The sequence below is a fragment of the Panicum virgatum genome, chromosome 7N (assembly GCF_016808335.1).
Source record: "Panicum virgatum strain AP13 chromosome 7N, P.virgatum_v5, whole genome shotgun sequence".
Classification (NCBI taxonomy): domain Eukaryota; kingdom Viridiplantae; phylum Streptophyta; class Magnoliopsida; order Poales; family Poaceae; genus Panicum; species Panicum virgatum.
The window spans coordinates 19,129,279-19,272,063 of record NC_053151.1 but is presented as its reverse complement, the minus strand read 5'-3'; the positions used below and the strand labels follow the sequence as shown (position 1 = coordinate 19,272,063).

The following is a 142,785-nucleotide window of genomic DNA, read 5'->3' as shown; positions in this document are numbered from 1 at the left end:
GAACCTGACTGAGGCGATACTGATCTTACCAAGATTCCCTGCTTGGTTGCGTGTATTTTATTACTCGATGATCCTTAGAGAAGTAGAGATCAGATAAGTCATGGATGCTAGGAAGGAATGGCAAAGTGCCTAGTTAGGATCATCCGTGGAAGCAACCCAGGAAATTTAAGATTTTTATGTCTCTGTTTATGTAACTCTGTGTGTTCTTGTTAGAAATCTAGGCAATTTTCGGTATATTTTAATTCCAAAATTAGATGTATAAACTAGCAATATTTCTATGACTTTAAGGAGTAAAATAAAACATGTGTACATGTTTATACTTATCACACATATAAGCATAAACAATATAAATAACCAAAGTTTCAGGGAGTACCCTAAAGCGGGGCCGTTGCCGGAGGCATTGGCTGCGCTGTTACCAACTGGAGTAGACATCTACTCGGTTGGCCTCAGTCGAAGTAGTCGAACTAAATCGGTGCAGGAAGAAATTCGCAGTGCAGTCCCACGAACGGTCACCAAGATGTAGTCGACGTAGTCGTTCGGCCACCAGAATGTAGTCGACGTAGTCGTTCGGCTCGTCCACCAGGAAGTAGTCGTACAATCGGGCAAAGCCTTAGTATTTTTGAGCAGTCACGCTAAAGCGTTACCCAAAAACCTGATTGCCCGCCTATCCCGTGCAGGATCTCAAGGCGAGCAAGGTTTCGGAGGCCTGCTCACGCTAATTCTGTGCGCGCAGAGATTAGCGTTGGGGAACTCAATTGTTGCAACTGGAGAGGGAGAAGAGAGGAGCCGAGTTGCCTCAGTGCTCTGGTGCAGGATGGATGAGGGGCATGGCACTCCTTATATAGTGACTCAGGTGCTCAGGTTCGTTGAACCTGGACACCATCAGAGTCATTTAGGTGATGCTGTTATGGCCATTAATTACAGATTTAATTGCACGTTTAATCGCACGATTAATTGCTGTCAACGGCAAAATAGCCATCACATCACACCGCGCCGCGCCGCACCGCACCGCACCGCCCCGCCGCGCCGCGCCGCGCCGCGCCGCGCCTCGCCTCGGCCTCGGCCTCGGCCTCGGCCACGGCCACGGCCACGCCACGGCCACGGCCACGGCCCGGCCCGGCCCGGCCCGGCGAGGCGAGCGAGCGCGCGCGCGTGTGGTTCACCGTCCTCCTCTTACCGGCTTCACAAGTGGTGTACAAGAAGTCCACCTTTTAAGTCGGTTGAGATCCTCCTTAATTCCCGGTACGGAATTAAACATTGATTCCCTAGCATTAATAGTGGGCTTTAAATTCTTTTAATGCTTTAGAATAAATGGGCCAAGCCCATTACTCCAACAATCCCCACCAAGAAATTCAAGCCACACTAGAAATACCCTCATTCTCTCATTGATATACCAGTATTCGACAGAGACTGTTAAGTTGAACTTCCATCTAGGACAAAGGCTACACTTATTCACAACTGTGCAATGGACTATGCCTTGAATTGCCAGTTTTGTGCAAACAAGTTTGACCAGAGCCCTACACTGGTACTAGGCTGCAAAAGCATCCCCGCGGTTTGGAGCTTATAAGTCATACTCCAGGCCCTTCATGAGTTTCTAGAGAATACCCAATTCTCATAGACCATGACCAGTGGTCAAACTCATATAGGTGTGTTCCTTTCAGATGTTCTGTAGGACAACATCTTTTGTTTCAAGAAAACAACTCATTTGTTTAAAAGAAACCACCTGGCACACATTAAGGTATAGACCAACCTGCCATACAGATTAGAAGAGAAATGCACCTTATACACGGAATGAGCCCTTTTCACAAAGGTTCTCTTCTCACAGTCAGACTTTAGTTTTGTTTCACCATCCTAATTCACGGGATCTCCGATCACATAGGACAGGTTTCCACTATAGAATGACTCACGTGGGTCTCAAGCCCAATTCCATAGATGCATTGTCTATCACATTTCGTGAAAGACCCTTTGTAAACTGATCTGCCAGATTTTTAGCCGTCTGAACATAGTCCAGGGCTATAACTCCGGAGTTTCTCAATTTTCTGACAGATTTCAACCGCCTTTTCACATGTCTAGATGACTTCATGTTATCCTTTGAACTATTCACCTTGACAATTACCGTTTGATTGTCACAGTTCATTATGATTGCCGGTAACGGTTTTTCAACTATCGGCAAGTCCATAAGGAGCTCACGAAGCCACTCAGCCTCAACAGTGGCGGTATCTAATGCTGTGAGTTCTGCTTCCATAGTTGACCTCGTTAAGATGGTCTGCTTGCAAGACTTCCAGGAAACAGCTCCACCACCAAGTGTAAACACATATCCACTTGTGGCCTTTATCTCATCAGCATCAGAAATCCAATTTGAATCACTATACCCTTCTAGTACCCTTGGGTACCCGGTGTAGTGAATTCCATAGTTCATTGTCCCCTTCAGATAGCGCATTACTCTTTCAAGACCCTTCCAATGATTATCTCCCGGGTTTGAAACAAACCGGCTCAGTTTGCTTACAGCAAACGAGATGTCAGGTCTTGTAGCGCTCGCTAAATACATTAATGAACCAATGATCTGAGAATATCTCAGCTGATCTCGCATTATCCTTTTGTTCTTTCTAAGAATTAAACTGGCATCATATGGTGTTGAGACAGGTTTATAGTCGCTATAACCAAAGCGACTTAACACCTTCTCCACATAGTGAGACTGTGTAAGAATCACCCCACCATTGATCTCTTTTACCAGCTTTATATTAAGGATAACATCAGCTTCTCCCAGATCCTTCATCTCAAAATTTTGAGATAAAAACTCTTTGACTTCCTTAATCACATTAAGGCTAGTGCCAAAGATCAGTATGTCATCCACATACAAGCACAAAATCACTCTTTCAGCCCCACCATAGCGATAGTACACACATCTGTCAGCTTCGTTCACAACAAAGCCGGCAGAGGTCAAAGTTCTATCAAACTTTTCATGCCACTGCTTAGGCGCTTGCTTGAGACCATATAAAGATTTTAACAACTTACAAACCATTTCTTCTTGACCCTTTGATACAAACCCATCCGGCTGATCCATATAGATCTCCTCTTCTAACTCTCCATTGAGGAAAGCCGTCTTAACGTCCATCTGATGAACGAGAAGACCATAAGAGGCTGCCAAGGAAAGTAACACTCGAATTGTGGTCAATCGGGCAACTGGTGAATAAGTGTCAAAGAAATCTTCTCCTTCTTTTTGTGTATAACCCTTGGCCACAAGCCTAGCCTTGTACTTTTCAATAGTACCATCTGGCCTAAACTTTTTCTTGAACACCCACTTGCATCCAACCGGTTTACATCCATAAGGACGTTCAACGACCTCCCAGGTTCCATTAGACATAATAGAATCCATCTCACTCCTTACTGCTTCCTTCCAATAGTCAGCATCAGGAGATGAATATGCCTCTTCAATGGTTCTGGGTGTATCATCTATGAGGTATACAATGAAATCATCACCAAAAGACTTTACAGTCCTTTGTCTCTTGCTCTTTCTCGGAGCATCATTGTTATCCTCCTCAGGATTTTCTACAAGTGTATGTTCATTGTGTTCTATCGGCTCAGCAGAGCCATCATCCTTGATGAACTCTTGCCTAGATGAACTTGTTTCATCTCTCATGGGAAAAATGTTTTCAAAAAAATGTAGCATCTCTGGACTCCATTATAGTACCAACATGCATGTCAGGTACTCCAGATTTCACTATTAAAAATCTATATCCAACGCTGTGAATAGCATAACCTAGAAAGATACAATCCACAGTTTTAGGTCCAAGCTTACGTTTCTTGGTTATTGGCACACTCACTTTTGCCAAACAACCCCATGTACGTAAGTATGACAGTGTTGGCATTTTCTTCTCCCATTCCTCGAAAGGAGTTATCTCTTTATTCTTTGTAGGAACACGGTTTAGGACATGACATGCAGTCAATATAGCCTCACCCCACCATTCCTTGGAAAGTCCCGCTGTATCTAACATGGCGTTAACCAAATCCGTTAGAGTGCGGTTCTTTCTTTCGGCAACCCCATTTGACTGAGGTGAATAGGGAGGCGTCCTCTCATGAATAATACCATGTTCCTCGCAGAATAAAGTGAATAAATTTGAGAAATACTCGCCACCACGATCTGACCTAACTCTTTTGATCTTTCTCTCAAGTTGGTTTTCTACTTCAGCTTTATAGATTTTAAAGTAGTGTAAAGCTTCATCTTTTGACTTCAACAAATAGATGTAACAAAATCTAGTACTATCATCAATCAAAGTCATGAAATATTTTTTACCACCTTTTGTCAACACTCCATTCATTTCGCACAAATCGGAATGAATTAATTCTAAGGGTGCCAAGCTCCTTGCCTCCGCGGTCTTATGAGGCTTACGAGTTTGTTTTAATTCAACACATACATGACACTTAGAATTTTTGACAAAAGTGAACTTTGGAATTAAGCTCAAATTAGCTAAGCGCATCATACAACCAAAATTAACGTGACAAAGCCTCGAATGCCAAACATTTGTTTCATCAACGTTAATAACATTGTATGCAATTTTATTACAAACATCTGACAAAGAAAGACGGAACAAACCTCCGCTTTCATAACCTTTTCCAACAAAAGTACCAAACTTAGACAAGATACATTTATTAGACTCAAAGACTAATTTGAAACCATCTCTACACAGTAGAGAGCCGCTGACTAAATTCTTCTTGATGGTGGGGACATGCTGCACGTTCTTCAGCTGCACGGTCTTCCCCGAAGTAAACTTCAGATTTACCGTACCAACACCAAGAACACGCGCATGTGATCCGTTCCCCATCAGCAAGGAGGAAGTCCCGTCGGTCTGGTAAGAAGAGAACAATGAAGCATCAGCACAAACATGAATATTAGCACCAGTGTCAACCCACCACTCGGGTGAACCAAAGACTGAAAGAACAGTAGGTAATAAATTACCGTACCCCGAAGTTCCTCCAGGCTCGCTAATAACCATGTTGGCGGAGTCGTTGCCTTTGCGGTTCGGACACTTTGCAGCAAAGTGATCCGTACTAGCACACACATAGCAGGCTCCCGTCTTTTTCTTCTTCTTAAAAGTGGTTGTCTTCTTAGTCTTTGGTTGGTTCTGCGGTGGCTTTTTCTTGTTCTTATGGGAGTTGTTCTTCTGAACAAGATTGGCACTTGAAGCACCAACAACTCCTTTCCCACGTATGTCCTTTGCTCTCGCCTTCTCCTCAACATCAAGAGTCCCTATGAGTCCATCTATTGTGAACTCCTGTCTCTTATGTTTTAGAGAAGTAGGAAAGTCCCTCCAAGAAGGTGGCAGCTTAGAGATTATACCTCCAGCCACAAACTTATTGGGTAACACACATGGGGACTCTTTGCTGCAATTTTTGAGATCTTTTGCCAGAGTATGTATTTCATGAGCCTGTTCCACTACAGAACGGTCTTCGACCATCCTGTACTCAAGGAACTGCTCCATGATATACAACTCACTCCCGGCGTCAGATACTCCATATTGAGCCTCAAGAGCATCCCACAAAGCTTTGCCAGTTGGCAGCCGGATATAAGAATCCACCAGGTTATCACCGAGAACACTAATGATCAAGCCTCGAAAGAGGATATCAGCCTCATCGAACGCACTCCCTTCCTCTGGAGAGAATTGTTCAGGCTTACCCTCTTTCACATGGATCACTCTCGATAGTGTTAACCACAGTATAAGCCGCTCTTGCCAACGTTTGTAATTTGAACCATCAAAAGGTGATGGTTTGATTGATGCAGCAAAGCTAGATACCGAAAGCCTATTAACATCATCAGGTTTTTGGATTGTTAGAAATCTAGGCAATTTTCGGTATATTTTAATTCCAAAATTAGATGTATAAACTAGCAATATTTCTATGACTTTAAGGAGTAAAATAAAACATGTGTACATGTTTATACTTATCACACATATAAGCATAAACAATATAAATAACCAAAGTTTCAGGGAGTACCCTAAAGCGGGGCCGTTGCCGGAGGCATTGGCTGCGCTGTTACCAACTGGAGTAGACATCTACTCGGTTGGCCTCAGTCGAAGTAGTCGAACTAAATCGGTGCAGGAAGAAGTTCGCAGTGCAGTCCCACGAACGCTCACCAAGATGTAGTCGACGTAGTCGTTCGGCCACCAGAATGTAGTCGACGTAGTCGTTCGGCTCGTCCATCAGGAAGTAGTCGTACAATCGGGCAAAGCCTTAGTATTTTTGAGCAGTCACGCTAAAGCGTTACCCAAAAACCTGATTGCCCGCCTATCCCGTGCAGGATCTCAAGGCGAGCAAGGTTTCGGAGGCCTGCTCACGCTAATTCTGTGCGCGCAGAGATTAGCGTTGGGGAACTCAGTTGTTGCAACTGGAGAGGGAGAAGAGAGGAGCCGAGTTGCCTCAGTGCTCTGGTGCAGGATGGATGAGGGGCATGGCACTCCTTATATAGTGACTCAGGTGCTCAGGTTCGTTGAACCTGGACACCATCAGAGTCATTTAGGTGATGCTGTTATGGCCATTAATTACAGATTTAATTGCACGTTTAATCGCACGATTAATTGCTGTCAACGGCAAAATAGCCATCACACCGCGCCGCGCCGCGCCGCGCCGCGCCTCGCCTCGGCCTCGGCCTCGGCCACGGCCTCGGCCACGGCCACGGCCACGGCCCGGCCCGGCCCGGCCCGGCGAGGCGAGCGAGCGCGCGCGCGTGTGGTTCACCGTCCTCCTCTTACCGGCTTCACAAGTGGTGTACAAGAAGTCCACCTTTTAAGTCGGTTGAGATCCTCCTCAATTCCCGGTACGGAATTAAACATTGATTCCCTAGCATTAATAGTGGGCTTTAAATTCTTTTAATGCTTTAGAATAAATGGGCCAAGCCCATTACTCCAACAGTTCTAACAATAGATGTAAACCATGGAATTTTATGTTTCACTGCGCATACTGCTTCTCATTTTCCTCCTCCATGATGATCTATTGAAAATAAAGAAAAACAATGGTTTGGTATTTCTTTGCTTCTAGAAAAATCATCATCATTACTGTATTACAGTCAAACTGGTAAGCTGAATGCGCCTACCTGCTTGGTTACATCTCAATGACTGTAGTTGCTTACCAGCTACAGACGATTGTCTTGATTTGCAGCGTCGCCTTTTTTCCTCAGTGGACGATGGGCAAGCAAATCAGTTTACATATTTTGGACTGTTCTGTAATTGGACGTTGACTTCAATTGAATAGCTCATACTTCTGAGAGATGATCTGTGCAATTTCTCATTATCTTTATGTTGCACTCTTCTTTCATGTGCTGGGAATTTTTTGTTTATGATGAAATGCCTGAGATCAAGCAAAAGTGTGGGAAAAAAAAACTTTCTGCCTTAGCAGCGTCATAAATAGCTCTGGTATACTTACCTGTGTTTTATGTCACGTCTGCTATCGTCATTGATTTGTTGCCCACAATTATGTCAAGTCGATTAATATGGTCTTGTTAACATTTTTTTTACCTCTCTTTGTTCTCTGCAGCCATGTATAATAACTATGGGAACCCTCCTGGGATGCAGATGCCACAGCAGAATTCTCAGCCGGGCCAGTTTAACAATCCATTATATGGTGCAAGCTCAGGTCTAATTAGATCTGGGCTAGGAGTATATGGGGAGAAGTTCTTGGATTCTAGTTCAGAATTCATGCAAAGCAATGTAAGGAGTCTCCAGTCAACCTTATCCTTGATATTTTCATTCCTTTGCATTCTCTCTAAATTATTGGTCCTGTTTTGCGCAGATCAATAGATACTTCTCCAACCCGCAGTATTACTTCCATGTGAATGATCAATATGTCAGGAACAAGTTGAAAGTTATATTGTTTCCATTCTTTCACAGGGTAAATCATCTTTCCTAATAACATTGCATGTAAAACTGGTTTGTTGATGGTCTACTGACTACTGAAATAAAGTTCTGTTTCCCCATTATTCGTGCAGGGGCACTGGACTCGGATAAGTGAACCTGTTGGTGGGCGTTTGTCCTACAAACCTCCAATCTATGACATAAATGCACCAGATCTGTACATCCCTTTCATGGCATTTGGAAGCTTCATCATTCTTGCTGGTTTTACATTAGGTTTCATGGGAAAGTGAGTTGTTGACAGTCAACCTTCAGTTGCCAAATGATTATGACCGAATGTTCCTAATTTGATGTAACCGGTATTCATGCAGGTTTACTCCAGAAGCTATAAATCTGCAGTTTTCCAGGGCACTCATTGGATGGGCCTTCCAGCTCGTGATACTGAAAGGTTTGCTCTACTCAATGGGCGGTGGTGAGGTGCCACTTCTCGACTTGGTAGCATATGGTGGCTACTTATTTGCCGGGCTATCCCTTGCTGTTGTTGCAAGGCTCATATGGGCATACTCGTATTACATCATGATGCCATGGATGAGCCTGTGCATGGGAGTGTTCTTGGTGAGGACAATGAAGAGGGTGCTTTTCACAGAGATGAGAAGCAGCGAGAGGCACTCATCGCGACAGCATTACTTCCTTCTCTTCATGGCAATAGCACAGTTTCCCCTGTTCTTCTGGCTTGGCAGCATAGGTGCATGATACAGTTTCCTGTTTGTTTTAGTTTTGCGGTTCACATTACAAGTGATATTTAAGTATTTAAATGTGTTGTAAAAATAGTTGGAGAATTGATCTCAACAACTGAAGCAGTTTGAGCATCAACAGTATGTTATTGACCGACTGTATAGATCAAGAGTGCTGCTTGTGAAGTTATATGTGATGCTTCCCAGACTTAGTTACTGCTTTCAACAAGTTTTTATCGGTAGGCCTCTCTAGTTTTGTGCCTTTTAAACTACTTGCTATAATTCCCTGTCTTAAATTGAAAACTTTTGAAATATTTCTAACGTTAACATTAAGAACACCTTAAGAATATTTGGGCGCTTACTGCTGCCTCCATCCCAAATTATTACCGCCTTCATCCCAAATTATTAGTCAATTTGATTTTTCTAGGTACATAGATATTACTTTGCATCTAGATACAACCCCTTTAGATAAGAAATATAACAAAAACTATACACCTAGAAAAGCTAAAACAACTAATAATTTGAGATGGAGAGAGAGTAGATCATAAATTTATAATTAATAGAAAACTTGGATTCTTTAAACTTGGTGAAATTGTGTACGTTTGTTCGGCCCACGTTAAACTTAGAATGCTGCCTGAGCTGTCCCAGCAAGTTAATCCTTGGGGCTGTTGCTATTGTGTCAGATTAGCAGATACACTTTACGTGGAATAAATTGATAACACAAATATCAAAATACCAACCATAATGCTTTCGACAAAATGGCACATTGCCAAACAATATTTTAGTAGTCAGTAGTTACAAACTAGAAGCCAAACAAACATTTCAGATTTTCCATTTTCACATGCAAAAGCACAGATGCATTTCAGTCGCCATTGGTGAACAACCAAATTCTAATAGACTTCGAAGTATTCAACAGCCATTGGGGATCCGTCAAAACATATATCACAGCAGAAGTAGCAGGAATTTGAAATCATGTGCCAGGTGCCCACGTTGCAAGTAAAATGGTAAGATAATGTGAATGGTAGAGGAGAATTTGTCATCTTAGAAGCCCGGCATTCCTTGTAGGCTGCAAATAAAATTCTAGTCAAACGTTACATTATTATATCAGCCGCACTTCTTTTCATCATCATCATAATCATATTGCATCCGCCATCTTGGTTACTGACTTGAGGTGGCTTGCAAAGACCCATCAAGCTTCGTATCAGCTAAGACCGCTTGTTGATCATCCTCTGAAAGAGAAAACAATTCAGTTATAGGCAAAGGTAGATACAGGTTAAAACTGTAAGAGCTAATTTAAACAGCAATGTCAGAAACTAGCGCGACAAAATGATTGCAGCTCCAAATATTGACGCATCAGCAAACAGCGTTGTAAGGTACCTCTAAAAAGTCATGAGTAAACAGATAGCTGGTTTCATAATTATTTTTATTGTTTGTTTATTTTAGCAGAGCAATGCATATCATAACGTCAATCTTTGATATCAAAGAGAACAGAAAAGGTGATGCAACAATGCTATTCAAAGATGGAACCTGTGCAGCACATGAAATGCAAAAATATGTTTCCTTCTCAATGGAACCATTGGGGGGGGGGGGGGGGGGCGGGGGGGATGGCTAAACATCGCACTAGGACAGAACATGGCAAATTTCTGGTACTAACAACTAGTGCAGTGAAACCAGTCCACAAATCTCTTAAATTTCATTGCACCCTTGGTACGCTGTTCTATAGAACCCTCTCAGCATGTTTCAGGTACATTTCCTCAAGCAGTTAAACGTATAGCATAAAGTACCAAGTTTCCAAAAAGCTGAAGCTATAGTCAACAACATCAGAGCTTTTTGGGATGGGCTAGAGATGAAACCCAAAATGAGTGACTAATAGATAAATATTAATAGCAAGCTAAAACTGCAAAAGAACTGAAGGTATAGCAGCAGAAAAGTTCTTCAAGAATCTAATGTTGTGGACACATAGCACTGCCAGAAAAAATCAATACCCTCAAGTTTGCACATAATAGTTATTACCACGAGATAGAACAATTTCTAATTTGGATATCATTGGCTAAGCTTGGATATTGATCTAGATCCTTGATGTTAATAAACAATTTAACAAACTAACAGGAATACATTCACAGTTGAAAAAGAGAGATACATATCACAGGGCACCATGGACCTGTTGCTATTATTGTCTTTAAGAAGCAGCAGCTGCTGGTACATTAGTACTTACTGATTACTGATGCATGAACAGGATCATATTGGTTGCTGACACATAATATTTGCCACATACTATAACATAACGGTGCAACCAAATTATTTGGAAATGATTAAACCCAAATTAATCACTTCCCAATTGGTTTCAACTAACCAATGTTTCAAATTCGAAATTCCAAACCTTTCAGTACTATATCCATAGAAATCTTTGTCATTATCACATTATTAGGCATTTTAAGAGGAATTAAAAATTATTTATGACATACAAAGCATGAAGTCAATATGCTAGGTCATTGCTACGGAGTACAGACCCAAGTTAAAAATTAGTTAAATTGTGAGCTGCAAGAAAAATTCGAAACAATGGTTCCAATTTCTGGAACAACAGAAGGGGAAAAAATCGGAGCCTGCATCAACTAAATTCTTTTCACAAAGTAGTGCATTAAGAACCTCAAATGCGACAGCAACCATGTCAATTCACAGAAATATCGCAATTGAGAACCCTAATGGGAAATACAAAGAATCTAAGCACAGTTTTCAGAGTGACTATTTACGTAACAAAACATGCATAGTTCACATAATACGAAAACAGACTGGAACAGCACCACCCTGATAATACGCAAAAGAAACTTGGCCCTTTGGTTCTCCCTCCAACATTCAAAAAAAAAAAAGATAAAAATTCTTTGTGCAAAACATAGAGATACAATAGAATATAAAAATGGCTTCATCCATATTATTTATTCCCTCCGTCCCTAAAAGAATGTCACTCTAGAAAAACTTAAAAAAATATCAAAAGTGTGAACTGACCTTGCTTGCCCCTATTTGTGAGCTATATTTGGCACTTAAGTGACTGCCGCATGCACATGCGGATACTAAATGGGGTAGCACTGACAAGAATTGTTGGAAAAATTTTGAATCACAAAATGACTTCCGTAGAGATGGAGTACCAAATATAAAAAGATGATATCGATTATATATAGTTTTCAAATAACGCAATAATTTTTCCTTCTCTATCCAAATAAGCATGTAAGAATTGAGTCCAATATCAGAAACAATATCCTAAGTTCCTAGTACAAATCCAGACCTAATACAGAATTACAGATTGAGCAAAATACTTGAAGAAAGCCGCAGCATGTAGGAAATTTGATTGGTAGAATGATTTTCAGTCAACCCTACCCCCACCAACACTCTCACCCACTCACCCCAGTACCCCACCACTAACCCCCTGTTTAGGATGCATAATGTCCTTTTGTTGATGTTACAGGGTTTTGGGAAGAGGCTACCTATATCTTCCACAAATAGCCCTAACTCATATATAGTATAGTACATAAAATGAAATGACTTTGGTAAGAATAGACTAATTTTAATATGAGCATGTGGTCATCTTGTGTTTTCACTTAATAGTGTGTATTAAGTCTACAACATCAGATGAAACAGAATTGAGGGGATATTTCAATCCGAACTCAAGACAAGAATCTGGAACTAGCCGAGTATTATTCCTTAGTCACCAATCCATATTTAAATCCATATGATGAATGAATCTGATCCAAATCTGCTTTATACAATGGGTGCAGTTTGGTACTACTGCTGTCCAATCCTTTTGAATTCCAAATTACACCCACAAAACAGGCACGACTAGAGAAATGCAGAACACAGCATCCAACAATCAGTTTCAAAAGATTGCCACCTTACTAGTTAGTCGATAGAAACTTATGACGATGACAAATTATAACATCTCCTAGCACTGAAAAATGAATTTGACTATTGCTACAGAGAATATATGACGCTTGTGTGCCCACATTAAACCACTAAAGTGCAAAAGTCCAAAAAAGGTGAATAAGTTATCTGCATACTTCAAACCTACGAAACGATGTATATATTTGTAGGAAACAAGAAGTTCACACACCTCACTGCTGAGCCAGAGCGCCACTTAAGGTGGTCAAAGTGCAATTTATCTTTGTGCCAACGTCCCAAAATCACAATCCCAACCAGGGCAGCTGCAACCACCACAGACCAGATAGCATTTGTTTCCTTCGCTTGGTGATACAGGCATGTCATGTGCTTCTTCAACCAGCATTTACATGAAGCACCAGCATCATGGCTCTTCCTGTCTGCAGGCTTTGAAGGCTGGCCCGATTTTTCATCAGAACCATCACCAGCCTCATTGTCATCATCATGAGCAACAAAGCCATGCCCATCATCTTCAGCGTGAGATGAACCATACCCAGGAACATCATCTCTCATCTCTGCATCATCAACTGAGAGGTTTCTCCCTTCATCATAGAACTGAACTCTCTCAGACCCAGCATCGTTCTTGATACTATAACCTTCCACACTGGTACTAGCTTCCTGCACATCTTTCTCAGGCTGTATCTCATCAAAACTGGTCTGTATTGGCAGGTTCTCGTGCTCACTGGGCGGAAACACAAAGTGATCAGACATGAGCAATGCGTTGGATGAACAGCGCTCTTCATTAACAGGCTTTGGTTCCGTTCCAGCAGGCCCGGGCGCTGCTTCATAGGCAGATGCTGTGAGAGTCACCACCTCCCAGTCTGCCCCACGGGGGGTGGTTCCCTCTCGCACCTCTTTTTCGTTATCAGCCATCTCCACAAATCTGATGTGTCATTTATTGAGAGGAAAAAGAATCAGCAATTAGGTTTGCAGAAAGATGATGTGATTACATAAAAAACAGATAGCCAACACTACATTACAAAGCAAGTCGCGGTCATCAAGCCTTGCGAATAGGAGACAGGAACTGGATGGTGTTCATACATTGACTCATCGAGAAGCAAACATTACAGAGCTAGCGAATTTCACACTCCTGAACCAACTAAGGTGATTTGACTAGGACTAAAGCACAGCTATAGCCTATCGGAGAAATCTGCTCTAGGGACTCACCATCAACAATCCAATTTTAGCCTGAGAGGGTCTCCAAAGAAGAAAAAACGATCTAATCTAAGAAACACGAATGCTAGAGCCGCTGGCAATCCAATCTATCATCGTATCCACCCACATCTTAGTACCTCACTCACGAAACAGACGAACTTGACCAAGAGGAACCATGAACGGCGACAGCTTACCGCTGACATCGTCCCTTAAAGCCCCCAAACCAAACCAGGGGATTATAGCCACCAAATCAGATGCCCCCCCAGCCCCCACGGATCTCGCGCGCTCGACGCTCTCTCAAGTACAGGAACAGTATGGACGGACTGGTCGCCGCAGCAGCGGGAACTAACCCGCAACTAGGACTTCACAGCAGCGAAGGTTTTGGACTCCAGGGGTCTCTCACGGACGCCGCGGGCTACACAGCACAGCAAGCGAGATCAGTTGAAGCAAGGCAGGTCGGCAGGGCTTACCAGCAGAGACGGGTCTCCGGTAGGGGAGGCGGCGGAGAGCGAGAGGGTGCTGGGCGCCGTGTGCTCGGGTTGGTGGGAGGGAGTTGGGGCCGGGAGGAGGAAGAGGTGGGAGGGGATCAGATCAAACCGCCATGGGTGGGAGAGGCGGACAAGGAAGCAAGGGAGAGAAGTGGTGGGAAGGGTGAGGGGGGTGGGGTACAGGACGCTGGCAGGCGGGGCCCGCGGTCCCTGGGTTAGGCTCACGCGTGCGTGCGTGCTTGCTTCGTCCTCCCAAACCGGCCAGCAGCACGTAGGCGGCCTGGAAACGTTATCACGCGTCTTCCCAATACACAAAGCGTAAAGCCAGTATGTTTACGCTTTTCCCGTTCATTGGTGCCTTCCTGCTACCCTGATGAGTCGTGGTTCGCGGGGCTGTTAGTATCACTAGAACATTCTTCATCATAATATGTTCATAAACATTATAACTTTTACAACATCATCGATGTGATAACGTGGCAGCACGTTTATATATTTGTTCATGTAAGGAACATGTCCCCGTTGTATAAGAGGTTTTGTGTGTATTTCCTAATGTGTACATGTATATATTTGGATCTAGAGCCCTCTTTTTTTTTTTGAACGAACGGGCACGAGGTTGTGCCTATTTTATTGACAGAGAAGAAGAGTATAAGCGGGAAACCGGTAACAAAAGATTACAGCCGTGAAATTATAGAGACCAAGTCCTTTTTCAAATGCATGTTTCTGCCTTAATTTTCTCTATTAGCATAATTGCTGACGTTTCTTGTCGATTAAAAACTTTGTTATTTTGCTCCTTCCAGACCTCCCAGATGATTAGCATGGCGAGGCTGCGCAGACCTTCTTTGGCACAGCAGTCGTGGTAGCAATGTTTAGTTACCAGGTGAGTGCACTATCACTCGGTCTCCAATCGTTCGGGTTGAGTTCGGGATAGGCAACCCATTCCACAGAAAGTTTCCATATTCTTATTGTGTATTTGTATTCGGACAGCAGATGGTGTGCCTATTCCCTAACTCCTCGGCAGAGAGGGCATGATTATGAATGTGGCCACCTCCTCCTAGCTAATCTGTCCGAAATCCAAATATGATTTTGGGTGATGAGCTAGACGAAATTTTTGCATTTTAGCGGTGCCCATGTCCTCCAGAGTGTGTTCGATAGCGCTGTCTTAGTGCATCCTATAAAATGCACTTTATAAGCCGATGTAGCCATGTATTCATGTGAGAGCCCTTATATTGAATACAGATGCTATTCATAACAAGAAGATAAGATAAATGTGCAAAAATGCACAAGGTCAAAAGCTTCACAATGATTCTATACTTAGAATGTGCAAAATTGTTTTGAAACTTGTTAGCCAAAGGAATGGAGAGAATTGTATGTTCCATGCAAACAGACTTTAGATTGAACTAACGCCATTACGAAAACAGTAAACTCTGCTTACATACCTGTCTTTTGATTGCCAAGGTCCATGCAAGCAACAATGTACGAGTGGAGGGGACTAGGGAGAAACCCATCAGATTTTTTTTTTTTTTTTGCAGCAACTACGACGAATCAGTGCAGAAACTGGTTGGACCATGGGTGACAGTGACTGGGGCCTGGTCCACAACAAGGTCGAGACTACAGCGTACAAGCTACAAAAGGAGTATAGTCCCGTTTGTGATGGTGAGGCACTAGTCCAGTTTTAATATATAGTTTTACTGTACAGTTATCAAAATGAAAACTTGATAACCGAACTAGATGAATATTAGCAAGATTAATAATATAGCAGTCCGCTGACTGTTTGGATCTTTGCAGCCTATCGGTCAGCTCACTCATACATAGTTAGCTCTTTACCATTGATTTATGGCCCACTTATTTCACTCACAAAGTTTTTTAGTTCTTGTGTCGAAGCCGGCCGCTTCTCCTCTCTCTACTTTTCTCTCTTTACTTCAAGATCAACTTGCTATAAAAATTGCTCTTACGGGGATGAAATTTCTCTCCCATCTTATAAAACTTATCTTCCTCTCTCCTCATAATGACACTGTGATAGCTATAAAGTTTTTATGAAACACTACTGATACTGGCCTTACATAAGATGAAGTGATCAAGCGATCACCCGGAGGAGGCGCCAGCTAACAATTAAATAGTATCTGTTTGAGTAGCGGAGGCAAGGCACAATGAAAAAGCCGACGACTTTGTTTCACCATTGAAATTCCCATAAAATGTGAATATATTATGATTTATAAAATAAGTTCAAACATGAATATATTTAAATTTTATTGAAAATATTTTTAATTTAACAAATAACAATAGAGCATTGGAAAAAACCTTAGGACACGGTTCTCAAAATAACTTGTACCTTTTACCCGAACATTTCCCTCTCATGTGTAGATTCATTAATTTTTTTTCATTTGAAACATTTTTATTGTCCCCAAAATAACTTATATTTTTACTAGAACATTTCTTCTCTTGTTCAAATTTTTTTATTGGAACAATTTTCTTTGTACATTTTTCCTTGTTTCTAGAACGACTTATATTTTTACCGAAACATTTTTTCTAAGAATGTTTTAGTGTTTTGCAAGAGAAATTTATATCTCTATTTAAATTGTTGAGTCAGCTGAAGGAAAATGCGATATAATTGGATCACGATGGTTTTTACATGAAAAAAAGAAGAATATAGAAAAGAAACAATGTCTAATCCTTTTCCAACTGGGCTGACCGAAGAGGCCTCGGAGTCGCGTGGCGGAGAGGATTCGGCCCAGGAGGAATCCAAGTCGACTCCTACGCCGACTTTTCTCTGCAGCTACCAGACCAGGACTCCCCCCCCCCTACTACGCCGCCATCGCCGTTCTCACAGACGGGACGGGATCATCACCGGCGGCGGGGTGCCGTCCTTCCTCGTGCGGGTTCCTCTCCGCTCCGTGCATGGCGAGGAGGGCGTTGGCCGCCGTTTGGCCGTTCGTGAAGGGCTGCGCCGCCGGCACCGTGCTCGGCATGACCTTCGCCGACCGGTGTGCCTCCGTGGTCGCCGTGGACGGCGCCTCCATGTACCCAGGCCTGCATGTACCCCACCCTGGACGCCGAACAGGGCGAGCGCGCGCTGGTGGAGAAGCGCTGCCTCTACCGATACGATCTCTCCCGCGGCGACGTCGTCGTCTTCCGGTAAACACGCCGCCGCCGCCGCCGCCGCGGAATTCTTGGGCGTTTCTTTGGTTCCTAATGTTGTTGTTCAGGGCCGTCGAATGGGCAGTGCAGCCGGCGCATTAGCACCGGGCGGCCCATTCCTAGGGGCCACTAAAATTAAACCCAGTAACTGCTAATACACATGCTAATTTTATTAACCTAAAGTACAAAAGGCCAAGGGAGGTAACGGCAAATCAACTCAAACTAGTGATGCTATAGTGCCGCGATGATTTGTCTTCCCTTGAACTCGACGCCGCAATCGCGGCCGCGCGCCTGCTGCTGTAGTGCCGTGCCGTGAGTTGCCGTCGAGTCATCGACCATCGGGTATCCTGTATCCCGCTGCCGGCCGGTGAGGTCAAACGACGGTGCTGAGAGCAGCTGGCTAGTGGTGACGCCCCTGCACTTCAAATTTCATGACGTGCTTGCTTCGGGAGGCCTGGGATGTGGACGTGATGTTGGTGCTGTAGTCCGTCCAGACTAGTCCACGCTAAGAATACTAGACAAATGGTACTATTTAATAGAAGCTAAGAAGATTTGGTAAGACAAATTCACTCTTTAATCCTTTAGCATGCTTGAAATATTGTAGTTATATTATAAAGTATGAATATATTTTCATTATTTGCATTTTATAATATAATTATGGGGCCACCATTTGTGTTCTGCACCAGGGCCACCAAAACTTTGGTACGGCCCTGTTGTTGTTGTTGCTGCTGCTGCTTGTCCAAGGTTGCCGAGGAACCACCGTGAACTGCTTATGAAGAGGTTGATTGCGCTGCCGGGGGATTGGATCCAGGTCCCGGAGAATCAAGAGATCCGGCAGATCCCGCAAGGACACTGCTGGGTAGAAGGGGACAATGCCGGCGTCAGCATGGACTCGAGATTCTACGGCCCTGTAAGTTTTATTCCCCCACTGCTCTGCTTGCTTGCATGAATTTCTAACCATACTTCGTGCAATGTTCTTATGGCGTCGCCTAGGCGACAAGGCGCTCCCCTGTTTTGGCCCGCCTAGGTGTTTTAGCCCGCCTAGGCGTCGCCTTAGCCCGCCTAGGCGGCTAGGCGGTGGTGACTCACCACAACTCGCCTTAACGCCGTAAGAACATTGACTTCGTGTCAATCTTGCTGGGCACAAATGATTGCATTATTTAGCTAGGAAAAATTGCAAAGATTGGTTGTGTAATTGCAAAGAAATGCCTTTTGTTTATTGTGGCCATTCAGTACCTCGTGGTGACGTTGATCTCAGTGCATCTTCAGGAAATTGTTGTCATAGCTTGGGATTGTGAGATTTTACTGCTACTATGGAGCACAAAACATTGTTTCAAATAAAGGGGCGCAGAAACCAAGTTGGTGTCTTGATATTAACTGCTGCTCTTACATCCATGGATCTTTTCCTGACAATGTATGTGCTACAAGATAGTATCAGTGGCTTACTTGTAGGGATGCAAGTGTGTACCCATTAGTGTTTTTTGGGTTTCTCATTTTAGTTCATTTTCTCTAACAAATTAACTCCGTAACATGCCATTCTAGTTTATTTTATCAAGTTTTGGGTCAACCCAATGACCCAAAAAAGGTGGGACTTGCATCCCTACTTACTTGGTTACCAAATTGGCGATGCTTGCACTCAAAATCAACTAGCCAATTCCTACCTTCCTTCCCAGTGATTTTCTTAATCTCGAATGCATCATGAACTTAGATTGACATCTTGGTGGATGGAGGCATTTAACAAATATGCTTATGTTGCCTCCTTGGAATAAATGCCAAGCAGAGTTAGGGAACTCATGGCTCAGGGTCATATTTGAACCAATTTTGGTGCGCTAGTGGCATGATCATCTACAGCCAGTTTGCAGTTCCAAATTAATTGAAAATCCAGGATATTAATTTCTTCCTAAGTTTGAGTTTGTTTTGTCAATAACTAGATTGGAACCTTGAATATCTCATATCCTATTCATTTTCATTGATGATATTTTCCCTCAGGCTTTATGATGATATGATATCTTACAAACCTTAATAAATAGAATAAGAGGACAAATAAAAAGAGTAATTCAGTGCCTCTTTACCTGTTTTCTGTTTAGCTATTTTCACATCTTTCTACTCCCTCCATTCCAAATTACTTGTCGTTTTAGCTTTTCTAGATGCATAGTTTTTACTATGCATCTAGATATATGTCATTTCTAGGTGCATAGCAAAGTTGATGTATCTAGAAAAAATAAAACGACTAATAATTTGCACGGAGGGAGTATCCTATAAGAGACAAATTGCATCCAGCCACACTCATTATGTTACTTGTTTGCACATTATAGCAAAATTGAGTTTCTAGACATTTGTGGTCTTATTACTAAACATCATAACATTTTTTACCTGCAGGTTCCCTGGGTCTGATGCAGGGCAGAGTCACGCACGTAGTCTGGCCACCTCACCGAATTGGTCGAGTTGACAGAAAAATGCCAGAAGGAAGGATTATGCCACTATGACCTTTTTAGAACTCTTGTTAGGTTGGTTATCCTGCATTCTTATTCCATTTTAGGGCAGGACACCACTATGAATACTATTGACTGATGCCTGTACTGCACTATACTGTCAAAGGCAGTGAATTAGAGGATGTGACAGTTTTGGTGACAATGAGAATATTATCTCTGATTGCAAATTAACCTTCCTGTCAGTTTTAACCTTGTAGGAAATGTGTAGTGAGGAGCTTTACTTTTTGATGTGACAACTCTAATATCTTCCCATTCCATTAAGAGGAAACGTTTTCATGTCTGGTCCATGCGATGTTTTCCTGCCATCACCTGTTGATATAAGTAGTGTGCACATTGAACAAGACATTGTGCTGATTTAAGCTTAATTTATTCTGTGAGAACTGAGAGATGAATCAAAACATTAAGATCTGAAATGTTGGCAAAAGTTGATCATAGTGGATGCCTAATTTGTTGGAATGGAATGCCTTATCATGTAACTCGTATTATCCACCATTTTAACTACCATGGAAGTTCTGGTTTGGTTTTGCGGTGGTTTATGTTTCATCAGCTGCATAAGCGTTATATGTATATTATACAGAAATGGTTTTTTGGTGTGGTTTCGTGCTGTTTTCAAGTTTCAGGCTTTCAGTTACATGTGTCATGTATCATATATTTGCACTCTAGTTTTTTTTTCTCTCTTTCAGTTTGCTTTCTTGCTATTTTTTTGAGTTATTGAGCAATGTGACAGCACAGCCCAAATGCAGCTGAACCAGCTTGCATTGTTCAGCTTTGGTTCCACTGACATTGATCAATGCTGTCTCAAACTGTAACTTCTGAAATTATCCATCAAGAGAACTTGCTAAACTTTTGAAACCGGAGATTATTGGGCGCAACAGGCCTTGCAGAAGACTAGGGTACCAATAGCTACATTTGTCCCTTAATTCTCAATGCTCATAAGCTACAGGATATCAACTTTTTTTTTTTGAAGTAAGGGATATCAACTTACAGGCTACAAGAGCTTCTAATTGATCCAAGAACTGGGGTAGTCGAGCAACATATTATTGTCGGTTCGAACAACATACAAAGCTATAATGCTCAATTCTCTTTCAAGAACGTTAATCTGTGTAGAAAATTAAATTCTTTGATCTGTAGATATAACTTGAATTTTTTAGTTTTCCACTGGGTAATTCTTCCAACTTCTAAACCAGTTAAACTTCCCACTTGGTAATGCTAATGGATGTTCTAGCAGTCTGCTCTGACTGATTTGGACAGAGATTTAACAACCATGCATTAGTTACTTCAGCATAAATATCATTTTTGTTTGTTCTCACATGAACACCCAGATTGATTGTGAACATAAAACCCGTTCTGCGGATAAACAAGATGCAAATGCAAGCACAATCTTCACAAATATGCCTCCGCGGATAATCAAGATCCCAATGCAAGCTGTGACGGAACCGCCAAATTAAAACTCTAAATTAAGCGTAATAGCCGTCATTTGAACACATCGGGCACATTAGCTTAATGGCTTAATTTGACGGTCCATTCTCAACCCACGGCTCGATCGAAACAATACCGATAGTCCCACGTGAAGGTGGGCGCAGATGGTACAAGCACGACATAATACTTGAAAATACAAAGAGGTGACATACAATAATAAACAACAAGTTTTACAAACCGAGTTCAAATATACAATAACTTGCATAATTTACATAAACTACACAATTTTCAACTTTACAATAGGATGGCCAAGTTCGAACGGAAAAGAACCTACACTACACTAGTGCTCAGCCTTTACACGACCGGTCAGACCGGTTCTTCCAACCGGTCAGACCGGTCTGCATGGAGTCCCATACGCAGCCACCGGTCAGACCGGTCCACAGACCGGTCAGACCGGTCCAACCAAAATAGACAGGCTGCACATGCAGCCCTCACATGTGCAACCCCACGGCCTCCTAGACTAGGGGTCTCGCTCCACCACCTCCCACCCTTCTACATCCCGGCGGATGAACTTGATGCAGCAGGGACAGAAGTCGACGTTGGAGTGTCCTGAAATAAATTTTTGGGTGGCAACAACCCTGAGCAACTAATACTCCGCAAGACTTATCCGACCAGTGGGTATACTTAGCCCACATACCTAGACATGGAAGGCTTTTGGTTGGTGGTTATTTTGCAGAAAAGCGCCTAAAGTAGTTCTTTACTTTCATTATTTTAGCCCCAGATTCTATATAAAATTTACCTTAGTCTAACATTTGCATAAGTCAACTATAGCACAAATGTTGGAGCAACAATAATAATAATTCAATATATTCAACATCATAAATAATTGTCTTTCCATCATGAAACTACGATGTGACTCATCAAGGTGCTCATATCCGAGAGCGACTGACGGCGAATCGATCCGATTTAACCTTGCAAGGTGAACCTAACCAACACGGCACGCAAAAGTCCCGTCGGACTCCACGCACCAACCATTCCCCTCTCCGCCTCGAACTACAGTACCGCCCCACCATCATATGGTCAGCCGAGCTCAATGTGAGACCACCAAAAGTAAACATATGCATCCCCGTTTCTCCGTGACTACTCAACTACCCCAGGAGGTGAGATGGAGTCATGTACTTTCGAGGTGAGGTAGTACTCGGCTTACCGGTTTCGACTACCTCCTACTCCCGGCATGCGGCTAGTACAATTCAAACATGATCAGCAGGGCTAACAATGGTACGGTCCTTAACCGACACAGACGGGACTAAAACACCCAGGAACCCTGTCCTACTGTCATACCTACATATCCTCATCGTTCCCGTCTGGTCTCAATTCTCCATTCATTCCATAACAAATTCAACAACTCATGTACTGGAATATAATTATATATCATATCTCGCGAGTAACCGGAAATTACTCGGCTTCTAAACACCCTATATCTCGCAAGTGACAAGAAGTCACTTGACTTCTACCGAAACTATTAGGCATAGCAGTACTATCGTCCTATACATACTAGTATAAACTCCAGGAGACCTAGGGATCATGCAACTAGGGTTTCAACCAATTCCTAAACCTAATGCATAAGTAATAGATACGTATATAGGTATCATAATTTAAAATAATAGGATGTGCACCGGGGCTTGCCTTGCGAGTGCTACTCAGTACCGGGGTTAACTGGGCCTTGGGCCTGGTTCTCACGCTGCTCCTCCTGCTGCGAGGCTTGCCCCCGCGGCTCCTATGGCTCCACAACCACCTCGTATACCACCTCCTCTGCCGCGGCTGCTACACATATGCATATGCATATGACATGAGAAATGCAGACATGGTTTATAAAAATTACAAATAACCAGTATCCGAATTAGTTTTCATCTAATTGTACCAACTACCCTTACTAATTCCCCCTCAGCCACCGCCACACCGGTCAGACCGGTCCACCCGACCGGTCAGACCGGTCCCGCATAACCTAACTAAGCTACCGGTCAGACCGGTCCCTCTGACCGGTCAGACCGGTCCTACTCTGTCGTGGTGCTGCAAACCACAGCCGGGTGGCGGAAGGCACCCGCCCTAGCCCAGAGGGTGTGTACTCGGGAGTTAGCTAGTCCTAGTTCGATCTCTCTCAAGAACACGATGAACACCGCGGGATTAGAGTGGTTCGGGCCGCCGGAGCGTAATACCCTACATCCACTGTGTGTTGTATTGCCTTCCCTCGAGAGAGAGAGAGTTCGCGAGAGCTGGTGTGTCTGGAGAGCCTGTAGTGCACAGCGAGCGCCTCCCTTTTATATCTCAAGGGAGGCGCGTACATGGCTGTTGGGTCCCCGACAGGTGGGCCCAATGATGTAGTATAAGATAACGTACTGTTCATACATTATGGCATCGCAGGCAAAGGAGATCTCTCTCCTGGATTCCCTTGCCTGCTCCTGGAGTCCCTCGTTCATCATGTCCAGGCGCTGTCTTGTCGGGACGATGCCAGACGTAGCTAGTGGCGTCGCCTGCCACGTAGCTTAACGGACTGTGTAGCTTACGGTGTAGGCGGCATGATGGAAAAGTGTCATGCCGTCGTATCTATTTAATGCTGCAGACGGGCTCTGCGCGGGTGCGGCACAGGCGGCTGCACTGTGCGCCTTGGTAATACGCGGTGCACAGTGAGGCCTGACAAAGGCTGTCCCGTGTGCCGCGGCGACAGAGCACGTCTCAACCATCCGCATTAAATGCGGTGGGTGGGCGAGTCTCCCAGCGGAAGACTCGCGCACAAGCCCGCGCCTCCGGGACACGTGGCGGTTCCGGACCCCCACGCGGTAAAGGGGGGGTCCGGACGGACGCAGGAGGTCCCGGACCCCTATGGGGGGTCCGAGGCCTCGGCTGTCAGCTCGGAGCTTCCCTTCCTTAGAGACACGTGGCGTCTCTGGACCCATCCCCAAGAGGGGAACGGGTCCGGGGCCGTTGGCCTGGTGAGGGAAGAGCCTGACCCGTGGGGCCTGGCCACTCCGTCCTTTCCACGCAGTTACGGATAACTACGCGGGTCCTGCCTTGCCACAGTAAGAGTGGGTATCCCTGCTACAGGGTACCGACATACCCAGATCAAAAACTGGACTCCCTGCCGCGGCTGAACTAGCCCACCAAAACTCAAATCCTTTCTAGGCCCAGTTCAGAGATGCATAACGATGATCTTGACCCAAGGAATTCGACTAAAACCTTCTAAAAGATGAATTCGCCCAACCCTAGGTGACATACCTTGGATGAGTTAACTAGCCCACCAAATCTAAATCCCTTCTAGGCTCTAGTTCATGGGTTCAATTAGAGGTGTTTGACCAAAGGGATTCACTTATAATCACCTAGAAAAGGAGATCGACCCAACCCTAGCTTGTTTACCTTGAATGGGCTCCTCCCCCACAAAGAACTTGAGATTCCACGTCACCCCGGGGAGGAACTCATGGAGAAGATGATCCTCCACCGATTTGAAGCTCTCCCCGGCCTTGGATTGAGTGGAAATAGGGGATTTTTGGAAGAGAGGGTTTGGGGAGAGGGGAGCTCGGGGAGGGAGCGTGAGGAAGCTGAGGGAGGTGGGTGAGGGCATGATCTGGTGAGGGAGAGAGGTTTAAATGATGTGGACCCAACAAAACGGTTGAATCAGGTTCAACCGATCAGACCGGTTGCCCCGACCGGTCAGACTGGTCTGGCCCAAGCTGACAGAAATTTTGCTATTTCATGGTTTGTGGTTTAAACTTGGAACTAATGACCCCGATTACATTTAATTAGTGTTGATTAACATCTGGGTGTTACACAAGCGCAATCTTCACAAATATGCCTCCATTCAGGTATGACCGTATGAGCCTTGCTGACAGGAAAGGAAGCTAAGTACGGTTGTTATGAGGGGAAAGTCTAGCTCTGCCCAAACAAAAACCTGGCTTGTCAAGTCCATATGATGAAATCCTAAATGTTGGGGAAGGGATTGAGCAAACAGAGAGCCACAAATGGACGCTTCATAGGTGGATAGTAACCATCATCAAACAAGTGTGCAGGGCTATACATACATGTAACCAAGCGCAACAAGTCTTTCAACTTCTTATTCTGTTACCTGTTATATTGTGTTACCTGTTATAGAGATTTTCAGAAATTATTAGGATAAATACAATTCCCTAATTAGGAGGCTAACACGATGCGTGTAGTAGTGGCAACTGGCTACAGCAATTCATGATCCTGCATTCCTCCATCTTTCCATGCATGTACCCCGTCAAAGCTTCTAGAGTCAACTTGCAGAGTTGCGGGGCTATGCATGTGGTGATAAGAAATTATAAGATTTAGTGGCTAGTGTGTCTGACTCGATAAATCAGGAACTAATTTGGGGCTACGACTCTGCCCGCTAACTGATTGGATATGAGTCTTGCATGCTCACACGGATGCAGTTACAAAGTTGACTCATACGATTGGATTGGAGTAATCCCAAATAAGAATGGTCACCGATCCCTTTTTCTCTCCAATGATCATCTACTGGCTACTATAAATACATGCTTGCGTGTACCCCTTTAACCTACCGCGTATCATTTTTCACATTTTTCATCTTTCAAAATCATTTTTCACATTTTGTCCAAACTCCATATCAAACAAGATGAATGTGAAACAAGCTACTCTCTGCTGCCTTCTTTTAGTGCTCACGCTACACGCAGATTATGCCTCGGCTGGTTCGTGTTCCTTGCGTCTCTTTTCTGCTGTGTTCTGTAGTTTGTTAATTTGATGATAATATGATCAATATAGAAGTGCAATTGCGTTTCTTTTTTTTCCCTTTCACTTGTCTTGTTTAACTGTTGTTTCTATTCGAGAAAAAAAAGGTCTTCTAATCTTTATTTTATATTTCTCTTACTTTCATGATTATTATCATTATGTGATCAATCAAGAACACAGAGAAATTATAATCGAATAATGGCCATGCCATACACATGTTTTTTTTTACAGAGATCGTCTGCGCCACTATATCTATGAAGATTCCATTCTGTAAAGGCTGGATGTGCAAGTCTGAGTGCTGGCTTCAGAAGAAACTACGTAAAGTTGCACTCAAGGAACACAAGTGCACCAAAGGAGGGATCAGGGGCAGGTGTCACTGCCTAGTTTGTAAAGATGTGCCTCTTCTTAATTAATTTGCAAAAAGGGGGCAAAGCCATCATCATCATCGTAAAGAAAGAATCAATTAGTCAAGTTGTCGTCACGTCCTCTGTCAGCGATGTCTTAGAAATTTATAAGATAGCTAGTAGTTAAGTCTCTGGTTAGTTACTCTTGACATATGCTAGTGTGAACTTTCATTCCGAAATATTTGGTTCAATAATACTATTGTTTGGTGTCTAGGTAGTTTTTTGGTTCATTATTTCCACTAGGAGGGTGCCGCACGTGTCTGAAGAACAATATTGCAAAAAATACCCACACTAAATTTTAATTGCAACAAACATTTTTCAGAAACTATATATATGGTGAAAATATGCAACGAGGTCTCAATTGTGGTGAAAACATACAAAATATTTGAAACATGAAAAAAGTATATAATTATAAAAATAGGTAAATAATATGTATAAGATAATGTATAATGGTATGTATAAGTATATAATTATAAAAATATGTTCGAAACATGATACCGCTACGAATACGGCTGCTTTTCCAATAATGCACTGTATTTTATTCCTATGAACAAAAATAGTATGGATACGGCTGCAAATTTGTTTAGACTACACTAATCACACGTGATAGGACAAATTTGGACCTGCCACTCTTGCTGAAAGAACTTCAAGTTATGCTAGTACTACTACTAGTTTCAAGTTATGCTATTACTACTCCGATCCCAGCTTTATCCAAAGACATGTTATAAGTGTCCGTGGCTCCAAGTTTCTCAAATATTACTGCCAATCACTCTGGATGTTAAAAAGAGCATTGACTATTGAGTACCAATTTCCCAAACATCTCTACTCAGTCACAATATCAGGAAATTAGCTTTAGCTTGTTGGTATGTTGAGATAGTATTGCTGGGACTCCTGTCATGGCTCAGTTCTTCTTTTACTCTCTAAAATTCTGCACAAGGAAAATGGGAGAACAAAGTAAATAAGTTATCACAAGGAAAACAGGTTCATCGATTTCACAGCAGGTGCTAACTTGAGAAGCATTGTCACAAGAATATGAAGTTCCCACTACCTGTTAAATGTCAAACCAAATAATATAGAAGTGAGATCACCACTCATGAATACTAATTGAAGATGGAAATTGTATGCATCAGAATGTATGAAGCTTCTCACACGATAGTATAGGACAATTGACATGAAATCTTTGATAAATGGTAGAGATTCGATATCCCCTAAAGGTGTTCACAATGCAATCAAGCAACAGGAAAACCAGCTTTATAATACAGACAGCGGGCTAGAAATGTTGCCATGAAAACAGTATGCATTTATCACTGGCCAGATCCAAAACAAAAATAGTATGGATTGATTAAATGACATGTGAAATCGTTAAAAGAGCAAAATGAAATGAGGTATTTCTTTCCTATGAACATCCTCTCCTATTCTGCAAATCACCTTCTTCCCCCATGGATTTCATATTTTCACTGCTATTCCTCAGGCGAAGCACAAAAATCACAAATTCCATTCGCAGGCTGATCACTTTAGTCGATGCCCCACTTGTAGTCCTCGTCTCCGGTGGTGACCAAGCTCCTTCACTGGGCGGCCAGGGCCAACGCAGCTTCCACTTCCTTCACGAGGGCAGGGCTGCTGCTCAAATTCAGGATAACTATAGGAGAGAATAATAGCTTGTATTCCTCCAAACCCTAGAAGGGTGGGATATATAGATCACATACATGAGTCTCTATACATGGGCTCACATATACATCAACACCCCCACGCAGTTTGAACTACCAGTGCAGCGGTGTTCAAGACCGGATAACAAGAAAACTAACACCCCCCGCAGTCTGAACAACCGGCGCAGCGGTACACCCCCCCGCCCTGCAGTCTGAACTACCGGCGCAGCGGTGTTCAAGACTGGACAACAAGAAAGCTAACAACCCCCGCAGTCTGAACAACCGGCACAGCGGTGTTCAAGACTGGACAAAGAGAAAAGCACACACAGGGCAAATACTCCCCCGCAGCCACAACTAGCCACTGGCTACGTTGAGGCTGGAGCGAAACTCCGCGAAAGTCGAGGAGGGAAGACCATTGGTGAAGATGTCAGCAAACTGGGAGGTGGTCGGGACATGGAGAACCCGAACATCGCCGATTGCGACCCTGTCGCGCACGAAGTGCAAGTCGATCTCCACATGCTTCGTCCGCTGATGTTGGACGGGTTGGTGGAGAGATACACGGCGCTGACGTTGTCGCAGTAGACGAGCGTGCTCTTGGCGAGCGGGCTGTAGAGCTCCGCCAAGAGCTGTCGAAGCTAGGACGCCTCCGCCACGCCGTTAGCGACAGCCCGGTACTCCGCCTCGGCACTGGAGCAACAAGGACATTGGGAAGACGAAAAGAAACAGGAGCAGAACCCACGATAGTGACAGGAAGACAAGACCCATCACCAATCATGATGGAAGAAGGACAAGAAGGGTGTGGGGGTCGGACAGAAGAGAGGATACCAGCATCTGGGGTGGTGTGGAAGGAGGCACCCGAGTCGGCGATCAACTTGGTGCTGACCGGCGGCGTCAGCCCCATGGCGCTGAAGGACTGCGCCAGTGCGGCCTGGTCCCACCCCCCAGACCAGGTCGGCTTTCGGCTGGGCTGAGCGGGCGGGGTCCAGAACAGCGCGACCGCGGGGGGCATACTGAACGCAGGCCACACGGGCGCGGGCGCGGGCACGCGCGCCATGGCCAGCGCGGCCGTCGCGAGCGCAGGCAGGGGCGGCACAGCAGGCGCGTGCAGGGGTGCGGGCACCACGGCCGTCGTGGGCGCGGGCGCGTGCACGGGAAGTCTGGCAGCAGGGGCGGCGCCAGGGGCCCCGGGGAAGGCGGATCCGGTGGCCAGGACGACGGCAGCGCCCTCGGGCAGCCACGCGCCGGGGGCGGCGGCCTGCGCGGTGCGCGCGGCGGCGAGGGAGGCAGCGGCGCGCGCGGGGTCCCTGGGCACGGCGGCCTGTGCGGCGGGTGATGAGGACATCCCTCCCAATGATACACCCATGCCTACTACGCAGCAAGGACCAATGACAAGAGCTCGTGCACGAGAGCTAAATTATCAGGTAAACTCGTTCCTCGCTGTCCATAAACCATCATCCATGAATGGGGTACTACTAAATTCTTGTGATGCTTTTCTTATTCTTAGGAACTTGGGACATGAACCAGATTGGAGGGAGAGCAAACACGACAAGAAAGCGAGTGTGGATGATCAGATCGGACCATACCAGTTCGGACCTCCAGGAAGGGGCAACTTCGGAAGGCCATAACTCTTAGCTCTGAATATTGTTTGAAGCCCATGAGTACTTGTTGGAAAGCTCCTGAAGTCTACTTTCAGATGGATCCAACCTCAAGATGAAATTCCAAAGGAGCTAAGCAGAATCGCCAAAATGACGTTCAATCTTCCAGTCTTGGGCTGAGGCCCTTGTATCTAGTTCAGCCCACTAGGGGCCCATTTTAAGTTAGGGTTTACACCCCCCCACGCCTCTTGGCTGCTCCCCCACCTATATAAACCACCAGCAGCCACCATTTGAGACTTGGGTTTTGTTTGGTTGTAAGTTTAGCTGCTGCTACTTCCTTGTAAACGCGTGTGTCGATTAGACCACCCGATTTGCTTGATTCAGAACCCCAACTTCGTGTGTATCAGATTTATCCTTTGGGCAAGGTCTGTGTGATGTTTGCTTGTCCACTTGTTCTTGCTTGTTCTTCAATTTGCTTGCAGGTTCAAGGTTGTTCTTGGCACAGCAAGAACAACACAAATTGGAGGCGGTGTAACTGTCGCTAAGGCGCAGCGCAGCCCTTGTGGTGTTGTAGTCGGGCAGCACAACGTCGATCCTCCCCAAATCGAGTTATCCCCCACTCTCATCGAAAGATCGGGAGCAAACCCCAGCGGGTTCCATCATGTGGTAATCAGAGCAAGGTTTTTTTCGGTGAGAGATTCTACCCATTCCTTTACCCACAGTCCAGAAAACTACACAAAAATAGGCTAGATCTGAAAATCCCACCAACAAGTTTGAGCTTTTGCTGTTCTGCTTAGTTCTTTGCTTGTTGAGTTTTCAGTTGCATTGTTTGGGCTAGTTGCTGGTTCTTAGTGATTCAATCTTTAGAGTTTTGAGTTCTGGTCACGTTTTAGTCACCACGAGATCCACCAAATCTATTCATATTTCCGCTGTCATTTCTGCCACCACGAATCCATCTTCCCAGATCTGAGCACTGGAAGAAAACAGTCCTATATCTTGTGTTACATGTCCGATTCAAATGTTTAAATATAATCTGGAAAGGTTATCTCGTGTTCTTTCCAACGGATCTAAATTTGCTCACTAACTCCTTCTGAGCTCATCGCAATAGCACTTGAGATTCGCGACCTGCTGTCTGAAAGTTGAGACGTTGGAACTGATTTCAAAGGAGTTGTGTGCAGCAATCCCTTTGTTTGGATTGTTGGGTTTTCAAAAGAGTTTTAGCCCCTGAAAAAGAAAGAGCAAAAAAAAAAAGAGAAGAGAAGAGAAAAAAAAGTGAAGGGAATAGAGCTGTTGTTTTCTTGCATTCCTTGCTGTCTTGGTGTGTGACAACATTTGTGTTCAGGCTCACGTCTCTAGCTTGATTTGGCACTAGGACCAGCATAGGACCATCAATGAATGTCTATTCAACTTGCTTTGACTAATGTGGTTCTAGCTGTACCTTGATTTGCCTTGTTTGCAGCCACCTATAGCTCCACAAATTATCTACTACATCACGGGGTTGTGCTTGTGTAACCATTTGTGTTGTTCTTGCTGGCTGCCGACACCTCTTGCCTTGCTTGGTAAGAACATGTAAGAACTTGAATGGCTAAGTGTGAGTGAACATATAGTGTGCCACCACCTATTTCCTTTAGTTGGTAGGCAACTTCTTGTGACTTTGTTTGCTGCAAGCTAACCATGGCAGGTGTAGGGAGTGAGGATGAGGATGGTGGAGGTCTGCTTACACCTCGCACCAAAGGCATTGTACAACATTTTCAAAAGCAAGTGAGGGAGTACACCCTTGGAATTGATAATGATTTGCAGGTGATAAATGAGAAGATTGGGCAAATGGAGGCCGCACAGATTTCCAACAACACCAAGCTTGCAGGTTTGGAGACGACGGTTGCTCGCGTGGACAAGAGTCTCGCTGCTCTTCTAAGGCGCTTTGATGAGCTCCACGCGAAGACGAATGATCAGCATAGAGGACGTGGCGAAGAGGATGAGGACGGCGCAAAAAATTCAGGTGCTGATTATGCTGCTGACACCGAAGTTGAGGATCGAGGCCAGCGACATCTACGTCGTAACCGTCGAGGTATGGGTGGACAACGTCCACATGAGGTACATAACAATGACATTGCTTTCAGTAAGATAAAATTTAAGATACCCTCTTTTGATGGTAAATATGATCCAGATGCTTATCTTACTTGGGAGATGGCTGTTGAACAAAAATTTACTTGTCATGATTTTCCTGAAAATGCATGTGTTAGGGCTGCAACTAGTGAATTCACTGATTTTGCTTCCGTTTGGTGGATAGAACATGGCAAGAAAAATCCTAATAACATGCCACAAACTTGGGATGCTTTGAAACGGATTATGAGGGCTAGATTTGTTCCATCTTACTATGCACGTGATCTTTTAAACCAGCTGCAGCAGTTAAAACAAGGTACTAAAAGTGTAGAAGAATACTATCAAGAGCTGCAAATGGGCATGCTACGCTGCAATTTAGAGGAGGATGTGGAACCTGCTATGGCTAGATTTTTGGGCGGGTTAAACCGGGAAATTCAGGACATCCTTGCTTATAAAGAGTACACTAACATAACCCGTTTGTTCCATCTTGCTTGCAAAGCTGAAAGGGAAGTGCAGGGACGACGTGCAAGTACCAGGACTAACATTTCTGCAGGGAGGAATTTTTCCACGCAGCCCCGCTCAAGCATTCCATCAACTGGACGTGTTGCTGCACCTTATTCATCGTCAGCTCGAACAGCAGCCCCACCTTCTAGCGACAAGCCTCGTGACAACCCTGCAAATTCAGCAGCAAAGACAACGCAAAAACCTGCTGCAACCACTTCATCGGTGGCATCCACAGGTAGAACAAGAGATGTTCAGTGCCACCGCTGCAAGGGATTTGGACATGTCATGTGTGACTGCCCAAGCAAGCGTGTTTTGGTGGTAAAAAATGATGGTGAGTACTCATCTGCTAGTGAACTTGATGAAGATATACTTGCATTGCTTGCGGCTGACCATGCAGGAAGTGAGGGCTGCTCGGAAGAACATATTAATGCAGCTGAAGCCGACCGCTATGAGAGCCTAATTGTGCAGCGTGTGCTGAGCGCACAAATGGAGAAAGCGGAGCAAAATCAGCGGCACACATTGTTCCAAACAAAGTGTGTCATCAAAGAGCGTTCGTGTCGAGTGATCATCGATGGAGGTAGCTGCAACAACTTGGCCAGCAGCGACATGGTGGAGAAGCTTGCGCTTACCACCCAACCACACCCGCATCCATATTGCATTCAATGGCTGAATAACACCGGTAAGGCAAAGGTAACAAAACTTGTGCGAATTAATCTTGCCATCGGATCCTATAAAGATGTTGTTGAATGTGATGTTGTGCCAATGCAAGCATGTAGTATTCTGCTAGGAAGGCCATGGCAATTTGATAAAGATTCTATGCATCATGGTAGATCAAATCAGTATTCCTTCCAACACCATGATAAAAGGATTGTGTTGCATCCAATGTCTCCTGAAGCAATTTTAAAAGATGAACTTACTAGAGCTAGTAAAATGAAGAATCAGGAACAGGCTAAAAGTGAAAATCAGATTGTGGCAAACGAACTTGAGAAGCACAAAAAGAGAAGTGCCAAATCTGTTCATGATAACAGAAATGAGATCAAGCTGAAAGGGGCATGTTTCATTGCTACTAAATCTGATTTGGATGAGATTGATACTACCACTGCTGTTTGCTATGCCTTGATTTGCAAACAAACCTTGTTTTCACTTCAGGACATACCTCTTTCCTTGCCCCCTGTTGTCACTAAACTTTTGCAGGAGTATGCGGATGTTTTTCCAAAGGAGGTGCCACCGGGGCTGCCACCAGTTCGTGGGATTGAGCACCAGATTGACCTTATTCCCGGGGCCTCCTTGCCCAATCGTGCACCATACAGGACCAACCCTGAAGAAACTAAAGAAATTCAGCGCCAAGTGCAAGAATTGCTCGACAAAGGTTACGTGCGTGAGTCCCTGAGCCCCTGCGCTGTTCCTATCCTTTTGGTTCCTAAGAAAGATGGATCTTGGCGCATGTGTGTAGATTGCCGAGCAATTAATAACATAACTATCAGATATCGTCATCCTATCCCTAGGCTAGATGATATGCTTGATGAATTGAGTGGCTCAATTGTGTTCTCGAAAATTGATTTGCGTAGTGGTTACCACCAGATTCGCATGAAGTTAGGAGATGAATGGAAAACAGCGTTTAAAACTAAATTCGGTCTATATGAGTGGTTAGTCATGCCTTTTGGTCTCACTAATGCACCCAGCACTTTCATGAGATTAATGAATGAAGTTTTACGCGCTTTCATTGGCAGATTTGTTGTGGTATATTTTGATGACATTCTGATCTATAGCAAATCACTAGAAGACCATCTTAATCATTTGCGTGCTGTTTTGGATGCTCTCCGTGATGCACGTTTGTTTGGTAACCTTGAGAAGTGCACCTTTTGCACAGATCGAGTCTCTTTTCTTGGCTATGTTGTGACACCGCAGGGAATTCAAGTCGATCAAGCCAAGGTTGAAGCCATTCACAGCTGGCCGGTTCCCACAACGGTCACCCAAGTGCGAAGCTTTCTAGGACTTGCTGGATTTTATCGTCGCTTTGTAAAGGACTTTAGCACCATTGCAGCCCCGTTGCATGAACTCACTAAGAAGGGTACAACCTTCACTTGGGCTGCAGCTCAACAGGATGCTTTCAGCGTGCTCAAAGATAAGTTAACTCATGCACCCTTGCTCCAACTTCCAGATTTCAATAAAACATTTGAACTTGAATGTGATGCTAGTGGAATTGGGTTGGGTGGCGTGCTGCTGCAAGATGGTAAGCCTGTAGCATATTTCAGTGAGAAATTGAGTGGACCTAGCTTGAACTATTCTACTTACGATAAGGAATTGCTTGCTTTAGTTCGAACTTTGGAAACTTGGCAGCACTATTTGTGGCCCAAAGAGTTTGTTATACATTCTGATCATGAGTCCTTAAAACACATTCGAAGTCAAGCAAAACTGAATCGTAGGCATGCTAAATGGGTTGAATTCATTGAATCTTTCCCTTATGTCATCAAACACAAGAAAGGGAAGGAGAATGTCATTGCTGATGCTTTGTCTAGGCGTTACACTATGCTGTCCCAACTTGATTGCAAAATTTTCGGCTTGGAAACGATTAAAGCACAATATGCTCATGATGATGATTTTAAGGATGTGTTGCTGAACTGTAAGGAGGGGAAAACTTGGAACAAATTTGTCCTAACTGATGGGTTTGTTTTTAGAGCTAACAAGCTATGCATTCCAGCTAGCTCCGTGCGTTTGTTATTACTACAGGAAGCACATGGAGGAGGGCTGATGGGACACTTTGGTGTGAAGAAGACAGAAGACATCCTTGCTGATCATTTCTTTTGGCCCAAGATGCGGAGGGACGTGGAGAGATTTGTTGCTCGCTGCACAACATGCCAAAAAGCTAAGTCACGCCTTAATCCTCATGGTTTGTACATGCCTCTACCTGTTCCAAATGCACCATGGGAGGATATTTCAATGGACTTTGTTTTAGGACTGCCTAGAACAAAGAAGGGGAGGGATAGTGTTTTTGTGGTTGTGGATAGATTTTCTAAGATGGCACATTTCATACCATGTCATAAGACCGATGATGCTACTCATGTTGCTGATTTGTTCTTTCGTGAAATTGTTCGTTTGCATGGTGTGCCAAACACAATTGTTTCAGATCGTGATGCAAAATTTCTTAGTCATTTTTGGAGAACTTTGTGGGCTAAATTAGGTACTAAGCTGCTATTTTCCACTACATGTCATCCCCAAACTGATGGACAAACTGAGGTTGTGAATAGAACTTTATCTACCATGCTTAGGGCTATTTTGAAAAAGAACATAAAAATGTGGGAAGAATGTTTGCCTCATGTTGAGTTTGCTTACAACCGTTCACAACATTCTACTACTAAAAAGAGCCCTTTTGAGATTGTTTATGGTTTTGTGCCTCGAGCCCCTATTGATTTGCTGCCTCTACCAACTTCTGAGAGATTGAATTTTGATGCTAAACAACGTGGTGAGTTGATGTTGAAAATGCATGAGACCACAAAGGAGACCATAGAAACCATAAATGCTAAATATAAACTTGCTGGTAGCAGAGGAAAGAAGCATGTCACTTTTGAACCAGGTGATTTGGTTTGGCTGCACTTGAGAAAGGATCGGTTTCCTGATTTGAGGAAGTCAAAGTTGCTTCCGAGAGCTGATGGCCCTTTTAAAGTTGTAGCTAAGATCAATGATAATGCATACAAACTTGAGTTGCCTGCAGATTTTGGGGTTAGCCCCACATTTAACATTACAGATTTGAAACCATATTTGGGTGAGGAAGATGAACTTGAGTCGAGGACGACTCAAATGCAAGAAGGGGAGGATGATGAGGACATCCCTCCCAATGATACACCCATGCCTACTACGCAGCAAGGACCAATGACAAGAGCTCGTGCACGAGAGCTAAATTATCAGATAAACTCGTTCCTCGCTGTCCATAAACCATCATCCATGAATGGGGTACTACTAAATTCTTGTGATGCTTTTCTTATTCTTAGGAACTTGGGACATGAACCAGATTGGAGGGAGAGCAAACACGACAAGAAAGCGAGTGTGGATGATCAGATCGGACCATACCAGTTCGGACCTCCAGGAAGGGGCAACTTCGGAAGGCCATAACTCTTAGCTCTGAATATTGTTTGAAGCCCATGAGTACTTGTTGGAAAGCTCCTGAAGTCTACTTTCAGATGGATCCAACCTCAAGATGAAATTCCAAAGGAGCTAAGCAGAATCGCCAAAATGACGTTCAATCTTCCAGTCTTGGGCTGAGGCCCTTGTATCTAGTTCAGCCCACTAGGGGCCCATTTTAAGTTAGGGTTTACACCCCCCACGCCTCTTGGCTGCTCCCCCACCTATATAAACCACCAGCAGCCACCATTTGAGACTTGGGTTTTGTTTGGTTGTAAGTTTAGCTGCTGCTACTTCCTTGTAAACGCGTGTGTCGATTAGACCACCCGATTTGCTTGATTCAGAACCCCAACTTCGTGTGTATCAGATTTATCCTTTGGGCAAGGTCTGTGTGATGTTTGCTTGTCCACTTGTTCTTGCTTGTTCTTCGATTTGCTTGCAGGTTCAAGGTTGTTCTTGGCACAGCAAGAACAACACAAATTGGAGGCGGTGTAACTGTCGCTAAGGCGCAGCGCAGCCCTTGTGGTGTTGTAGTCGGGCAGCACAACGTCGATCCTCCCCAAATCGAGTTATCCTCCACTCTCATCGAAAGATCGGGAGCAAACCCCAGCGGGTTCCATCAGCGGGCGCGGCGGCAAGGGAGGCGGCGGCCTGCGCCGCGTGCGCGGCGGGCGTGACGGCCTGCGCGACGTGCGCCCGCTCGGCCTGGACGAGCTTGGCCTCGAGGTCCCGCAGCATCTCCTGCGCGCACTCGTAGGCCTTGAGGTGCGAGTCGGCACCGCACAGGTCGTCGACCGCGGCGGGGCGCACCTGCTTGCGCACGTCCCTGTCGGCGGCTGCTGCCCCCGCACCCCCGTTCTGGCAGCGGGCGGATCGGGCAGGGAAGCACCATGTCCAGGGAGGGCTGCGGGGGTAGCAGGGTCCATGGGGCCCGGGGGGCCAGGCAGCGGCGGCAGCACCCGCTCCCCCGACGCCCGCGCCCTGCCCAGGGAGGGTCGCGGGGGCAGCAGGGTCCACGGGGCCAGGGGGCAGGCAACGGCGGCGGCACCCGCTCCCGCGTCCCTGAGGTCGGGCGCGCCGGCCTCCCGCGCGACCGGGGGGGGGGGGGGGCAGGCAGCGGCGGCAGCACCCGTTCCCCGACACCCGTTCCCTTGGTATTGCCTTAACTTCTGCAAAGAAAACCAATAAATCGCTGGTTATTTCGTTTGGATTTTTTTTTGACAACTTATTTCGTTTGGATTTGTGTAATACAATTTCTGCCACGGGCACTTCCTGAACTAACTGCACACATGAACCTGGAGTTTGCACACACGATAATGAGATTCAGCAATACCTTGTTTGTGGACATTTGACTAACAACATTGAATCATATTTTTCCATTGTTTCATTGTATACTCAACTGAAAGTCTGAAAGAAGATGAATAGGAAAATAGGAGATCAATAGGTGGACATGAACATGTTGCAAACAAAGAGATTCCAAAAAAGAACCATGATGGATAGGCAGGGGTTTGAAGCACCTGTAGGTGTGACCACCGCATTGTAGACAGAGGTAGACGAGATACCTGAGATTGAGACCCTTTCATGCTGGTCGCACTTCAGAGACCATCGTTGGGTCGTTGCCGCCCGTGTGCTGCTGCTTAGGTTAGGCGGACAGGAGAACTCATGTCGTTGATTCTGTTGAGCTAGAGTGACCACCCATTTTTCTAATAATCACAACACCAACAGAAATACTCTGTTTAAAGGATTGTGGTTAAATTTAGCTAGGTTTCTTCAGGATATTGCTGAAAGTCAAAACATATTTATAAATTTCAATTGTACATACTGTTGCTTCAGAAGGTTGCCACATTTTTCCAAAGAGTGCTGCGCTTCTTGTCTGTGCCTCCCACTTGTACCCTCAAAGATGACATCATAATTTTCTTTCCCGTACCTCTTCAAACCCTCAACAGCTGATTTCACTGGATGAGGCTCCATACAGCTGCCAAACAACTGTTAGAACAGATATAACAACAGAATTAACAAATAATTGAAGTTGAGAGTTACAACACCCCACGTAAATGGGGATCTTAGCCTTCATTGCATTTTTCTTTAACTGATTATCCAAGCTGATTAGCAAAAGCACCATGAGAATGAGGTGTATAAAAAAGTAGCTGTTTCCCTAATGCTTTAACATACATGTAGCACTAAACTGGTTTAACTTAATGAACCAAACACAATAGGTAGTGCAAAGGAAAAAAACACTATATGTTGTAGGTAGAATCTGGTGGCCCCGGAAATAAACAATCATAGTGATCGTACCCCAGGTATTTTTACATTAGACGTAACGCTGGTATAGAAAAACAAATGGACAACTACCATAGTTAATTACTCAATGTTAGGAATTAGGGTTGAAATTTACTGAAACAAATTAAAGCAAGGAATTAGCACTACCATAGTTTTTCTGAAACACCAGCATAGTTAGCTTGGTACATCGATCCAGAAATAATATACTAAACTAACACACTTTATTCACAATCTGATGTTTCAAGCAACTGACTGAACAAGTTCGTTTGGAAAAAAGAAAAAGAAAAACTACCACACGATGAGCTGAGCTCGACGGCAAATGAGAGAATAACTGTTACCTGCTTTTGATAGCTTGTGATCATCAAAACGGCATGAACAAACTTGGCTTCTTGCCCAAATGTACTGTTAAATGACCTGAAGCAGATGACGTTGCTGCATACACATACGCACTGACCTTATGATAGAACTAAAACCTGGATGCAAAGGGGGTTTACAGGGTCTTTTTCGGTTAGCGTGCCAACATACACAAATGATGCAAGAAGTTACAAATTGCAATAACTAATTGTTAATTTTACCATTATTAATTGGGCTTCCAATCTGAATCTAGAATTCGCAGGACAATTGTACAAGCAGCAAGTTATGAAGCTAATTACCTTGCCAACTTGCCTAGTTGTCTTCGTCAAAGCTGAGTTCCGCAGTGGCAGATTGCAGATGCAGGCCGCAGCACGCGCTCCGCCTCCAGCCTTCGTGCTCTGCAGCTCCGGCCTCCATGCGGCGTGCCCTCCACAGATGAAGAGACGCCACCCAGTCCTGACCAGGGTTTCCTAACCGGTGGGAACCGGTCCGGTTCCGGTTTGGGCCGGTACCAAACCGGCCCAAATTCAAAATTTAAATTTAAATTCAAAAAAAATAAAAATTCCCAAAACATTCTTAAAAATACTTCAAGGTGCGACGAATCTAATAGTGTTAAATTTTCTCAAAAATTCATCCATTTAGTATAGTTTGCGGGGATTTGAAGTTAAACAAAAAAAAAGGTGCATACAAAAGTATACAAATATAATGTAAAAGTAGGACAAAAGAGGGTTGGAGGGTTCATTTAGACTAAAATATGTTATACAAACATTTATTTAGTATACTTTGCGGGCATTTGAATTTAAACCAAAAAAGAAAAAAAATTGAATTTGACCGGTTACCAGTCAAACCGGCCGGTATACCGGTACCAACCGGTTGAACTGCGCCATTTAAATTCAAATTTGAATTTGACCGGTTCCGACCGGTAACCGGTCTAACCGGTCTGGTAAAACGGAACCGGAGACCGGCGGTTACCGGAAACCGGTCGGTAAAAAAAACCCTGGTCCTGACACCGGCACGCCGTCGGGTGCCTGGCGCCGGCTGCACCGTGCTCCCTGTCCTGCACGACGCGCGCGAGCCTCCAACTGCTAGCACCTAGCACTAAAGCTCGTAGCAATCCTGGTCGTAGCAACGCTGCCCGGCCGCCGCTCGCCACCCGCATCAGCCCTCCACTTTCCTCTCCGGCGAGCCGCGAGTCTCAACCAACCGGACCCAGCCGACCGACCGACCATGGCCACCGCCGACATCTGCCTCTCCATCGCACACCAGATCCGCTTCGCGCTCTGCCTCACCGCCGTGCTATCCTCCCCCTCTGCCACCGCCAACGCCGCCTTCTCACCGCTCTCCCTCCACGTCGCGCTCAGCCTCCTCGCCGCCGGGGCCGGGGGCGCCACCCGCGACCAGCTCGCCGCCACCCTGGGAGGCGACGGGCCTAGCGCCGCCAAGGGCCTCCACACGCTCGCCGAGCAGGTAGTGCAGCGCGTGCTCGCCGACGGGTTCGGGAGTGCGGATTGGGAGGAAGAAAAGGGGAGGAGACGGGGGAGCACCTGCGGGGGAGGGGGAGAGGACCGGGAGCAATGCTGGGAAGGGGAGGGGAACCGGGGAAGGAGAGAGGACGGGCGCCGGGGAGGGGGGAGCAGCGCCGCGGAAGGACAGGCGTGATTTACGGGCGGGTACGCGCGGGCGGGTAAGCCGCCGCCTAGGTGTCAAAAGAATTTTGCGATCGTGAGCGCGACGGCTCATTGAACGAGCGGAGGCACTGTTTTCAGTCTGCCAGGCCGTCAAACGATTTAAGTAAAATTTTAGAGGTGGGTTTGGAGACTAATTTTAGTAATAATTGTTTTAATTGTTATGAATCTTTATAGTATAGATAGATAGATTTGAAAAAAAATACTCATTATTGGCATTTGGTTTTCTTGACCTCGGTCTTTCTTGGCCTCACCTCACGGTACCCTGCAAACAGTGGCGGACGTAGAGTTTGGACTGGAGGGCTTGATTCTTTCTCCTTATCTCCACTCATTTCTTCTCTTTTTCTTCACCTTTTTCTCTTTTCTTCTCATCTTTTTCCTTTAGCCCCTCTGTACATCCGCCGCCCCTGCCTGCAGAGAACCGTTTGGCTCGAGCAAACAAAGAAAAAACTTTGCTTTCAACTAGGCAACTAGAGTGCATCGTGTGGTGGTTTAGGCCACCCGAAGATACAGATAAGCCTCATTCGCATGGTTTTGATTTCATTTTTCATTTGCTTTCTAGACCAATGATACGTCATATAATATTCCATAAAAAAAATCAAAATATGGACGACACACTCTCTTTTATTTCTCAATTGAAAATTGCAACAGAATAAAACTGAGTGCAAACATAGAATGATATCAACTGCATTTCCACTGAATTAGTGTTGTACTTAGTGAAGTATGAGATCCAATGATGAATACTGAACACCGAATAACCACTGAATTAATGTTATACTTCGTGAAACATGAGATATTATAATGGGCTTCACATCGTATATGGGAACACAAGCTTTGGCATGGCTGTAATGAAAAAACATTTCCTTTTTGTTCGACCATGATTTGGTATATAGCTAGGTAATACAAGGATCATCTGTTTAAGCTCGTTTTTTTGGGAATTTCCCAGTGTTTTAGTATTTTCATTTTGAAACGGAACCAGTTGGAGAGTTGCAGTATTTTAGTATTTATTTGTGAGGGAAGAGGTGCATGAAGGTATAGCAAAACTATAACTTAGATTGACTCTCAATTCCTCTAAATCTGCTTTACAGGGCACACTGTTTCTCTCTCTATATGCGGAACACAATGCAAATTGCGTCCTCGCCCATTTACAATCTTACCCCATCTACTTGCTACTATATTTGTAGAATGCTGAAGGGTAAGAATGTGAATGTCTTCTCATGGGCTATTACATTCACCCGACCTCCGCCATTGGGAGGCTTCACTCTTGTATCCTTCAATGAATTATCTCGTGGGGTCTCCACTTTAGGAAGCTCCCGGCTTGACTCGGCGTGTCACCTCCTGACATCATATTCCGAGCACCTCACGTCGCTAATCTTCGATTCCCATTCGTGGTCACTTGACGAGCACAACAACCCATGAAGCCTCACAAAGCCTCTAGAGGATTTAATGGAGCTAGTTTCATAGGTGGAAGCCCAAAAACTACCATCTATATGTGATGAGCCAGACTTAATTATTTACTTTTATTCTAGAAATTAATAAATATATTTCCCAAATTTGCGTCATGTGTTCGTCGATAGCGATGGTTACTCTCTGTTAATCTCAATATCCGTTGCCCCCATCTCTCCTATGTGATCGTAGTGATAGAGTTATGTGAGTATTCATAAAGATGGATAGTGCATACATGTGATAGTTTTTATCTATGCTGTGTTTTTGTAAGAACAATTTAGCTTGCATTTTGCTCAAGGTCATCTTTTCACCGGTTGAAGTACTCCCCAACTTTTACTTTTGACTACTGAAAAAAGGAGAATTAGGCTGCCTCCAATGGCAACGACGATATCATATCGCCTATGATTTGGAACTGAGAAACAATAAAGAAAATAGGAAATGAGTTTCCTTTCCCTCAGTCCCTGCTCTCACATCATTTGGAAAGTGTGCTATAAGCTAGCGACAAAATTGTTGCTGATGTAGTTATTTTGTTGTTTCTCTCTTTGCCGTCTCAACCGAGGCTAGTGCCATTTGACACGTCCTTAAAGAAGAAAAGAAGAAGGTTTTCAAAGATTGCATTGGAGAAAAACTACCGTATTTTAAATAAGTGCTTTACCGATTCAAATCACGTTTCTGGCACGTTGTGGCTCAAGCTGCTAACGGTTTGGATCCTAACCGGGTTGAGTGGTTTGGTTTTGGCTTTGAGTTCTAATTGGATGGGGTAAGCAGGTTCTACGCATTTATGGTTTGGTCTGGATTGATTTCAGAGTGTAAATGGTTTGGATTAGTTTGGATTAGCATGGTTCGTTCCCTTACACGGTCCTCACACAAAGAGTCGGACTCTAGAAATAAAATCTCGAATTCACAATATAAAATTTTATCGAAAGGACTGAAACTTGTTAGATATGACTCAATATATCTAGCGGCTCCTCTGTGTAAAGCAGTGTGGCTAGAATTACACGTGGGCCCCACATCAAGAGCAGGGCTATAGAAATAAAACCTCGTGTTCACACTATAAAATTTTATGTAAATTGACCGAAATTTGTTCAAGATAACTCAGTATGACCGGCAGCTACTCTGTACAAAGTAGTGTAGCTCGAATTACACGTGAGCCCCACGTCAAGAGTTGGACTGTAGAAATAAAATCTTGCGTTCATACTATCGAAATTGACTGAAATATTTTTGGAGATGACTCAGTATAACTGACAGATATCGAAATTGACCGAAATTTGTTCAAGATAACCGATTTGTTTTGGGTTGAAACTATTAGTTTGATTTGCTTTGGATGAAGAGAGCAAGTAGTTTGGGTGGAATAGCGACGGAGTTGATTTGGTTTCTAAAGTATATTAATAATGAAATAGTTTGGTATGATTTTGGTTTGGTTTTTAAACTCATTAGCAGAGTGAGTTGTGGCTGACTCCATGTTTTTTTTTTGAAAAGGAGCGTAACGGGTAGAAAAATTGCAGGACATCCCAATTTCAAAAATCACATGGATGTGTAGGTCTGCGCAACGAGCACCTACTTGTCGTATAGACTTAGGGCGGCCACAATGGAGAAAAGAAGTGGTCATTATAGGCCTATATTGTCTGGCTCATAGTCTTTACAGTGATCCATAGCTTACAGGTACTCATATACCTAAAGACCGGTCATATGAATAAAATATCAATATTTTTTTGGCATCGCAGCAGCTGCTGGTCCTCCTCCCGCCACCAACATGGAGATGTGAGCTGTTGATTTTTTACAAGTGGGACCCACGTTCATAGTCTATGGCATGGCTCACCAATGTGGCAAAGAAATAAGGCCTAAAGACTACAGACGCCGGCCCCACACGTAAAGACTAGCTGGGGGTTTAATGGTGTGTTTAGTTGGTGAAAAAGTTTAGGTCTAAGTACTGTAGTATGTTTTATTGTTATTTGATAATTAATGTCCAATTATGGATTAATTAACATCGTTAGATTCATCTCGTGAGAATCAATCAGACTGTGTAATTAGTTATTTTTTAACTACATTTAATGTTTCATACATGTGTCTAAAAATTCGATGTGACGGGTACTGTAGACAAAAATTTGAAAACCAAACTGGCCCTAAATATTCGCCTAGTTGCTACAGTAACCAGCCACTACAGAAATCAGCCGCTACAGTATATGGCCTCTAACAAAACAGCTGCTGCATTTTTCAGCCAAGGCAAAACAGCCAGCCGAACAGATTGATTGCTGTTGCCCTTAAAGGCCCCGTTTGGGTGGGCTTCATCGGCGGCTTCACGAGCGGAGCGGCTTCAGGTGAAGCCCTCCTAAACGTTTGTTTCAGGACCGGCTTCACACGTGAAGCCGGTTCTGAAGCCGTCGACGGCTTACACAGGTAAGGTGAAACCATGAAATCGTGGCTTCACGCGGCTTACACATCAATCTAACAAGTGAAGCTGTTTTGCCAAATATTTCTAAAACGGCTCCAACTCCATCAGAAAAACCGCTCCATCTGAAGAGTCAGAGCCGAAACTGTTTTTGGAAGAGCCGAAGCCCTACCAAACCGAGCCAAAGACTCCGGACCTTCGAGTTGAAGCTGACGTGACCCGTCTGTTTTACTTGTCGCACAAGACCCAAAACCTCGCAGCTTTCCCGCCACGCGCCGCCCTCGTCCTGGCGCGCCAGGTCGGCTTACCTTCTCCCATACGCCGCCTCATCTCTCCTACTGCGACGCGGGCCCCACACCCACCAATAATGCAAACCCCCACCGCCGCCCGGTGCGCTCTGATCCCAGTATCCCACTTCCTCCTCCCCCCCTCCCCAATAGCCTATTCGTTCGCTCCGCCACCGCCGCTGCGCTGCCGTCTCACCGCCGCTCGTATTGCTCCCCGCGAGACCCCCACCACAAGCAATGCAGCCTAGTCCCGGCTTGTCTCAGGCGGCGCCGCTGCCGCCGGCGGTCGCGGCGGAGCTTGCGCGGCTCGAGCGGAGGCTGAGGCAGGTCGCCGAAGAACCGGCGCTCCGCGAGCTCGGGGCGCTCGGGGAAGCACCCGCAGTTCGCGTCCTGCGGAGGATCGGGAGCTCCCAGCGGGAGGTGAGGACGCTCACCGGCTATATCATCACGCTTGCCAGGCAGGAGGCGTTCGCACTCAACGCGCAGGCCGTCCCCACCACCGAGAGCGCCGCCTGCAGCTCCTCCTCTCCTTGCCTCAGAGGTGAAGTCCGATCCCCCAAAGCTTCTTCACTTGAGGGTACTTTTTTTTAAGAAAAAAATGATTTGGGGGGGGGGGGGGGGGGGAGTACTGTTGGTCGCTTTTTGTGCTTCAGCAATGGGTGTTTCCAGACTGCTATTCTTTGAGATGACCACTAAAATTTCAAATAGGAATACGCCATTCTCATCTCCACTATCAAAATTTGAAATTTGTGACTATGGATATTCTGAATTTAGTTCTGCAAACTTGCTGTTGCCTAAACCCTGTTGGCTAGCTGCAGATGTTGACTCGAAATTTCTGGACAAATTTTACTGGTCATCTGTTTTATTTTGCGCACTGTTGTGTGCATGCAACGTAGTGGGACTTTCGTCTTAAAACAGCTCTTTAATGCTTTCCAGATAACAAAATTTTGTTTTCAACAGATGAATCTGTACATGGGCTGCAGTATCACAACGACGTCCAAATGGAAGAAATTACTTCGGACCTCGCAAACCATTGTATGGTGATGGACGAGAGTCAAGGTCAGGAGGGATCTCCGGTGATGATGGCAGTTGACAACCCATCTGATTGCATCTCCCAAAGGGATTTGAACCATGATTGCATTGAAGTTGATAATGTTGTCCCAGGAATGGCTTCTCAGGCAAACCAGATGCTTACGCATTATGGTGACAGCATCCAAAAATTGATTTCTATTGTACCTCATGGTGTTATCATGCTGGCTGAAAGTCTTGGAAATGGCAGAGCATCTGAGATGTGGAACCATCTTCAGACTGGTAGCCCCAAGCACGAGATGGTTCCTACACATCCAAGAAGTGAATCTGCCTCAAGCCACTTGCAGCATGTTTTAACATGTCTTCAGAGAGGTGGACCCTTAGGAACTCATTTGGGCCCAGAGTGTGCAATAATGCTGCCAAAACCGGTGCCGAATGTTGTCGCACGAAAAGCATTCAGGGAGACAGCCATCCCTCAAATAACAGTAAATGAATTAAGGAAGACGGCAAGCCCGCAGATGTGCGCGCTGGAGGATTTGGAGTTCATCAGGAGTTTTTTGATACTCTCTTATCTCTGTCAGTAAGTCTCAGTTCCATTTTCTTACAGGAACATACTGCTTACGAAGTGCAGGGTTTTGTGACCCTGTCAGCAAATGGACTCAGAATATATTTCCTTTGTTCACGTACCATTACATATTTCTAAAACAAATATGTGGTTTCTTCCTAATATCAGCTACCTATTTGAGACAAAAAGTAACTTTTTTTTTGTGTGCGATTCTATTGCTAAGACATCTTTGTTTCACCTTATAGGAATAAAATGGAAGATGAAACTGTATTAACCGTGGACTATATTAAATCATTGAAGCTCCTGTCCATTGCTCATTTTGAGTCGGAAATTTGGAGCAGCTTTGGTCGGAAGAATTTTCAGGCATCCAATAGACCTGCATCAGATAGGCCAAAGGTTATTTTTGTAGTGGTTTTCTTGTTTCTATTTCCTCACAATAGGACTGTCATACTTGTCTAGACTAATGCTTTTTAACCTAAAATGGTATCCCATGATTCCTCATTTCAAATGAAGCTGTAGGAGAGAATAATGTCTTGTATTCCTTCAAACCCTAGAAGGATGGGATATATAGTATCTATACATGGGCCTCTATACATGGGCTCAATATACACCAACACCCCCCCCGCAGTCTGAACTACCGGCGCAGCGGTGTTCAAGACTGGACAATAAGAAAGCCAACACCCCCCGCAGTCTGAACTACCGTCGCAGCGGTGTTCAAGACTGGACAAGAAGAAAGTACAAAGAGCAAATACCCTCCGCAGCCACAACTAGCCACCGGCTACGTTGAGGTTGGAGCGAAACTCCGAGAACGTCGAGGAGGGAAGACCCTTGGTGAAGATGTCGGCAAACTGGGAGGGTAGTCGGGACATGGAGAATCCAAACATCGCCGATGGCGACCCTGTCGCGCACGAAGTGCAAGTCGATCTCCACATGCTTCGTCCACTGATGCTGGACGGGATTAGTGGAGAGATACACGGCGCTGACGTTGTTGCAGTAGACGAGCGTGCTCTTGGCGAGCGGGCTGTAGAGCTCCGCAAGAGCTGTCGGAGCCAGGACGCCTCCGCCACGACGTTAGCGACAGCTGGTACTCTGCCTCAGCACTGGAGCGGGAGACAACCGGCTGCCGCTTGGACGACCAAAAGGCAAGGTTGCCGCCCAGGAAGACGGCGTAGCCGGAAGTGGAGCGGCGAGTGTCCGGGCAGCCAGCCCAATCAGCGTCGGTGTTGATCACCAGCTCAGAGGTGGAAGAGCGGTGAAGAATCAAGCCGAAGCCAACAGTGCCACGGACGTAGCGGAGGAGACGCTTCAGTGCAGCAAGGTGAGACTCTCGGGGATCATGCATGTGAAGACAGACCTGCTGAACGGCATAGGTGAGATCCGGCCGGGTGAAGGTGAGGTACTGCAAGGCACCGACAAGGCTCCGGTAGGCAGTAGGATCAGCCACGGGACCACCCAGATCAGCAGGCAGTTTCGCCTGAGTATCGACAGGAGTGGAGCATGGCTTGCAATCAGTCATCCCAGCCCGCTCCAGAATGTTGAGTGCATACTGCCACTGGTGAAGGAACAGGCCAGACGGGCGAGTCTCAACAGTAACGCCCAAGAAGTGGTGGAGCTGACCAAGATCGTTCATAGCAAACTCCTGCTGTAGAGAGGAGATAATGCGCTCAAACAACTGCTGACTGGAGGCAGTGAGCACAATATCATCAACATAGAGCAGCAGGTAGGCAGTCTCATCCCCACGGCGGTAGATGAACAGAGAAGTGTCAGCCTTGGCCTCGGTGAATCCCAAAGTCAGCAAGAACATGGCGAACCGAGAGTACCAAGCCCGAGGAGCCTGCTTCAGACCATAGAGGGACTTGTTGAGCCGGCAGACCATATCCGGACGACTCGAGTCCACAAATCCCGCTGGCTGACTGCAGTACTGTCTCTGACAAAGTGCCATGGAGAAAGGCATTTTTCACATCCAGCTGGTGCACAGGCCAGGAGCGAGAGAGTGCGAGCGAGAGGACCGTGCGCACAGTAGCAGGCTTCACCACTGTACTGAAGGTCTCATCATAGTCCACACCAGACCGCTGGGTGAAACCCCAGAGAACCCAGCGAGGCTTGTAGCGCTCCAGTGTGCCATCAGCCCGACGCTTATGCGTCCAGATCCACTTGCCAGTGACCACATTCCAACCAGACGGACGCGGCACGAGGTCCCACGTCTGGTTGGCAAGGAGAGCCGCATACTCCTCTTCCATCGCGCGACGCCAGTGAGGATCCGCTAGGGCGTCGCAGACAGAGGAGGGTACCGGAGAGACCCGCGGCTCTCCTTCAGTGGCGGAGAGAGTCGCGGCCTGAGACGCCATCCGCCGAGTCACCATGGGATGGATGTGCCGAGGATCCCGATGGATGACTGGCGGGTGGTACACCGCCGGCTCGGCTCGAGAGCGAGTCGGCAAAGGCGGTGGCTCCGGTGTAGGTGGCAGAGGCGACGACTCCGGTGTAGGCGCCGCAGGAGCCTCCGGAGCCGGATGCGACGCCTGTGTCGGCGCCGAACGACGCCGGTACACTTGCACCGGTTGAGCGTACCGCGGCGGCGCCGGTGTCGGCTCCGAACGATGCCGGTACACCTGCACTGGCTGAGCGTACCGCGCAGGTGCAGGAGAAGGCATCGGGGCCGCGCGTGGCGCAACAGGAGACACCGGGTCCGCGCGCAGCACGACTGGAGGTCCGGGGGCCGCGCATGGCGCGACAGCGGGCACCGGAGCCGTGCTAGGCGCAGCAGGGATCACCAGAAGCGGTGCCGGTGTGCCGGGAAAACCTGCAGGGAAAGGACAGACAGGTAAAGGTGGCTGAACGACCGGGTCAGTCGGAAACAGGGACTCCAACTCTGGGTCAGGAGAAGGTGTGGAGGAGGTAGAGTAGGGGAAATTCGACTCGTCAAACACAACGTGTCGGGAGATGAGGACCCGGCGAGAGGTGAGGTCAAAGCATCAGTACCCCTTGTGGTCAGGAGAGTAACCAAGAAATACACAACGAGTCGAGCGGGGCGCCAGCTTGTGAGGAGCAGTGGCGGAGATGTTAGGGTAACATGCACACCCGAAGACCCGAAGGTGGTCGTAGCGAGGAGGGGTACCGAAAAGAGCGTGGTGTGGAGTGGGCGCAGGAGAAGCAGTGGACGGAAGGCGGTTAAGCAAGTAGGTGGCGGTGTGGAGACTCTCCGCCCAGAAGCGCGGGGGCAGAGAGGCCTGGATCAGAAGGGTGCGCACGACGTCGTTCGTCGTGCGAATCATTAAGGCCAGAAGAGTCAAATTTGATGGAACAAGAATTGTCAGCTGTAAACTGACGAATGGAATGAAGGTTATGAACCATCTGAGGAGCAACAAGGACATTGGGAAGAAGAAAAGAACCAGGAGCAGAACCCACGGCTGTGACAGAAAGGCAAGATCCGTCACCAACCATGATGGAAGAAGGACAAGAGGGGTGTGGGGGTCGGACAGAAGAGAGGATACCGGCATCTGGGGTGGTGTGGAAAGAGGCACCCGAGTCGGCGATCCACTCGGTGCTAATCGGCGGCGTCCGCCCCATGGCGTTGAAGGACTGCGCCAGTGCGGCATGGTCCCACCCCCAGGCCAGGTCGGCTGCTGGCTGGGCTGAGCGGGCAGGTTCCAGAACGGCGCGAACAGGGGAGCAGCACCGGCGAGCATGGCCGCCGGCTGGGGCTGAGGACGAGGGCCCCCCCTGACCCTGAAACGGTCACATCGGGATGCGCCCTATCCATGGGGCGCTGAAGGATGGCCAGGGCGTACCTCCAGGGGCAGGGGCAGGAGTGGGAGCCGGAGTCGGGATCGGAGTGCCCCGACGGCCTCCACCAATACCACCAGGAGCAGTGCTGCCGGCACCACCACCACGTTCGCCCCGAAGACGACGCCCGCGGCCTCCCCCACCCCCGGTCTGGTCGGTGAGAGGAGCACCATGGAGGGGGTCGGTCCGGGGACCGGATCCAGAGGGCGGAGCCTGGTGGGAGGACAGAGCGCCGTGGTCGGTGAAGGGGACGACGGGCTGGACAAAGGAGTAGTGCTCCGCCTCGGCGACCTGGAGAGCGTGAGCATCGGCCGCGGAGCGCTCGCGCTCCCAAGTGAGGGCAGCCGCACGGACGCGCTTGGACTTGGAGGCGAGGAGGGCCGCGGCGAGAGCAGCGTCGGCCGTAGCAACGTCGGCGGCGGGCTGCTGCTTGCGGAAGGCGGCGGCGGCGACCGGCGCGTTCGCGGGAGGCATACCGAACGCAGGCCACACAGACGCGGGCGCGGCCGGCGTGGGCACGGGCACGCGCGCCATGGCCAGCGCGGCCGTCGTGGGCACAGGCAGGGGCGCGGGCAGCACGCCCGCTGCGGCGGCGGCGCCCGCGGCCGGTCAGCCCGCAGCAGCGGCGAGCGCGGGGGGCAGCACGCCTGCTGCGGCGGCGCCCAAGGCCGGCGCGCCCACAGCGGCGGCGCCCAGGGCCGGCCAGCCCGCAGCAGCGGTGAGCGCGGGGGGCAGCACGCCCGCTGGCGGCGCCCAGGGCCGGCCAGCCCGCAGCAGCGGCGAGCGCGGGTTTGTGCCGCGCAGGGGTGCCGGGCTGGAGCAGGGGTGGCACAGGGAAAAGCAGGGGCGGTGTAGGGAATAGAGGAAAGGAGGAAGGGGGAGGAGGCGCCGGCGGCCGGCCAGCCATGGCGGCGGCGGCAGAGGAAGGAGAGAGGAAGCCTAGGCGTTTGATACCATGTAGGAGAGAATAGTTGCTTGTATTCCTCCAAATCCTAGAAGGGTGGGATATATAGTACCTATACATGGGCTCAATATACACCAACAGAAGCAAACTACGTAAAAGTTGTATCTGCGCATATCATGAGTTCCCTTCGATATGCGCAGGGCACTTGGCTTTTGATGCTTCATCATTTCAGTCTTCTACTTACATTTTCATGTAATAGGTTATTATTGTATTTTTTATGTCCTAACCTCAATGGGGCTCCATTTACTCGTTGATGCCGGCAGAATCTTGATTCGGATCCAAGTAAAACAAAAGTATACCGTTGTGAGATTGAGATAAGAGGGGATTCCATATTCCTTGTTTTGAAGGTTTGTGACGTTTCCAATATCTTTATTTTGTATTTGAGTTTCATTTTATTGTTGTTGTTCTCTTCACATCAAGTAGTCATTCTACATTGTTCAATTTGTGTTAATTGCTTTTAACTTCTCACTAATCTAGCTTCCATATGCAACATGCATGTGTGTGCACATATGCAGTTTTTTTTTTCTCGAACGCGTAGGATTAATAGGAAGAAAGAATGGTCTACAATGCCGAGTCCATATGTAGGTTTATTGCAAAGGTCATATTTTGCTCTGAGTTCTTTGTGATTTGAATTTTCGCCATTTCCTATTTCTGTAGGTTAATTGTTTGATGGATTTTCACTATCAGTTTCATTGAGAGAGTCATGCACTGCAAATTGTTTCCCTAAATGCGTTTGCATGAATATTCTACTATTTATCCTCATCATTGGGTAGAATTTTATGCAAACACGATAATTGTGGAATTGGCTGATATTTCTATTGACATAAAGGTGCATATAACTCAATTATGATGTGCAATTCTTATCAAACTTTGCATAACATGTCCTAAAACATTAATGTGCAGTTCTATAATTTGACAAACGATGCATCAAATTCCATTGATATATCAATGGAAGGATGGCTGCCAATGACATTAATGGGTTAAGGGACCTGGATTGGTGAATTTTGCATTTGTGGGCTAGAATTATTTTCAGGAACTTTAGGGACCAACCTTATATTTTTAACCTTATTTGATTGAACCAGGGACCATATATGGATAATAAGAGGACTCACCTTCAAAAAGTTCTTGGTGATGATAATGTTCTTGTAGTAAAGTTTATGGTTCCTTCAGACAATAACGCTGATTTCTACCGCCAACAGTACCATAAGATTGTTGAAGATGGTATTGTTTTGGGTCTGCGGCTATATCGTTTTTTCGGTGAGTCTCTCAGTTTTCGTAATACAAAATCTATTTCGATTTATTGGTTACTAGCAACAATACATATTATGATTGTTATTGTTAGAGTATATTTGTAGTATAGGAAATATCACGGGAAGGCTTCTTGCCCTCCATGTCTTGTATTCCTATATATTCGTCCTCAAGGCTCAATGCAACACACAATACAACCCACGATTCATATGCAATCTATCCTTCCTACATGGTATCATGAGTCTAGGTTTCTAACCCTAGGTTTCCGGCTTGCGCTGCCCTCACGCTGCCCCTGGGGAGATTGATCTCCACTAGGGGCAGCACCCTCGTATAATGCACGGATCTCCCCAGGGTCAGCACCCTCGTATGATGCACGGTTGATCCCTCCGACCTGCCATGTCCGTCGTGGTCAATCAACAACAGATACCTATCTCTCCCAGGGTGATTCGATCTCGTGTCATTCGTTCTCGTCGGGCTGCCTCGTCACACCTTCCTACGTATTTGGCCCAATGCTGACCCTATCTCCTGCGCCTGCGCTTGTGCCATCGCTGTCTTGAGCACAAGTGCGTGGTTATGGAGGTCGCACAGGCGGGCACCAGGCTGCCACACTATAAGAGCACCGGGGTTGGAGCGCCGGGCCGCCGCGCCACCGGTTGACGTCATTCCCGGGCTACTACGCCCCGCTTTGGGCTGGCGCCCTCGTCGAGATCCATTATCGGACGGGCTGCATCGTGGTGGGCTGCAGAGCCCCGTGCACCACACACCTTCACCGCGCCATTGCACCACCACATCACTAGTGGGCTACAGAGCCGTGGGGCTCCGTTCCCAAGGATTATCTTGATGCTGCGTTTCTTTTTACCCAATCTGAGGTCGGGTTTGTGTCTCTGTATCGTTTTCGTCTAGCTGCTAATGGTTTGGGTGGAAACCGGTTTCAACGGTTTGGATTTTGCATTGGTTCTACTTCGATTTGGTGGAAAATGGTTTTTCTAGCAAACAATCCGGTTTGATTTGGTTTCACAAGAGAAACGGTTTGGTTTGGCTTGGGATACTAATAGCGTCGAGCACCTGCTGGGCACGTCCTCCAGCTTGCTTGATTAGTCGTGCTCATCGTCTTAGCCATTAGTAGCACTTAGTAATTAAAAAGTACCACCACCAGCATGCTCCTGCACTACTTCTGGATCTCCACCTTCCTCTCTACCTTTGATGGGGTGGGGTGGTGTGGTTTTATGAGAGAAGATATTGCACGGGAGAATAGTAGATTGAATAATCAAAGTACAAGGGTGTACAATATATAGGCACGGAGATTCTAGGGTTTATAGAAACATCACTCAATCAAGGAGATCCTTGCCTCACACAGATATCATCTACCATAGACCCAAGAGGATGCTAGGCTGCTAAGCCCATTTGCCTAGCCCAACTAGGCCTGCTGCAAATACTGTCCAACATTTTCAATGGTATGGATGGTATGCGGTGGTTTGGAGTGGTTTATGTTAACGTATTTAATAAATGGTTAATTAGATCCACGCCATTATAATTTTTCAAGTTCACTAATCTGCCATTACAATTCACCTATTTGGAGATATGTCATTACAATTTGTTGTTTGCTTGAGATGTGCCATTTTATACGTATTTGATGCTTTTGGGTCCACTCGCAGGCCTCCGTATTTGCGTATAGTCCAAAATGCCCCTGCTGTCTCTCTTCGCTCCACTTGCTGACGTGTGGACCCCGCGTCATCTTCTTCCTTCGTTCCTTCTCCAATTGACCAGTCCTCACGACGCCACCGCGACCGCATGCCTCGTCGGCGCCTTTGCACGCGGCCAAGCGCCTGGCCGCGCCATTCCTTCCTCCCTTCACCCTTCCCCTCACGCGCAGGCGAGCTCGAGCCCCTGCGTCCGCGCCAAGCTTGCCCACCAGCCACCATTGCCGCCGTCGAGCCCTGTGCACGCCGACGACCACCCTTCGGCTTCCCTCCGCCCCATCAACCCCATAGATAGCTCGCACCCGACTTCCTGAAGCTCGCCTACCCAACCACCGCCGCTTCCCCTCACCGGAGTGCCGCCGCCGCCACAAAGCACCGCCGCCGAGCCTCGGCAACCGCCGACAACCCCCTTCCTGGCCACCCCTGCCTCCACCGAAGCCACCCAAAGGTAGCGCTCGCCGCCTTGGTGCTCCCCAACCTGACCTCGCCGCCGGCCAACCCTTCCCCTCGCCGGATTTCATCTCGTCTCACCGACATGGGATCGATTTGGTTCCAGTGATGGTGGGGGATTACCACTACGAGCACTGCGGCGGTGACGGGAAGGCTGGCTTCAGCGCAGGGCCCTACGAGGAGGCTAGCTTCGACGAGGATGGAGTGACGGGGACGGCGGGTGCACTGATGGGGAGCAGCGCGCGGGAGGCTTCCCTAAAAGAGCATCTAGACTCCTAGTGGGTTTTGGTGTATTGATTGACAACACGATTAAAGGACTAACTTGTTTGCGTGAGATTATGAGCAGGTATTTAATTTGTGAAATGATATAGCTCATGTATTGCAAGCAATTGTGTATGTCCCAATTGGCAATCTTTGTATGTGACAAGCTAGAATGAGAAAGAAAAATGGAAGAGCAAGATATTCATGTATGATATGAAGGCTCTAATATTATGTTGAAGCTTGTTAGTTTTTGTGGGACTCAAAGTGGCAAGCAAAGTTGTAAAAGAAAATTGAGAGCAAGGTATTCATGGTTGACATGAATGCTCCAATATCTATAAAAGGCTTGTTCAACTTGTGATGAAATTCATATGACAAGCAAAGGTTATGTGAATGAGACATAATATGTTGTTGCATAGTCTCAATTTGGGATGACTTGTCATATGAGATGAATATTGTTGTCAAGGGAGGCAAGTAAGAGAAAAGTGAATGAGACATGAGTTGATGTGCATATGTTGTCTCAAATTGGAAAGTTTGCATATGAAATTAAATGGTGAATTTATTTTGATAAAGAAGATTTCATGCATGACACAAATCAATGTGAAGTTCAAAATGGACGGCTAGGATGAAGGTAGAGAGGACCGAAAGGCGTGTTTCAAGAGGCTACGCAAGCGTTGGCTTGGAGGGAGCAAAGAAACTGATACGGGTCAAAATACCGGATATCCTAGAGTCATGGAGAGCTCTATGTTGAAGAGTGTCATTATTTGGTAAATGAATGTGACTTGTGAATCAAAGATGGATTTCATTCTTATATGAAGGAAGATTCAAAGTCACTAACTCAAGCAGGCATGCTCACTGAAATTGAAGATGTTAACCTCAAGATATTGATTGAAGAAGTTTGGCTTGATCAAGACGTGGAAGCTCAAGTGTTGTGTATGTCATTTTATGTGAACTTGAGTATAGGATGCCGTACTATCAAGGGGGGTGCACCATCAGTGGTTTGACATTACCAAAAGTGCTCATAGCTATCTCATGTGAGAAAAATCAGAGAGAAACACGTGGGAGCAGAAAACCTACTGTGACCGGTCTGACTCTGACAGAGCAACGGCTAGTTTTTGAAAGAGGGGTATTTATACCCCACACCCTCACCCATTCGGGGGTGCTGATGCTATTACATTCGAGAGCCATCTCTGAGCCGTGAGAGCACTTGAGAAGTCATCCCCAACTTCTCTTTGTGAGATTTAAGTGAATCAAGACTAGATCCTTGAGTTGGGTTGAGTGAAACCTTTGCTAAGAGAGCAATTTGAGCAGTGAGAGCATAAGCCCTAGCTTGAGCACTTGCGGTTGCGTCGCCAACTCGATTGAAGCATTTGTTACTCTTGGAGGTAAAGCCTCCTAGACGGCTAGGCGTCGCCGGCTTGCTCCCAAGCTTGTGGTGAGCAGCGGCAAGTTTGTTGCAGCAGCGATTGTGTGCCACGAGGGCACATGATCATCTAGTGGAAAGGAGGAGATAGCTTGACCTTGTGGTCGTCATAAGCTTCCTCAACGGAGAGTAGGATTCACACGTGGTGAATGTGGTGGATCCGAACTTCGGTGAAACAAATCACTGTCTCCTTTGCATCATCCTTATTTGGTTTGCCTCACTCTTGCGCTCTAGCTGTATTTGTGCTTCCGCTTCGATCTACTCAGTTGTGCTGTTTCTGTGTGTGCAGGGTTGTGGAATATATTCATTGACACCTACAGAAGCACTACACCAAGTTGCATTTGTTCTAGAGCTCGTAAAGGGGAGAATTAACTCTGTTTGTGTAGGTTCTGCGTAGGATCGGTCTGACCGGTCTGTTCAACCGGTCTGACCGGTTGGGAACTTATCTGCAGGTTAAGTATTGGACCGGTCTGACCGGTCTGTCCGATTGGTCTGATCGGTTGGTGGCTGACATCTGTGTTAAGTGTTTTAATCTGCAGGATTTGTGTTAAATGCCTATTCACTCCTCCTCTAGGCGACATCACTTGTTTCAGATCCTTTGATTCCCCGCTCCCTTCATTGCGCGCTCGCCGGCAGCCATGGACGCCCACCGCGACGAGGAGGTCGTGGCCTCGCTGCTCATCGCCGCCGTGGCGCGCGCTGCCGGCGCCGGACAAGCGCTTTGCGCGGCGCCGGACAAGCGCAGAGGACTGGCTGGTTGGAGAAGAAAGGAAGGAGGAAGAAGATGACGCGGGGTCCACGCGTCAGCAAGTGGAGAGAAGAGAGACAGCAAGGGCATTTTGGACCATACGAAAATACGGAGGCCTACGAGTGGAACCAAAAGCATCAAATACGTATAAAATGGCACATCTCAAGCAAACAACAAATTGTAATGGCATATCTCCAAATAGCTAAATTGTAATGGCAGATCGGTGATCTTGAAAAATTGTAATGACGTGGATCCAATTAACCCTTTAATAAAAATAGTTTGGTGTGGGTTTAGTCTGAATCTCGGACCATTGGCTGTTTGAGTCGTCGCTGCATCGTCGACACTCGTGAGGACGAGGTTGTCGCTGCGCCTTCCCAGGCTGCAGCACTAGCGCTCATAATCAGGACATCATTGCCAGTGTCGCCACCTCTTCAGGCGGTGGCACTTCCCATGCTGCTGGTCTGCTTTGTCACGTTGGCTCTCGGTTCGTGTTTGTGCCAATTGCCGCAAGCTCACGGACACCACCGCTGATGTTGGCTGATGTTGCCGAAGGAAGAAGCATTTGCACTCTTTAGCAGCACCTTCCTCCATTGCTATCCAGTCGGCTCATCGACCTGCTGAACATGTCAGGAAAAGGTTGCTGATTTTGTGTACTAGTGCGCCTATGTTGCCGCTTTGGACGTGCGCCCTCCTCCACGACTTCGACTACTTCGGCACTAAGGGGCTATCATCTGCATGAGCTCTTCCTAGTTTATGCTCCAGCCATAACATTCACACCGGAGTTATGACTGCGGGGGATGTCTCTATTGTTCTCCATTCTATTTATTCGTGTTGCTACCGGGGGGGGGTTTGTTAGAGTATATTTGGTAGTATAGGAAATATCTCGGGAAGGCTTCTTGCCCTCGAGGCTCAATGCAATACAACCCATGATTCATATACAATCTATCCTTCCTACAATTATATATTCTTGACTCCACACATGTTTCGGTCAAACAAGATGCCGGAAGAATGGAGGAGAAGTATATTAGTACCTATCTTCAAAAACAAGGGCGATGTTCAAAATTGTACTAACTACCGTGGGATTAAGCTGATGAGCCATACGATGAAGCTTTGGGAGAGGGTTATCGAGCATCGCCTAAGAAGAGTGATAAGTGTGACCCAAAACCAATTTGGGTTCATGCCTGGAAGGTCAACCATGGAGGCGATTTTCTTAATACGACAATTGATGGAGAGATATAGGGAGCAGAAGAAGGACTTGCACATGGTCTTCATTGACATTGAGAAGGCATATGACAAAGTACCGAGAAATGCCATGTGGTGGGCCTTGGAGAAGCACAAAGTCCCAACTAAGTACATTACCCTCATTAAGGACATGTACAAGGATGCGACGACGTTTGTCCGGACATGTGATGGTAACACCACTGACTTTCCTATTAACATAGGCCTACACCAGGGGTCAGCATTGAGCCCTTATTTATTTGTTTTAGTGATGGATGAGGTCACAAGGGATATACAAGGTGAGATCCCTTGGTGTATGCTCTTTGCTGATGATGTGGTGCTAGTTGACGAGAGTAGGGCAGGGGTTAATAGGAAGTTAGAGCTGTGGAGACGCACGTTAGAGTCGAAAGGGTTCAGACTTAGTAGGACCAAGACCGAGTACATGATGTGCGATTTCAGCGCGATTAGGCATGAGGTGGGAGACGTTAGTCTAGATGGACAAGTGGTGGTCCAGAAGGATACTTTTCGGTATTTAGGATCGGTGCTACAAAAGGATGGCGACATTGATGAAGATGTTAGGCATAGAATTTCAGCTGGCTGGTTGAAATGGCGACAAGCTTCTGGCATCCTTTGTGACAAGAGGGTGCCACAAAAGCTAAAAGGCAAATTCTATAGGACAGCAATTCGTCCGGCGATGCTATACGGTGCTGAATGTTGGCCTACAAAAAGGCGACATGTCCAGCAACTGAGTGTAGCAGAGATGCGGATGTTGCGGTGGTTTTGCGGGCACACAAGGAGGGATAGAGTCCGGAACGAAGTTATTCGGGATAGGGTCGGAGTGGCATCAATTGAGGAGAAACTTACCCAGTATCGGCTGAGATGGTTTGGACATGTCCAACGAAGGCCTCCTGAGGCGCCGGTACGTAATGGGGTTCTTGAGCGGGTCGATAATGTAAAGAGGGGTAGAGGTAGACCTAAACTGACGTGGGATGAATCGGTTAAGAGAGACCTTAAGAATTGGAATATCTCTAAAGAGATAGTTTTGGATAGGAGCGCTTGGAGACTAGCTATCAATGTGCCTGAACCTTGAACTTATTTCTTTCGGGTTTCATCTCTAGCTTACCCCAACTTGCTTGGGAAAAAAAGCTATGTTGTTGTTGTTGACTCCACACACGTTTGTACATTTTTCTTGTGCTAGCCACTAGGGTCAACACATTTCAGCACTTGACATAAGTATTGGTCATGAATTTCTTGGTTACATGTTCCCAAGGTGTGTTTAGTTAGTCGAGTAGATGTTTACCCACTCCACAATGCACTGTCATTGCAGCTGTAGACCTCTTAATTTATTTGCATTTTCCTATGCTGTAGCATTTCTTGAACTTCTAAGTTGTTAGATTGTTTTCATTTGGTTTATCTTTCTCAGCTTACAAGGATGGAAAAAAAGGGAAGAAAAATAAAGACGATGAACAAGGTGAAATCAAGAAATGCACTTCACCTGATAGCTACTACTTTGTTTGCACTGACTCGGAGGATGAGAGTTATATTCTGTCCCACAAAACTGTTGATCAGTGTCGCAAACTGTTCATGCATATCCATACCGCTCCCACTTTGGGAAATTATATGAAAAGGTTTGTCATCTACCTGTTAAGCTTAACTAACCATGTCTGTTCCAACGGCCAAAGGCACCTCACGGGCACAATGCACATGCCTTTTCTGGGTGTTGATAAAGTGTTAGGGAACTACAAATTCTGCTGCATGATAACTAACATTGAGTTTTCAGAAAATAGCCAAAAAGAGGTGCACTACAAAGGGTGCCAATTTTTTAGATAATGAGTGTTCTTATGTTCTTGCAATTCCTGTGGCTGAAAAAGGAAACTAACAATCAAATACTATTGTATTCTACATGGGCATGCTTCCTCACCCTTCGGGTGTGTTAAACCTATGTTCTTCAATGCAGGTTTTCTTTGATACTATCCAAAACTGAAACACTGGACGTTGATTTATCAACAGTTCATGTTATACTGATTGATGATGAACCCTGCCGGGTAAGTAATTGCTTCCTCTTCAATATTGTCTTATTCCATTGAGCATACAACACGTATCTTCAGTGCGATATTTCAGGACGAACATGGGAAAATTGATACTACAGATGGGAAGATCCACACTGATGGTACTGGTTTCATATCTGAAAATTTGGCTAAGAAATGCCCAAACAGAATTATCAAGGGAAAGAAGTCAAAAGTTTGTACACTTGGCCCTATTTCCACAGCTTGTCATTTTTTTAAAAGAAACTTTTAGTTGTTGATCAAAATTTTAATTTATGGATAATATTTTAGGGTGCTCGATAGATTGTTTACCATTTTTAGTTTATACCAAGAATGACATAGTCGCTAGTTCCCTGAGTAAAATAGGCTCATTTCTCAGATTTGTCCATACAAACGACAACCATCATCATTATAATCAACAAAAAGCCTTTTAGCCCCATGCAAGTTGGGGTAGACTACAGTTGATACACAACATGAGCCACCAGCAAATGGGGGAAAAGATGTTAGTGCTCAGCCCCAACAAGTTTTGAGTTTCTTGATGCTACTGATGTTGTGCCCATCCCTATCGGACTGTTGCACAAGTCCTTACCTGCAGGTCTTCCACCCGGCACACCACCTACCTGTCTTGAGATGACAGGCCCATCCGGTGCTCCCGACAGCCCCTCTGCGGCTGCACCTGGAGCGTCGGACCCCTTGGCGCCCCGCCCTAGTTCCCCGGCGCGCGCGCTCTAAGTCCCACCTACGCTGTGCGCAGGGAACCCCAGCGCCCTCCATCGCGCCACGCGCGGTCACGACGACACCCAACGGTTCTTGCCGCCTCTACATCCCACCTGCACTCCGTCGTCTTCTGCTGATCTTCAGGTCTACACTGATGTTAATTGGGCTGGCTATCTAGATACGCGCAAGTCCACCTCAGGCTATGCTATGTTCCTCGGGGACAACATTATCTCCTGGTCCTCCAAGCGTCAGAACACTGTCTCCAGATCCAGTGTTGAAGCCGAGTATTGCAAAGTGGCCAACGATGTCGCCGAAGCCACTTGGTTGCGCCAGCTCCTTCAGAGCTTCACGCCCCCTTGGGTCGCGCCACACTAGTGTATTGCGACAACATCTGTGCATTTTATATGTCCAACCCAGTCCAGCATCGGCGCACCAAGCACATTGAGATTGATCTTCACTTTGTTCGGGAGCGGGTTGCCGTCGGTGATCTCCAAGTACTGCATGTTCGGACTTCGTCACAGTATGCATATATCTTTACCAAAGGCCTCCCATCTTCGGCCTTCACAGAGTTCAGATCCAGCCTGAACGTGCGCAGTGGCTAACGATCCGACTGCGAGGGATCTCCGTTGATTGGGTGTTTCTATAAACCCTAGATCGATCCTTACCTATATTATGTACTCCTGTACTCTCAATAATCAATCACCAATTTCGCGAGCCTTTTCCTGCTTTCAAAAGAGATAAAGAAAATAAATATATAAAAGGCTCAGTAATAGTGATATTTTAGGGAGGGGGGGGGGCTTCTAGATCCCGTTCATGGTTCATGCGCATGAATTTTCATGCACTCCTACCCCAGTACAATTGTTTAAGTACATGCCATTCTTTCAAGTCCCTTTCTATTGCTTCCTCCCATGTCATGTTCATTGACCTGTAATGCCTCGGTCCAATATCCCTTAGCAGTAGTTGTTGGCCTATGTGGCCCAATTGCGATTGTGGTCAGGTTTAGTACGACTTGGAAGTTTAGGGGGGGGGGGGGGGTTGAGAGCTAGCTTATAATCCTTGTCGTTCCAAACATAGCACCTCCAGGTTGACCTTTTTACGAAGCGAGGACGAAAGTGTGAGAGAGGTGCTATGTGTATGCGGTCCCGTTCCACGTGTGGAGCTGAGCTGGGAGCAGGGTGTTACAGATGGTATTCAGAGCATAACCCTTTGCTGCACACGCGCATGTGCGTGTGGGCATAGCCATGTACCAAGGGTTGGTTCCGAGGTCTGCATATGTGATGAGCTGCCAAGGGCATTAGCCCTTAAGGTAGGGTGAATGTAATACCCCAGTCCAGTATCCCGTAATAGTAGTAGTTGTTGGCCCATGTGAATGTGACCCTATTGTGGTTTTGGTGTGGTGGCTTGGTACCTTGAGGGCCAGCTTATAATCCTTGTCGTTCCAAACAGGATACCTCCGGGTTGACCTTTTTTATGAAGCGAGGACGAAAGTGTAAGATAGGAGCTATGCGTGTGCGGACCTTGTCCGCCCGTAAGCAGATTTTGGAGCCGGGTGTTACATGACCCACTACTTCTTGCATTATCGTTGAACCTTAGGATTCCGCTATCCACTGGTGCCTCTGTAGGTCTCCATTGGACATCTCCATACAAAGTACAACATGTAATGGACTTCATTTCCTTTGAATTTGTTCACTGAACTGCTTTTCATTCCGTTCCTCCGAAATCAAATTACATATATAAATAATGAAGCATTGTGGAAGTCGCTCCTACGTATGTTTGCCTCAGCATGCGTACAGAGTAGTTTATGGTAAAGGTTCATACAAGTGTCCATTTGTATATTGATTGTTTCTGTTTCTTGTTCAGGATTATATGCATCGAGGTGAAACAATGGTGAGGTCTACGAGTTCAAAGCGGCATCGTTCTCATTGTCTAATATGTATCTTATTAATTATGTGCCTGTTCTGGTCTACTGTCTTCTGAATCTGCTGTGATTTAACTGTTTTGTTTTTATAATCTGTTCTTTTTTCTCTAGCCTCTTCTCATGCAGGTCCGTCTTTTTTATAATGGATATGCTGTAAAAGGAACTCTGCTAGTTGACAAAAGGGTATGCATTAAGAGTTTTAAAATCTGGATATTATGTTACGTTCAAAATCTACAGTCCTGTTTTGCTTTTGAATGGTGTTGCAATATTATTTTGTGGGAAAAGTCCATTTTAACCTTGAGCTATTCACTTTGTCTGCTTAACCCCGCGAACAAAATTTAGGATCTACTCCCTCAAACCATTTCAGTTGGTTTAATCACACCCCTTAATAAGATTTGTCTTTTCCATTTATCCACGTACAAGTTGAGTTTTATATCCAGATTTTGTCTGGATATAAAAATCTGGATATAAAAACCAACTACAGGTGTGGTGCTGAGATTTGTTATTGGACCATTCTTTTTCCTCTCTTAATACAAAGATGCGCAGCTCTCCTGCGTGTTCGAGAAAAAAAAATCCAGATTTTGTCTCCTGTGTTGTTCGAGAAAAAAATATCCAGATTTTGTGGGTTGAATTACAACATACAACATCATGTCCTGCATTAGCAATTGTTCATGATTAATTTTCATGCAATTTTGTATCTCTAGGATCAATGTCGTACCAAATGTCCCTAACCCATGAAGATTATTTATGTATTTTACTAACGTAGGGCGTCACTTCTCTATCTGTGCACACAATTTGAGCTTAAAATTCAACTTCTACATGGAGAAACAAAAAGATAAATCTCTCTAGGGCACAGATTGAACCAACTCAAACAGTTTGGGGGACTATGTCGAGTCTAAATTTTGCTCATCTTAGTAAAATGGACTTTTTTCCTTTTTGGAAAAGACTTTCTTAGCTTACCTGAAACCAAATATGCTTTCTTTTGTACTACAGCTTCAAGATAATGCTATTGTTGTCCGACCATCAATGGTAAAAGTAAAAGCTGATCCAAAGTTGTCCGGGATGCAGTCTCTCAGTTCCTTGGAAATAGTTTCCACAAGGTATTCTGGGAAACTTTTTGTATTGTTGCATTTTGGTTGTAAGTACTTAGTGTTTTTGCACATTTGAATATTATTATTTGGGGATTTTGTATCCGTCTATTGTAACCCTAAAGCCACTATATCTCTTACATATAACTGTAAGTCTGGTTGAGCAAATGTCTATGCAGTAAGTTTTGCCTTTCAACTGATGTTCAAAATGTGACTGTTGGCCTTCAGTATAATTAAAAAATGGTGTGTTGTGATAATTAGGATTGGAAGACGCACCTTCCATCTATGAATTAACTTAAAATCAGTTGGTTGTTGCATGAGGTTTAGTGTGTTAGCATAACCTCGTTTGCAGTTTGTGACAGTTCTGCACTTTAGCAAAATAAAAATAAATCATTGCAATATTAAGGGACTGGTGGAGTGGTGGTGATATACTCTCCAATTGTAAATGTATGCAAGCACGTGTGGTTGGAGCAGGGGATTGGGGCAGGGATGGGGGGTGGTCTTAATCATATCTTGCCTTATCTGAAGCTCTTTTGGCAAGCAAGTTAATTTGGTTCGAAACCCATATTACCATTGTTTGTGTCTTTTTATTAGCCATCAATCTGGTAGGACATCAACATCAAGGTCCTTGATTTCACTGCTTCGCTGTGCTGGTGTTGAGGCGGAATATTTTATGGAACTTCTACATAATGCAATTGAAGGGGTTGCAAATGCTCGTTATGATTTCAGACATGCACTAAAGCGTAAGTCCAAATCACTGGGGTTCCATATTTTTCATGGCCTGCTTTTATGTTTGTGTTTCCGTATGCTGTAGAACCTGCACTCATAACTGAATGCATTTATAATCTTTCTTTCACTTGCCTGATTAAAGAGTGCTCTTTTTATATGGTCCATGCAGTTGCATCTAGATATGCTAATATGGAGGATTCAATGTTGGAACTAATGATTCATTCCGGAATTCCATTAGAAGAGCCACACTTGCTATCTAGGCTTAATTTCATAGCCAAACAGGAAATGAAAGGATTCAGAGAAGGAAAGCTACCTATTGAAGAATGCTATAATTTGATGGGTTCAACAGATCCTACAGGAACGTTGAAACCAAATGAAGTTTGCGTGATACTGTAAGTGGTAGCATTCATGTGTATGTTTCATATGTGCCCTTTGAATGCATTTATCTGTATGTTTTATTGTTTCAATGATCCTCCATTTATCGATTGCCAAGTTCACCATTTAAGAGTGTTTGACAACAATATGATTATGTTAATAAATTAGTGAGGATAACCTTACTTGTTATTAAGAAACTTCAAATTCCTGTAACTGTTTGCATGGTATATAATTTCTGTAGTAGCAATGCTCCAACTTTATCATTTTTCTTATTCATTTTTTTAGCTTTCTAGTATAATTGCTCTTTAGTCTTTAAGCTAAGATGCTCTCTATTTTCTTGTTTATTTGATTTTGGTTGAAAATAATATCCTAGGAAAAAGCATAAATATTCAAAAGATGATACAATAAAATACATGTGGCCAGTCAATACTTTTTCCCTGTCAGTCAAATTAGACTACCTTTTCAGTTGTGAACACAATCTTGTAAGGGATTTTAAGAACTGGGTTATGGAAAGGTTCGCTATTACCTCACATGAAAAGGGAAATGTTTTTATGCTTCACAGAAGATATTGAAAACTAGCGTTCTTTGGCACGACTAGCCTCCTATAGAACATACATTAATATGCAGTTATTAGTTATTGGACATGAATAATATTTGACATCAGGCTCTACTGTTTTTTATTGCTGACTTTATGTCCGATATAACAGTGACAGTGGCCAATACTCTGGAGATGTGCTTGTGTTTAAATATCCTGGCCTCCATTTTGGTGATATACACGCCTTAACTGCAAAACAAATTAGTGGACTGGAGAAGAATTTTGTTGGGTATTCAAAAAATGCAATACTTTTTCCTATTTCTGGGAAACGATCATTGGCTGATGAGATGGCCAACAGTGATTTTGATGGTGATGAGTACTGGATCTCAAGAAATCACATGGTCAGTTCATTTATGTTTTTCATTTTATGTAAGTTCTTTAGGAATCTTTTATTTTGTCTTCTTTGACTAGGAGACTTGCTACCGCAAACCTTATCACTATCTTTTGCTCACAGGTAGCCATACGAACCAATTGTGGTCTCGAGGGCCTTGATAACAAGCAATCTATTTTTAGACATGTATGGGTTACAATTCCCATCTATGTGATAGTCAGGTTTTCCACTTCCAGAGTTAGAGCTGCATAATCCATGAGCCCCAGACATCTTTGGTGAGCTTAGCTTGTCTAATAGCGTCCCTGAAAGAGAGTATGGCCGGGAATTGTAGATGCATTGCAAGGGGCAATAGCTGGTTACATATATAGGCAAGGAACCCTAATGGTTTATAGAATATCACCAATCAAGGGATCCTTGCCATGTACACAAGGGGAGCACCAGATGAACCTAACCTAGGGCCGGCACACACATCCCATTATGGATGGTGCGGCCAGGCGCCATGGGCCCTGAAGGGCCAACCCAAGAACAGCCCATACGGGCATACATTATCCTCCAACAGTCCCAAACAATGGATTATGATGTTGTGACTCAGGGTCACACCGACGGCTGAAGACGTCTTCGTGAAGGCAAAGCGTAGTCTAGTGGGTGTGTGTGGGCCCGGTTGGCCAGTGAGTGCGTGAGGGAGGGATATATTCCCCTAATCTTGTAACAGAGGTAAGAATGTTTTTTTTTCTGATATCAAATAGAAACTCGCGAGGCCAGAGTCCTCTGCCTGGTTCTCTCCCAACTCCGACCCGCTTGCTAGTGTATCTCACGTCGCTGGCGATCGCCGCGGCCACGGGGCATTACATATGTCTCCAGGTTCAGTCCAATGTGGATGTGAGAGAGTGAGACAGGTTCAGTCCAACGCGGAGGTTCAGGTGAGAGAGCGAGGGAAATCAAAGTACTAGTGCCTGCGAGTGCTCATCTTGCATGACCCCCAACGGTGCTCGCAGGGCCGAGCATGTCGATTCCACACGTTATCTGGCTTCGGCAGCATCGAGTGCTCTGGTGTTGAGTGGGCCTTGCGTTCTTTCCCTCGCCTCGCTCCACCTTGTTAACTAACAAAAGCGCCTGTCCTATCGGGGATGCTCTAACTACCTAATCGGTTACCAAAATATTTAATAATAATGACACAGTCAACCTGTGATCAGGCTGGAGTTGTATGCGTGGCTCCCTCCATTTCTGGGATCATTCATCCCATTGCATGAGCAATGTTATTTTTTAGGAATGAAATATTGAAATTCCATTATATTGCGGACTCAATTCCGTTACATAGCCTAGGAACAAAATTAAGGTAGAAGCTAATAAAATTCAGACTCAAAAGGTTAGCTGGCTAGCTTCTAGGAGTGGTTGCTCCTTCTTTTGTAACGGGTGATTAGTTCCTTTTGATTTTAGGGTGTGTGTATTAGAGTATATTTGGGGTATCTCTATAATAGGTAGGTTAGGATTCTATCCGGACTCTACCATACCATAGGAGACTTACCCTCCAAGTCATGTACCCCGATATTATTAGAGATATATTGCTGTATTTCCTTGTATTGAGTTTACTTGTACTCCAAGCCATACAACAATATATAATAGAGGTCACCCACTCTTAGGGTGTGTGGCGTTTCCCAATTCTCTATATGGTATCACGAGTCCGGACCTTTTTTTTGCCCTGCCGTGCGCCTCCTTCTCCTCCGCTGCCCTAGCCGCCGTCCAGTGGATTCCCCCCATCGACGCCAGTGCCACCCCTCCCCTGCGCCCTAACCCTAGGGTGCCTTCCCCTTCCATGCGCCCTACCCTAGGGCGCCGCCCACACCTCCGGCCGCCGCCTCTCGCGTGCAGCCCCTCCCTTGTTGCGCCCTCCCCTCCTAGGGCGCACCCCCTCCCCTCAACAGATCAATCTGTTGATGTCCTGTGTCACCAGCGCTTCTACCAACGCCGGTGACACCATCGACGATGGCAATTCCTTCCTCGACGGCATCGCTGCTCTCTTCTCCGACGACTCTGCGCCTCCATCGACTACAATGGCCGCCTACGCCGCCGTCTCCGTCTAGGCACACGTCCCCATCAAGTTGGAACTCCGCTCCTCCAACTACACCAAGTGGAGCAACTTCTTCGAGGCCATGTGTGGCAAGTTCGGCCTCCTCCGTCACATCAACGGTGCTCCTCCCCCTGATCCGCACACTGATGCATGGAATGAGGCTGATTGCGCTGTCCACAGCTGGCTGTACGATTCCGTCACCGAGGACGTCCTTGACTTCACCATGGCCGCCAACCAGACGGTGAGGGAGCTTTGGGTCGCCATCGCCAACCACTTCTAGGCGAACAAAGCCCCTCGTGCCATCTACTTGAGTCATGCGTTCCATACGCTAATTCAAGGGGACATGTTCGTCCAAGACTACTAAGGCGCTTCGAGACGTCGACAAATCTGTCGCCGAGTCCGAGATGGTGCTGAACTTCATCACCAACGCTGATCCGCACTACAACACCACTGGAGAGATCATCGCTGTTACGATTGGAGAAGAAGAGGAGCAGTGAACTATCCGTTCTATTGAGTTAGGCCCAAAGGGCAATATATAGAGTACATAGGACACACCCCAAACCCTAGACACTAGTACATTTACTATTATACCCTTAACACCCCCTCTCAAATGCAAGGTGAATGCAATGACGTTGCATTTGGAGAGTTGATGCTAAGCACTAGACTAAAACATAAACATGAAAATGATACATCCAAAGTCCGAAATCGAAGATGTCATCAAAGCGTGTAACTCTTGAACTTGTCGATGTTGATGATCTCCTCCATAAGAGGGTATTGCCTTCACAACCGTACTTCAGCAAATAACCCGAGTCTTCACAAACCAGTACGTCGACTCTTCACATGAACTTTGTTTTGGAGACTTTGAACTTGACAATAATAGTGAGATGTGTCAAACCAGCCAAAGAGAGGAATGAGAGATCACTGCTGCAAGACGGCAAGCAGGAGGAGATGTGTTGATGACGACAAATAGACGGTCATTGATCATGACGTGGAGCAAAACAGCTCCGAAACGGACCAAGAGGGCAAAGGTCGCATCAATAACTGATGATGGGGCAGCCACACATCATGGCAAACCCGAAAGAGAAAATGAAAGTGGCTGATTTGGCAACTAAGATGATGACACGCACGGCATTGACGAACTATATGTGAGCAATTGGACTTGGATTGACACTGATTTGGATACATATATGAGCAGCAACAGACAGATAACACAATGCAAATAGCAGGACTAAGATACTAAATAGCCAGCAGCAAGGCATCCAGCAAAAGCAAACTATGGATGGATTGACGACAGTGATGCAATGGAATTTAGGAAATTGGCAAACAAATAGGTGATAGCAGCAACAGATTGGCACAGGCGATTGACAAATTCCACCAAGAGCAGCACACTGGTGCGCAGCCCAACATCAGGAAGCCAAGTGCCTCTGCTGAAAGAAGAGACAGGCAAATAAAGCATCGCGAGTTGCTGCAGATAGTACCGAGCAGCTGCAGATGGAGGTGGACAAGCGACGGGTGACATCCTCTGTGATGGTGGGCGGCAGGATGACAGGGAAGACGCGGCCGGCCGTGATTTGAAGGAGTTGGAAGGTGAGCAGATCTTTGCTGCTCCAATCCCATCTGCAGGAGCAGCAACAGAGGGCGGCGGACGACCGCGACTCACGAACGAGGGAGATGGCCGCGACGGAGGGAGTGGCCGGCGGGCGGAGCACGGAGAAGCTCGAAGACGGATCGAGGCCGACGTCACTCGATCTGCGGCCGGGAACGATGAATCGACGCTGGGAAGGCGACGGGACGACGGGACGAATCGACGAGCGGACGGCGGCAGCGACGGGCTGCGCCGACCGCGAGGACGAAGACGGGCGGATTGACGAGGCGGCCGGATTTGCGACGGGAAGATCCGGCGCAGATCAGAAAGAGACGAGGCTGGACGACGCCGGATCGAGGCGGCGCAGGTGGACGGACGGCGGAGACGATGCGCCGGCGGAGGAGGCGAGCGGCGACGGGCTGGACAGAGGCGCCGGAACTGCTGCTGCTGCGACACTACCTAAAAAAAAAGGTTTGGGGGTGCTGGACGGAGGAGTTGCCGCCCCTGGGAGGGAAGATCGACCCTCCTAGGGACGGCGCAACGGAGATCGACGGGGGACTACTGGATCAGGGATTTCAACCGTGACTGTGATACCATGTTACGATTGGAGAAGAAGAGCAGTGAACTATCCGTTCTATTGAGTTAGGCCCAAAGGGCAATATATAGAGTACATAGGACACACCCCAAATCCTAGACACTAGTACATTTACTATTATACCCTTAACAATCGCCAGCGAGGCTGGTATGACCTTCTCCAAGGCGGTCGACCGCTCGCCCTCCAGGAGCTGTGCCTGGCGAATCAGGCAAAGGTGGCCGCCTCCTCTGCCCTGGTCGCCTCCTCGTCTGGCTGCGGTCCCTCCTACATGTCGTCGACGTCTTCGCCCTCTCCTCTGCAGCAGCAATGGCAGCAGGCGCGCCCACCCCAGCAATAATAGCAGCAGCGTCCACCGCAGCAGCAGCAACGCCGCCGGAGGAACAGGAGGTCCAACGGCGGGCAGCAGTAGCAGCAGCCACCTCGCGCACCTAACCCTAGCGGCCCATGGATTTGCATCTACCCGTGGGCTGCTCTGCAGGGTGCGCAGGGTGGCAGCAGTGGTGGCGCAGGAGGCCACTTCTAGCGTGGTGGTCAGGGCGTCCTTGGCGCCCCTCCTCAGGCTCACGCGGCGCTCAGTTCGGCTCAGGCACCAGCTCAGTCCCCCTCATGATCTCTGCCCTTCGGTAGATGGCGTTCGAGGTCAATGCCTGGGTGATGGACACTGGGGCGTCCACACACATGCACTATTCAGAAGGTATCCTTCTCTCTCGCCTCCCGGCTGCTCATTAGGCTTCAATGCAATACAATCAATCCATCCATTATACACATCTCTATTCCTCCTACATGGTATTACGAGATTAGGGTTTGGGATCCTAGGCTACACCCTCCGCTGCTGCCACCTGTGCCCCTGCTTGCGTCGCCGGTCGTCTTCCAACGCGCCGCCGGCGCGCCCCCTCGACGGCCTCCTAGCATGCCCCCGTGGAGGTCGCTCATGATCTCTGGCGGGGGCAGCGCCCTTCTCCGCAGCGGATCCCGTTAGTCCGCCGCCCCCACAACGTCAGGCAGCAGTAGATCGGGTCGTACCTCATCACCCGCCATGGAAGCCGTCGATGACAGCTCCGTTCCGCGTTGCCGTGGTGGCAGCAGGGGCTACCGAGTGCTGCTTTCGCCCGTCGCCGACGAACCCCCCTGGCGGCATCCCGCTTCACCTCATCCTTCAGCCGTCAGGCGCCGGATCCGCCGCCTCTGGGCGTGATCCGCCCCCCTCGGGCCGTGGCTCGCCGCCCGCCCTGTGCGGGTTGCCGCCGGGCCTGTCGCTTCTTGGCGGGACCCCTCTCGGGCCGCGGCTCGCCGCTCGCCCTGGCGGGATCCGCTACCGTGCGCCGCCACCTCCGGACAGGATCTGCTTTAGCTCCAGGCTGGGAACCACCAGACCTGGCGGGATCCGCCACGGCTACTGGCGGGGAGCTGCTCGATCCAGCGGGATCCGCCGCCGCCCCGACGGGATCCGCCCCGCTCCTCCACATCACCACCTACCGGATTGTCCCCGCCCTCTGATTCTTTCTCTCTAGCACTTTGGTTTTTGACCGTGGCGGGCAGAAGAGATGGAAAACGATAAGGGTGAGGGCTCCCTGCCGGCTACATGCACCCAGGGTTCTACACAAGATGCTGCTGTGTCTCTTTTATTTTGCCTGATGAGATCGGGATTGCGTTGCCCGACGCTCGTCGACCTCACCCTCTACCTCGACGTCGGCGTCGACTTCACCGGCTACTTCCTCACCTATGAATGTGCGGCATGGCAACATGGACGACACCCTAGGGGACACCGTCCGCACAGCCCTCCTTGCCGCTTCGTCCGCACGTCGACCCTGGCCGGCTTGTCTTCGTCATCACCGATCGGGGCACCTTCACCGACTTCTCCCACCGTCGTCTCGCCTCACGCTATTCGGTCTGATCAGCCGATGTGCGTGATCCACCCGGCTCCCGTGACGTCCGTCCTCGTTGAGTGTGCTCTTTCATTGAGTACGGAGGGCTGCCGCTGCGCCACCTCTTCGGGCAGCAGCGTGCCCACCCGCAGTCTTCATCCAGCTTTTTGAGTTCTTCGCCGACTTCTACGACCACCGCCACCGCGTCCACTACGCCAAACTAGCTGGCCTTTGGGCTAGTTCTTGGCTGCTCTATCTCTACGCTTTGTCTAGCACGACCACGTCGCCACCACCGTCGTCTATACTTCGCTTACTTCGTCTACTCCGACAACCGCGGGTTGCTTCGGCTTCTTCTCCATCGCCGTTCTGCACTGCATCTGTCGTTGAGACCTCCTCTGCGGCTTGGTTGTGCGCCCTCTCTTGTACGTCCGGTATTGGCAACACCGACGCGTGCCTTCGTCCCCGACGCGCTGCTGGGTCTGGCGAACTCGGTACTCTACCTCGGCCTTGGCGGTTTGACGATGTCATTTTCGCTTTGTCCTCGACGCATGACCGTCTTCGTCTACAGGGCCTCCGTGCCACCACTATTTGGTGCTCGCTTGCGCGCCAGCGGCTTCATGTGCGGCTACCTTTGCAATTGCTATCTTGACTGCTACGTCTACTACGGCTACCCTACGCATGGCATCATCGACCATGGCTATACACCCTCGTCTCGGCTACCTTGACTCGGCACAAAGGGCTATCATCCATATGAGGCTTCCCCAGTTTTTCTCCAGTCACATCATTAATACTGCACCGACGTTATGTCTGCGGGGGAATGTCAGTCTGTTGGTGCCTATCTTTGGCTTCTCTAGTTTCACCGTCTGCGGTGCTCCCGCTGTGACTGTGGGGAGATATTAGAGTATATTTGGGATATCTTAATAATAGGTAGCTTCGGATTGTATCCGGACTCTACCATACCGTAGGAGGCTTGCCCTCCAAGTCATATACCCCAATATATACACACCTCTATTCCTCCTACAGTGTGGGGGTGTCGGGTCTATGTATGACTCTTTTCTTCTCCTATCAATATAATGATACACAACTCTCACGTGTATTCGAGAAAAAAAGGAAAAAAAGGTTCAATTTTACAGAACAAATCACCAACTGATCAGAAGCTGATGTATCCAGTCCTTGTTGACTCACTATTTGAGCTCAGTATGTCAACGAATCCACATGATATGGCAATAGTTACTCTTCGTATACATATACTTGCAATCAGCTCCACAAGCATGGGATCTAGAATGCATGGGACCTAGAACCCAATCCAACTCCCCCGCACCTGTGCACAGCCTTTTGGAGGATGTAGTCTCCATTAGAGTTAATTTCAACTTATTTTAAGGTGTTAGATGATATCTTTTCACCTTGTTTTCGCTCATTCCTAACATATATTGCCCCTTGGGCTGATCAATAGGAATACTCCACCACTTTCGACAAAAAATGATATCTAGGTGTGGAAACAGACGGGATGTGATTGAATATGAATTCAGATAGCATTATTGTCATGTTTCAATTCGAGTACGAATACGGATCTAGATACTCTCAAATATGAATACCAATTGGATAGTTCCGATTTGAATGAGTGCATGACGCGGTTACAGATGGCATCATTCTAAATGCCATAGCAACCTTGTCCTTATCTTGCTTTCCACCCTTTCAACATAAAAAAAATTCGACAAGGAGTGACATCCCTCTGATTTTGTCTTAAAGAAGCTTGTACCAAGATTCAAAACTAGGCCGGGGTTTCATCAACCCCCGGAGTTCAACGCTTAACCGTTATGCCACGAGAACATGGCCTGCAGTGGGTGCTTTGATATGGCAAAAGCACCACATCATGACAAAGTGGATGTAGACTTGAGCTCAAGTGGGCGCAACTTGTTGCCACTTCATTCTTTGTTGAATGGACATCTCCTTTACTCTCAAATCTCACAATATTATCGAGCTTCCTTTGTCATCGTGTTCCCCATGACTGGTGCTTCCCCTTGACCCCTATCTCAGCCGCCAGCCTGCCTTGGCCGCTACACCATCAGCTTTGCAGCAGGGCACCCCAATGCTACATCCTGACTCATTGCCAATGGGTTACTGGTTGGCCACCTCCTTGTTGCCCCATCAAGCAGAGCCAGACTGACTAGATTTTTTCTCTAAATATTAGGTTATTTCTTGTTTTAAAGAATTAAATCCTTCGTGTGCTAGCATAATAGCATTGTTATACACATTACTATTAGTGTTTTAAATAGCGGGCTATAGTGCCGTTTAGCAGCTGGAAAAGGCTGCCGCTAAATCCTATAGCCCGGTATTTGAAACACTGCATACTATGCACTATTTTTTTTAACTTGTCAAAGCGGTTGTTCCAATTCTTATAGCAAAAAAATTGTGTTTTTCAGTTACTAAAGGGCTTCAAGAAGCAAAGTGAACCTTGGGTTCCACTATTCAAACCTGAGGAGACCCAGCAGAGGCCTAAGGGACCCTTGGATTTTAATGGATCAGTTCTTGAAAGATTACTATTTAATGAATGCTTGACAGCTACGTTTATACCCAAGTACTGCATTTCTTCCATTATTAAGCATATCATAGTTTTTACTGGATGTTACTTTGGTTTTGAATTTCATCGTTCATAGCTCTTTTGTTTTGAAAAACCATATAACCGTTCTTTATTATGTACTGAATCACATTTCTTGAATTTTTTCCATGATATCCTATCAATTATGCGACATGGTCATGCTTTTAATTGCAAAGCAAGATGAAATTGCAGTATGCTGACATACCAAAAACCGGGTGCCTTCAAATGCCATTTCTTATTTACAAGTCTGGGCTTCGCCATCCTGCAGCCTGCCCACTCTGAGACCAGGCTGAGGAAACCATTGACCACTTGCTGGTCTCATGTGTCTTCTCCCGTCAGATATGGTTCAGCTTTCTTCAGAAAGTTGGCTTGCAGACACTAGCCGCACAAATAAAAGATCCGTCCTTTGAAGATTGGTGGGCTGGTGCAAGTAGAAGTGTTAATGGCCAGGTCTGAAAAGGCTTAAATTCTGCCATCATCTTAGGAGCTTGGTCTTTATGGAACCACAGCGACCGCTGTTTGTTTGATGGGGTTGCTCCTAACTTGGCCAGCGTCGTCTTGGTCGTAAGAGAGGAGCTACAACAGTGGTCCATATCTGGGGCTCGAGGAGTTTCTTACCTCCTCGTCCTTGTTGTAGGAAGGATAGAATTGGTGTAATAGGATGGATTATATTGCATTGAGGCCTCGGCCAATATATATGAGTACAGGAGACTTGGAGGGCATGGCACCTCCCGAGATATATGGTAGTCTACGACACTTGTGCCACCAGCCACTTAGTTTTGGTCAAGTGTTTTAGGTCCTGTCCTTGTTTCCATAGAAGAGAGACAGTTTTAGAGATGTGTGGGCAGGATACAGGTCATTAAATCTGTATCATTTGTTTGTTTGTTTTGGGTGTGGGGTGGGGCGTTGGCTCCCCCCCTTCTTGATATATTGATACGCAGCTCTCCTGCGTGTTCGAGATAAAAGGTCTAGAATGTAGTGGGGCTACTGATGAATTTGTGCAATTCTACTTAGGATATATTCTGAATCTATGTTACAAGTCTATGGATATATCTTATCTGTTAAATATATAGTGTTCTTGTAACCGAAGCACATCGGATCGTATAGCTTGTGGGCACCCAAAGAGGTCATTGTTGCATTTTTCCATTTTTTCTTATTTTATCATTGATTGCCAAAATGCCATCATCACATTAGTTGATACAAATAAGCTGCATAAATGATAAGTTACTATAAACTAATTACAACATCGTTGGCAATACACTCCATTGAAAACTGGATTTTTAGATCGACATGGTTTGTTTTATGTAATGCAAGGATGTTTCCTAGAATAATAAACATTGGATATCATGGGCATGCTGAGATCTTTGATTCTTCACTAGTCTCCTAACTATAAATTTGTTATCTCTGCAAGACCTGTTTGAGTTTCGGGGGTCTGGTCTAGCTTTGGTCCCGTTGCATTTTTTAGTAGAGTAGAAAGAGTTTTATTTTGGGGAGTGTTACAGTCCCTCCGTTTCTGTAACCCTTTGGGGGGGGGGGGTTCCCCCTTTTTTTCTTAAGATAATGAAGCGTAGTTCTCCTGCGCTTTCGAGAAAAAAGACCTGTTTGAGTTTGATTCTGTTGATCTGATCGGTACATGTTTGTATTTCCCTCCCAGTTATGCACTTGGTATATCGTCTGATTGTTGGTTAGCATATATGGATCGGTTCATAACAGAAGAAGTTGATGAAGGCGAAAAGGAATCAATTGCGAAGAAGATGATTAAATTAGTTAACCTTTATTATTGGGCTCTAGATGGTAACAAGGTTAATTCCAATCTTACGCTTGTACAGTTTGTAGTTTTGGAATGCATTGGAATGGTCTAGGCTTCTATAAAATTATGTATTTAATATCGATCTTCCTTTTTCATATTTGATCTGTTTGGCAAAAAAGAAATGAAGTTACTTGCCTCTTGGTTAGATATACTAAGGCCAAAGTTCACTTCACTGAGTTATTTAGTTTTGTGACAGCATGCTCTGCTTCAATATTGTTTCATGCCATGTTTATGCTCATTAAACAGGTAAAAGTTGATCGTGATCTGAGGGTAGAAGCATATCCGCACTTCATGGAGAAAAAAGGATTTAAATCTTACCATTCAACATCTATACTAGGCAGAATCTATGATGAGACTGAGAAAGCAATATCGCAACAATCTGAGAATGACAAACAAATTCGTAAGCTATCTTTCTAGTTGGCACTTTGTGTTGGTGTATATTGAGCCCATGTATATAGAGGCCCATCTAGAGGCCCATGTATAGGAATTATATATACCCACCCTTCTAGGGTTGGAGGAATACATCAATTATTCCCTTCTACATGGTATCATTAGACTAGGGTTCTCCTACTCCACCTCTTCCACATCTTCTCCTGACCCCGAGTTGGATTCACTGTTTACGACTGACCCGATGGTTCAGCCACCGTTACCTGTCTGTCCTTTTCCTGTAGGTTTTCCCGGCGCACCGGCTCCGCTTCCGGTGATCCCTGTTGCGCCGAGCGCGGGCCCGGTGCCCTCGGTCGCGCCACGCGCGGCCCCCGGACCTCTGGTCGTGCCGCGCGCGGACCCGGTGTCTCCTGCTGCGCCACGCGCGGCCCCGGTGCCTTCCCCTGCACCTGCGCGGTACGCGCAGCCGGTGCAGGTGTACCGGCATCGTTTGGCGCCGACACCGGCGCCGCAGCGGTACGCTCAGCCGGTGCAGGTGTACCGGCGTCGGTCGGCGCTGACACCGGCGCCGCCCCCTGCTCCGGAGGCTCCTGCGACGCCTACACCGGAGCCGTCGCCGCCGCCGCCTCCTCCGGCTCCCTCTCGAGCCGAGCCGGAGGTGTACCACCCGCTAGTCATCCATCGGGATCCTCGGCATATCCATCCCATGGTGACTCGGCGGATGGCGTTTCTGGCCACGACTCTCTCCTCCATCGAGAGAGAGCCGCGGGTCTCTCCGGTATCTTCCTCTGTCCGCGACGCCTTGGCGGATCCTCACTGGCGTCGCGCGATGGAAGAGGAGTACGCGGCTCTTCTTGCCAACCAGACGTGGGACCTCGTACCGCGTCCGTCTGGTTGCAATGTGGTGACTGGTAAGTGGATCTGGATGCATAAGCGTCGGGCTGATGGCACACTAGAGCGATACAAGGCTCGCTGGGTTCTCCGGGGGTTCACTCAGCGACCTGGTGTGGACTATGATGAGACCTTCAGTCCAGTTATGAAGCCCGCTACGGTGCGCACGGTCCTCTCGCTTGCGCTCTCGCGCTCTTGGCCTGTGCACCAGCTGGACGTGAAGAATGTGTTTCTTCACGGCACTCTGTCAGAGACTGTCTACTACTCTCAGCCAGCGGGATTTGTGGACTCGAGTCGTCCGGATATGGTCTGCCGGCTCAACAAGTCTCTCTATGGTCTGAAGCAGGCTCCTCGGGCTTGGTACTCTCAGTTCGCCACGTTCTTGCTAACATTGGGGTTCACCGAGGCCAAGTCTGACACGTCTCTCTTTGTCTACCGCCGTGGGGATGAGGCTGCATATCTGCTGCTCTATGTCGATGATATTGTGCTCACAGCCTCCAGTCAGCAGTTACTTCAGAGTGTCATCTTCTCTCTGCAGTAGGAGTTTGCTATGAAGGATCTTGGTCAGCTCCACCACTTCTTGGGCGTCACTGTTGAGCCTCGCCCGTCTGGTCCTCTCCTTCACCAGCGACAGTACGCACTTGACATCCTGGAGCGGGCTGGGATGACTGATTGCAAGCCCTGCTCCACTCCTGTCGACACTCAGGCAAAGCTGTCTGCTGATCTGGATGATCCGGTGGCCGATCCTACCGCCTACCGGAGTCTGGCCGGCGCTTTGCAGTACCTCACCTTCACCAGGCTGGACCTCACCTACGCTGTCCAGCAGGTCTGTCTCCATATGCATGATCCCCGGGAGTCACACCTTGCTGCGCTGAAGCGTCTCCTCCGCTACGTCCGTGGCACAGTGGACCTCGGCTTCTGCTTCACCGCTCGTCCTCTGCTGAGCTGGTGATTTACACCGACGCTGACTGGGCTGGCTGCCCGGACACTCGTCGCTCCACTTCCGGCTACGCCGTCTTCCTGGGCGGTAACCTGGTCTCCTGGTCGTCCAAGCGGCAGTCGGTTGTCTCCCGCTCTAGTGCTGAGGCGGAGTATCGGGCTGTCGCTAACGGCGTGGCGGAGGCGTTCTGGCTACGACAGCTCTTGGCGGAGCTCCACAGCCCGCTCGCCAAGAGCACGCTCGTCTACTGCGACAACGTCAGCGCCGTGTATCTCTCCACCAACCCCGTCCAGCATCAGCGGACGAAGCATGTGGAGATTGACCTGCACTTCGTGCGCGACAGAGTCGCCATCGGCGATGTTCGGGTACTCCATGTCCCGACTACCTCCCAGTTTGCTGACATCTTCACCAAGGGGCTGCCCTCCTCGACCTTCTCGGAGTTTCGCTCCAGCCTCAACGTAGCCGGTGGCTAGTTGTGGCTGTGGGGGGAATTAGCCCTTTGTACTCTCTTTGTACTCTCTTCTTGTCTAGTCTTGAACACCGCTGCGCCGGTTGTTCAGACTGCGGGGGGTGTTGGCTTTCTTGTTGTCCAGTCTTGAACACCGCTGTGCCGGTAGTTCAGACTGCGGCGGGGGGGGGTGTTGGTGTATGTTGAGCCCATGTGTATAGAGGCCCATCTATACAACAACAACATAGCCTTTTTTCCCAAGCAAGTTGGGGTAGGCTATAGGAATTATATATACCCACCCTTCTAGGGTTGGAGGAATACATCCATTATTCTCTCCTACACTTTGTTTGGTAGAGTTTGATATTTTGTTGCAGTAAAATAGTTTTGTGTAATGTTTATTCTATGATTGCTACTCCTACTTTGCAAGTTCATTTAGTTTCAGGTCCACTGTGATTTTTGTAGATAATAGAATAGTTAATATTCCACTCTCTACATGAGGATGTATGTGCCAATACTTGCAAAGTGAAAACCATATGAATAGTTTATATTCCAACCTCTACAGCTGAAGATGTGGGCGGCCAACATTTATTGCAAAATGAACCATATGCTTCAAATCAAATCTAACACATAGCAATAGTTCTTTATGAAGCAAAGATCAGGTAATATCAAATGGGAACATATTGCTAAACCTTCATCCATGCTTCATGAGGATATTCATTGTAGTGCTGTCCAGAAGGAAGGAAGCAGTATGTACTGTCTCGTTTGTCCTCATTCCTCAGCAATGCCCCAAAATGGATCCATTTTCTAGTCGCTGGTGCGCGATGGGGTGACAATTAGTGGCCTGGAGCAGAGGATGGTTCAGAGATATGCTAATTTTTGGTCTATAGGCCTGTTTTGGATGTTTTTCAGCTTCACTCCAAAAACTCCATGGTGGAGGAGCTCCACAAATTTCTAGAGCCCCCTTGTACCTGGTCCACCAAATCCATCAAAATGAACTAGGGGAGGCCTCAAGCTCCATGGAGTTGGCTGCTCCAGGGTTTGGTGGAGTTGGGGCATTTGGGAGGGAGTCCACTCCATTGAGCTGCAAACGTGGAGTGGTGAGCAGTCCTGAACAGGCCCATAAGTTTGAATAGATGGGCCAGAACACCAGCACAAGGAAACACATCAATCCTTTTCTTCATTTCTTTCATTCCACAGCCAGCTCCCCTCTTTTTTTCGAAGGCGCAAAGCCATGGCGGGCAATGTTAGAGTATATTAGGCAACTCTGGATATGGTTAGTTTAGGATTGATTGTAATCCTGGGATAATCTTCCTTATCTCTAGAAGAGACTACTTGTTCTCCAAGACATGTACTCCTATATATACCGCCCAAGGGGCTCAATGCAATACATCGACCACATTATACGCATTCTACTCTTCAACATGGTATCACGAGTCCAGGTTCAAACCCTAGTCCTTCGGCTTCCGCTGCCCTCGCGCCGCCCCCGGGGAGATCGATCTCCGCCGGAGGCAGCGCCCTCGTAGGATCAGCGCGCGGATCCCTCTGATCCGCCGCGCCGTCGCGTCGTCAAGCAGCAGAAGGACCTACCTCTCCCCTGGCCGACCCTGCGGCGCCGCTCGACGTTCCCGTCGAGTACCACATCGCCACGGGGGCGCCACTAGGCCTGCATGCCTCCGCGCCGTTGTCCTCCTCGGCTCCGCATTCGGATCCGCTCGCTCCTCCCGCGCATCAGGCCAGGCACCCCACCTCCTACCAGCGCTGCCGCACCGCTACCCCAGAGCGCACGTGCCCTTGTGGCTGCAGAGGACCACTGCGGGGACGCCAGACCACCGCGCCATCGGGGCTGGCGGGCCGCCGCACCGCCAATCGACGTCAACGCCAGGCTGCAGCGCCGCCGCTGTCTTCCACCACCGGTCCTCTCCAATGCGTCGCCGCGGGCCTGCTTCCCCTCCTCCCTCAGCGCCACGCCACCATCCACAAGGTCGCCGCCGCGGGGCGGCCTCAGGGGGTCGTCGGGCTGCTGCGCGGCCGGAGCAGAGGATCCGCTCGGGCTGCTCCCCGCCCAGTTGAGTTTGCTCGCGGGCGGGTCTCGCCCCTATGTTTTGCCCCTTCCTTTGTCCATTGGCCGTCAGGCGGATGAGGATAAGGTTTGGGAGGGCATCACTTGGTGCACCCGAGATTGTACCCGCAGGTCCGTCTTGATGCTGCTGCTATTTTTCTTTTTCCGATCTAAGATCGGTTTGCGTCGCCCTGCCGTTCGTCGCCGTTCATCATCGACACTCCCGAAGGACTAGGTTGTTGTTGCGCCCTCCAGGCTGCAGCGACGACGTTCGTGATCAAGCCACCCTACTGGTGTTGTCGCCTTTTCAGGCGGTGGCGCCACTCGCCGCCGGTCTTCGTCAAGCAGGCGCTCGATCCGCCTCCGCGCCTCCAACCGTTCTCGCGCGGACATTGCCGTTGATGTTCCTGAAGGAAGACGTCGTCGACACCCCTGATCTGAGTGCGACACTTGCTGCAACCTGCGCCGTCGCCACCCCTGTCCTGAGCGTGACCTAAGTCGCAAACCGCGCCGTCTACCATCGTTATCCGCCGGCAAGAAGCTGCTGAGTTCGTGTACTCGAGCACCTTGACGACGCTTCGACCCGCGCCCCCTCCACGGCTTCGACCACGTCCACCTCGACTTCGGCTACTACGACACTAAAGGGCTATCATCTGCATGAGTCTCCAGTCAAAGCTTTCGTACCGGCGTTCCGACTGCAGGGGGGATACGTCTCCGTTGTTCTCCAGTCTGGCCGTTCGTGTTGCTACCGCTACGACTGCGGGGGGATGTTAGAGTATATTAGGCAACTCCGGATATGGTTTGTTTATGATTGATTGTAATATCGGGATAACCTTCCTTATCTCTAGGAGAGGCTACTTGCCCTCCAAGCTATGTACTCCTATATATACCGTCCAAGGGGCTCAATACAATACATCGACCACATTATACGTATCCTACTCTCCAGCAGGTAAGTTTGCAAGCTCACTGGTCATATATCTTATGGGCCTGTATAATGGTTTATGATATAGTAAACTAATTTTGTATTGTCAGGGCTTGTAATTTTGATTGGGTTTCCATCAGCTTTAATTCCCTGCCTTCGTATATATACACAACTAAGATATCCCCGAAATCTGGTTATGTACGAGTAAATTTCGTTGGAGGATTTTTTGTTTCAGTTGGGTTTGGTCCGAAACTGATATGAAGGTACTTGGTTGAGAAACAAACTGGGGTAAAATTTGGAGTTGTCTATTCTGTTCATGCACATTAGAAAAACATGTGTTTTTTCAGTGTGTTTCTTTTTTCCTTTAACCCCTTCAGCCATAAATTTGTATACAATTCCAAGATTTTTTTTCTAGTGTCACCTTTGTTATGAATAGCACTTGTATTTATTATGAGGGCTCTAGGTCCAAATATATACATGTATAGGTATTAGAAAATATGCATAAAACCTCTTACACAACGGGAAAACTACAAAAGATACATATACATCTACCCCCCTCCCCCCCAAACTCAAGGTGGATCAACGACACTGAGTTTGGAGAGGTAGAACCTGTGCTGAACTCTGGTTTGTGCCTTAGTAAGGAAATCTGCCAATTGAACTCTATAATAGGTAGGTTAGAATTGTATCCGAACTCTAACATACCGTAGAAGAGGCTTGCCCTCCAAGTCATGTACCCCAATATATACCGGCCTAGGTCTCGATGCAATACAGTTATCAATCATCCATTACACCAATTCTATTCTATTATCCTACAATCTGGAGGCCGAATCGACTGCCGATCACGAAGAGCATATCGTTGAGAACACGCATCAGAAGCTGTCTCATCATCAGAAGGTGCAGCGGAAGAAGATGGCTCATCAAGAGGAGAAGGTTCAACGGAGGAAGATGGCTCATCAAGAGGAGAAGGCGCATCAGAAGATGGTCTCGCAGCCCGCTGAGTACGTGTGTAGCCACATGTGACAGGCGGTTTACTGTCATAAGCAGTACCCATAGGAACCTGTGGAATATCCTCCGAAAAACAAGGGACCACAGGTGAAAGGACCATAGAAGAAGGCTCCATAGGTGAAGGGACTGCAGGCGACTCAACAGGAGCCTCAGAAGAAGGCACTAGGTGCGGAGGAAACATAGGGGTAATAGGAGTATTAGGAAAAAGTAGGAAAGAGAGTGGCTCAATGATAGATGCATGAGAAGCATCAGAAGGAGAAGTACGAGGATAAAAATGACGAGACTCATCAAAAGTAACTTCTCGGGAAATCCTCATCCGATGGCCAATAGGATCCCAACAACGATACCCCTTATGTTCAGCACTATATCCCAGGAAAAACACACTCAAAAGATTGAGCGGTCAGCTTAGTGCACTCACAAGGTGCAAGAAGCACATAGCACACACATCCAAAAAAAGGCGAAGGCAAGAATAGTCAGGCAGCTTGCCACAACTAAATCCCATCATGAAGAGAGGATGAGGGTTGAATATTAATCAGATAAGTGGCAGTGGAAATAGCTTCGGCCCAAAAATGTGGTGGAACAGAAGAAGCAATCATAAGAGCTGGGGAGTCTCAAGCAAATGACGATGCTTACGCTCAGCAACACAGAACAAGAGAATGCTCAGAAAAGGAACTGACGAAGAGCTCCAGATAGATACTCCCTAGCAGAATTAGCACGAAAGACCCTAATAGAAGTATCAAACTGAGTACGGATCATGTTGCCAAATTTTTTATAGATAGATAGAGCCTCACTACAATTTTTCATAAAATAAATCCATGTGTGGCGAGAAAAATCATCTATAAAAATGATATAATATCGATGGATTCCTTTCGAAACGAAGGGGGCCGGACCCTATACATCAAAATGAACAAGATCAAAAGGATGTTTCGACACTGACTCACTAGAATAATAAGAAAGCTGGAGCTGTTTTCCTAATCGACAACCTTGACACTGATCTAGAAATACATCACCAGAGAGTGACCCTAAAAGACCACGACGAACTAGTGTAGATAGGCGCGATCCACATAGATATCCAAACGATGATGCCACTGAGCAAAAGATGATGTGGATGATGTAGATGCAACAAAACCCACGAGACTGGCAGAAGCAGTGGAAGGAACACGAAGCCAGTCAAGCTCCCAAAGATGCTGAGAATCACGTCGACGAGGGCCAGTACTAACTAGGAGACCCGTGATGCGATCCTGGATACAACAAGAGTCAGAATCAAGAATTACACGACAACCATGATCAATGAGGGGTGCTGGATGCGGCGGCCTGGACCTAGGCGAGCAGGGGCGGCGACTCCGGCGAGGATGCTCCTAGGTGAGGGAGACGGGTGAGCGGGCGGCTAAACAGAGGAATTGATCCGATGGGGAAGCTGCACAACGAAGCAGCCTACGATTTGCAGGCAAGTGCAACGTGCAGAGGAAGAACGAGGGAGAGAGAAAGGAACTCTAACTCTAAATTTTGGCTCTGTATACCATGTTATGAATAGCACTTGTATTCATTACGAGGTCTCTAGGCCCAAATATATACATGTACAGGTATTAGGAAATATGTACAAAACCCCTTATACAACGGGAAACTACAAAAGATACATATATATCTAACAACCTTATCAGTTATAGCTTTATGTTGGACAACCTTGTAGTTCCAGTGTTTCGGTGATTGAATACCCTATACCCTGTATGCAACTCAGAATTATTTTCTGTTGCTATCTATCAGCTGGTCTTGTTTTCCTAATTTCTTAAATAATATGAATCTGAAGCTACATATTTCGACACAGATATACTTATTTTCTCGTGTCTCTCTTTTGCTTGTTGTAATCAGAGATAACGATGCTGCCATGCTTCACTGAGGTGGAGGCAACCCCAAAATGCGAATCCTTATGGGAGGACCGCTACCAAGAGTACTTGAGAAAGAGTAGGGAACTTATTAATCTGGATAAAGAAGAAAAGGACGATGAGTTTCAAAAACTCTACCAGTACTATAAACGTGTAAGCATATTCAATCTTCTTACTTGATAACTGCCGGCATGTCTGTAACCATAAAGAATAAGCTAAGGTAGGCCAGCACAAATACATCGCTCATGAGCAATAAATAAACTTGCAGTTGCTCTATTGTGCTGATGAATTCGAAGAAACCCAGCGGGACCACTTCGAGGTGTTCATGGAGGCCTGTGCAATCTACCGGATCGTCTACGAGCGCGCAAGGACTACCAAGAGCATCGGCAAGTGCCGCTTCGTGTGGACAGTCGCCGGAGCTGCGCTGTGCCATCTCCACGCAAAGAAGTACGCGATGCAGCGTGGGGAAAAAGCCGCACTCTGCCCGATTTCTGTTATCCGCCAACTTTACTGAAGGGACCGAGTGACTGGCTGTGAATTGGACTGCTACCCTGTTTGTACAAATAAGGATCAGTTGTAGGAGCCGATGTGACGCATGGACGTCTGAATTTGGTTTTTGGTAAGCTACGTGAAGGGTTTCAGAAGTGTATGGCGTATCTGCACCCAGCAGTAATAGTGTATTGTATTGTTATGCGCTTGTAGTGCTTGTAGCGGTAACTGTTGTATTGGGGAAGGAGGCAGAAGCCCAGGACGATGGAGACATAAACCTGGCGCTTTGAGGCTCATACATGGAACATCGAAACGCAGGGAGCTTTTGGTACATTCTGGAAGTTTTTTTTAATTGCCGTTAAGATAAAAAAATATCAATTAGTTTTGGAAATAGAAAAGGAAATCTATCAATTATAACTATATAATATCCTAATTGAGATTCGGATTCGAACTACCTGATTTGTAGTTGTATTTGAAGATTTATTATCTACGTAGATATAAATGTGGAAAGTGTGGTATTTGATTCATATGAAATGTTGAATTAGTCTATCCAAAATCTTAGCATAGAGTTCCTAGATTGTTGAATCGAGCATAAGAAAATATCTGGTAGTAGGCTGCAAAGGTAAACTAGTTGGGCCAAGTGGGCCGAAGATTATATGACCTGGATGAGGAAGCTCCGTTTGCCACTTGCCACCGAAGGAATTCAGGACGTGTGCAAGATTTCTTCTCTCTGATCCCAATATACATGGGTCACGGTTGTGGTGAATCTGTTTGCACCCTAAAAAATGCCTTTGATGAGCACCCACACTGAATCAAGGCTTCAAGGCGAGTGGAAAAGATTCTATGCATTTGCATGGACGCATGCAGTGACTATTTGACAGTACTCGGTCATTCTCAGTCATGCAGTCCTTATGCCAAGGAGGAGCTAAAAAAAAAAGCAAAGTGAGAGTATCCACGCCAAAGATAAGGCAAAATAATCTAGGAATGATGTATCTTTTATCTCTAAGATGGAGAAAGAAATGGTCACCCATCCCCTCTATAACCTCGGCAGAGAAATGGTCGCTGATCCCTTCTTATCTCTCACGACGAATGCTATAAATACAAGCTTATTTGTATACCTATCTATTCAGTCAAACCTTGTCCATGTCAAAGAAGATGAGTTCAAAACAGGCTGCTCTCTACTGCCTTCTGTTAGCGCTCGTGCTACACGCAGATCATACATCTGCGAGCTTGGCCGTTTCGTGCTGCTCATGTCTCTTTTTGATTATTCTATCCTAACTTATTAGTTTGATGATTATTATTTGGTCCCAGATAGATTCACATAAGTATATATGTAGGTTTTGTTAGTCTTCTAATTCTGTTTTTATTCAAAAAACAAGGTGTTCTCATATTTTCCCCTGAACAAACTCAAAATGTTTTACATTTTTGTTAGTTTCATGGACATTTCCATGAAATCAAGAAGACATGGGGACTTACTATAAGTTAATGATACAAGGATATATACCTTTTTTTTGTGCAGCCAACTGCATCTATACGTCTCCTGCGATGCCATTCTGTCCAGGATGGATGTGCAAAACCGAATGTTGGACTGAGGCAAAACTCATCGGAGCTTCTGTTCAGGGACGCAAGTGGATGAAAGGAGGGTTCAAAGGCTGGTGTTCTTGCTTTTTATGCCGAACTAGCTAGACTCATCATGTCAATTTGCAAACGGTTGGAGGCATCAGAGGAAGAATAAATCAATAGGTGTCATATCTTTTGATAGTCTAGTCTCAGTAATTTAGGACAATAATAATGAAGTCTTTAGAGAGTTGTGTCCACTTGCCTTGGCATGCTACCGCCTGGTATAATGTATTAAAATCTTTGTTTCAACACAATATTTCTCTAGTTTATTTGCGTGTGGATTTTGTGCGCACGGCGGATGCCCACGCATCAATCGCGCCGTCCATTTCAAAAGATGCTTTGAGATTCGTACTTCGCGCAGGCATCATTAAGTAAACTGAGATAGTTAAACAACCGAACCATATAGGCTGTACGAACGGCACTACAAAGCCTTTTATTTTGAAACTTCCGGCTACTTTAACAGCTCCACTACGCGTAGTGGCCTGACACACCGCTGCATGTGCCCACCCACTTCAGAACCCCAATATTCAAAATAATCCTTTATTGCAAAACATAGTAATATTTTAAATCATATAAATACTGAACAATCTCAAAGTGTAAATTTCTGAAACCAATTTGAATTATGTTACAGGTAATGTGAACCAAAGACATCAAAGGTAATATGCATCAGCAGTTTGCATTTTTTTTCAATTGCAGATAAATTGTCAAACCTAACCATCAGATACCATTCTATTTGGCAGCAAAAGTATATTCCAAAGTATCCCTGCTTTCTATTGCTACTCTGATAAATACAAACTGCAAATAACTGTATCTGATCTTACCTAAAAAGAATTTATTCTGCTAATAAACTCAACCTATACCATCAAACTGCAAACTCAGGGAAGAAAAATAAACTCTGAATCAGTGTGCACCCCAAGAATAATCTAAATACAGAATAATCTCCAAGTATACTTGTCCGAAACCAATTTGAGTTGTATTATTGGTATGGAAACTGAAAATAAAGATAATCTGCTGTCCGAGATGTGGAAAAGGTGCCTTCCACTACCTTCTGAAAAGGTTGGCTGCTGTGCACCCTCTACCGTGGGTCCGTGCGCATACCTAGTAGGCTGTACTTAGGTTGTGGTGGTGTTTAAGTTATAATCGCCGTCTCTGCACGTCGATGATGTCCACTTAGCTTTACACGTGGCAAGTAGTGACCGCGTGCACACCTAGCCTCGTGCGCACAGAATATTTCCCCTTTATTTTGCTCATTGCTTTTTTTTTTGCAAAAAAAGTACTTGCTCGTTGGTTCAACTATAATGATTTGTAATGTGGAATTTTACATGTTTAGATAAAAAATGTGTAAAGCCAAGAAAATGAAGTAGAAAATGCACATCACAATTACTCCGTAATATGGAAGCAACCTGTAACCGCATTTCCAAACGTATCCCTGTCCAAGCTCATCCAGACACAAGTCAAACCAGTCTAATTAATAAAATGTGAAGATACACCTTTCAAAAAAAAGGTGATGATGTACGACTATCACAATTTGTTTTGCTACATACCATCAGTTCATCATAGTTTATTACTCTATGTCGATTATGGTTTATTACTACAAACATCATTTAAACCATCACTCGATCTCCAACTATTAGTGACAGGTTCATGTCTAGAACCGACAATACTGTATATATATTTAGTTCTATCAGTCCTTGTTACCAATCTACTATGATAATTGCAACACTATAAGGTGGGAAATTAAACTTTACTCCGATGATGATGATGATGATAGTAATAATAGTAATAATAGTAGTAATAGTAATAATGATGATGAATTAGATCATGGTGCAGTGCAGTTTAGCTATATTGCCACTTGACTCTCTAGATTATACTCATTTTTAAACATATAACATGCTTGTACCTCGATTGAATCTAGTTTTTTCAAAAATCAGGAATCATACATTTAGGATTTTTATGTGAATATGGCTAGCTCGATAGGCATCAGTCAGATGATGATTATATTTAGTTTACTATTATGATAAATTTATTTCTTTTAAAATTATTATTTTTGAAAATTACTTTGAATAGTTCTGCTTGTACCAAAACTTGGTAATTTTATGACCAGAGTTGAGTATATGGAAAGAATCCGATAAGGAAGTTTTATCAGCATGGACTCTATAAAAGGAAAATTGGAGTCCGTGTATATTGATATTTTCTTTTAGTTTAGATTTTCTAGGTTAAACAAGTCTTGTATCAACTCAACCACCACCCTCCGTACAATGAAAGTCATTTTGGTCAATGACATTGTCTCCAAAGCTTAACTTTGACTTCTTATTTTTATAAAAATATTTATCACATAGTGATATATTTATAATTTCATGAAAGTATTCTCCAAGATAAATCTATTCATATGATTTTTTTATTTTGAAACTTAACAACATTATTCATGATTTATATTCTCAATATTTAACTCAAATATTGTCCAAAATGACTTTGTTTTCGAGTATGGAGGGAGTACCTCTGGCCATTGTAATTTTATCCATTATACACGATTTTTAAATAAGATGAGTGGTCAAATTTTGGGTAAAAATGTTAAACAAATTATAATTTGAACGTAGGGAGTAGTCATTAAGCAAGGTACAGCAGGAGTATATGGTCTTTGGAGACTAAAAAGAGGACTATGGCCTTTAGCAAGTGCATCTACGGGAAACTGTATGGACAAGGGAAAAACAACATCAGCCTGAGCTTTCTTTGCACATAAATGAGCCAACACAAATTGCATATCGACAAAACATGAATTGAAAGGAACTGAAAAACACATGGTGCTAATATATCCTAGATTTCGAGCAAAATTTCCACAGTTTACGAAAATTCACCACCAAATAATTTGTCCGATTCCAAAATTAATTTTTGTGCGCACCAACAAATAGTACAATTTGATAATGTTTGATTGGATATTAGCAATTTAACCTTGGGAACATATTTGGTGGAAACTAAACTTTCATGAAAATCCGTGCACAAACAAAATGTAGATGATATGATGATACACAATCTTGTAAAATATTTTGTCCAAACTCAACTTCATTTGTGAGATATAAAAACAACAAATTTATAACAAATCATTTGGACAACTTGTTAGCTTGAAATTTATTATTTTTATATCTCACAAATGAAGTCGAGTTTGGATATGATATTTTACAAAGTTGTGTATCATCATATCATCTACGTGCGTGATTTTTTTCGTGAATTTAGATGACTTTTTTCCGTAGTTTGCACGGGTTTTCACAAAAGGTTGTGGTTTCCACCAGATACGTTCCCGAACAAATCTAGCTATGATCTTGAACATTTATTAGATGCTAATGACGAAGGCCACTTCACTTTTCTCTGATCATGTGTTGCTTCCTCCATGTCCTCTAAAAGTAACACAAAACAAATGGTGAGTTACACGAATATGCAGCAAAACAGTGTGAAGTCTCATGCTTGTTCTCATGCTTGTTACACATTTCATATCATGAACTATTAAGTTGCATGGATATCTCCCAATCTTTCTACAAATAAAATGGTCAAAACAAGAGGCTCACTCACCTCTATCACAAGATAAAGAAAGCTGAGACATACCTCACATATAGCATTCTATTCTAGAGAGCTATTAGCAAACCTGATTATAACCATTCTAGAGAGAGCTATTAGCAAACCTGATTATAGCCATTCTAGAGAGAAGTATTAGCAAATGTAGTATACTTATTAGTTAAGCATTAAAACTGGACCAAACTGAACTCTGGTGCAGCAAAATACCTGTACAGAGTTTACTTAATACTGAGACATAAATGTATTTAATTCAGAATGCAGTTACAATCAAACTTCCAGCAGGTTGTTGATACCCTATCCAGGCAATAGATGGACCGAAATAACAGTGATTTCTCTTTGCATCTACACTAGCACATAAGACTTTAAATAATGAAAATTGGATATAGGATAATTGCTCAACAAGGGATGACCAATCATTATCAGAACTCATAAAGGATAATTATCATAACTCAGCTAGAGAGACTAAATCAAATAGAGCAAGGGCTAATTCTGCAGCGCCATACCATCAAATCAATGTGCTGCCTAACTGAATTATCACTCCAAGGAAGATGCCCCTGCACCAAAAGCACTGCCGCCACCATTGCCAAAGCTAGGTCTGCTACCCTGAACAAAAAAAAAGGGCGTACCCAGTGCCGTAGGCTTCTCGCACTGTGCGGGGTCTGGGGAAGGGTTGTTTTTAAGCCCCAAACCTTACCCACACAAATGTGCAGAGGCTGGGGTAAACAAACAAAAACAATAATTCTACAGTTTCAGCCAAAGTAAACAAGAATACATTTTCAAAATAAGCAGAGCTAGTGATCAGCACGTTGGATATACCTAAGAAATTTTTCAGTTACACATCCTCCCAAGAATCCATTTTCTAGTATAGATATAAAGGACTATGTAAAATAGAGTGTCATATTGGGTATGCAGAGTTGATAATTCAGTTATGTACTTGGTTAAATCTTAATTGTTAATTACAAAATGAAAGGTTAAATGGTTGCTGTGTTAAGTCAGTGTGTCTCTTATGATGGAGTGCATCAAGAAAATCAGTAGTGCGGTTTACTTTTCTTTGGCAGTGTGTAGCATTAAAGTAGACATGTGCACTCATAGTTTGCATAAATCTAGCGGATATATGTGTACAGTCGCACACAACAAGATGATAGAAACAAAGCCATAGCAAGAGTTGCATAGCTCATTGCTAATGAATCTAATAACTACCCAAATGAAGTGTATGCTAATGCTCAATGGACAACAAATACAGCAATCTCAATGGATAGGATAAAGCAATCAAGAGAGGGTGCTTTCAGTCTAAAACCACGAGGTTAAACCCCACATGACCGGGACACAAAATTGATTGGGCTTTGAACTAGACAGAAAAGCACGCAGGCATTATGCGGTACAAAGTTGGGAGGCTTACCTAGGCCAACAGTAACCAGCAAAAAGATGAACAAGGAGTGGTTCTTGGAGAATAGTAGTGGCCGAGATCTGCAAGATCTACACATGGGAATCTAGAGAGGTGGAGGAGTACAAACCATATGAAATTAGGAGAGAAGGTGAGGGAGAACTCACATGTGCTGAGCTTGAGGTGTGGCCGCAAATCGACGGCAAGGCCGAGCGGTTGCAGCGACGGGGAGGCCAAGCGGCAGAGGGGCAGCGGAGGTGGAGTGACCGACGGTGATGAAGGGGTGGAGGTGTCGGCGACCGGCTGCGGAGGAGGAGTGGCGACAGGTCATGGAGCCGGAGCCAGAGGCAGAGGTCGGTGGGCAGAGGCGGTGCTGCTCCCCTTTCCCTCCCGTTGCGTCCCTCGCGACGCGGTCGGGGACGCGGCACCCGACGTCTCGAGGTGGGGTGAGTTCGCCCCGGGGAAAACGGGGGGTTCGAGCTTTCTAACCCGTTGGCGTGGGCTTCCAAATTTTTTTAGATTACACAGTACAACTAAGACATTCATAGCGCACGCACACTCACACCCCTATGAATACACATACGCAAACCCTACCCCTATGAGCATCTTCGAAGACTGAGCCGGCAAATTCTCGAGATTGACGAAGTCACCACATGCGTCTCGCTGTCGATGGGAACGTTGCCTACCACTGAAAGGATATTGCCGTTAAATTCCAGAATATTAGCTTCTATGGGGAGTCGAACCCAGGACCTCAGGTGCTACCGAGGCTCTTGTAACTACTAGGCTACAGGCTCTTTCGCGCGTGGGCTTCCAAATGGAAAAGCAGTTTGACCTGGGCCAATTTCCGCGTGGGCTTCCAGCCCCACGAAAAAGGCCGGGAACCCGGGAGGATTCGGTGCTTCCAAACTAGGCCATAACGAGTCCATTTCAAAACCCGCCAACACTCTCAGAAAACACCTTTCTTCAAGTTACTTCTCTTCTTCAGTGTTCATCCGATTCAGACACCATCGAAGGGGACCTCTCCGGCGGCGATGTCGTCGTCTTCAGGTCAACTCTCAGCTGCCGCTGCGGCAGATTTCTTGATTTGATGTTTCCGCTCGCTGATGCGTTTGCAGCAGGGCCGTACCAAAGTTTTGGTGGCCCTCGTGCGGAACACAAATGGTGGCCCCATAATTATATTATAAAATGCAAATAATGAAAATATATTCATACTTTATAATATAACTACAATATTTCAAGCATGCTAAAGGATTAAAGAGTGAATTTGTCTTACCAAGTCTTCTTAGCTTCTATTAAATAGTGCCATTTGTCTAGTATTCTTAGCGTGGACTAGTCTGGACGGACTACAGCACCAACATCACGTCCACATCCCAGGCCTCCCGAAGCAAGCACGTCATGAAATTTGAAGTGCAGGGGCGTCACCGCTAGCCAGCTGCTCTCAGCACCGTCGTTTGACCTCACCGGCCGGCAGCGGGATACAGGATACCCGATGGTCGATGACTCGACGGCAACTCGCGGCACGGCACTACAGCAGCAGGCGTGCGGCCGTGATTGCGGCGTCGAGTTCAAGGGAAGACAAATCATCGCGGCACTATAGCAGCACTAGTTTGAGTTGATTTGCATCTTACGTTACCTCCCTTGGCCTTTTGTACTTTAGGTTAATAAAATTAGCATGTGTATTAGCAGTTACTGGGTTTAATTTTGGTGGCCCCTAGGAATGGGCGGCCCGGTGCTAATGCGCCGGCTGCACTGCCCATTCGACGGCCCTGGTTTGCAGGCCGCCGACGGAGCACCGGTTTCTGATGGTCCGGAGGCTGATTGCGCTGCCGAGGGAATGGATCCAGGTCGCGGAGAAGCGGGAGATGTTGTAGGGGCACTGCTGGGTGGAAGGGGACAATGCCGGCATCAGCTGGGACTCGAAATTCTATGGCCATGAACGCATGCATATGGCTCCCATGAATTTTACCCTTCTTCCAGTAAGTGGCATTATTTGTTACTATGTTCAACCAAATTTGAGCTTACAGTTCAGTACTGTAATAGCTTTGAGTACAATTTTTTTCTGGTAAAGTGGAGCAGGAAGAAATCTTTTTCCAAAATGATACGGGGGCAGAGAGCAATACAGTTGGGTATGATGATATTTGCCACAAGATTCTACCAGCCTGAAAGTTTTAGCACCGAATACAAACAAATTAAGGCCCCATTTTGATCTTGCATGGTCTTGAATTAGCATCTTATTCTTATGTCACTGGAGGCGTTTTTGCATTCCTCCATTCACATTGAACATTCTTTTAACATCATTATCTGTTCAGACACCTGGATTTGTAGAGAAATCCATGCTAAAGCAGATTCCATGTTTTTTTCTTTGAAGAAATCAGGTTCCATAGTTCATGATCATCTTGAGCAAATTCTGAGTATATTGATATAGTGTTCATCCGATTTGCAATGAATATCGGGATTAGTTCACTACCGTCAGTTCCTAATTTGAAAGTATCTAAAGTCCAAAATACTCATTTCTTTTGTTGAAAATATTTGTTTAATAAGAATTAAAATGAAACCTTACAAGCCTTATATTGAAAACAATTTGCCTAGAAAGGGTGTAACGGTGCCTATTTACTTGTTACTGTTTAATCATTTGCATTTTGAGGGATTCAATATAAAAGAATTTATTAGAAATAATGCAACTCTAAATCATGTTTCCTGATAAAACTACTTGTTTCCTGAAGTACACCAGAATCAGTTTCTAGCCATCTGTAGTTTTGGTACTAAAATGTTTTAACTTTCTAACCTGCAGCTTCCTTTGATCTGATGGATCGGAGGAGAGGATCGTACACATTGTCTGACTGCTCAATTGAATTTGTCGAGTCAACAGAATGGTGACAGATGGCAGGATTATTCCACAACACTGACATGTTTCCTGATCTGCTTGTTTAGGCTTGATCATCTATAATTTATTGTCATGGCAATTTAGGATGACATTAAGAGCAAAATAATCCTCAAAAGGCATTCAGGGACAGATTTGATTGTAGCAACTGCACTGTGAGGAGTTTACCAGTTACAGGTATTCAGTTTGAAATCCTACTATTCCTTAATGAGAGTATTGAGGTATCGTCTCCAAACTCCAAACTTAATATTGCGTGCTGAAGTCACCTGCCGTGAGTACTACTTGGTGTAAATTTGCGTCAACACATGTTATGCTGGTTGGAGATAAGACCTGTAATAACCCAGAAGCCCAGAAGTGACCGTCACAAATGTCTAGAGATTAAATTTGCTTTTTTCAACATTTTAATTGTTATTTTTGTTTTTTCCCACAAGGTCCACAGATGACAAACTGAAGGTACAACTTTGATGAGAGGAATTGAAATACAACTTGAAGTTGCAACATGGTTGCTAGGATATTCATTATGCACCGATTATCCAGTCCTCTGTTTGATTTACCATATACTAGATTAGTCTACTGGCACTGGTTCCATGGCTTCAGCCTCCTTTCTCAACTCATCAAACAGTGCAGATGACAAGTACCGCTCCCCAAGGCTTGGAAGAACAGTCTGTACCAATGTTTACTTGTCAGTATTCTGAAATTTCTTCATGTTAATATTTAAGGCAATGTAAAAAAGATTAGACATGTGTGACATACCACAATGAGTTTTCCTTTGTTTTCCGGTTTCTTTGCTAGTTCAAGAGCAGCAACAGTGTTTGCTCCTGATGATATCCCAACCTGCAAATATTTAACAAGTTCAGCATCCATTAAACAATATACATCTTTCTTTATTCTAAAATTTGTTCATAATGCAGAATCCATGTTCTGCTGTACAGCCTCCAAAACTGTACCCCCCGAATCGGGTTCAACTAATCTGTTAAATACTTAAATCCCCAAGTTGGGTTCAATTAATATATTAACTCTTAATCTTGAGAACTTTGTGTTGTTTTTTCTTTTTCTTAGAAACTAGAGTAAGTACTGCTGTATTGATTATTGGTAGTATACCGTTTAAGCACATTTTTATTAAGAAGAGAAGAATTATAACCTAGTGAGTGTAGTCATCGGGGAGTGATGAGAGGCCGCGAAAGATAGAAAACCTAATGTTTTTTTGTGTCACTTACCAAAAGACCCTCCTTAACTGCTAATTCTCGAGCCATCTTAACAGCATCCTCACTTTTCACCTGTCATTCACCCAATTCACATAGGATTACATAATTTTGTAGTATTTATGACTGAACAAAAGAGCATCAATGTCAAATTGTTTCAGCATACCTCAAGAACCTTTTCCATTACATCCATATCCAAAATATCTGGCTTGAAGCCTACTCCATTTCCAGTGATGAGGTGTGGTCCTGCAATTAGGTTCCGTAATCAATATTAACAGAAATGGAAAAGATACACAATGTGAAAAAGTGATTCCTTTACAGAATGTCATAGCTCACCTGGCTTTCCACCATTCAGAACATTTGCTTCAGCGGGTTCAACTCCATAGATCTGCAAGTTTCCATGTACACACCATCAATTTACAGCATAGCTGAATACAAGTTTCAGAGAAAACAACACATGAACAACATATAATATTTTTTTTTTCAGTCTGTTCTATGATAGTACCTTTGCGTTTGGGTTCTTCTCCTTGAGGTACTTCCCGACACCTGTGACAGTGCCACCACTCCCGATCCCCATGACAAAAATATCAACCTGTCCAAGTGTGTCCTCCCATATTTCTGGACCAGTTGTCTCATAATGTATCTGCCAAATTAGTCAGTAACTGAACTCAGGAGAAACATCATCCACAGGATAGTGCCTCTACAAAGTGAGACTCATGGGGCAAATTAAGGCAGTGTTTTGGTCATATAGCAGTCTTGTTCCTAGATAAACTAGCTCTAACTCGTTTGGTAGCCAATAGACACCAGTATCGCGCTCAGAAACTAAGCTTTGTCAAATAACAAGAAAGGGAGCGTACCTTGACATTAGCAGGATTCTGAAACTGTTGAAGCATGTATGCACTTGGATGTTTCTCATAAAGCTCTGTTGCTTTTCTCACTGTTCCACCCATCCCTTTTGTTGGGTCGGTAAGGACCAGATTTGCACCAAAGGCCCTCATGGTCACCCTCCTTTCAAGACTGGTGTATGATGGCATTGTAAGAATGAGTTCATACCCTTTTAGGGCAGCCATGAAAGCCAAGCCAATGCCCATGTTCCCAGATGTGGGCTCGATCAGTGTCGTCTGTCAAGATGTGATTTAGGATTAGTCATAAATCCAGATGAAGGTGTAATTTACCAAACAGGCACACTGAAAGATTTGCTAGCATTGTTAAGGTTCATGGAGTACAAATATTTTCTTCCTAGAACTAATTTCATTCCATTGAAATGTCATTTCAATGTGCCATCAAGTTAATGCTTTACTAGAGGAAAAAAATGAAGTTCTAAATTGAGTTTTTCTCTGGTCAAATTTGTTGTTTCCTCTGATCTATTGGGGACAAATTAATTTTCCAAATAATCAGTGTTTTAAAGGCGACGCCTAGGCATCCAGGTGGACCCAGCTCGCCTTTGGGCAACAGCCACGCCTTGTCGCCTAGGCGCCACCTTGGCGTCTAGGCGTACCCAGCTCGCCTTGGGTCGCTTTGTCGCCTTTAAAACACTGCATATAATTTTAACTAAAACCGTTCTATAATGGGTAGTAGAACAGTGACTACTGACCTTTCCTGGTGTGATCAACCCCTTCTTTTCAGCATCTTCCAACATTGAAATTGCTGGCCTGCATCACAGCACACCCAAAAAGGATACCGAGATCAGTCTAATTCCACAAGCAAATTTCACTCTGATGAATTATATTAATCATGGATTCATGTTGTTTATGTGTTTATGTATAGACATCTATACCGACATCAAATGGTTTTGCTCTTATCACATGACTGCAAATTTGTGATGATGAATAAACATACAAATATAGGAACCACAGCAGTTAGGTATGGATGATATGCTACAATTAGGCCAACATGACTGTGGAAAGTTTGTTTCTCATGAAATATGACACCAGGTAAAAGGGACGATACAGCAGGTACTAGAAGTACAAAATCGTTTTTTTAGGTGTGTGTGTGGGGGGGGGGGGGGGGCGTTTAACATATTAGCATTTCAGTGATTTTTTCCCCGTAATTCTGTTGTATACTTGCATTCACCTGATTTGTGTCCATCACAATTATTCACTACTATCACTTAACCGGATGTATCAGAATAATGACAACTCCTAAAATTTTCTATCAGTTATATACGCAAATCATATCCTTTTGATTTTTTTGCATTCACATGATTCTCAAATCATCACAATTTAAGATGATGGTTTATTTATGCAGGCACTACTCTTGGATGCTGTCGTTAGTGTTATAACTCCAGCCATATATCAGTCCCCATCATACTCCAGTGGACAGTGGTCCCCATTAAATCCAAAAAAATCACCATCCCTCATTATTGCATACTTCCAATCCATCCTTCATTATTCCTCATACACCACACGTTGGATCATCTTTTTATCCCTTCATCCATGCCATTCGCATTTGCGGTGAATAACTCTACATCAGGCCTCAGTATACTTGATGACAGGAAGTTGCATCTGTCTCAATCACTAATTCAGTTAAATATGCAGAACAACATTTACCCTTGAAACTCAATTAGGTTACTGTTGAGGTTAAACAGAGCGTCAGAATGGGGTGCGAAATTTTTCGGTTGGCTTGCCAGAAAACTGTATAAAAGTTCATAGCCGTGTGCCGATTCAGACTAATGAAGGCTAGTAGCTTACAGAGTGGGGTTTGCTAGTGAATCTGGACTTTTGAGGACCCCTCTACATATTAAAGAGGCCTATTTCTCCACTTAGGGACAGAGAAGATTTGAGGTCCCTTATTTGAAGGAGAGGACTCTCCATTTAATCTTAAAACGAGCACCCTCCAACTTTTTTAATAGAAAGTCTAATCCCACCAGATTTTCAGAAAAAAGAATTGTCAGATTTACCTTAAAAATAATTTGAGTGCTCTGGTGCTTAGGAAGTAACATTTTTTGATCCATGCCATTATTACGAAAAGAAACTTTTACACTTCGTGAAAGTTCAGAAGAAAATAACATTGTAGTATAAAAAGTAACTTTCTGGTTCCTGACGGGAAGTAATTTGTCAATAGTATACATAATACGAAGTAACTTGTGACTAATTTATATAGCAGAGGAAGTTAGATTTGTTTTTGAAAAAAAAGTAACTTCTCCCCTTTGAGCAAAATATGCTCATGTGGGATCTTATTTTGAAGCTTTTCTTCAAACAAACATTATGAGATTGATATATGTATGTGCTCATCATGGTTCACATGCAACATATGGATGGTGGGGATAGATAGGGGGCTTTCTAGCTATTGTTATCGGAAGAGCCCTCGCCTGGTAGCGTTTGATATTTGTGGAAAGCAACAATCCAGCCTTTTGTGTCTGTTTTGGATAGTGGAGAAGGAGAACCAACCAAAGAGGCTTTCCAGGATATTGCTGTCATCAGTATCGTGACACCAGCGACTAAAAATGGGTCCCCCTCAACATGCATATATATGTCTGCCCCACATGATGCTGACAATGTCGTACGTATCGAGACCAGAAACAAATAGTAGATAACTGATGACTATGGGCGTTGATAAATTGTCTCTTGAGTGGAGAATGAATCAGTGGGTGCAAACTGATTGCTAATGGTGGCACGGTGGCACCTGATAGACTGAAAATGAGTCACCTGTCTTTGACGCTGAAGGACGGCTGCAGGAACTCGAGCTTGGCCGCGATCCGGGCGCCGCATCCCTCGGTGACCTTGTTCAGGTAGACCATCGGTGTCCTCCCAATCAGCTGGAACGAGTTATGGAACAATTAATAAAGTTGCTACTTGCTAGGGATCATCTCGGTGACCTCTGCGCCCATTATGTGTTTGTTGTCAAGTAAGAAAGAACAAGGACGAATCCTCGTCTGAATAAGCATGTTCTTAATTCTGTACACAGAGGTAAAGATGAAGCATAAATATAGAGTTGTGCATTTAGCTCTCAACAAACACATAACGGGCACGGGTAAAGACCTGCTGGCCTGCGAGTTCATCCATCCCAATCCCATCATTTTCTTTTCACAGACAAGCAAGAATGATATGTATATATATATAAACCAGCAGCATCAATCGCAGATACGAGTCGTGGAAGGAGAGCAAAATGATGAAGAAGAGAGAGTCACCTGGGACGCGGAGTCCCTGATCTTGAGCCCGGGCAGGACGCCCGGATCCGCGGCGACCGCTTGCAGCTGCTGCGTGGAGAAGAGCGACGACGAACCCGCCAGCGAGATGGGAGCTGCAGCTACTGCTCCCTGGTGGAGGAGCGACCTCCTCCGCATGAGCCTCACCAGCATCCTCTCCATTCTCGACGCCCTCTGGCCAAGCTAGCAAGCTACCTAGCTCTCGCTCACTGTGTGTCGCGCAGCGTGGATGATGATGCAGGAGTGGCCACGAGTGGAGGAGGCCAGTGTGCCTTAGGCGCGGCTAAAATAGCAGCCGAGAGCAGGCTCTGGTTGGTGGTTGGTGAGGACAGGGGAGGGGAGCACGTTCATTCGTTGCTGTGCAGGGAGCCGAGGGGGCGTCGTACGCAATTGCTGACAGCCAAATCAAGACAATTCTGGCTTTTCTTTGGCTTTGTTTGGTACCCGTCTCTTCCTTGCGACCCAAAAAATAACATTGGTGTGGGGGAGAGAGAGAGAGAGAGAGAGAGAGAGAGAGAGAGAGAGAGAGAGAGAGAGAGAGAGAGAGAGAGAGAGAGAGATGGGAGATCTCGAGGGCTGCTCTGCAGGTGCCATCTCGGTCATGAGCAGATGCAGTGCACCACGAGCACGAGGAGATGAGCCGCCGGTGCAAGCAAAGGCGGATCTCGAGGGCTGCTCTGCAGGTGCCATCTCGGTCATGAGCAGATGCAGTGCACCATGAGCACGAGGAGATGAGCCGCCGGTGCAAGCAAAGGCGGATCTCGAGGGCTGCTCTGCAGGTGCCATCTCGGTCATGAGCAGATGCAGTGCGCCACGAGCACGAGGAGATGAGCCGCCGGTGCAAGCAAAGGCGGATCGGAGAGCTGTACCGGCAAGTGGCAAAGCGATGTTGCCTATTCCCAAGGTGTTCCGATCCAGCTCAGATGTTGGTAGGATGCTTCCTGGGAGGGTCTTGCAAACAGTAGCTTACTTAGTTCTGATAATCTGAAGCTAAATGTATAAAATATTTCTTTTAATGATTTTACTGTTTGGGTAAAAAATCTTAACTGTAGAAAATATACACAAGAAACACAAATATAATGAGGCCATTTTTCCGTCATAATACTCGTTACATTGCATTATAGGTTGTATGATGGATCAAAAATAATTTTCAGAAGAGTGTGTGATATACACGGTCCGGTGCATGTGGGCTGGTCCATGAAGATATATGTGCCACACCTAATTATTGGATACTCTATCCGTTCTAAATTATAAGTCATTCCAAAAATTTTGGAGAGTCAAAGTTTTTCAAGTTTGACCAAATTTATATGACAAGATAATAATATTTATGATACCAATTAAGTATCATTAGATTCTTTGTTAGCTATATTTTCATAGGGCACCTATTTGATGTCATAAATCTTTATATTTCTCTTTATAATTTTGGTCAAACTTTGAGATGGTTTGACTCTCTGAGATTCTTGGAATGACTTATAATTTGGAACGGAGGGAGTAGTTATTATTCTCGCGGTGCACCTAGACATATTTATTTTATATACTTTTTTAAAAAAATAAGAAGCCCAATTTTTTAGACTTTTCAACCCATCTTGAAGGGTAGGTGGATCTTGAAAATAGGAATGATCTCCTTTAAGTCGTACATACAACTTTCATCAAACATGGTTTCCCACATAATTCTATAGGGATATATGACATCGAGTATGGAATTCCATTTACTCACTTCATATGAGTATCCATTTCCCTCCTTTTTCCACTAGGTAAAAGATTCTACATATTCACATGACTAAGTCCTTAGGTTTTCAAAACAATGATGGTACCAAAACAGACACAATCACACAATACGATAGGTTTAGGTTTTCCTACTCTTATATTCACACACTTTGGCCCCTGTTTTATAATTATGGCGAGCTATATATAGAAATCATAAGTTCAGCTTCAACAACAGAAAAATTTATATTTTAGATGTTCCATCAAGGTATAATAGTATCAGTTTGTCCTGAAAAACATTTGGTAATCAAATCCCACAAGAAAAGATAGAGCTATAAATGTACTTCGAATCTTGCTACTAGAAATAAGGATGTTGTTATTTCCTCAGTCCTAGAATATACTCCCTCCATTTTTATTTACATGGTTTGTCCTAAGTCAAATTTGTCAAACATTGATCAAGGCAATAGAAAAATATAGCAACAACTATACTACCCAACATATGCACTGTCAACATATATTTCATTGTGGATTTAATGAAACAAATTTTGTATTGTAAATATTATTTTGTTTCTATAAATTTGGTCAAAGTTGACCAAGTTTGACTTAGGACAACCCTAATATGATATGTAAATAAAAACAGAGAGAGTACTTTGGACTTGATAGATTAGGAGGAGGCATTAAAGACTAATTTGACCTTCATTAACATAACCATTTACAGAAAACAGATGACTTCGGAACGCCTTGTGGGCATATGTGCCTACCATGTTTGTTTGCATGTATCTTATCTCGGGTAGCTAGCGTTGCTACCGGATTTTGTACTGAACACCAGTTGCAACCCACACCAAAACTCAAAAAGAGTTATCCTAGGGAAATTTCAAGTGCTGCTAGCTATATTATAAGATAGACAGCGTGTATGTAAACGAAGTACTTGTTTCTTTCCTCTCATGGGTGATATCTGCATCAACTGCAATTTAATAAGAAGGTTGTATGAGAAGAAGTTGTTTTCCTCTTCTTTTTAACACATCAACGCCCTCAGGCTAACAGGATATTTTTGGTGCTGATGACACAATTGTTCAGGACTACATATGTGTGAATCTCCCTATGCCCCAAATTGAATTCGTTGAAGTGGGAGTACCCAGTCATGTTAAAGAATCCCCCACATATGTATTAATGTTCATGTTAGTCTTATCCAAGCATTATTGTCAATTGTCATAGGCTTCCACTATCAGCTTGGCTCCATAATTTGCTTACTGCCTGACCCCACATGGTGGAATACACATATATAGTACTTGTCTTACATACACTGTTTTGTTATCACTTCATATACATGATTGACCCAAGTTTGAAAAAAATAAATACATATGATCTTTATATTATACAATTATGTTACACCATGTTTCTCTCTCGATCGTGCGAGTAATAGCTACGAACACGATTCCTCACAGAACTTAGCACTTGAATGCATCATGGACATTCGAATAGCAAAATCTCAAATCTCTAGCAGCAGAATGTTGTATTTGTACTATATACTGAAAGAGACAGCTTTGTGCGTTGATTTGGTGCCAGTCCGTCCTTTTCAAGGAAATTGTATAACAAAAGGGTAAATGAATGCGATCTCGCAGTGTGCAGCGTTGCAGAAAGATGGAAAATTGCAAATGCAAGTGAAGTTAGTCAATAAAGTTGTTGCTATATTTTTCTATAGAGTTAGTCAAATTTAACTTAGGACAAACCTAATACGACATGTAAATAAAAACGGAGAGAGTATCATTGACCGCATTAGTGGCAGTGCTAGCACAACTCTTTTGCTATGCATGGAGTCTTTACGTCACGTCAGTAATGGGTCCATTATACAAACAGATACTCTAGGGATGGAGTACTTATTTTGTAATTGTACAGCCCTTTTCTCTATGGATATGATGTTTAAATATATGTCCTGATAGTATGGCATTCATGAGAGACAAAGTCTCCTCTTCTAGACCACTTGTGATATTTATTTGTAAAAGCAGTCATGTTTTGCAATCTGTGGACACAACAATCATTTTAGCACTGTTGCATGTTGGGACTTGGGAGTGGCTACTATATTTATAGCTATACTGTTTTCAAGATGTACGTTAGAGGCCTTGTACTGATCTAACCCGCACCATATCTCCTGCAAATTTGTAGCCATTCATCATCTGGTCATATGCCCTGGGTGGCCCATGCTCCTATGATTGAGAGGTAGCAGTAGCAAATCATGCATGGCGACGTGTTTTAAATGAAAGATGCTAAGCAAAGATAGCGCTAATGTTGCCGGGAGACAAGTGCATCAAGCCAAAAGATAGTGCCTTCCTCAGACAACGAATCTTGGTGATCAGGATCTCCATGGCAATTTGTGGCGAAGTTTTATAGGCACCCTCCATTCCATAATGCAAGTATTTTCATTTTTGTTCCAAGTCAAAGTTCTAACTTTTTCTATAGTAAAACTTCTACCTTTTTATTAATTTTATTAAAATATACCATCCACGTCAAATTAGTTCATTAATTAAGTCCACTATGAAATTATCTTTATAATGTATTTATTTAGTATTATAGATGTTAATATATTTTATACAAACTTATTTAAGAGCATCTCCAAGAGTTTGGCAAATCGAGTTGACATCTTTGATTTTTGGCAAAAATATTAAAAATACTCCTCCAACAGTTTGGCAAAAGACTTGGTAATTTTTGGCAACTTGGGAAAAACCAGCTTCCAGCGCGTAAATATACGCGCGCGGCGCGCGGTTGACATAGTGGTTTCTAGTCAGGTGGGAGGGTGAAAAAAGAAATAAATAACAGAGAAGGGTTCCTGACTTAAGTTTTCAAGAGGTGGAAGGGCATAAATATAATTTTGTTTCTCTCTCAGGGTTCCTGATGTAAGTTAGATCTGGATTTGACAGGTGAATTATACCAAACTGTTGGAGATAATCTCTTTTTTTACTTGGCATATCTTTTTAGAAGTTGGCAAAACACAAGATATGCTAAGTAAAATATGACAAACTCTTGGAGATGCTCTAAGTTATACGAAACTAAGCATCTCAAATTTTAAACCAGAGAAGTCGATCATGGGACAAAACGACATGGTAAAGCATGTTACACTTATGGGTGTAAAATGTCTGCTTTTGATCACTCAACTAATCAAATTCCAACATATCATTCCTTTAAGGTTGGCCTCAAATATGCTAAAAACCTTGGAGAATGTCTAGTTTTCACAGCAAAATCAGCTTCCAAATGAGATGCGCATCAATCTTTGAAATTGGCACGAGCAAAGGCGTATGATTATTGGAGTCCACAATAAAAAGATATGGCAAGAAGAGTTGAAGAGCAAATTCAAACTTTGTTCCTTCATTTACTATTTTCTTCAAGAAGTTTCTTTTGACATGACTACTTTGTCGAACTTAAAACCAAATGTTTGGTTTCATGATACGAGCCCTTCAAACATGAGAAGCCTTTACCTAGCTCCATGTGTCCTCGTCTCATGAAAGATCTCTTTTCTTGAAATTGGATGCATCCTGCATATTGATTGTTGAGAATCTCATACCAAAGATTCTCCCCGACAGAAATCTCATCTTAAAGCTAGCATCAAAATCAATAGGTTTAAGATATTTAGATTAGTCTAGCTTAAGAGGCGCATTTGTCGGACCGGCTACCATGCTGCTTTTTCGTTCTCCAAATACTTTTAAAAAAGTTAATGTACTGCAGAAGAGGACTAGCTTCTCTCAGTTTTTCCCTATGTAGAAGGATCAACTTATATATAGGTATGAATTTTACTATAGCCATGCAGAGGACAGCAGGAGAAACTGTCGGTCTAGCAATGTCAAAGCAATGACAAAATAGTAGAGGTACCGTGGCATGGAGCTAACGCAGCTGCTGTACACTTATACTACCTCTGTTCCAAATTATAGATAGTTTGACTTTTTGACATCAAGTTTAACTACTCGTCCTATTTAAAAAAATTATGCAAATATAGTCAAATTAAAGTAATTCTTGACGAACTTGTATTGATAAAACAAGTCATAACAAAATAAGTAATATTTTGCATAAATTTTTGAATAAAACGAGCGGTCAAATTTAAATTAAAAAAGTTAAATGACCCATAATTTAAAATGGAGGAAGTACTATACTGTGGCAAAAAAAAGATTTCCATTTGCCCTTTGCCAGGTAGCAGCCCTGCGCGCTTTAATTTGTTGACTACTCCTAGCTAGATAGGTTTGCATCATTAGCAGTAACCGGTCGCCGGTGGCCATAGCGGCGGCGGCAGCCTCGTGGTGTTTCGAACGCGACCAACCACGAACGCCCATCCTGCATGCACTGCCTCGGTGTCACCCGCCAGCAAGTAAGGTGGGGTGCCATTGGGCCCATGCGGCGTCAGCCCATGTGGATTGACAAAAGGGGAATTGCCGAATTGGTGTATCCCTCCATTCCCCCTTAGCTCGTTCCTATGCCTCTCAGCAAGATTTGCCTTGTTTGCGAAACCAGCGGTGCAAAGATACTATGTGCTCAAATTCCAACCAGGATTGCAGAAACAAAAATAACAGATTGTGTCAAAATAAATGTGAAGGACCAAACAGGCGATTAGAGAGCCTTAAAAAAATTTAACTGATCTGAGAGAACCACAACTGTCTCAAATACAATTCGACACATATCTTTTCAAACCGTCAAGATGACATAAGCCAATCAGTGAAGAACTCACCCTAGAAATGATTAGGAAAAACATCACCTAACCACTTAACCATCAAGGTGACAACCTCGACACAAAGTGGAGGCTAATGTAAAGCGCTTCACTCGAGCAAAACTATCACCAAAACTTCATTTAACCAAGCATATGATGGTTCAACAATAATTAGCAAAGCTTAAAACTAATTAAACTGAAACAAAGCTTAACCAAAAGGCCGATCAAGAATTTCACTAGGACTAAAACTAACACTTCCAATAAGCAAATGAGCCTATGGCTTGGTGGTGCTAGCACGCTCGGGTGGAGCACTACCCATTCACGTTTGACTCCCGTAGGGAGCGAACACTGGTGTTGCACCGGGGATTTCTCCCAAGGGGTACCGGGCTGAGTTGGTGGGCGTGGGTGTGAGTGGGTGAGTGTGTGTTGTCACACCCTGAAATTTTCAAATTTCAAGATGTGACTAAAAGAAAATAATAAAGCAACAATTTTCTCATAGTTTTAAAATTTTGCAACATTTTCTTTTGTTCGCAGGGAATTTAGAGGAAATAAATAAAGCTTGTTTGAATTTCTAAAAAAAATAAAATGAAGTTGTTTGTGTGATGCTTTCAAGCCTCCTTGCTTTGTTTTAATGTTTGAAGTTCAATTTGAATTCAAATCTTTGAGTTTGAATTTGAATTGAACCTGTTTGTTTGGTTTTGAGAAAAAAAAAGAGAAAACGTTTTCAGCCCAGCAGGCCCACTCTTTCCCCCTCCCCCATTTTTTTTCCTTCCCAGCCGGCCCAGCTCCACCTTCCCGGCCCATACGGCAGCCCGGCCTGTTTCGCCTCCCTCTCTCCTCCTTTCACTGCCGCGTGGGACCCGACCTTCAGCTCCATCCCCTTCCCCGTGCTCGGATCGGACTCCCGGCCGAGTCCTGCCCCGCCCCGACGTCCGCGCTTGGGCCCGCACTCCAGGGTGCCCCGCCGTCTCTATAAGTAGCGCCGCCTGCGCCCTTGGCCCGCACCAAGCCGCAGCCGCCGTTCTCGCCCCGCAAGAAACCCTAACCGCGCTGCCTTGTGGAGCTCTCGGAGCCCGCCGCCGCGACGCCGTTCCACTGCTTCCCGTCGACGAGTTCGCCGCCCAGTAGCTTCACGTCGAGGTTTTGAAGCTCGCCAACCCGTTCTTCCTCGCGCTCTCGCTTTTCTCCCCATGGTTTTGCTCGCCGGCGTTGCCGCTCCGCCGCTCGCCGCCGTGAGCTCTGTCCGCGCTCCAATACCCCGTGCGGATGCCTTAATCGAGTTCGCCGTGGCGTACTCGTACTCCCCGTCCAAGTACCGAGCCAAATCGAGCCCGGGGCGTCTAGAACGCCTACTCCGGTGAGCCCCCGGCCAAGCGCCGCCGTTCGCCGGACCTCTGCACCCCGGTTGTCGCCCCCTTTAGCCCCAGCCCTTGGATTTAGATCCAACGGTCTAGATCCGTTTCGACCCAAGTCAATCCCAATCTTACCGGTCAACCAATGAAGATTTTCAAATAAGCCCCTCCATTTTATGGAAATCAACCCTCCGTCCAAGTTAGTTCAAAAGTATTTCTAAAACAGCCCTTTGTTTTATGTTTTAGACCCTGACCTTTTCCAAAATAGAACCCACAGTCCTACTTAGGTGTTTTTACGTGCTAGCCCTTGAAGTCTATGGTTAATTAGGTTTTAGCCCCTGGTTTCTTCAGATCTAGCCCCTGGAAGTTCAAAACTCTCACAAACAAGTCCCTGGTGCCTTGTTTTAGCCATATCTTCCATGTTGTAACTCCGTTTTCATCGATTCTCGCGCTCACGTGATCCTTGCAACGTGTGCAATAGCTTTATAACCTTGTTATCCTCTGTGAGCACAGTTTGCTGTGTCTTACAAATCTTTCCCGCTAGTCTTCAACTCTATAGTTAATTGCGACTAGATCCCTAAAGCACCGTTTAACCCATAGAATCGCCGTTTTAGCTCCGTTTTCCGCATTTCTTGCGCTCTCATAACCGTAGCAGCGAGCCCTATCCTTTAGTGCGTTCTTTTAAAGCTTTTATCTTGTTTGGTGTATTGTTCTTAGTTGTATCTTTTTGTTTGCTTTGTATGGTTGCTCGTTGATTGCTCCGAGTAGAAGGATCGCTGTTTGAAGATTGAAGATCAAGAGTTCCAAGTGAGCAAAAGCTGAAGAGCAGTAAGAGTAGCTTTTCGTTGGAGAAAGTCAAGTGACCCTAACCATACTTCTATCTATGCTTTATTTACAAGAATATTTGATTTAATTGGAACATGGAGAACCACCCAAGAAAACAGTACAACCACAATACTAATGGGCTCTGGTCTTGGCTAAGTAATTAGATGAACTATATGTTGTGTTGGGGTTGTTCCGCTTGGTGGTTATGAGTTTGTGTTGTGGAGCGGGTGAAGGAAGCTGTGTCTTCTGAGGGACCGCACGGCAGGGACCAACACATACATATAGGGATTCTTTGTAAAGGCCTCGTAGCGTCCCTATGCAATCACACCTCGGAAGTGTGGTATTGTGCCTAGCTAGCACATTGCGTGGTTGGGTTTAAAGTTCTTCGGAACTTTTACGCGAATTGTGGTGAAAGTGTACAACCTCTGCAAAGTTAAAACTAACCGGTTAGCCGTGCTCACGGTCAAGAGCGGCTTGGACCCTCACATGATTAATAAACTTAAAGATGGATTTAAATCATTTTCTGGTTATTTCTTGTGGCCTTGCTGAGTACCAACCATAAGAGTACTCACCCTTGCTTACTGCTGCTCAGAAGGAGAAAGTTGTGGTGAAGTCTTTTGAAGATGTTGCTGAGTTCTATGAGTATGCAACCCCCAGTCGATTGTCTGTGAAGTTTGAAGTCATCGTTTCCAGGATAAGCTATATAACTCTGATAATCTTTTAATTATTGTTTTTACGTGATACTATTACTGATTATTCACTTATAATGTCTCTATATGTATGAAACTTGATCCTGGCATACATATAGCTATGCATTCGGTTTTGTCCTTAAAACCGGGTGTGACATGTGTGCGTGTGTCAGACTGGTAGTCACGTTTCTAGACTTCTTGGCAGCCTATTTTTATTCGAGTGTGCGGTCGGCGTGAGTCACCAGTTAAGTTCTTACATGATTCTCCAGTGCTCCTGGATGCTATAAAAAAATAAACCTTAACTAAGCATGTAAAGATTAACAACAAGAAATAAATAGATATTGATTAAACAATGAAAACAAAATAGACTACTCTTCACATTCATAAACAAGTGACAAACTGCTGTCTTGAAACTGAGAAGAAATATGCCAAGCTGCTCACCTACGGATGATCCTCACGGGCCACCTGATGGCTGCCCGTTGCTCGCTGCTTGGACCTGGCGCTGGCCTGCCACTGGCACCAGGCGATGGCCTGCTGGCAGCCCCGCCTGGCCGCACTGGCCTGCAGGCCGCGCGCTGCGTGCTAGGCCGCTTGCTGCTGCAGCCTATGGGCGGTGCGTCCCCGAACCGGCCCGCTGGCCGTGGCGTGCGCTGCGTGCCTGAGCGCCCCGCCAGCACAGCGCCGCACTGGGCCACGCTCGCCTGTGCGACCTCGGGCCGTGTGCCCTTGGCGAGCCGAGAGTGAGGAAGTAAGATTTTAAACCAAAAATTCTGTCTCAAAACACAATTGTTTCAAATAAAATTTTAGCAATAGTTTCGCAACCACAAGACCTAATAGATTTAAGAAAAAGATTAAGAAAAGATCAAGTAATCATCACGGATCAAGATAAAAACTGAACACCTTGTGAAAGAGTTCCTTTTGAGATAAATTCAAAATTCGGACCGAATTCGCGAGAGATTTGAGGAGGGATCAAGCCAATCCTAGCAACAAAACCCCTTACAAAATTTCTCGAATTTGCACTCAAATCGCGACGAACAAAAATCACCTGAAAATAGCAGAAAAAAACGCTTGGGTTGATAAAAAGATACCAAATTAATCTTTGCATCTTCGAGAAGATTGACAAAAAAAATACGAAAGTGATCTTTGGATTACTTCAAGAGGTTCAGTTACAAACCACTCCTAACATCATCCATAATTTAGATGGCAAAAATCTCAAACTAAGAGAATGAATACAAACAGAAATACAATGGATATGATGATCCATATACAAATCTGTGTATGGGAGACAAACTACGAGACTCAATAACTATAGTTGCAGGTTCGAATGTGAGCATGGCTACTGGAACATGGACAGCACGCAATTGTCTGCTCCTGGCCTTCTTTCTGTAGCTCATGCGCCTTCGTCACATTGAAGCTCCAGGTTTAGCACCTCCGCAGTGGTATTCTGAGAGAGTGTGCAACAATGTGTATCTACATATCCTATACAGATGATACCCACTAAAATCATTAATTTATTTTGGACTTGCTCTCCTCTCTTAAATGACAATGCAGTGCTCCTGCAAATTTCTTAAAAAGATAAAGTCATTAACTTTATTTCTCTCAACATGCAAGTTGTCCACGTCATATTAGAACCTATTATATATCAAACACCACGTCACCATCCACTAGGACCATCTATTTATATTTTGCACCGATTTTCTGTGATTGTTTCCATACAATCACCTTAGTGTTTCTACTTTCAAATTTTAGCTTAAAATTTTATTTAAGAAATTTCGTAGCAACGCGCAAGGTATCACACAGTTACTCAGATGTCGACTTGTGCATGAAACCGACAGAATGGAGAGGGAAACCTTAGCAGAGCCATATCGTCATCGCTGCCGAGCCAACGCAGCGAATGGCACGGTAGAAGGGCGTGCTCTCCTTCAGCCCTGTACCCGCAGCATTGGTGGAGGCGTGCTTCACTTGAGGAGTTACGTGAGGTTTCTAGAGGAACGGTGGAGAGGTTGCAATCGACGATTGAGATGTTGTTGCTGATGGATCCAACTATGGACGAAAATAGGCTATGTGGACAAATAAGGTGTCAGATCCTATGGAGCAGATTTCGATCGTTAGAGATGACCCGTGACTCAATTTACTCGCAAGTTTCCTAGATAAATACAATATATCATAAATGTTATAACTCGAGTAGCCTACCTGTTTCCCACAAGAATCACATAATATTAACCGTCAAGGCAAGTTAGCTGAAGGTTTCCAGTGAGCTCATACATTGGTAGTGAAGTGAGCTTTAGGTAAAGTATAATTCTTGGCTATTGAGCTATGGAATAAAGACGGAACATACTTTTTCTTTTGAAAAAGGAAGTCGCAAGGAATGAACTTTTGGTTGAAATAACCGGATGGAAGGAACTTTTTCTCAGAAAAACATTACGAGCTGGAAGGATCTGTTTTCCAGGTAACTAGAATAACTCGTTAGCGTGCTCTCTGAAAAGGGCTTTGCTACGGTACACCGAAGTAACTGTGGACCGTTGATCTAATGCAATATTACCTCTTAGGTGGTAATAGTTTTAATATTTTCAAATCAGAAAATAGAGAGTTAGAACTAACTTGCATGTAGATTAGTTGAGATCTTAGATTTATGTTTTTTCCACATGATGAGGTGCCCGCCATAGGAATTAGTTGAGATCTCATATTTGTTTCTTAACGTGAAAAAAAGCAAACGTGAGGTGTGTGTGGTTACTTTGAAAAAAAAACATGTTCGTGACAATAACATGTAAACGTGACAAACTTGAACAAAAAAAATATTTTTAGATCCATATCATGGAAGGTGCCTATATAACTTTTGTAGCATGATAGGTGCGTATATGTATCATGATATAATCTAGTGGTAGGACTTGGTCTAACGTGACATGCCTGTAACAAATGATATGAAAAAAAGAGAAATGTATGTGTTAGATCTAGGCGTTTATTTTCTCTAGTGTGACAAATACATGTGCACATGTTATTATTATTTTTGTGTGAGAGGTTCTATGCATTTTAACTGTGTACAGAATTTTTTTTTCTAAATTCACTAATATTGCTACATTTTTTCCATACAGGTACATGCATGATTTAGTTAAACGGTCTGCATGCATGATTAGATAACGAGATTTAGCGCGTAGTTCCATGATTTTCGGATCTGCATGCATGCATGCAAGATAATTAAGGACATATACATTTTTTATTTTTAAGATGGATTTAATTCTTGAAAATTCAGTGGCTCAGATTTATTTGAACTCTTACCTCTTAAGAGGTAAATGGAGTACCGTAGCATCGCCCCTCTGAAAAACAAACAGAATAGGCACTGTTAAGCCTCTGCCATTTTTTTTTTCTCTCGCTTCTTGCATGCGTCGACGCTCCTGTCCAATAATAACACGTACGCCATGACCAGACCACCTCTCTTCTGTGAAAAATATATTACTCAAGCATTAATCATTCCACACCTGCAATCTCTAGTTGATCATTCGAGCATTAATTAGCGTGACCCAACAACTGTGTCTAGCTCTCAACGAAAACAGAGGGACCGATTTTATACAGTCACGTTGTAATAACAAATAATGTTCTCCAGTTCTGACATTTGAACACACACACCTTGTTGTATATTAAAAAAAAAGACAATAATTGATTCACACAGACGTAAATCACACCACAAAATGTAGCCAGCAGCCAGCTTCATTGATTATTACAAACTTTGTCAGCAGGAATGTTTTTCACGCAATCAACATTGTTACACTCATCATGGGGTTTTAGGGGCCGGGACAGATAAACACAACACAGCCCCACCATCTTATTTCAAAGCAAGCAAGCAAGCGCACACACATAGCCATGCAAGGCCAAACAGATGGTATGTTTGTCTCAACAGAGACGCACACGGATCAACATACCATGGAGCACACAAACACACTGAATTGGGCAGATGCAGGCAGCATCAGAAACCACCAATTGTTTATTCTTGAGAAAACAACCCAAGACCTGGGAAGCAAACGACAGAAGAAAGCAGTGCCAACCGGTATATATCCCCTCTTCTTAGCTTGATCCCCCACACGAAATCTATGCATCAGGTTAAAATACACAAGTGACTAGTGGAACCTTATTAAATGAAACTAGTAACGAGAAAAACATTAACAAATTAGGAAGTGATGTTATGCATATGTGCACATACCTGCAATGGATTACTGGACGAGCGAGGCCGGATCATCACCGGAGAACGGTGTGGTCCTCAGCAGTCGCTTCTTGTAATACGCGGGGTGGTGCGGCGCGAAGAGGGATGTGTGGTGACCGACGTCCAGCCCGTCCCACTGGAGGTTGTCCCACCAGTCCTTCTCGCAGTCCACGGCGACAAGGGGTCCATCTCGACGGCGGCGGTCAGTGGCCGGGAGGCGCCTCAAGCCCCAGCAGCCCCTGAGACGGACAGTCTCGAGCTGGGGGGCAAACATTTTGGCCTCGCATATCTGCTGCAGGCTGGAGAGATCATGCAGATACCAGTGCTTGAGCCTTGGGAATTCCAGCATGCCATTTGGATACCTCGTAGCTATTCGCTTTTGAAACTCTGCCTCCACGGGGAAGACCTGCTTGAGATCACTGCACCGGACTATGTTGAGGGTTTCCAGGCTGGACAAGGTACCGAACCATGACAATGGGAGGACAAATTGGAGCCTGGGGCACATGCTCAGATGTATGGCCCGCAGTCTTGCAAAGGATACATCGTCTATGGCCTCAACTATCGTTCCTCTGCTCCAAATAGAATGGGCCATCAAGAGATCAGCCGCCGAAAAGGTCTCCAGTTGATCAAAGTAGTACTCAATATCATAGTTAGTATGGAAGACAGTGTCCAAATTTGGGCATCTCTCAACACGGCAGCACTTTAGAGCACGGTAATTAATTCCCCGCCTTCTTGTGGACGTAGTTTGCTCCGGGATAACAGGGGCGATGGAAGAATTGTCATGCAGGTACAGCGACTGGACGTTGTTCATCACGAAGCACAAAGCCCTTATGCCCTGATCACTCACAACATCAGTGTTGATCGTTCCCTGACCGATCTCAATGTGTAGGTCTTGTGGCTCAAATTGCAGCGCAGTACCATCATCAATTTCAGGAGCTATCTCTTTAATGCTAACGTCATTGTAGGTGCGGCATGTCGTGGAGATTACTGGCTTGTGTAGAGCTGGCGACCCAACTACCTGGCCAGTGCGATCAAAATGGCTGCCATCGTCTCCCTGCTGTTGCTCTTTCCATCGTCCCCCTGCTGTTGCTCTTTCCATCGTCCTTGCTAGTACCAGACAGGTAGAGACTCAGCTTAACTGGGGCAGTGCTGCAATAGAACTCTTCACGGATTGTAAGCACCAACGACTGAAAGAACCTCATGTCCGCGATACAAACACGTGCCTGGCAATACTGCTCTTGCTCTTTGCATACCAAAGAATCATGTGGTGTTTCTCTCAAGTCTACTTCTTGTCGAGTATCAATGTGTAGCAACCTCAGTTGTCGCATCCCTTTTTCTGGCCAAACAATTGCACGGAGTCGCTCACATCCCATCAACAAGATTTTTTGAAGATTTTGGACTTGGACCACCTTGCTTAGGTCTACAGTTTTTACTGCAGTGCGTGAGAGGTCCAACTCCTCAAGGTTTGGCAGGGATCCAAGCAATCTGAAGCCCACCAGTTTTGCACAACCGGCCAAGATGATACGTGATATTTTAGCTGTATTGCTGTTACCATCCCCCCCTGCTCCTGCATCTAAGCTGAATGACTCAAGTGATGGAGGTAGTCCTTCAAGACCAACATGCTCCAACCCAGCACAACCATCTAGGATCAGAGTTTTTAGTCCAGTTGCCCCACACAAGCTTGGCAAAACTTGTATAGCATTGTTTCCAGATAGGTCAAGAAGCTCCAGCTTCACCATATCCATGAATTCGTCTCTTTTCCCTGTCTCCCAAGAGCTTGTAGGCTCGATTACACGAAGCTTGCGAAGGTTCTGTAGTTGTCTCCATGCAAGGTTGCTGCACCAAAACCTTCCCTTCTTTATATGAACCTCCCTAATGTTTACAGCCATTTGCTCCATTATATCTTGTGATAGATCCAATTCCCAATCTGTATGGCTTATATCCAGCACGCATAGGCTCTGGAAAAATTCCAATCGAAGTAAATGGCCTTGTGTGCAGTTCTTCCGGTATCCTCAAGTAAGGGATTATTCTCTCTACCGCCCCCTTGACATTATACACACCTAGCTGCATTGTATATTTTGACACAAATTAATTCCTTGAGGTCACTCTAAATCCCATAAACGTGGCAACTAGTAATTACTAGCAGGTTGGATATACATGCCTCCTAGTGAGTAGAGAGAGAGAGGGAAATAAGAGCCATGATATACACGTGAAGGTTACGTATGAAGCTACTATCCAGCAAGCCTAATCGGAGCAAGCCTAATCGGGTGGTAGGTACTCTCCCACAAAACGCCGGATTTGGGGGGGGGGGGGGGGGGGGGGGCGGCGGCAACCCCTGGACGCGCTCTGGTCGGGGTGGAGTTAGGGAAGAAAAGGGAGGGTGGGGGAGAAGATGCCGACGCGGGCCCAGAACATTGGCCTTGTCGTGCCAGCCCGCCTGGCGCGACAGGGAGGGCCACATCATCGCCGACGCGGCGCAGCGCTGGCTCGGGCCGCCAGCGTGGCCACCCTGTCGCGCGTGGCCTCCCTGTCGCGCCACATGCACTGGCGCGACAGAGGCTATCTGTCGCGCCGGGGCAAGTGGCACGACCAAACGGGCAACTCCCTGCAAATAAAACCCAATACGAGTTGAAATTAAAATAATATTAAAAAAGGTTAAAAATAAAAAAAATTCTTGGTGGTGCGATCCCGCCCGCGCGCCTGCTCCGTCGTCTTTGCCCTGAGCCGCCACCTCCGCGTCTCGCCCCTCCGCCGACGCCCCCAACCTCGATACCGACCGCGTTGCAACCGTCGCCCGCCCAGGCCTCCGCGTCGCCCCGCCGGACGTGCCTCGAGTCCAGCGCACCGCCGGTCCCCTTCCCCGACCGCCGCTGGCTGCCTTCCTCAACCTCCGTCCCGACGCGCCCGCCCCCCGACCGCCCAGGCTTTCCGTGACACCCTGTCGGAGGTGCACCGAGTCCGACGCGCCACTACCCCATCTCACGGCACACCGCCGGCCGCCTTCCCCGTCTACCGCCGGCCCCCTTCCCCTTCTCCGACCGCTGCTGGCCCTCTTCCCCTTCTCCTTCCCCGACCGCTGGCCCCCTTCCCCGACGCATCGCCGATCCGAGGTAGCATGCCTGATCCAAATTCATCCACCCCTGCACAGTGCTGCCCCTGCCTCGTCCTCTCCCCCATCGCCGATTGAGGCCACGCACCCGCGCCCCCACGCCTTGCAGATAACGTTTGCAAGTTCCACGCTGGGCCGGCCACAGAGAACGACATTCGCGCCGCCGTCGTGGACATCTCCGGGATGAGAAAGGCGATACGCTGGTGAGCAGGACTCTGTCATGATTGCTGCCTAAACATGTGTATCTGCTTGCTTCTGCTGGTGTGAAATTTGCAGGTTGCTACCACGCGCGCTCGCCTTCCACCATGCCTCTTCCTTTCCTCATCTGGTCCGTCCCGCGCTCTCTGCTGTCTCTGGTGTGGCGCAAAGAGAACCAGATCAGGCGTGCAGTAGGTGGCAGCGGCGATATGGACCTGGAGAAGGCTGGGCACCGCCTCCAGGGCGTGGAGATCTCGGACGGCTCGACGTGCAGCACTTCAGGTTCGTGTAGTCTCTTGCCTGACTTGCGTTGTTAATTCCTGGACACCAACCTTCGATCTGTGAGCCGCTCGAAGGTTGAAAAATTGATCTCTAATCTACGTGTGCTGCTTGCTTGTTCAGTGGATGCTTCTGCATCTAAGTAGGAAGAGGTGAAAAAGAAACGCCTGCCTGGTGGTAAATTCAAGAAAAAAGGTTGGTTCCCTCACACAGTTCTTAGAATTCACCTCACAATTGAGCCATGATGGTTATTGGCCTGCTAAATCTACTGTTAAACGTTAGTTTGAAGTTCAATCAGATGGGCTCCATCCCTCTAAGTTACGTTAATACCACCAGAATTAGGTCACTACTCGATGGTGTGTTGCTGTGATGGGTGATGACCAATGGAAAACCTAAACATGCTAATTTTTATGCAGTAGGCTTTATCATTCTCAAGTGAAAAGCCAATTTGTTGGCTCACCAGCAAATTCAACGTTGAATGATTGATAATTGATTTATTTATGTATTTTCTTCTTGTTAGTGTGAAATTTATCACTAGGTTTTTGGCTTACCAGCAAATTCCTAATCTATTTGTCAGGTCTCATTTTGTAGATCAATCGATCAGAAAGCAACAGCCCAATGATTTACTACATTTGGAGGCTTAACAATTCTGCTTTACATGGTCAGTCACTTATCATTCTTTTTTAATAAAAAAAGTTTGCTTAAAATGGCAAGTGTATGGCATTTGCAACACTTGGCAAGGTTTAAGAAAGCACATCAAAAGCAAATATTGGAGGATCTATTATTGTAAGTTATTCCCTACTTAGCATATTTGCCTGCATCTGTCTAGGTGGATCCAGCTAATTTAACCAGGCAAGATCTTGGTTGTTTGCTGCCATATGTATGTGACAAATATACTAAGTTTCTACAACAACAACAACAACATAGCCTTTTTTCCCAAGCAAGATGGGGTAGGCTAGAGATGAAACCCGAAAGAAATAAGTTTAAGGTTCAGGCACATTGATAGCTAGTCTCCAATCGCTCCTATCCAAAGCTATCTCTTTAGAGATATTCCAATCCTTAAGGTCTCTCTTAACCAACTCATCCCAAGTCAGTTTAGGTCTACCTCTACCCCTCTTTACATTATCGACCCGCTCAAGAACCCCACTACGCACCGGCGCCTCAGGAGGCCTTCGTTGGACATGTCCAAACCATCTTAGCCGATGTTGGGTAAGTTTCTTCTCAATTGGTGCCACCCCGACCCTATCCCGAATAATTTCGTTCCGGACTCTATCCCTCCTTGTGTGCCCGCAAAACCACCGCAAACTCCGCCTATGTTGATTGGAAGACTCTCTCTCTCCTGAGTCGTCTCGGCATAGCCGGTCCCAAGCCTGGGTAAAGGAGGAGGGTTGCGTTAGGTTTTGGCAAACCAGCATAAAAAATAGCCACTCTAATGGATTTGAAACCCACAAGAAACTCGTTGGGGCGTAACCCTCTTAGCGACGCGCTACATCGGAACCCGGGTGTGGTGATCAATGGGCAAATATACTAAGTTTCTCTAAATTTATTTTCTAATTAGTGCAGAATTTTGGAAATTAGAACAAACAACTTGTCTACGGTAGTATGAGCTTACAAAAACTCTAATCTCATTGTGAGCTCAATAGTGTCTTGTCAGCAGCTTTTTTTATGTTCACCTGAGTTATATATGATTATGATAAATATATGGTTAGTGAAGTTCTTAGTATTCAAAGTACAAGAGTGGTTTTAAATTTTAATTCTGGAGATACATTATTAACTTGGTTGTTGATGCAGGAGGCCTATATATTTTGGTAGAAAAACTGGTAACAATTATTTCTTGTGGCAGATTATAGTCTTAGGTGCTCTGCAATTTTTTTCTTTCAGTTGCCTCCATGGGTTATGATGGTAGTATGATGTATGCATCCATATCTTATGTGCCATACAACTGGAAACATTGTTTGTTTGGCGCTCGAATTGATGTCCTCATACGATTGTGGTGATTTCTTGGTGGGTTTTTGTTGATAGTGGAAGGATATGTTTGCCTACCAATTGAGTTAATTTGTTGTCTGTGACATGCTTATTAACCAGTAAATTCATGCTTATAACAAGCAATGTCATGTTGATAGGGGAAGGATGTATTTTCTGTTTGTTAGTTTTCAATTTGTTACTCTATGCCTATACTGTTTTGAGTTCCTGAGGTGTCTAACTTGATACTCTTGACCTATACTGTTTCCATAAGTTAGTAGCTATCACAAGCCTATAGCTGAACAAAAATAATTGATGCCAGTGGCTGGGTGCAATGATCAATAATGTTGAGATTGGGTATATGGTCGTTTGATTTGCATTACAAATTAAATGTTGTCATGGCATTAGCACTTAGCAGAGGCATTGTTAAACAACCCATGATAATGGTAGGATGATATATTTAGTTAAATGTATGTGTATCACCTGTATACAGATTCTCTGGACTGCAAATATATTAATTTTCTTATTTGGTAATATATTAATTTTCTTATTTGGTCGACACACAAGGAATTCAGCCATGGAAGCTCACTGACAAGATCAAAAAGGCATTGTCAAAAAAAAGATAACAAAGGTGTTCCATTGTCCTCTGCTTTTTACACAGCTTAAACTCCTGGTACAAATATCATTATTTCGCAGCCATGGTTAAGCCGTTTTCATTATTCTGTGTATATGGTAGAAAAGCTTAATGGTTATCTCCAATTATTTCTAGATACAAAAGAGAACAGATCACAAGGTTATCAGCAACAATTGCGTAGGTTTCTGTGGTCTTTTCTACACCTCAACGCTGCTCTATTGTTTATTACACAAACATAAATCATTTGTTTATCATCGTTAATTATTGTTTAATCTTCTATGAACCAGGTTGTCTACATGAAATCGGCACAAACACTGCCAGAAAACTGCTCATTCGTCCGCGGAGGTTAGTACCGGGCGCACTTTGGCCCGGTACTAACGTGCATCTTTAGTACCGGGCCAAAGCCACAGTACCGCCTAGAGCCATTTAGTACCGGCTGGAGCCACCAGCCGGCACTAAAGTGCGCCACGACAGCCGGGCGCAACGGCTAGGTGGCCACTTAGTACCGGCTGGAGCCACCAGCCGGTACTAAATGGAGCCGAGCAAATTAGTACCGGCTGGTGGCTTCAGCCGGTACTAAATTGCAACTTCTAGTACCGGCTGGAGCCACCCAGTCGGTACTAATCTGCCCACTGTAAATCGGCTCGTCTTCTTCCTCCCCGAGCCCGAGCCAACCATTTGACCGAGTTCGGGCTTTCTTCCCATTGCGAGTTAGAGAGGTGTTGCCCCATTTTCTCAAGTTTTGTGGAGATTTCACTCATCCAAGTGCACTAAAGGTTTGCAACTTCTTCCTCTCTTATTTGATGGTATTTATTATTTGTTTCATGCTCTGTAGTTTGAGATATTTGTGATTTTTAGAAATATATAGAATGAGCACGTTTCCTATAATTTATGGATGGATTTGAGATGTATAGAACCCATTACTTGAATTTGGAGAAGGTGTATTGGATAGTTTCAATGTGGATAATTTATAGGGATTTTTTTCAATTTTTTTCAAGTGGCATGGGTGATTAGTTTGGTATTGTTATGAATTTAGTTGCATTATTTTGGCACTCTAATGATGTATTTATTCGGGCTCATATGGAAACTATCGAGAAGTTTAAAAAATGTATGTTTTGGATCATGAATATGTCGTTAACCTTGATTTTTCGTTGAAAACACTTCTATTCGGGGCTAGCATGCGGTGCGGTATATATGAGGATGCGATGAAGAAGTACGGTCTTGGTCCCAATTATGAAATCCGCACCTTTTGAGCGAGTTAAGAATGAAATTATGCGAACCAAGGCCGTACTCCTTCATCGGCTCTTATTGTACCGCACTGTGTCGTGGATGTCAATAGTAGCCCTGAATGTTAGTGTTATCACTGCAGGGTCAAGGTTGACGACATAGACATGTTTTGAAACAAACATTTTTTCTTCTCCATGGTTTTAGAGAAAGTGAGCCTGAAACAAAGCCGCAAACATTGATTGCGCATCCCTTATGGCGTGGAGCGACGTATTCGCGTTGAACTGAAGAGTGTCAAAATAATTATGGTTTACAATTTATGTTTTCATTTTAATTCTAATCATTTGTTCAGATTTTACATTTATTTGATTAATGTACTGAAATTAGTTTTGTTTCTTAATGAGACATATAATTGACATATTATTAATATTACTTATTAGAAATGCCTTTGCAACGTGATGCCTTTGAGCGTCGAGCTGCGGCTCGGGCGGCGGTACGCAATCAATTGGAGCGCACCGGTCATTCGCTTGAGTTCCACCCTGCAGAGCGTGTTGATCTTGTTAGCGGTCGTATTCGTTGTTTGATTAAGAAATCTTTTCATATATTCTCCCTTGGCAAAGAAAGCCGTAAATTTTATCGTGAATTTAATGTCGAGTTGCATGGTACTGATGATGATCGTGAGTTGATGGCTCGATATAATGCAAGACGTGAAGAGTCGGGGCTGACGGAATATTACCGTTCCGTGTCAAGACTTCGCGAGGCAGTTCACGAGGCATTGGTCCAAAGATCTCATAATGAGTAGTTTGTATTATGTAGCTAGCATGTAGTTTAATGTATATATTAATTTGGACTTCTATTTATCATGTTGTGTAATTTGGACTTCTATTTATCATATTGTGTAATTTAAGCATGTAGTGTAATGTATCTATTAATTTGGACTTCTATTAATTTTGTATTTCAATGTTAAATTCGCAGAAATGGCTTTTGTATTTCATTATGTTATGTGCCAAATTAAATGATATGAATATAAGTAAAATAATATTGTTACTTAATACAAAATTATAGATCGATGGACCGACAATGGATGTACGGCAACCGGTGCACTATGGCGTGGATTAATGGTCTAAAGGCTTTTCTCGATGCAGCAGAGGCCCACAAGTCATCGGTAGGTTTCATGTATTGTCCGTGCCGCGTTTGCCAAAATAAAAAGAAATACTCTAAGAGAAGCACTCTACACGCCCACATTTATGAAAAGGGTTTCATGGATAACTATACTCTTTGGACCAAGCACGGTGAACCTGGAGTTGTGATGCAAGATGGTGAAGAAGATGATGATCATAATATTGCAGACTGGGCTCATCTATATGAAGCGGGAGCCTTTGAAGATGAACCCATGGATGATGCTAAAGAAATGGACGAGGCTGGAGAAAATATTGTAGAAGACCAACTACTTGATGAATTAAGTCAGGTTCTAGTGGATTCACAAAGAGACTATGAAACTTTGAAGGAGTCAAAAAAGTTTGAGAAGATGTTGGAGGATCACAAAAAATTATTGTATCCAGATTGCAAGCAGGGGCTTAAAAAGTTGGGTACCACACTTGAAATGCTGCAGTGGAAGGCAGCTATTGGTGTCACCGATAAGGGATTTGAGGAGCTACATGGAATCGTAAAGAACATGCTTCTAGAGTGGAATGAACTGCCCTCTACAACATACGAAGCAAAGAAGATTGTTTGCCCTCTTGGATTGGAGGTACAGAAAATTCACGCATGTCCTAACGATTGTATTCTCTATCGAGTCGAAAAATATGAGAAACTGGATGCTTGTCCTGTCTGTGATGCAAAATGGTACAAGATCAGGCAAAATGATCCTGGTGAGGTCGACGGGGAGCTCGTCAAGAAAAAAGTTCCCGCTAAGGTGATGTGGTATTTCCCAGTAATACCACATTTGAAGCGCTTTTTCAGAAATAAATCCAATGCTAAATTGATGCGGTGGCACAAAGAAGAGCGTAAGCAAGATCAGATGCTGAGACACCCTGCGGATGGGTCCCAGTGGAGAAATGTGGATAGAGAATTCCCAGATTTGATAACGACCCAAGGAACATAAGGTTTGGTTTAAGTACGGACGAAATGAATCCATTCGGTGAGTGGGGCAGCAGTCACAGTACATGGCCTAGGACCCTCTGTATGTTCAACCTTCCTTCTTGGCTATGCATGAAGCGAAAGTACATGATAATGCCGGTGCTTATCCAAGGCCCAAAACAATTGGGCAATGATATTGACATGTATCTAATACCGTTGGTTGTGAACTTTTGCTGCTGTGGAAGGAGGAAGGTGTACGTGTTTGGGACGCGTACAAACAGGAAAATTTTGACCTGCGAGCATTGCTTTTCATTACCATCAACGATTGGCCTACACTTAGCAATCTATCCAAACAGTCGAATAAGGGATACCAGACATGCACTCATTGTCTAGAAGAAACCGACAGCTTGTATCTAAAAAATTGTAAGAAGGTCGTGTACATGGGTCATCGTCGATTCCTTCCCCTCAACCACCCCTTGAGAAGAAAAGGAAAACATTTCAAAGGGGAACCAGAAACTCGTGCTAAGCCTATGTTCCGAAACAGGAAGCGTGTTTTCTCGATGGTGAAGGATGTCCATGTTGTGTTTGGAAAGGGCCGTGGAAGCCAACAAGTTTCGAATGATGAAAATGGCTATGCCCCAATGTGGAAGAAGAAGTTCATACTATGGGAGCTCCCATATTGGGAAGTCCTGGAGGTCCGCAACGCAATCGATGTGATGCACTTGATGAAGAATCTTTGCCTGAACTTGCTAGGATTCCTCGGTACGTATGGGCAGTCAAAAGATACACTGGAAGCAAGATGTGATTTGAAAGAAACAAAACAACGAGAAGAACTACGTCCTGAGAAGAGAGAAAATGGACAGCACTACTTACGTCCTGCTAGCTACACTCTCAGCAAAGAGGAGAAAGAAAGCATGTTCGATTGCTTGAACAGTATGAAGGTACCATCCGGTTACTCCTCGAATATGCAGGGAAGAATTAATATGAAAGAGAAAAAGTTCACAAACTTAAAGTTTCATGATTGCCACATTCTGATGACCCAATTGCTTCTAGTCGCGCTGAGGGGTATTCTACCAGAAAATGTAAGATTAACAATGGTGAAGCTATGTGCCTTTCTTAATGAAATTTCGCAGAAGGCAATCGATCCAAATAAGCTCACAAGGCTACAGAATAATGTGGTCCAATGTCTTGTCAGTTTTGAGATGGTCTTTCCACCTTCGTTCTTTAATATTATGACCCATCTCCTGATTCATATTGTGAAAGAGATAAATATTTTTGGCCCAGTATTCCTACACAATATGTTCCCTTTTGATATACATGGCAGTCTTAAAGAAGTACGTTCAGAACCATTCTCGGCCAGAAGGATGTATCGCCAAGGGCTATGGAACAGAGGAGGTCATTGAGTTTTGTGTTGATTTCATTGACGAAATTAGTCCGATTGGAGTCCCCATGTCACGCTATGATGGGCGACTGAAAGGAAAGGGCACACTAGGTAAGAAATCTAAAATGCACATCCCTGAAAGTGAAATCCGCAAAGCAAATTTCACCATTCTACAGAATTCATCCCTCGTGGCCCCATATATGGATGAACACATGAATATTGTCCGGTCTGAAAACATAGGGAAGTCTGAGGCCTAGATTACACGTCATCACATAGATAGCTTTGCGGTTTGGCTTAGAAGGAAACTCATGGGTGATAGCACGATTGATGCACAACTGCAATGGCTTGCTAGGGGACCATCGGCCACAATCATCCAATACCAAGGGTATGAGATCAATGGATATATATTTTACACAAGAGCCCAAGATGAAAAGAGCACGAACCAAAATAGTGGTGTGCGTATTGATGCAATAGGCCATGATGAAAATAAGGACAGCTACTTTGGTGTCATAGAGGAAATATGGGAGCTAAACTATGGGCCTTTGAAGATTCCTATTTTTCGGTGCCAATGGGTGAATCGAGTTGGAGGCGGCGTAACGACAGACCGGTATGGGATGACAATAGTGGACTTCTAAAAAAATTTGTGGGACCGAAGCCGGCGACCAGAGGGGGGGGGGGGTGAATGGGAGCCGATCAAAATTTCTTCCGAAATTCAAACCGTCGGCCTATGTCCCAAAATCGCCCAAGCCCTCAAGCATTCTGACCAAAGTTTGGGGTAACTATTGAAAAGCTAACCCAACACAAAAGGCCTCGAACGAGCGAGCGAACCCACGAAGCAAAACAGAAGCGAATCGGGAAAGCTGCAGAACTGATCTGCCTAGACCGGTCTGACCGATGCGCTGGACCGGTCTGACCGGTCGTGCCTACCGGTCTGACCGGTAGCACCCAGAAAACCCCCAAGAAATTGGATTCAAACGGTGAATCCCGAGCAAACGACCACGAAAACCGATGAAACTTGGGGGATTGCTTCGCCCCTACCCCGTGAGCATATCCCCAAAAGATCTCGTCCCAAAGATCAACGAATCGTTGGAATTATGGGGGAGATCAAAAGGGATTGGGGTTTTCTCAAACACTCAAGAACTCGAATTCGAACACGCCAGTGATTCTAGAGGGTTTAGGTCAGAGTTGGGAGCACGGGAATCACAGCAAAGAACTCGTAGCCTCCTCTCAATCAAGTGTGCCAAAAACGAAATCGAAAATCCATTGCACAAGGCACAAAACCAGGGGATTGAATCAAATCAAAAGCCCAGAGGGCACGAGGAGGATAGGGCCTCCTTTCCCAATCAAATCCCTTACAAGGTTTCAACAATCCATGGACAAAATCAACTCAAACGAGAAGAACAGAGGGAGGGAGACGCAGGGGCGGCGGCCTGGAGAAACAGAGAGTCCACGAACAGATTACAAAAGCCGCAATTAACCTAACACAAGTGAAGGGATATATATACCCGCGGGACCGGTCAGACCGGTACGCTGGACCGGTCAGACCGGTTGGTTAGACCGGTCAGACCGGTGCCAGGGACCGGTTAGACCGGTTGGCCTGCAGCACCCCCTGTACAACGATCTCATCCGACGGCCGGTTCTTTCTTCGAAACGAAGTCTTCTCCGCAATGCCGCCGTCTTGATGAAGATCCAGTCCGCGGTTTTGGAGGGTCCGCGAAACCCGGGTAGGTGGCCGGTTTTGAGAAAACCGCCAAAACCTCACGCGCGGGAAGATTCCCGCCTCCACGCCGTGGCCCTAGACGCCGTTCCCGCCTCGGCCTTCTGACGGCCCTAGACGCCGCCCGACGCCCGTCACCTCCTCGCCCGCAGCGAGGCCCTAGACGCCGTCGACGCCTGTCGCCTCCGTCAGTCCCGAGACGGACGCCCGTGCCTCCATGACTTGGCGTCTTCAACCGCCGTCTGCCTCCTTGGTTTTGTGGCGCAAACCAAGAAACCCGCCTTCCGTCGCCGCTTGCGCCCTCGATCCAGGAGTGGACGCCACAGCTGCCGCCCGGTCCGAGCTCCGGTCCCGGCTGCCCTTCACCGCCGTCCACCGCACGGTCCATCGGCCACAGCACCTCCACGGCAGCTCGCCGTCGACACTCGACGCCCGTGTACCTGCAATCCAAAGACCAAGCGCACGATCACACCGCACGGTTGACAATTCACTCATCACAAGCAGGATAGAGTACTCAACATTCCTCAATCTCCCCCTTGATGAGTGCATTGTCAACACACCACAAACGAACCAAGAGAAGTGAAACCAAAGAAGAACAAAGAAGCACGAAAGAGAAGAACTCAAGCAAGTGACAAAAAGCTAAGAAAGGCAAGAACAGTCACTTACTCAAGCAAAGATCGATCCCCTAAGACAAGGGCAACGGCTCGACGCAATCGATCAAAAGCCAAAACATGACTCCTCAAAGACAGAGGTAACGCTCGACGCAGTCATGCAAGCAGCAGAGGGAAAACGAGAAAACCAGGAGCCAAAACCAAAGCAGAAACTCCCCAAGCAAAGTTTTTCCCTCTCACAAGTGCAACTCTCCCAAAATGATGCACTCTCAAAGCCTGTGCACAACAAGTTTTTCAAAAATCAAACAAGTCTCCCCCTTGTTCGATCACTTCTCTCAAAATTCTCCCCCTTGTTGGCACATGCACACATCAAGCCTAAAAAGACCTAAAGCTCCCCCTGAAGCAGAGACTCCCCCTGAACAGATGCTATGCAATGAATGCAATGCAGGAGGTGTAAGTGAAAGCATTCAGGGATACAAAGATATGAGCAACATCTAGTCACAAGCACGTGTGCATCCACAAACCAGACCTGCATATAGCTCAACAGGGTATATCAAATCAGTCTAGAGCTAGGCAAGTTCAGATTAGGAGAAATAAAAGCATCACCCATGATCTAGCACTAACAAGTAGGAAATGGAAAGCAGTGCTACTCAAACTCATACAGGTGAGCCAAAACAGCCAAAACAAGTTGCCAACATTCTTTTTTTCAATCAAAATTTTTTATATCAAGCAATTCTAAGTGCCAGGGGTTGAAAGCTTGTCATGCTTTACTTAGCAACGAGGCCAAGCCTATGCCAAAAGACAATCAGAAGCTTAAAGCACTCGTTTCAGTCATGCACAGCCTTGCCCGGGTTCTCACAAGTGCAAAGTGAGCCGTCCCGAAAGCTCAATCAGTGCGACAAGCAATCCCACCTGGATCTTTACAATCCATTTCAAGAACAGTTCAAGCAATTTTATCAGATTTAGATCATTTCAAGTATGAATTGCTGAACGAAAAGCCACACTAGCATGAATAAGATAGCAAAGCATATCAACACGCCCTAACATGCTAGTAGCCAAGACAGGGTGATCATGTTTTCAGATTTTCAAATCAAAATAGCTTAACTCAGATGATGTCATATACACAGTGGAGCAAGCTATACATGATCAAGTTTATCAACTCACACTAGCAGGCACTAGAAGATCATAGCAATGTATACAAGAATGCTAGTGCTAGTGAGACAATGCAAAAATGCAAACATGTACAATGCATATGCACAATGCAACTAACCAAACCTAAAACTAAGAGAAAGACAAAGACAAGCCAAAAGCTAAGCAACTGAAAAATTCAGCAAATACAACGGCTCAAAGACACACATGACTAGACCAAATGGATCCAACTGAGTACCATGGAAAAGGCAACAATCAGAAAACCACAAGTCCATCATGAGAGGAAAACGTACAAGCCGAACGCTCACATACCTCGATGAAGATCCCGCTGGACCTAGAGCATAGCAAGCTCAAGGTCACCTCCCCTGCGTCCTCAGCGGGTCCACCTTCTGCTCGAACAGGTTCTTGTAGAGGTGAACGATCGAAGTGGAAGTAGTGGTACTAGATCGTCCTCCTGAGCTAAGGTAGTCGAAGCAGAAGTTGCCGGAGCCTGCAGCCGGTGCAGTAACTCCGGATCATCATCGGCACCTGAGGTAGAGGTCCCCCTTAACAAGTGATACCTAGCACAAGAGAAGCTAGAACACAAGAAGATAGCAAACACCAAAGATCCAGAGCAAGACTCAAGCAAATGGTTAGGTGTTAGTCAAGCCACATGCAAGGGTATACCAAAAGACACTCTAGAACATATCAAGACAAAAGATATTCCTAGAAAAGTCTAAAGGCACTCAACAACATGAACCATTGCAGCAAGACTATATGAAGAAGATACTTGAGCTAGCAACCAGACCTAAGGAGCACAAGCTACACAAGCATGAGGGGAACTGAACAAAGCACACACCCAGAGCTAGCAAGAGACATGATAAAATGAAAACCACAAAACCTAGCATACAGAGTAGCTAGTCCACCATAGCACAAGTACAGACCTAGCAAGCAGAGCAAGTATGAGATAAAGAATCTACAACAAGTCACAAGCAGAAAGTGTACAAAGAACTCAAAGAGCAAACTCAAATGTACATATGATACAACAGCCACCATGGGCTATCCATCAGCCTTGGAGAACCATCAAGTCTTGATCAAACCTACATAAGACCAAGATCCATGGAGCACTTGTTCTCCAGGCTTCCAACCTGCATCACCATCGAGACAAAGGAGGAGCAAACATCTCGACACTGGGGTTAGCAAAGTGAGAGGCAAACCAGTGACGAGCCATCTGCTCTATAGAAGGGTAAGCAAAGTCAGGCAAAGCGTATTCCCTGTCCTGTCTACCGCGAGGCTGACGAACACTACCGCGAGGAAAGTGGGGAGCCTCAAAACCTCCTCCAAAGCCTCGGTCTCGTGGTCCATAGCCGTACTGAAAATGACTAGGAGCACTGCCGGCAAAGCGACGACCTGCTGGAGCACGGTGACCACCACCGTCTCCCTGACCTCCACCTACAAGGCGCGCCCTAGCATCTCGCCTTTCTCCACGCCGAGAAGGACCATGCACCCGAGCAGAGTACATGTCTGCGTTCCGTCTCTCCTGCTCTCTCCTCACAGCCCGCTTCCTCCTGAAGCAAAACTCCTCCAGGTGACCTTCCCTGTCACAAAAGTCGCAGTGGTACCTCACCTCACGCTTAGGAGGTGGAGGCCTAGCCTGCGGACGGGGAGGAGCAGCCCTCTTCTTCTGGGCAACCTGGGCTGTGGCAGCAGGGAGCGTGTCGAGGGAGTTCCTCAGCTCATTGGGCTTTGGAGCCCAAACCTGCTTCTGCGGAGGTGCTTTCGGTGGTTCTTTAAGCACACCATCCGCGGGGTCAACAAGTGAGGGCTGCGTGCTCGTGCTAGCAGTGTTTCCAGCAGCCTTGCCGATCTTACCATACAACCTGTCAAAGTCTGACTTCGTGTATGTGTAACCGACCCCAAACCCATCACCACGCTTGAACTGCTTGATCATCATGCCCAACTGCGGCTCACTAGCAGAAACCCAACTAAGAATCGCCCTAAGATAGGTATTCTCATTCTCCAGGTTGGCTTTCTCTACCGCAAGATTATCCAAATCAGAGATCAAACCAGGGCAAACAGAGCAGTCAATAGGTGGGCTAGACTCTATGACCTTAGTCTTTCCAAAAGACTTGATCAAAGCGTTCTTCTCCTCTAGCTCCGACCTAAGCGTGGGACAAAGCTTACAAGCACCAAGCAAAACTGGCCTAGACTTCATCTCCTCTAGCTCGCACACAACAGTAGCAAACTTGGACTGCAAAGAAGCTAGATCAGACTTGAAGATAGGACACTCCTCACATTCAAGCACATCGCTAACAATAGGAGCATCCTTAACCAGTTCTAGTTCATGCTTGGCCTTAGCGAGCTCATGAGACACATCAGCAAGCGAAATCTTAGCAACATCTAAGTTCGCAACGTTCTCATCATGCTTGGCACGGAGAGCAACAAGATCGTTCATGTGAGATATGCAGCCAGCGCACTCATCCTCACTAGACTTCTCCCTAGCACAAGCCAGCTCAGCCCTAAGCTTTCTACGCTCTCTAGCTGCTTCCTTAAGCAGCCTCTTCTGGTTGTCGAGAGCGGCGTACAACTCCCTAACCTCTGTATCAAGCAGGTCGATCGTGGAGTTTACCTCTGAATCGCTCTCGGATCCAGGAGAAGAGCCGGAGTGCGTCGGTGTAGCATGTCCACCTGAAGACGCACGAGCACCATTGGCTTCGCCCGCCATGGTGCAGAAGCTCTTGCGCCGACCGGCCGCCAAGCAAAGGCCGATGAAGCCGGTGGCTTCCTTGTCCCGCTTCTTCTTCTTCTTGTCGTCGTCGTCGGAGGTCGGTGAAGAAGAGCGGTCGGTGTCGGAGCTCTTGTCGAGGTCGCTGAGCTGTGCCAGGAAGGTCTTCTCCCGCTTCTTGGCCTTGTACTGGAAGTGCTTCTTGAGCGACTCCTTGTCGAAGCGTCCTCCCCGGTCACGACTGCGGTGCTTGTGGCGCCGACGCTCCTTGTTGGAGCCTCCCTCGTCGCGGTCGCGGTGGCGGTAGTAGTCGAAGGAGTTGTTCTGGCCACCACCGGACTTCTTGGGGCAATCGGCGACGAAGTGGTTCAGATCGCCGTAGTTGTAGCACCCGGGGTTCTTCTTCCTCTGCCTGTTGTGGTAGACGCGCTGGAACTTGCTGATGAGGAGGCACAAGTCGTCGTCGCCCAGCGTCTCCAGCTGCTCATCTGAAACAAAATGCAAAGAGGCAAGAGAAAAGCCAAGAGCAGAGTTAGCGTTAGAGCTCGATCCACCTGGGCCGGTCACAAGAGCGACGCTCTTGGAAGGAGGGGCACCATTGAGCTTGGCTCGTGTCTGGTTATCCACCTCCGTGGCCTTGAGCTTGCTGAAAAGCTCGTTCACCGTCAGAGTCTCATAGCCAGCAGACTCAATGATGGTGTTCACCTTGAGATCCCACACAGAGCGATCAAGTGCGTAAAGCAACTTAGGGGCCTTCTCGTGCTCTGTGTACTCAAGAGCACCAGCAGATCTGTTCGCATTGACCTTGTTCACAATCGACTGAAAACGACTGAACATCAGGTCAATGCTCTCACCCAGCTCCTGTGTGAAGTTCTCGTACTCACGCCGGTGAGTCTCGAACAGTCTGGCCTTCACCTGAGGTGTACCCTCGTGGTAGTTCTCAAGACACGTCCAAATCTTGTGGGCTTCTTGAAACCCCTGGACGCGTGAGAACTCCGCACGAGAAACACCAGCGAACAAGGCATTAACGGCCTTAGCGTTAGCCTCGTGCTGGGTCACCTGAAGAGGCGTGGTCCGAACAGCCAGCACCTCGTAGAGCTGGTTCGTGGTAATCTCCCAGACATCGGCTCACATGCTCTGCAGGAAGGCTCTCATGCGAACCTTCCAGTAGGCATAGTCCTCGCCGGAAAACACCGGGATCTTACCAAGACTCGCCATGGTCTCCAAGTGGTTTTCGAACCGGTTAAGGTACTGAAAACCTCAACCAAGCTCTGATACCAATTGTGGGACCGAAGCCAGCGACCAGAGGGGGGGGGGGTGAATGCGAGCCGATCAAAATTTCTTCCGAAATTCAAACCGTCGGCCTATGTCCCAAAATCACCCAAGCCCTCAAGCGTTCTGACCAAAGTTTGGGGTAACTATTGAAAAGCTAACTCAACACAAAAGGCCTCGAACGAGTGAGCGAACCCACGAAGCAAAACGGAAACGAATCGGGAAAGCTGCAGAACTGATCTGCCTGGACCGGTCTGACCGGTGCGCTGGACCGGTCTGACCGGTGCGCTGGACCGGTCTGACTGGTCGTGCCTACCGGTCTGACCGGTAGCACCCAGAAAACCCCCAAGAAATTGGATTCAAACGGTGAATCCCGAGCAAACGACCACGAAAACCGATGAAACTTGGGGGATTGCTTCGCCCCTACCCCGTGAGCATATCCCCAAAAGATCTCGTCCCAAAGATCAATGAATCGTGGGAATTATGGGGGAGATCAAAAGGGATTGGGGTTTTCTCAAACACTCAAGAACTCGAATTCGAACACGCCAGTGATTCTAGAGGGTTTAGGTCAGAGTTGGGAGCACGGGAATCACAGCAAAGAACTCGTAGCCTCCTCTCAATCAAGTGTGCCAAAAACGAAATCGAAAATCCATTGCACAAGGCACAAAACTAGGGGATTGAATCAAATCAAAAGCCCAGAGGGCACGAGGAGGATAGGGCCTCCTTTCCCAATCAAATCCCTTACAAGGTTTCAACAATCCATGGACAAAATCAACTCAAACGAGAAGAACAGAGGGAGGGAGACGCAGGGGCGGCGGCCTGGAGAAACAGAGAGTCCACGAACAGATTACAAAAGCCGCAATTAACCTAACACAAGTGAAGGGGTATATATACCCGCGGGACCGGTCGACCAGTACGCTGGACCGGTCAGACCGGTACGCTGGACCGGTCAGACCGGTTGGTTAGACCGGTCAGACCGGTGCCAGGGACCGATCAGACCGGTTGGCCTGCAGCACCCCCTGTACAACGATCTCATCCGACGGCCGAGGTTCTTTCTTCGAAACGAAGTCTTCTCCGCGATGCCGCCGTCTTGATGAAGATCCAGTCCGCGGTTTTGGAGGGTCCGCGAAACCCGGGTAGGTGGCTGGTTTTGAGAAAACCGCCAAAACCTCACGCGCGGGAAGATTCCCGCCTCCATGCCGTGGCCCTAGACGCCGTTCCCGCCTCGGCCTTCTGACGGCCCTAGACGCCGCCCGACACCCGTCACCTCCTCGCCCGCAGCGAGGCCCTAGACGCCGTCGACGCCCGTCGCCTCCGTCAGTCCCGAGACCGACGCCCGTGCCTCCACGACTTGGCGTCTTCAACCGCCGTCCGCCTCTTTGGTTTTGTGGCGCAAACCAAGAAACCCGCCTTCCGTCGCCGCTTGCGCCCTCGATCTAGGAGTGGACGCCACAGCTGCCGCCCGGTCCGAGCTCCGGTCCCGGCTGCCCTTCACCGTCGTCCACCGCATGGTCCATCGGCCACAGCACCTCCACGGCAGCTCCCCGTCGACACTCGATGCCCGTGTACCTGCAATCCAAAGACCAAGCGCATGATCACACCGCACGGTTGACAATTCACTCATCACAAGCAGGATAGAGTACTCAACATTCCTCAAAATTGGATATAAAGACGAACCATTCGTCCTCGCCAAGGATGTGACGCAGGTGTTCTATGTGAAGGACATGTCAAGCAAACCTAAGAAAAATCAAGGCAAGTCCGACGACGAGCCAAAATGCCACATAGTTCTTCCAGGAAAAAAAAATCATTGGAGTTGAAGACATTTCGGACAAGTTAGAAGACTTTGATCAGTTTGATGACCGTCCTCCATTATCGGTCGATGTTGACCCCAGCATCCTGTTATCCAAAGAGGACCCTCCTTACTTGCACCGTGATCATGATCAGGGACATTCGTAAAAAAAAGGTTATCAACGTTCCATTAAATAATGATGTGTAATTAATATGTTGTACTTTGATGTTTATGTGACCAAGTGATTGATGTAATATATTTGAAACTTATTTTCAACTCAATATGACGAGTTCAGAGCGTAAACCTACAATCGATTTGATGCTGTGATGTAAAGTATAAAACTATTAATTTTTATAGTTACAATAGTATTTTTTTCTTACAAATTAAGTGCTTAAATCATTATTTTTCATTTTTTATAGTTACAATAGTTACAAATTTGTATATATATACATTTGTATAATACTATACACATTAAAAACACATTTGACACACTAATATAACAAATTTTGAACTCAATATGATAAATTAAGTGCTTAAATAGTAAATATATCTATTTTATAGGCTTTTGTTGAATTTATTGCACATAAAACATATTTAAATGAATTGAAATACTTTGAATTTAGTGCAAAAACTAATACTTATTAAGATTAACGTATGTTTAACAATAATAATATAACTTTGCATGGTAAAAATAGTACATATATCTATTTTTTAATCATTTATTGAATTTTATTGCACATAAGACATAATTAGACGAATTATAAAACAATTACAAAACTGAAAAAGGCATAATCATTTTGGCCGTTTAGTACCGGGCCATGGTTGCAGCCGGTACTAAACGGCCTCCCAAAATTTTCCCGCCTATTGGGGACGTTTAGTACCGGCTGGGGCCATGACCCGGCACTAAACGGGGCAGTTTAGTACCGGCTCGTAGCGCCAGCCGATATTAAACTGAGCAGAGGGCAGTTTAGTACCGAGTGCAGGCATGACCCGGTACTAAACTGCCTCCTCTATATAATCGGGGGGACTTAGCGTTCGTCGCCATGCCCACCCGATGAGATCAATCGAAGCCGGCCGCCGCCCGTCGCTGATGCCGCCACCGCCGTCCGACCCTCTTCGCGCGCGTCGCCCGAGGCCCTCTGCACCGCCATCCTCCGCGCCAGCCTCCTCTGCGCCGCCCTGCACCGCGGACGTCGGCCTCGCGCCCTCCCGCGCTCGCCGCCGCCGCCCGTCGTCGTCCCCTCCGGCGCCGGCCTCCTCCCCCGCGCAATCACCTCATTCGGAGTTGTCCTCCGTCGCAGCCGCCGCCCTCCGTCCCGGACACCGCCCCTCCGTACGCCGCCGCGGCTTCCGTCGACCGCGCTGCGCGCCCCCTTCCTCCGCGCTAGCTGCGCCGCCGTCCAGCCTCCTCCGCGCCGTCGCCCTTGGCACCCGCCGTGCAGCCTTCTCCGGCCGCGCCGCCCGCCGTCCTGCCTCGCTCCTCCCCATCGCTGCCGCGCCGAAGATCCGCCTCCTCGCCTCACCGACGTGAGCCCTCGGGCTGACGTCAGCACGACTCCGTGCTGACATCAGCCATTTTTTGTAGTTAGTTAAAAGAATTATTATAATTTGTAAAAAATTGAAGAAAAATTGTAGAAATTTTAGAAAAGTTGTAGAAAATTATAGATATTTGTTCAAATTGTAGTAAATTTGTTGAAATTTGTACAAAATTTGTAAAAATTTGTAAAAAATTAGTAGATATAAATGTAGTAATGTAGAAAATAGTAGAAAAATGTTAGGAATTGATACGCAATAGTGAAAATTGTAGAAATTTTAGAAAATTTGTAGAAAATTATAGATATTTGTTCAAGTTGTAGTAAATTTGTTGAAATTGTACAAAATTTGTAGAAATTTGTAAAAAATTGGTAGATATAAATGTAGAAATGTAGAAAATAGTAGGAAAATGTTAGGAATTGATACACAATTGTGAAAATTGTAGAAATTTTAGAAAATTTGTAGAAAATTATAGATATTTGTTCAAATTGTAGTAAATTTGTTGAAATTTGTACAAAATTTGTAGAAATTTGTAAAAAATTGGTAGATATATACGTAGAAAACTTCATATCTTTACGGGCTTCACATTTATATCTTGTAGTAATTATGGATATTGTAAAAAATCTTGTATATTGTAGAAAACTTCATGTCTTTACGGGCTTCACATTTATATCTTGTGGTAATTAAGGATATTGTTCAAAAATCTTATATATTGTAGAAAACTTCATGTCTTTACGGGCTTCACATTTATTGTTTTATTTGGTATTGTTGAATTGTGTATTTTATGACATGTATATGATGTAAATTTTTTCTTATATAGCTTTATCTATTGAATTTGTAATTTTCTTTGTAAATTTTAGGTTGCTATACTATAAACAGGTGAAATTAGTAGAAATTAGTAGAAAATCTTAGAAATTGGTGAAAATAGTAGAAAAATAGTTAAAAATCATAGAAAATTCAGAGCACATTTTATAAAATTCCACGGCACATTGTATATAAGATGTATATGATGTAAATTTTACAAATTGTCTCCATGTATGTGTTGTACGGCTTTATCGAAGGTGCACTTGTAATTTTTTTTATACATTGTTAATTAGTACAAAATTGCATATCAAACATATGTTGATTCACATAGGAAACGAAATGGAACCCTTTCGTCGTGATGACGACAATGCCTTTCTTGAGGACATAATTGGTACGAGCACACACCACCAAGAGGCTTACGAAGAGGATGATGCCGAGTACGATGGCATCAAATATCTGAATGATACTGGCGATGGCGATGATAATCAGCTAGAAGAAATGACTGTGCAAGATGTTAGCGTTGAGGTATATACATACATATAAACATACGCATTAATTTTGTATGTAAGTACAATGCGTACTAATAAATACATATTTTTCTACGCATCTGGATCGACTAGGAAAGCAAAACGAAAACGAGGGTTGAAGAAAATTATGGAGGGGCACACTATTATCACTTCATTGCATCCTGACGGCGAACCAAAGTCTCCGAAGGGTGTGAAGACGACAGTGGTGAATCAATGTGGATGTTATGTCAGGGACCACATTCCCATTAGCTTCAAGCTATGGAAGAAAAGTAAAGCCACAGATATCGATGCTGACATCGTCCCCAAGACCGAGAAAGAAATGTTATGGGCAGATGTGAAACGGCACTTCACCTTTCTGGATGACAAAGAACAACTGTTTAAGGATTGGGTCATGAAGAAGATGGCTATTGCTTTTCAGACGTTCAAGAAAAATTTGAATAAAGATTATGTTAAAAAGGGACTCATGCCGGACTTCGTGAAAAACTTCAAGAATCAACATCCTTATTGGGAGGCATTCGTGCAGTACAAGTTGTCCGAGGATAGCGAGAAGAAGACAGCCCAACCCAAACAGAATGCGAGCAAAAAGAAGCACTTCCATCATCTTGGGCAAGGAGGATATGCGTCGGCGATTCCCAAATGGTAGAAGATGGAAGATGATCTCATTGCCAGAGGAATCGTACCGTCAACTTTCAACTGGCCGTTGCGAGCAAAACATTACTTCTACGCTCATGGAGGCTAATTGAATATGGAAGATGGGTCGTTCCTCACTAGCGATGCCATAAGGGAAGCGGCCGACAGGCTCGATGTGGCACTAAAGGCCGTGTTCGAAGGCAGCTTCAAGTCGGACAGAGGGAAAGACGAGCTAACATATGCTCTTGGCACACCGGAATACATAGGACGTGTGCGAGGCATGGGCGTAGTTCCATGGAAGCATGGCTTTAGTGGCGACATAGAGATGTATCAAAGCCGATAGAGAAGAAAGGCTGAAGTAGCAAAGAAGATGCGTGCCCTAGAAGAACGGGTTGCTTCGATTGAAGGTGCACTTGCAACTAGCCAGCAATAGCCACCAGAAGCCAGATCAATGGCTCAGTTGGAGACTAGCCCCGTCGGCTCGCAGCATCGTAGCAGTGTCGCTTCAACGGAACACCCAGCCGCAGATCGAGAGGAAACGGCTGCAGAACATTACTCCGTGGACGACATCGCCGTGAGGTCCCCCTGTGAGCTTTTATGTCCGCTAAGGAAAAAACTGAAAGTAGTCGCTCACGGGGTTGCTGAAGTCCCTGTTCAAGGCGGGACAATCCATAGAATGACGATTCCAGAAGGATATGCTAGAGTCATTGTTGACCGTGTCGAGAACGGATGGGAAGACCTCGACCTCGAGATCCCTGGAGGTGATGGAGAAGAGGAACTAGGACAGGCCCGCCACACTTGGATCTGTTGGACAAAACAGTACATAGGAATTGCAGGAAGGGATCCTAGCCCATCTCCGAGGTCACCAGCTGCTCAAGGGTCTCCGAGGTCCAGTGTGGATCCACCGTCACCGGCCGTAGCCCAGGACCTAAGCGTTAGTCCATCGCCATCACCGGCCGCTTCTGGGAAGCCCAGTGTTAGTCCGCCTCCGCCATCTCCTCCCCCCGCAAAGAAGAAGAAACCTGCTTGGGTGCCGCCACCGCCACCTCCAAGGCCGAAGAAGACCCAAGAACGAAAGAAGAAAGAGAAGCCCGCGCCAAAGAAGTCAGGTTACAAAATGACTCCAGAGGAATTGACTGCTTGGGTGCAAGAAGATGTGCGCGAGCAGTTGAAGCCAAAGAAGCCTCCGCCAAAGGAACCAGTGGATCCAGCAGTGAAGAAATTCTTTCTATCCATGATGTGCCAACCAAAGCCTCCACTGTTGTCGGACTACGACTGCTCGATCACAAAGTCATGGGAGAAGAAGAGTAACCAGCGAGAGAACCAGAGAGTTCCCCAGTTCGGAGAACAATCCAAAAAAAGGGTACCCCCTCTAGTAGTGCTTTCAAAAGAGGATGAAGCTACTGCTGAGTTTGTCAAGGAAACAAACCTCACAAAAGCTCAGCTCCTAGGTCATGAAAAAATCCCGGTTCACGAAGGGGCAGGAAGAAAGCCATTTGTAATGGGGGAACCTCTTATGTGGTCAGAATTGATCGACACACTACCAACAAGAATGCGTGAGTTCCATCAGTGGTACTTGAAAGCATGTGCAGAGGGGTATATAAGGCTAGCCGCTTGAATTAAACATACCCATTTCTATCGGGGGATGGATGACATTTGGATCGATTTTAACCATTTTTGGTTTCTATTCCATCAAGACGCCCTAGGCAAGTCCCTCGTTAGTGTATGGGCTATGTAAGTGTTTCCTGTCTATTCTATACACTAGCTCTACTAAGTTGTTTTGATTTCTCATTCCCTCCTTTTATTTGTAATCGTGCAGGATGAAATTGCAAGAATGCCGGAAGAGCGGGATTTACAACGTTGGCTTCATGGATCCGAATGTTATACATGAGGTGAGTGTACGCCAATATCCTAATCGGACCGAGAATAATATAGTCATGTCCTTGGAAGGGCAGCACGATCGCACATTCATTCTGCTTCCGTACAACTTCGAGTGAGTCCTTTGACTTTATTTAGTCACTTCAATTAGCCAATAAGTGTATGTATCTAACATTTCTTCTATCCATATGTATATATCAATAGTTTCCACTAGATCCTACTTGTGATCGAAATCGATCGGTCCCGAGTTACTGTGTGGGACTCCTTGAAGAAGCCACCAGAAAAATTTCAAGATCTTGTACACATCATGCAAAGGGCATGGTCTCGGTTCCTCAAAGCGAAATTAGGAGTCACATCAACACTGACTGTTGGCGCTCCTTAAGTGCCCATTTTATCCCTTGTTTGTCCTTGATAATGGCATGAATTTAATATCAAAATCACTAACCGTCCTAACCCCGGCCTAATTATTGGTCATTTTCACATTTGCACATATATTTTGGAGGAACTTCGTTTTTGCAGGTTTTTGGCCTATTTTGGAGTATGAAATGACGAGGCCCGTGATCGAGTGCTAACACGGAGAAAGACGAAGGCCAAAGCCCAAAGGAAGGACCAAAGCCCATGTTGATTCGAAGCCCATTCATGCACATCCATCCTCCAAGAGAGCCCAAAGGACCAAGCCCACAAAGATGAGATCAAGATACTTCGGGATTAAGCAAAGAAAAAGAATATTTAAGGAAGGATTCTCTATCACGGTTGCGACAAGGTGCTCATGATTCTTTTTCCATGCTTAGCACAATACTTAAGTATGGGGGAGGCCGCGCTACACTACATTACGAGCATCGAGAAGGACGGTAATTCTTCCTCAACTCTCTCTTTTTCTAAATGCTTGTACATATATGTCTTCAACCATAGATGCAACATTTGTTTATCTCTCCCTATAATAACATGGCTACTAGGAGTACAACCTAGATTTGTTTTTTGTTTTCAATGAATGATAACCACCATCACCTTGAGCTCACCACGATGATATTCTTATATGCTCTTGCTTATGTAAAAGTGATGAAAGTTGCTGCTTTGTTTTACCTACGCTATGTTGTATATGACTTGACCATTTGCTCTCAATTAAATGGAATTAAAATGATTAAAATACCGGCTCTTTTATTTGTGGAGGTTAAATGACTAAATTCTAGACCCACATATTCTATGTTGCTCTTTGATTTAAGTCTACCGATGACCTTACACCTTGTGTTGTTTAATTTGAAAACTTAATTCCTATGCTATCTACATTTGTGAATTTCTTGTAAAGTTCTACCTACCAAAGCCTATACATACATATTCTTTCATGATGAAACCTTTAGATTGCAAACTTATATTTTGATGAGTTGGATTAAGATTGATTTCTTTGGTATGAGACTAAAAAGCTGGTCATTCCATTTTTTTTTGTGTAACCTTCTTTTTGCTAGCCTATTTATCCATGCATTGTGAGTTTCTACTTCGGGAATTTTGCAAACCTCGCTGGATATCCACCCTAAACCAAAAATATCTTTTTGTGATTACCTCCTTGACCACAACCCAATTTGAGTATGGATTATTATTTTGACGGAATCAAAAGAATCAAGGGCACCATATAAAGAAAAGTTTTGGGAGACAAGGCTCCCCGGAGATTCAAGAGGTTCTACGAAGAAGAAGGTGAATTTGAGATACTTACCCTAGCTAATTAGTTCTCCCACTATTCATACTCGAGGACGAGCATTTGTTTAAGCATGGGGGGATGGCTGGGTAAGTATTCTATGTTATCAAAATTTCTAAGGAGCAAAAAGAAAGAAAAAGAGAAAAATAAAAAAATGAAAAAAAGAGGAGAAAAGAAAAATGAAAGAAAAAAAGAGAAGAATAAAATGCTCCTTAGTTCTTTTTGGCTTCATTAATTTTCCAAGTTACTTTGAAGAACTATTCCATACTCAAATCTTCCAACCATGTGCAATCCGATAACGAGAACTTCATTTGTATCTCGGGATCATCCATTTGCCACTTGCACATGTCCACCTATCTAAATGTATGTGTTTCATCTTTCTCCCTCTCCAACATTATTTTCCAATTGCCTTTTTGACAAGTCTCAGTAAATCCAATAGATCTCTCTCTTAGTTTGACAATATTTCAGATATAATGTTTTGCTAGGATTGTTTTACCTACCAAGCTCCACATAAGCCTTCCACTTTTATATATGAGTAGAATAGGTTGAAGACAATCTAATGTAGGCTTGAGAGACTTGATGAGATGAGTATTTCCATGATCTTTTGCAAGAGAACCTCACTTATGTTTGATATGCATTCTTTTGAAAACTCTTCACGATGAAACAAGGTAAAGGTTTGAAGTTCGCTTAAGTTTGAGAGCATTGCATTTATTTATTATTGTGGCTTGTTCTTTAATTGCTAGTCTATCTTCCATAATGAAAAAGTAGCCGGTCACAACATGAACTTAAATGCTAAATACTTGAGAGGGCAATATGTCTTGTTATGTATGACTAAGTGCAGAGAGGACATTGAGGGGCAACGCTGATTTCTTTATAAGCAAAGCTCCTGGACTTACTCGAGGACGAGCAAGGTTTAAGCATGGGGGGATGTTGGCGCTCCTTAAGTACCCATTTTATCCCTTGTTTATCCTTGATAATGGCATGAATTTAATATCAAAATCACTAACTGTCCTAACCCCGGCCTAATTATTGGTCATTTTCACATTTGCACATATATTTTGGAGGAAATTCGTTTTTGCAGGTTTTTGGCCTATTTTGGAGCATGAAATGACGAGGCCCGTGATCGAGTGCTAACACGGAGAAAGACGAAGGCCAAAGCCCAAAGGAAGGACCAAAGCCCATGTTGATTCGAAGCCCATTCATGCACATCCATCCTCCAAGAGAGCCCAAAGGACCAAGCCCACAAAGATGAGATTAAGATACTTCGGGATTAAGCAAAGAAAAAGAATATTTAAGGAAGGATTCTCTATCCTATCCTTTCCTCGAAGATATCTCCAAGATAACAACGTCCAAAGGGGTGCAAACGTGAAGGACATAAACTCTAGAAGATGCGAGGAGTCTACACGCGAAAGATGAGACCGAGGCGGGCCCGAAAGTGGGTAGGCCGGCAGGCCTATCCCGTTTCCGAGGCAGTTCAGCCTTCCCTTCGACCGGTGGCTTCCTCGGCTTATAAATAGCTCGTACCTTATTCAACTCAGGGAATGAATCCACCCAGAACTCGACGAAAACCTAGGGCCAAGGCCGGAGGGAGACGACGGCCGCCGCAAGTCTTCGAAGGTACCTAGGAGATGGCTTAGGCCACCCCTAGCCGCCATGGCCTCCCTGCGAGGTTGTGCCATGGTGGAGTTCGGGAGTCACCCCCAACATTCATCGGGGTATGTACACACACGATGGTGATATCAATCTACTCTTTATTCTAGTTGTCTCGACTTTGGTCTACTTTAATGCATGCTTTCTTTGTCATATGTGATGCATCCATATGTTCATAGTAAGATTAGATCTATTCGTGGTGATTAGTCTATATC

The 142,785-nt window shown here is 45.4% G+C and overlaps 7 protein-coding genes and 3 long non-coding RNA genes across 20 annotated transcripts in view; 4 read left to right on the top strand and 6 right to left on the bottom strand.

Annotated features, from left to right (window-relative positions):
* The window catches only part of LOC120681549 (protein YIF1B-B-like), a 9,284-nt gene extending 488 nt beyond the window's left edge, over positions 1–8,796 (top strand). For both annotated transcript variants that reach the window (XM_039963067.1, XM_039963068.1), the window contains exons 2-5: positions 7,528–7,700; positions 7,783–7,881; positions 7,979–8,130; positions 8,213–8,796. In XM_039963067.1, coding sequence (XP_039819001.1) covers positions 7,530–7,700; positions 7,783–7,881; positions 7,979–8,130; positions 8,213–8,594 — 804 coding nt within the window. In that variant the 5' untranslated portion in view covers positions 7,528–7,529 and the 3' untranslated portion in view covers positions 8,595–8,796. The remainder of the gene's footprint in view (positions 1–7,527; positions 7,701–7,782; positions 7,882–7,978; positions 8,131–8,212) is intronic.
* Positions 8,797–9,302: 506 nt separating this feature from the next.
* Positions 9,303–14,399, bottom strand: LOC120681551 (ATG8-interacting protein 1-like). Its single transcript, XM_039963070.1, has 3 exons — positions 14,128–14,399; positions 12,678–13,385; positions 9,303–9,804 (listed from the first exon to the last, which is right to left on the bottom strand). The coding sequence occupies exons 2-3, from the start codon at positions 13,373–13,375 to the stop codon at positions 9,798–9,800; spliced, it is 705 nt and encodes a 234-aa protein (XP_039819004.1). The 5' UTR covers positions 13,376–13,385; positions 14,128–14,399; the 3' UTR covers positions 9,303–9,797.
* A 2,777-nt stretch (positions 14,400–17,176) lies between these two features.
* On the top strand, positions 17,177–20,057 carry LOC120680980 (mitochondrial inner membrane protease subunit 2-like). Its single transcript, XM_039962543.1, has 3 exons — positions 17,177–17,277; positions 18,025–18,194; positions 19,660–20,057. The coding sequence occupies exons 1-3, from the start codon at positions 17,177–17,179 to the stop codon at positions 19,764–19,766; spliced, it is 378 nt and encodes a 125-aa protein (XP_039818477.1). The 3' UTR covers positions 19,767–20,057.
* A 6,906-nt stretch (positions 20,058–26,963) lies between these two features.
* On the bottom strand, positions 26,964–28,059 carry LOC120681589. The gene is made up of 2 exons (XR_005677920.1): positions 27,366–28,059; positions 26,964–27,284 (listed from the first exon to the last, which is right to left on the bottom strand). It is a non-coding gene; the product is annotated as an uncharacterized LOC120681589 (long non-coding RNA).
* A 9,362-nt stretch (positions 28,060–37,421) lies between these two features.
* On the bottom strand, positions 37,422–39,412 carry LOC120681588. Of its 3 annotated transcripts, XR_005677918.1 has the most exons (5): positions 39,257–39,412; positions 38,942–39,076; positions 38,146–38,298; positions 37,657–38,026; positions 37,422–37,492 (listed from the first exon to the last, which is right to left on the bottom strand). It is a non-coding gene; the product is annotated as an uncharacterized LOC120681588 (long non-coding RNA). The 3 variants fall into 3 exon arrangements; XR_005677917.1 differs by lacking the exon at positions 37,422–37,492 and having other exon boundaries at positions 37,671–38,026; positions 38,146–38,309; XR_005677919.1 differs by lacking the exon at positions 37,422–37,492 and having other exon boundaries at positions 37,671–38,055.
* Positions 39,413–44,878: 5,466 nt separating this feature from the next.
* Positions 44,879–85,830, top strand: LOC120681587 (probable RNA-dependent RNA polymerase 3). 8 transcript variants are annotated; one of them, XM_039963125.1, is made up of 19 exons: positions 44,879–45,305; positions 45,725–46,373; positions 46,604–46,754; positions 51,372–51,455; positions 52,191–52,365; positions 59,577–59,781; positions 60,111–60,198; positions 60,275–60,394; positions 62,776–62,802; positions 62,945–63,016; positions 63,827–63,933; positions 64,531–64,664; positions 64,820–65,042; positions 65,733–65,961; positions 74,488–74,642; positions 76,318–76,465; positions 76,720–76,873; positions 84,995–85,161; positions 85,277–85,830. In XM_039963125.1, the coding sequence occupies exons 1-19, from the start codon at positions 45,002–45,004 to the stop codon at positions 85,520–85,522; spliced, it is 3,438 nt and encodes a 1,145-aa protein (XP_039819059.1). In that variant the 5' UTR covers positions 44,879–45,001; the 3' UTR covers positions 85,523–85,830. The 8 variants fall into 8 exon arrangements, 7 of the variants coding, with proteins under 7 accessions (XP_039819059.1, XP_039819064.1, XP_039819065.1 ...); XM_039963124.1 differs by having other exon boundaries at positions 44,880–45,305; positions 64,516–64,664; XM_039963126.1 differs by lacking the exon at positions 51,372–51,455 and having other exon boundaries at positions 44,880–45,305; positions 64,516–64,664.
* A 9,487-nt stretch (positions 85,831–95,317) lies between these two features.
* Positions 95,318–100,607, bottom strand: LOC120682197 (bifunctional L-3-cyanoalanine synthase/cysteine synthase 2, mitochondrial-like). Its single transcript, XM_039963993.1, has 10 exons — positions 100,281–100,607; positions 99,799–99,908; positions 97,746–97,803; positions 97,009–97,272; positions 96,657–96,794; positions 96,488–96,539; positions 96,318–96,397; positions 96,167–96,226; positions 95,703–95,783; positions 95,318–95,613 (listed from the first exon to the last, which is right to left on the bottom strand). The coding sequence occupies exons 1-10, from the start codon at positions 100,458–100,460 to the stop codon at positions 95,515–95,517; spliced, it is 1,122 nt and encodes a 373-aa protein (XP_039819927.1). The 5' UTR covers positions 100,461–100,607; the 3' UTR covers positions 95,318–95,514.
* A 12,618-nt stretch (positions 100,608–113,225) lies between these two features.
* Positions 113,226–114,823, bottom strand: LOC120683466. Its single transcript, XM_039965541.1, has 2 exons — positions 113,751–114,823; positions 113,226–113,638 (listed from the first exon to the last, which is right to left on the bottom strand). The coding sequence occupies exon 1, from the start codon at positions 114,559–114,561 to the stop codon at positions 113,761–113,763; it is 801 nt and encodes a 266-aa protein (XP_039821475.1). The 5' UTR covers positions 114,562–114,823; the 3' UTR covers positions 113,226–113,638; positions 113,751–113,760.
* Positions 114,782–116,214, bottom strand: LOC120680979. The gene is made up of 2 exons (XM_039962542.1): positions 116,151–116,214; positions 114,782–115,737 (listed from the first exon to the last, which is right to left on the bottom strand). The coding sequence occupies exons 1-2, from the start codon at positions 116,212–116,214 to the stop codon at positions 114,782–114,784; spliced, it is 1,020 nt and encodes a 339-aa protein (XP_039818476.1).
* A 264-nt stretch (positions 116,215–116,478) lies between these two features.
* Positions 116,479–121,574, top strand: LOC120680438. Its single transcript, XR_005677670.1, has 6 exons — positions 116,479–117,339; positions 117,460–117,531; positions 117,914–117,997; positions 119,866–119,971; positions 120,068–120,109; positions 120,220–121,574. It is a non-coding gene; the product is annotated as an uncharacterized LOC120680438 (long non-coding RNA).
* The last annotated feature ends 21,211 nt before the right edge of the window (positions 121,575–142,785 follow it).

Excerpts from the sequence above, each read along its gene's own strand:
- LOC120681551 (XM_039963070.1), bottom strand. The coding sequence starts at position 13,375 with ATGGCTGATAACGAAAAAGAGGTGCGAGAGGGAACCACCCCCCGTGGG.
- LOC120680980 (XM_039962543.1), top strand. The coding sequence starts at position 17,177 with ATGTACCCCACCCTGGACGCCGAACAGGGCGAGCGCGCGCTGGTGGAG. Across the intron at positions 17,278-18,024 it reads GGCGACGTCGTCGTCTTCCG|GTTGCCGAGGAACCACCGTG; the intron begins GTAAACACGCCG and ends TGCTTGTCCAAG. Across the intron at positions 18,195-19,659 it reads GAGATTCTACGGCCCTGTAA|GTTCCCTGGGTCTGATGCAG; the intron begins GTTTTATTCCCC and ends TTTTACCTGCAG.
- LOC120681587 (XM_039963124.1), top strand. The coding sequence starts at position 45,002 with ATGCAGCCTAGTCCCGGCTTGTCTCAGGCGGCGCCGCTGCCGCCGGCG. Across the intron at positions 52,366-59,576 it reads GCGGCTATATCGTTTTTTCG|CTTACAAGGATGGAAAAAAA; the intron begins GTGAGTCTCTCA and ends TATCTTTCTCAG. Across the intron at positions 62,803-62,944 it reads TGCATCGAGGTGAAACAATG|CCTCTTCTCATGCAGGTCCG; the intron begins GTGAGGTCTACG and ends TTTTTTCTCTAG.
- LOC120682197 (XM_039963993.1), bottom strand. The coding sequence starts at position 100,460 with ATGGAGAGGATGCTGGTGAGGCTCATGCGGAGGAGGTCGCTCCTCCAC. Across the intron at positions 97,804-99,798 it reads TCCTTCAGCGTCAAAGACAG|GCCAGCAATTTCAATGTTGG; the intron begins GTGACTCATTTT and ends GCTGTGATGCAG. Across the intron at positions 96,398-96,487 it reads TCTGAATGGTGGAAAGCCAG|GACCACACCTCATCACTGGA; the intron begins GTGAGCTATGAC and ends ACCTAATTGCAG.
- LOC120683466 (XM_039965541.1), bottom strand. The coding sequence starts at position 114,561 with ATGAACAACGTCCAGTCGCTGTACCTGCATGACAATTCTTCCATCGCC.
- LOC120680979 (XM_039962542.1), bottom strand. The coding sequence starts at position 116,214 with ATGATGTGGCCCTCCCTGTCGCGCCAGGCGGGCTGGCACGACAAGGCC. Across the intron at positions 115,738-116,150 it reads GGCCAATGTTCTGGGCCCGC|GCCATTTACTTCGATTGGAA; the intron begins GTCGGCATCTTC and ends ACTGCACACAAG.